Consider the following 144179-nt stretch of genomic DNA (forward strand, 5'->3'; position numbering starts at 1 on the left):
CTTCTGCTCACCATTTCACCCTTCCTTTTGCAAGAGTTGAGTCAGGAGGGAGCAGCTGTAGGTAGCTGAGGTGAAAGGCTTGGTTCAATATGTTACTGTAAATTTTATTCTGTAAGGAAAAAAGGAACTAGATGAACTCTTTGTGGTCCTGAGTGCATTAATAAACCTTAATGGCTATGAGCAGCCTCATCTGCAGCTCCTACTTATACCCATAGGGCCAAGAATTCTATTTAAGCTTAGCCCTGGGCCTTCAGTCTTCACCTGAGCTATGTTAGAAGAGTACTAAGTCTATGCCATAGTACTTCTTGATCCAAGCCTCAACCTGTGGACTGACTACCTGGCTTGACATCAGCTTGGTCTCACTGCCTTGGTGGTTGCTGGACCTCACCCTAACCATGACTGAGGGATTTTGCTCCTGGCTTCACCTTGGATCTCTCTCTTCATTCTGATACTGCTTTATGATCTGGACTCTTGGCTGAATGTTACCTCTGTCTCTAGGTCTACCTGGCTCAACTACTGTGAGAGTGGGTCCTGGATGGTGAAGTCCCTGCCCTGACAGTAAGAGTAGTTAAGTTATTAAGTTACCCTTTTTGACTCCTAGCTCACTTTCCCTTCAGGGAACAATCCTGTTCTTACTGTTCCCTGACAACCTCAAACATCAGATCCACCTTAAAGTTATTTGAATCCCTGCTATTTTAAATGGGTTGGAAACACGGTCTAATTAAAAGCCTATGTCAAAGATGAAACAGCTTCTCCCCTTTCATGCAGCAGTTTTCATATCCTTTTTCTGACCTTCATATTAACAAGGTTGGTAGTTATGGTGTTCCTACAAGAAAAAATAGATCATTCTTTCCCTACTAGCTGTGGGCCTCCTGTTGGTTTATACCTGGTCACAGATGCAGGCAAATGCTTTCCCTAGTCCAGTTCTGGGATCCCCAATATAAGAAGGATGTGGACCTGCTGAAGCAAGTCCAGAGGAAGGCCATGAAGATGACCAGAGGGATGGAGCACCTCTCCTCTGAGGACAGGATGAGAGAGTTGAGGCTGTTCAGCTCAGAGGACAGAAGGCTCCAGGGTGACCTTACAGCACCTTCCAGTACCTAAAGCAGACCTACAAGAAAGCTGAGGAGGGACTTTTTACAAGGGCATGTGATAGGACAAGGGGGAATAGCTTCAAAGTGAAAGAGGACAGATCCAGACTAGATATAAAGAAGAAATTTCTTATAATGAAGGGTGGTAAAACATTGGAACAGGTTCTCCAGAGAAGTGATTGATGTTCCATCTCTGAAAACATTCAAGGCTGGATTGGACAAGACCCTGAGCACCCTGGTCTAGATGAAGGCACTTTGCTGGGGGATTGGACTACATGACCTTCAAAGGTCCTTTCCTACCCAAACCATTCTATGACTATGTAATTGTAATACCTTCAAAATGAAATAAGGTAGATTCAGATTAGACATTAGGAAGAAATTCTTACTGTGAGGGTTGTAAAACACTCAGATAGACTGCACAGAGAAGTCGTGGATGCCCCATCCCTGGAAGTGTTCAAGGCCAGGTTGGATGGGGCTTTGAGTAACCTGGTCTAGTGGAAGGTGTCCCTCCAAAACATTCCATGATTCTATGTATTTGTGATGACAGTTGAGTATTTCTTCCACCTGACAGCCCTATGGAGTGAGGTACAAGATCCCACTACTCATAATTTCTCTGTGTCCTCAAATCTGAAAACATGATACTTTGTGGTCATTTCCCCGCATTTTCCCCGTAAGAGGTCCTTCATTGCAAAATATCTGTGATATAATTCAGCTTTGTGTAAACTATGAAAACATCAGCATGTATGTGATTCAGTGTAAGCCATGTGAGCAGAGGTCTGAGCCTCTCCATCAACTATTGTATTTTTGGTGTGCTGCCAGCCTCCCCCTTCTATCACAGACAGGAATACAAGAACTCTGTAAAGCTACAAAAGCACTCCAAGGAGTAAGTAACAAGAGTTTACTGGTGACGGTCAGGAGAAGCAAAAAGCATAGTGTGATGTCTTGGTTTAAAGACAAATATTGGGGTGGGAGCTCCAGTAAAATGAACTCCCTCCTCAAGCATAGAGAGAGACAAAAATGCAAGGAGGTATAAGTGAAAAAATAACAATTTACTGACAAGCAAAATAGCAGCACCATAAAGATATAAAAGAACTCGCTTATCCACAAAAAGAGGGGAATTCACGGCCTCGTGGGGTCCCTGGGAACAACGGGGAAAGAGAATGGCAGAGGGTCCTCTCCGCCAACGACCCCTGTCTGCCCAACTAAACAAAAGAAACAATGGGAGAACAGGGGCAAAACCAAAAACCCAAGAAAACTGTGTTGCTCACGAGGAGTTACACTATTAAACTGGCCACTCTACGTCACCTGGTCAGGTTCAGGTCTTAACTGCGGTGGTGGTATTAGTTCGGAGTCTCTTTGTTCCATGCCACATGCTGCCCCTGGCACGGTGTCTTGGCTTGGCTTGGCTTGGCTTGGCTTGGCTGGGCTGTGGAGCAGCAGCAGGGGCTGCTCTGGCACAAGCGAGCAGCGGGAGCAGCGAATCATGCGGCGGGATCTGAGTCAGTTCGGCAGCGGTCCGGGCAAATGGCTGGGGCTCCCCGTGTGGGCTGTCGCGGTCCCGCGGGGTGGCAGCGATCCGTTTCACGTTTTTCCTTTCCCCACCTGAGCGGAGAGTGAGTGGCGAAGGCAACGGTGCGATCCCCGATGCCCGACCCCGGCATGGAGCAGCGAGGCAGCTTTGCTGCTGTTCCGGTGTGGCAGGATTAATGACAGTGAAGGGAGACCCTGGAGCAATTCTGACCCGCACCAAAAACCCTCTCGAACTCCCCGCGCCAGGTGGGCTGCGTGGCCGCTTCAGATGACATATGAATATTCATTGCTATACCTCCCTCCCCTGGCTTGTAACCATAAGGTGGATTCACCTGGCACACTCACTCGGCGAATCAATTTCCAGCTGCACACAACAGCCTGGTATCACATCCTTTGTACATCTGAAACTGTAACCCCTCCACAGTTGTTAAGCATGACTTGAAGAATTCCATGTTTTTTTATGGAACTTTCGAAGTGTTAAAGTGTGAAATACTGTGACCTTAAAAATAGCTTTTAAAGCATTGCTCTGTCACAAGGCAAGACATAAATGAGTCATAAATTGCACACATGTGCAGGACTGCTTCCCAAAGCTAGACTCAGTCCATTGCCTAGACCATGACCAGCCTTGCAAATTAAAGCTCTACAGCAAGAAACCCCCTGTAACTCTTGCAAGAGTGAATTATCTCATTACAGAGAGAAATACTGTTTAATTATAAAAAGCTTTGTACAAAGAAGCTTCATATCTAATGATGAAAACAGAATTGCTCTCTCTATTATTCAGCATTTTATACCTCATTGCTGAGAAGACAAAGCAATCTTCCACAGTCAGGAATATATGCCTATCTTTCTACAGAAGTATTAAAAAGTATTGAGGAAGGAATACTCAGCCTTTTAATTGACTGATTATTCAAGGAAACAGAATGAAAAGACTGTGAGTGGAACATTAGCCCACGATAATGGACTCCTAGTGACACTGCTACATAATTGAGGTACAGCAGATAATTCTATGAAAAATAGATTGAGCTAAAAGGCTTATTTTCAGAGTTGGAAACATTAATCCTTTGTCAACTTTTCTGCGTCATTAGTGAGCAGATCAGCGCTGAAGGTGCCAGATATCTTCTAAATGTACTGACAGTACTTTCCCTCGAAATAAGTGAAGATGCTCAGTATTTCCAAAAGTTATGCAGCATTTTACAACTGTTTTCAGTATTGCCAACTGACAGCTGATGAGAACCTGAGGTATATCCTGATGTTATTTTAAATACAGTAACAGATCTAAGTTGCTCACAGTGGGTGGATCTTCTTACCATGGATGTGTTCAAAACTGCTAGGAGAAGAGGAGGCTGCTGGAGAGGAGGAGGCTCAAGGGGTAACCTTGTCACTCTCTACAACTACCTGAAAGGAGGTTGTAGCCGGTGGGGGTTGGTCTCTTCTCCCAGGCAACCAGCAACAGGACGAGAGGACACAACCCTAAGCTGCACCAAGGGAGGTGTACGTTGGACATCAGGAAGAATTTCTTCACTGAAAGGGTGATTAGACATTGCAATGGGCTGCCCAGGGAGGTGGTGGAGACTCCGTCCCTGGAGGTGTGGAAAGACTGGATGTGGCACTTAGTGCCATGGTCTAGCAGACCACAGGCTGGTTCGGTCATAGGCTGGACTCGATGATCTCAGAGGTCTTTTCTGACCTAACTGATTCTGTGATTCTGAGAAGTCCCATTTTGAGACGGAACAAAAATGGAAGGAAAAAAAACAGCAATGCAGGGCTCCTGCTGGGATGTTGGGAGAGACCATGCCTCTTGCTGACTTACAGGTATCCTTCAGACCGCATATTATTTCCATTGTTACTACCTTTCGGCTTCCTATGTTATTCCTTAACACCACGCTAATAGAGCTCCTGCTTGCAAGAAGAGCGCTGCAAGGACGGAAGCAGTACCGCAGTGACCGTGTGAGCTGCGGGGCTCCCTCACGGGCCCCCCAACCCGCAGTTCCCCGGCCGGGGGGACCCGCTCGGCTCCAGGGCCGCGGGGCGGGACCGCTGCGGCCGCGCCTGCGCGCCGCGCTCCCGCCGCGGCGGATGAGCGGATCAAGCGGGCGACCGGGTGGCGCCGCGCGGGCGGGGCCGGAGCGGCGGCAGCGGCGGGAGAGCGGGGACGGGGCAGGAGCGGCGGCAGGAGGAGGAGCGGTTGGTGCCGCGCGGGGCAGGCGGAGCCGGCGGCGGGGAGGGGTCCCGGCCACCGCCCACCCCGCACGGACAGCTGCCCTTCCGCGCCTCCCGCTGGACGCGGCTGCGGGCAGAGGTGAGAGCCGCGGCGGGTCTGGGGCAGCGGACGGGAGTCAGGGTGGGCGTGTGTCATGATGCCACCCAGGTCCCTGCCGGCGCTGCGGCTGCCGGCGGTGGCAGGAGGAGGTGGTGAGTGTGTTGCCGCCCCGCCGCCGCTGGGCGGGGGGGCTCCGGCAGCCCCTCGGGTCTCCGCAGGCTGGGCCCGCGGTGGGTGTTGCCGGACGCTCGGCGGTGCCGGACCGGGTCCCGCAGTGGAGGCTGAGCGGGGCAAGACAGGGTCGGGTCGGGTTCGGACCCCAGCGCTCCCGGTGAGGCGGGGCACCTCGGCCGGGGGCTGCAGGGCCGCCTCACCATCCCCGGCTGTTCTGATTGCCGCGATCACACTCCGGGACACCCCGGGGTCCGCCAGCCACGGGTGGAAACCGCCTGCGGAATGCAGTTAAAATTTAGCTCCTTTGACCGTCGGCAGCCTCCTTCCCCTCCCACTGGGAAAACAGTCTTCTAACGCAGCAATGCCGCGGGGAATGAAACCTAGATCCGTGTTACTGTCCCTGGTCCCTTGCTGCTGCCAGCCGCGCTTGTGACTCTGTTAGCAGGCCTTCTAAATGGCTCACTTCGGAAAGAGCGCGTTCCCCTCCTCTCTGAGAGCGTTTGTGCTTAACGTACTCGGTGATCGTTCGGATGAGCTTCAGACGTTTTCTTGAAATAGTAGTCTTCATAAATTGTGTGTTACAGCAACGCGCTATAGAATTCCTTCTATGAAAGGAGGAAAGCCATCAATTCAGTGTGTTACTGAAGATGTTTCTAACGGGTTTCATTGCTGCTGCTGTCCAAACAGTTCTTGGGACCGAGGACAGGAAACCTTTTAAGAACGACTGTTTTTCATCTGTCAATTTTCATAATTTTAATCGTTTCAATTTAATCATAGAAAATATAAATCTGTTTGATCCATTAAGTTTTAATGTATTTGTGACCCTACTGATGCTTGTTAATTATCAACCTCATGTTTGAAGCGTTAAAGAGACAGGAGTTGATACTGAGTTGTTAGTCTGCAGTGAATGGACAGTAGCAGAAGTATGTATGGAGTCGTGCTTCCCACTTGTCTTTGTCAGGTCTGTTCGTCAGCAAGTGAGAATTGAGAGTTGATACAGTTCTGGTTTTAAACGACATAAAAAAGAAGAGAAGAACATAATTGCATTTGTTGGCTATCAAGTAGCTGTAGAAGGGACTGATGAAATTTTCTGTGTGCTATTTTGTTTTAGAGTTCCCTGAAAGCTTTTGAGGTCATTTGTTGTTTTAGCCATGTACTAGTTTTTAATCAAAACTCCTGAACTTTGAAGTAATTTGTTTTGTGATTATATAACTTTCCAAAACTTGGCATTAGAGCCCTCCTTTCCGGATGCTGGTTTAATACATCTGCTTCAGGACTGAAACTAGTTGGGGAAAGAGAGATGTGTGATTGTGGTCACTTGCCGGCTCTTTGGTTCCTTTTTTTTTATTGTTGTAGAGTTGTGAAGAGCATAGTCGTTTAGCTTGGAAAAGACTCTAAAAATCGTGTTGTAAGTAAACTGAATTTGTCGAGGCTGATACAGCTTAGACCTAGCAATGAATAGATCTTTTTTTCTACTTTAATCATGGGTGAGGGAAAGAGCTCCTTTTAAACGTGCTGCTCTGTCAAATTAGTTAAAAACTGACTTTTCAGTAAAGGGCCATCCAGCTCATATTTCTGCTGCACCTGTAAACTTCCAGAGTACTTCAAACTCTGTTCTATAAATGCTTGTGAAAGTTTGTTAACTCTTACAACATAAGGAGGAATTTTCTAATTTGCAGGAAAAAATACTGGACTTGTATACTTTTTGCAGGGAACTGAATTGGGACAGAAAGTCAGGCTCTCCCATTCTTTTAATAGTGCTAGCTGTATAATCTCAGAATTTTTCTCAAAAGGGAAATAAAATGCAGGAATTATTGGAAAGTAATTTTGGGAGAAAGGAAGTTTGTTGAAGACTGCTCATTTTTAGATAGCCTTTTCTTAAATTCTGTTGAAGTGATCAAAAAGGGTCTGAGGTGATGCAGCACTTACCCATTTTCTTTTGTGTGCTGTTATGCTTTCAAAGAAATGGTTGTGCAATTACCTAGTACAAGAAAATGCATACTTTGTATTCTGTGAAGCTGTGCCCCAGCCTCCTCTCCATCCAGTAAATCTTTGCGTGGAGCACTCAGCCAAGTTTTAATTAACTGTGTCAAGTCAGTTATTAGGCTTTCATCTCTTCACTGATTACTGTTTTACCACCTGCCCTCCCCACCCACCCCCCCCCCCCCCGATTTCCCACAAATTCTGTTTCCTGAAGCATGCAGGGGAGTTTTCTAAGGGTTTTTGCTCACTTCTCCCTCCTAGTACTGTGAAATTCCTCTTGCTTTAGGCTGTCAGATAACTTATCTGTTAGTCTCTTGGTCTTCTGTTTCAGAACAGAAAATAAATTTTTTGGAGAAACTACTTGATGTCATATACTTAAAACTTCCCAATGGGTCAAGCAATGGGGTTTGCTTTAGTTTTGTTTCTTTTTAATGAACATGTATCAAGCTGTGCATTAGTCAAATTTATGATTAAACACAATTTTTATTGTTTGACAAAATGGAGAATTGTAAAGGAAGACAGAAAAAGACCTTGTGAAGAAATAGTGATAGCTGTAGAAAACAGCATAGTCTTACTACCTACAAGTGTGGGTTTTGCTTCAGTCTATGCAGTGTGATAGAAGTAGTATAAACACAGAAGTCGATGATCCTGTTCCCCAAACTGTAATGTGGACATCTTGGTTGGGTAAATTGTGGTTCATAATACAGTATGCTGTTAATGAAGATCTTGCTTCTTCAACAGATATACTGTTGGAGAGGAGAGGAGCAGTAATAGAAAGCTTTTTGAGGCAGGTATTTGTGCAGTTGCTGTTTTTACAGGAAGTGAAGCAGCGTAGTTCTTCGCCTAGGCTATTTCAGTGAATTGGTGAGGAAGTAAAAAAAAACACTTTTAAATGTCAAGTGATTCGTTAGATTTTTTTCCTGAGTGAACTGTTTTTACTGTTTTTTCCCCTCTATATTCTTACGTTGTCATAATGATGTTGAATTAATTAATATTTCCTGGCTTTTTAGACAATATTTACAATTAACTTTTATTATAATAGGTAGTTGGTGCTAATATAATTCAGAAATATATATCCTTTAAGATAGAAGAGGTGATAGGCAGTCTTGGTTGTTTGGTTTGGTTTAAAATAAAACAAAGAAAAAACAATCCAACAAAACTCCCCATAACAACAAAAAATGTTTTTTTTTTCCAAAGGCTTTGACTCATTTTAGAGGACTGTTTCTGGATTTTGCTTGAGTGATTTCTTTTGCTGTTCTCTTGTTTTGGGTTGATAACCTCTCTGTTTAGCTTCAGCCTGTCAATAGTTTCCTGCCTTCCGTCTGCTACCTACAGCTTTCCCACTTATACAGAGTGGAGAGTCATGCTTTGAGTTTAAAGCTGGAGTAATGTAAAGGGTTTGTAAAGCTCTTGCTTCTGTTGAGAACGTATGAACAGATATTGAGACAGGTGTGACTTTTGCAAGTTTTCTAGATCTTAGAAGGTTTAATTGTAACCAGAAAGTATAAAAAATAAGTCACTGACTTTGAACAATAAATACTTCATGGTATTGATAATTAGTAGAGGAGATATATTGTTGCTGCCTCATGGACTAATTGGAACCCTGGACTTGAAGAATCTGCATAGTTTCAGGGATGTTTTTATAAATTAGCTTCTGATTGAGGAGATGGTTTCTCTGCCTAAGAAACCCCATCAGTTTAGACACAGTTGAAGCAGCTTTATGTAGCTTTATCTTAAAACATACACTTTTTCAGCTTGTAGGAACAGCAAGTTGCATGTTTTTCTTGTGGTTTTTCTCATTTTTGTAATTTCATACTGTAGTAAAGAGACTTGGTGGATCTTGATGTTTCGATGACTGACATTGACTTTTAAAAAAAGGCCTACGTGCAGTGTTGAATCCTCTAAAGGGATCAAGTGAAGTTTGGGAAACAGTGCTCATAATAGGCCACTGATTAGTAGCAGATATGTTAGAAGTGTTTTATTCAGAGTAACTGGTTCTGAATTGTACACAGTTGAAATCCGGTGCAGTATTTTGCCATATTTGTTACAAAACAATGTTTTATTCCATCTGTACTCTACAAGAAGAAAATCTGTTGCAGATGTAACATATACAGTAGCATAAGAAGCCTCTTCTGAACAGCTAAAACTGCTTGACAGATGGTAAGAGGCATTTGGAAGTGAGATTTTAATTTTGAGGAAATAGCTTGGACTTCTGGTGTTAGGAGAGGAATAAATAAACCTCATTTTCTTCACACTCTTAACTGTGGATATGAGGTTTTATATCTGCATGTTCCCTCAGTACAGGATACAGCACTGATCATCCATCCACTAAAAATACTACATCTGTCTGGAAATTCTTGAAGGTTAACAGTGACTTTGACACAGTAGTGGAATGTGTGTATATGATCTTACTCTTTTTTTCATTCAAGCATTCATTCGTCCATTTGAAAGTGTTCTCATTGCATCGAAGCTTGAGCTAGTTCATATGCTGTCTGTATGTTCATACATTTTCCAGTGCATTAATCCTGTCACCCAGTGTTTGTGTTGTAGTACTGCAGAAGCTGTTAATATGACTATTCAGTTGAGATAAGGAAAACCAGCATGTTTCTTTCCAGAGTTATCTTTTGCATACCTGCAAACAGAAGCCATGGTATTTTGAAGATTATTTCAAAAGACCAGTGAGTTGCTTTTGAAACGGATTGAACCTGGACATGCAGCTGTAATACAGGTCATTTAAACATGTGAAAAAAATATTTTTATTAAATTTAGTGTTCTTGCACAGCTTATGGAAGCATGCGTGTTGTAGGACACTTCTTTTAATTGACAGTTCTAGTTATTTAAGGAAGTGTGCATCAGAAAATAGGTGGGTTTTTTTAGAATTCACATGTTTAACTGGTAGTAAGAAGGTGGTCTAGTAAACCAGGTTGGGTACTTGACTGTGGCTTGGCCATTATTTATCTATTCCTAAGATAAAGCATTTCCAATATTTAATAAATTAAAGGACACTTTTCATTTCTCCTTCCACCCTAACATAATGAATTATACCTGTAAATGATTTCCTTGACTCTTCAAGTAGCATAAGTATCATTCCAAACCTGGCTTTGTCTCACGTGCAGTAGGTTTTTTTCTAAATACCTCATGTGGCCACATCTCAGTGATTGCATATTTTTCCTCAAAAATATTCTTTAGATTTTATATTTCTTACAGATGATTTGGAGAGTTAAGGCAAACAATTTATTACTTAGAACTAGATGGTGATACTTAAAAAGAGTGTTATACTGTTGATACAAGATTTGTGTGGTAAATTATAGATTCAGTTGGTTTCTAGTTCATGAATTATAAAAGATTCCTGGATTTATTCTAAAGGCGAAATGCAACATATTAAGATTGATGAAATACTTTTGGCCAGGTACACAGCGAGTTCCTTTACTTGAAATTTTGTGGATTTTTTCTTCCTAATTACTTCAAAGACATGTAGTAGAAAGGATGCTTTTATGGGCAAAATGAATACTTTTTCTTGGTAACATGGGTGATGTTTGCTTAAATATTACATTGACCTAATTTTTTAGTTAATATATTCATATTTTATGGTCTTACAGTCCTTGCAGGTTTTAAAAAGAAGTGTGATGATGCTGTAAATCTGTGATTAGATACTCCTTAAATGGCACTGAATTAAGAAACTTGAAACCTTAGCTTCCCTTGTGTAACTGAAGTGTAACAGGAAAGATCACTTGGTATGAGGATATGTGGTAACAGATATAAGCCATTTTAAGTACCAAATAGCATATTTTTCTCTTTATTCTTGCACATTTAGTTCTGATGTAAATAGCTGCTTATGGGCCACTCTTTTTTCTTTAGAAGCAGGCCATAGCATGGTTTGTTTCTGCAGGGGATGTAAATACTGTGAAGTGTATGACTGGAGCTACGGAAAAATAATGTTCACAGCCATATGAAGCTTTCAAAATAAATCTCCACAAATTTGTCACCCCCTGCTCAAGCTGTTCCTCCCAGACTCATCTCAGAGGTGGCTGCCTGAGGGACCTGCTGCGCCGTGCTCCTTTGTGCATGGGGATGGGTGGTGGAGAGGAGCAGCGTAGGAGTTCTGTTCTTTGTGCAGTGGAATGCCAGTGCTGCTAGGAGGAGAAGGAGGAGGCAGTTTATTTGCAGTGGAGATTTTGGTGCAACTTGTGAACCTTTATGCTGCATAAACCAAATACTGTTCTTTAACACAGAAGGGATAGCTAGGATATTGTTTAGACATTAAACCAGTGTTTAGACATTAAACCAGTGAGCCTGAATAAACTGCAGTTTGTTGTTTTGCAACTGTGGGAGTCGCATCCAGCAGCACCATACTGTACCAGGAGAGCGGGTTTACCATTGTTCCTCACTGGGAACTAGTCTGAGAGGGACTGAAACATACTAGAGTTTGTCTGAAACTCTAAATACATAACAGCCCAAACCCAAATATTTAGCATTGCTGTAGAAGATCACCAATCTCCTTCGTTGCACGACTTTACCTTTGTCTCATAAGAGCTCTATTTTAAGGCTTTTGATGTAAGCAGGCCTCTCATGATATTTTTTTCAGTATTTTTTCCAGTGGAAAGCAATCACAAGAACAAGTTTATTTGTGTCACTGAACCAGTTAATGTCTATTTAGAGTAGTGCAATTGACTACATAATGCATGGATAATGTTTTAGTTGAAACAAATATGTTATACCTTAATGCATATAATGCAGTCTGTGCTACTTGGGCTTGACTCTTGAGAGTGAACCACTTAGCTTTTTCTTCTTATCCCAGCCCTCACATGTGTAGTATGAAAATGAGGCACCTCACCTGCTTGATGGATTCATTTATTTGTTCTTTCTTAGGCAGTTTACCGTTGGTGTATCTACTTCATGGACAGGCACAGATAATCTTTGTGCTTCCTGTGAACACGGCAGTAGTGCAGACTCCTTGCCAGTGTTGCCACCTACACTATGGCTGCTGAACTCGAAGCTGCGTTTGTATGTGTGCTGCCTGAACACAGAGTAACTCCAGAGAGCTACAACTAGGAGCTAAACTAAATGTAAACCCTAGGAGTGGTGCTGGGTGGAGGCGATCTGAACACTGGGGAAGCCTTGTTTCAGGCCTTCATCATTTCCAGGTGAAGAGAACCTGTGAAGTCAACCAAGTGCTTTATGAAGTGGACCTCTTTTCCCCAAGTAGGTGGATGTATAATTTAATTATTTTTGGTAGAAATCACATACTCTTATACACTGGTGACACTAATGCCAGTGTTGCCCTGTTTTTCCATATGTCATGGAAGCTGCTGCACTGCGCTTTTTGAGGGACTATTGGACACTCAAGTTTACTGGATTTTTTTTCAAAAAGGACCGAGTAACTTTTAAAAAAGGATATATACTTCAAGTACTTGAAAGATGCTGATTTTATTAATGCGTAGTCCATGTATAAATATGGAATAAAGTATCTGAAGACATCCGGTTGCTAACTAAGGGAAGTGTTAACTTTTTGTAGTATACTAGTCCTAGAAATATAGGAGTGATCCAGAGTTGAAATATTAACATGATAAAAATGACAAGACTTGGAAATGGCACAACTATTGCTCCTTTTAGCAAACAGTCCTTGAGTAATTATGAATATGTGTAATTCAAGTCTAGAGGAAATAGCTTTGTCTGGAAGCTGAAGCAGAGTTAAATAAATTTTAAAAAGCTTAAAAATTATTTGTAGAAGACTTCAAATAATAGCTAGTGTTATTGAGAGGAAAAAATGCAAGGGAAAAGTTCTGTAGACTTGTGCCAGAAATAGGCAGCAACTTAAGGTCAATTGCTTATTATCTTTCTGGACAATATTGGCACATGGATGTACTATGCACCAGCTAAACTTTGTTAATACTCTGCACTGTAAAACTGGGGCAAATGCAGTGAAAATTTGGCTTTGACTAATCTTAGTGGATTTATTATATGTACTATACAGCCACCATACATTTATCCTGTGTATAGTATACCAGACAATGTAATTTTAGAAAACACATTTAATTTTGCTAGTATGAGCTGTACAGTTGAATAACTGATTATGCTGCAGCAGAAGTTAGTGCTATGTTATTCTTAATGCTGTCTTTCCCCTTTGGGAGGCAAAGAGAGAAGTCTGTGCATCAGAAGTCATTTAGGTCTTGTGCTGGGGGACCAAAATACAAGGTTTACAAGAGGAAATTTCAGCAACAATAATAATAGTGTTTAGATTTGCATATTTTCCAGCTCTTCAGATGCTCGACCATTAGTAATCTTCTGAATGAGTTTTCTGCTCCTCTGCTCATTCCATTTCTTATGGGGAGACCTTACAATCCTCTGTGGTTCTCTGTGGTATTGTCTTGTGGTTTTTGTCCCTAATCATACTCTTTTTCAATTAAGGCAATGTCATGAAAATTATAGTAACATGGAGGAGAGGGGCAGGAGGATTGAGGAAGTCTTAAAATTCTTATCTGAAGTAACAGGGTTAACTTAGTGTGACTGAACATCTGGCCACGCTTCTTGTAGCTGATGTCTAACATACTGAGGGTGGATGTAAGGTGCACATCACTAATGGAGGAGTATCTTTTGTGAGTGAAGAGGACTTCCATCACTTTCCTAACGTAATGGCATCTGCTGTGCTAATGTTGAGGTGGCCTTTTTGCTTCTTTTCCATTCATTTTTTCTGTGTAAGTAGAATAGTGAGGGCTGCCTTCTTGTTAGTTTTATTGAAGAAAAAGCATTTGGGATTACTGCTTTCTGTTGCGAGATATGACCTGTCTACTTTGTCCTGCAATTCCAGCTACCTGTTCCAGTTTTGGTGGATACTTCCATCTTTCCCCTGGCTTGGTCTCCTACAAAAATCACCATCAGAGTGCTGCAGGGAATTTTCTTTCTCATTTCTTGTAACTGTAGGCACCATCTGACTAACTGTGGCTTGTATTCTCTCCAGATAGCTCAGACACTGCGGAGGACTACTATCTGGGGGAGGGGGTTGGCTTTTTAGTTGTTCTGTTTGTTTGTTTTTTCTGAAGCGATAGGCCTGCTTGTGTTATTTAGACAGTAGTGTGTGCTGTCTCTATGTGATATGCACAGTGCCCATGTAGTATCTGCTTCACTGCAAGGACTTGCTGAACCTGAACATAATTTGCGTGTGTGCATGTATATATTTGCATTGAAAATAAATGTACTAGTAAGACATTGGAAGGAGATGACCTCCTGTGAACTGCTAGTTGGCAATCCTCAGTTCAGGGCTCTCAGCTAGGTCTTTAGGCTAACACAACAGTTTGGGTAGCTGTGACCTGGAGTCCTTAATTTATTTTTACTTCATTATTTATATACTAATAAATATTATTTAATAATATAACATGTATATTATATACTACAAATATAAATATATATGCTATGTATGATAAAATTATACATATAATATAAAATAACTTCATTATTTGCAGTCTTCTTTAGAGAAATGAAGCTTTTTGTATGGGTAAGTAAAGCAACTTCTATTAATCTGTATGATGCAAATTGTAGACTTTGAAGGTATATCTTTGCTTCAATTAGTGTATTTTAAAAAAAAAAATCCAACTTTAAATTGGGTCTGCACAATACATAAAAAATTGCAATTCTAACACTAAAGATCTTGCTGGGCTGTCTTTTATGATCTGTTGGAGACTGAAAGATTCATGTAATAGCACATATTTCCTGTACTGAAATTGCAATTTTGTAGTGTTTCTTTTGTTAGCAAATGAAAAATCTCATCGGTAATTAAAACGTACTCCTAGTGATTGTAGAGAGAAGCCAATAAACTAACGTTTGAATCTTGTTTTGTATGCAGAACTAAGGACCCCGCACTAACCTACCTGTAAAGATTTACTGCTTGCTGTTTTTACAAACAGTACCTTGATTGTATCTTGCAAATAGGATCGTAGTTATACTTAACTGTCACTAAACTGTGCTGCCTTGAAAAGGGTCAGGACAAACCTTAATGCAAACAGCTACATTAAAATACCTGGGATAGAAAATCATAAGGGGAAAGCATGGACTTAAAGCTTGTGATACTTGTAAGCTGAATCACAGAATATTCTGGGTTGGAAGGGACTCACAAGGATCATCAAGTCCAACTCTTAAGTGAATAGCCCATATAGGGATCGAACCCACAACGGTGACATTATTGGCACCATGCTCTAACCCGCTGAGTGGAGACACCTCCTCTTCAGAAATGAGGATTACATCTATTTAAATGGTGCACAAAATTACTGAATGTAAGGAGAGGTTCTAAGACATAATTTTGAAATTTTCAACAAGAATGAATGTTCTACCTTGATGAAAAAAGTTCTTCTTTGATTAAAAAAGCAAGTCTGCTAAGGCAAAGAAGCACATAGCAGAAAGCTTGTACATGGTAATCGAGGTAGAACACAGAACAGAGATCAATGAGCTGCCCTATAAAATGAGAGAAAATGGTGAAAAAGAAACCTGACAGAGTGTTCGGATGGGTCTGTACCATGTCAGCTACTTTAATTAAATATTAACTATACCCACTTACTGTCAGTGCTTCAAAGAACATCGCTCAATATTCCTCTCTGTTCATTAACAAGAATATTTTCTTTGAAGCTTAATAATCAGTTTCTTTCAGTGTCATATACTCCTTTGGTTCTCAGCTCGGAGCAGGGAAACATACTTTATTTCTATGCAAGCTAAGAACTGGTGTAAGGAAATGAGGCCTGTGGTGTCAGAGGGCTTGGCTTTTGGTGGTTTGCTTTGTTTTCTTTTTAAATTTGGAGATCTCTGCTCTAGTCACTCTCAGATCACATGTTACAAATTGTATGTACTACCTTGCTGATCAGACACATTCTTGTTCAATTAAAACAATCTTTAATACTTTCCTCATGTTTTTGGCTTATAAACAATATTTATATTCAGTGAACTTTAAAAATTTGTCCTTGTGTATCTCATTGTTGATTTCTACCTTCTTCCTATACAGAGCTTGATTTATGTCAAAAAGATTAAAGATCTGGTAGGTGGTGGTTATTTTTCAAGCGTAACAAATCAGTGACTGAATGTTGTACCATTTTTTGCGTATAAATATTTATTTTTTGTTACTAATTGACCAGAAAAGAACTTGAATACACATTTTTTACTGTTTGTTTTATCAATTATCAAATTATATTTCATCCCTTTTTATGAAATGAAGAAAACTGGTTGTTTTTTGCTTAAGTCACTTTCCTCTCTGATTGACAGGTTGTTTTTGTAAATATAACCCACTTGTGAACAGGACTTGTGTTATCTCTTAATGTAAATAACCCCCATTTTAGCATTTGCCATATAAACAGCATAGGTGGAATTGGGGCATGAATAAGAATAAGGTAAAAGTCAACATTGAGCTGTACTGTTTCAGTTGCTGTAGTCTGTGAGTGCTTCCAAGTATCACCTGTAGTCTTTCATTTGAAGAGAGAAGAAATTATTTACCTTTACAGCTCTATAGATTAAATATTTGCCAATAGGAATCTCAGACAAATGTATTGCAGATCTTTCTCTGCCTATCTTCTTGCATTATAGTTCTTTGTTCCCTTACATGGATTTATTTCTGAACTCCATTCCTTAATTATTCTGCATTATAATTTGTGGACTCCTCCTTCCTCTTATTACAGCTACAAGAATTCATTATGCCTCTGAAATAGTTATCAGTATGACACTTCTCATGCTGTGAACAGTTAAAAATTATACCTTCCTGTCTTCTTCATCAGAACTTGCAACAATAGCTTATGCATCAGGCTGATGAAGATCCAGCAGAAAAATTAGATGACTGCATGGCTTAGTCTACTTTTCGTAAAAGAGACCAGTAATTCTTCTGTAACACTGTGGTATTGCTGTGTAATAACAGCAGGCTCAAACCACTTTTCAAACAGCTTCTCAAACCACTGACGTTTTTGGTTTTAATTTTAAACTTCAGGAAGCTAAGGCTTGTTGCATCTTAAAAAAACAGTGTTAAGGGTAAATCGATTGTGTATTGTTCTTAAGAACTACAGACAATGAGTTTTAACTTTTTTGCTTTTAATTCTGTATACAGAATATTGTCTGGCAGTTGACCTTTTGTGAATTTAGTTTGTACAAAAGCATTTGTGCCAACAGGCATGGTAGAGGAAGAGGAAACTAGAGTGACGGAGACCTAATGTTACTCTCAGCGTACAGCGTCCAGAAATGATAGCTGAAACATGTCTGAGGTATTAAACATAAGTTTGGACTGTGATTCATTATAGGCATTTTCTAGACATTTTTGTGGGTTTTAAAAAATGCTTAAGTTTCCATTGTTAACAAACAATTTCATTTAAACAGTTTGGTGTTTATTTTGTTTTTGTCCTTCACTGTTAGTTTCTTGTAGGTGATTAAAACTTCTTGTTTAGCAGATGTTTCTATCTTAAAAATGCAGACTTAAGAAGCTTGGGTTGTCTTTCTTGCCAGATGAGTAGCATCTTATGTGATTCATTTGGTTTTAAGGTGTTGGGGGAAGCGTTGTAGAAGTGAGCGCTTGGCTTGTAGAATGAATTTCTGAATATGGTTTAATGCCTTGATAGGCAGAGATGTTTGAATTTGCACTTCTGTCTGTAAACTCTTGGAGGAGGGAAGGAAGAGAGAAATGCGGTGGGTTTTTGTGATTTTCTTGTTTGTTTTTATTTTGTCAGGGAGTAGCTGGTGTTTCTATGACTTGTAACTTGCTATAGCTGACCTTCTGCAGGCTGCACTCTGTGTTCTGCAGCAGGGCAGCCCAGACAAGGGAAATTGTAGAGTAGGGAAAGTAATTTCTAAACAACTTTGATGTTGGTGAAGACTTGGAAAAAGACCTGAGTAATGGAAGGTGTGTGCATGTTATCGGGGTTTTAATTTGCAATCTGAAAGCTCTCACTAAGTCCTCACCTCCTTTTCTGGTGTCAGGGGTCCCAAGAGTTGAGTCTTGAAGGAGGAGAGAATAAATAATGGGGCTTTTCTATTACCACCTCCAGTTGTAGTAGGTACAGTTTTCCAACTTCACTTATAACCTGTCCTCTTCTTTTGACACAATGTTGCTGTTGCCCTCAATACGGAATGAAAGTCCCCTTGAGGTCTGGGGGCCTTAGTCACCACTCTGTTACAGGGTCATGTTTGCTTGAAATTTGTTCTGTGTTTTTAAAAAAATAGATTTATTTTAAAAAAATTATTTCTGTGTTTGTCCTGCTGTAGCCATCTTTTAGGCGATGACTCTATGTCATTAACCGTTTTGGTTATTTTCTGACACTTCTAAATGTCTTTTTTCCATCCCAGCAGTATTCCATGCATAATAGTTTTATCTTTAGCCCCACACGTTTATCTCTCTTCTTTCACTTAAGCATATAGTAGCATATTTGTTTCTTCTTTGCTGCTGTCCTATCTGTCTTAGCAATTCAGAAACCTAGGAGCATTCTTCTGTGTTCTTGTTTTTTGCTTTACTTTCTCTGAAGGAAAATACAGGTGTTTGCTGATGTAAGCTCGCATGATGCATGCATATTTTGCAGTTGTGAAATTTTAAATGTCTGTTTGAATCCTGTGCGTGGCAGTCTTTGCTGCTTAACTTGCAAAGATCGTGCTATTGTAACAGTGTGAGAGAAGCTGCAGTGCAGGTGCTTATGTCAGCGTCTCCTCCCTCCTCAAACAAATTACTGCAAGCGTAAGCTGTACAAGCAAATATAGTAACACTCCACTCCTCCCAAAACTGTGTCCAGGGAGGTTGCCATCAGCATAAATTTATTTGCTAGGAGCACTACTTGTAGGAGCCCTACTGCTGATATCAGATCTGGTGGAATGCAGTGGTATCAGTCTGCTCCCCATTACATCCTTGGACTTTGTTTGCAGAGTTAACGAAGATGACATGTTATTTTGTCTTGGCTTCTGCTCCTCCTGTCACTGTTTCTGCTATCTCATGCATTTTCTAGTTGCCAGCAAACATTTTGCTGAGTAGCAAAGAAAGTAATTTTGATCTTTAGCAGGCCGTCCTTCCTCATAGGGAATGGAAATGAACCTCTTATGAATTCTGATTTGTGAGCATTACAAAGAGAAGCTTGCATGCTCTGTGTCCTGAGAGCTAGTGGTTTTGTACTTCACTTGAGGTGCATAATGAGGCTCGCAGCTAGGAGGAGGCATTTATCTGGGGGAGCATTGAAATAGCTGGTGAGGTGGTTCCTTAAGCTACTGACTTGGTAGTGATTGTGCCATTTTTCTACCCATTATGAAATAATGTGAACCCACCATGATGGTGGCATGGGATTTGCATAGTTTGCTCTTGATTCAATTTGCTTCTGATGTGCAGCAGAACCTCTAAGAGTTTTTGCAATGGGATAGAACGTATTTTGCTTTTGTCAACTCCAGTTAAAATTTTAGGAAGAAAGGGAATTATGGGTCAAGGCAATGTGTACATGGATTCATGTGACTTCTGTTTCCAGGAGCGAGGAGTAGTTTGTTCTTGTGAAACTCATGATATGGACAGTCAACTTTAAGACAAAAGTGACTGCTTCTGGGAGGTTCTACATGGAAACTGTTGCTGACAGTTTAGTGTGTTCAGCCGTCTGTCACTGTGAAACTGAGATGTTTGCTGTGCAGGCCATTATTTTCTGGAAAGTGCCCCAATTTCAGGTCAATTGGAAGCTCAGAGAGTCCAGGTGTACCCACCTACACAAGAACAGCTCTTTCTCATCAGGATTTCAGGGTTACTACAGAAAACCTAATTTCGTTTTGGTCAGCCGAAATGAAATGTTTTGAGTGTGCTCAAATCCCATAGCAGGAACAGTTTATTGTGAATCTCTGTTTTAAGGATGATCTCACCTTAAAAATTTTTGTTTAACTGGCATTATTTATTACTATTTCTTTAGTGAGCTGAGAAAATTGTTTTTCAAATTAATGCATCTTGCATACTTTTTTACCATGTGAGGTATGCTCTGGAAGTGCCTGAACTGAAGATTCTTGCAGCACCCTTACAGCGTATTTCAATAATATTCAACAATATTCTCTGTATTGCGGTCCTTGCCCAGGGTTGAGGCAGGGAGGTCAGCTTTGTGAAATACTGCCATCTACAGCACTGTCAAGGGTAACTGAACAGCAACCAAGAGAACTCCTTGGAAGTTGTAAGACTTGAAATATGCCTTAACTGAACATGGAGATGATTCTGACTTTTAGCCACCTCATAAAGGATCTGTTTTTGAAATGAAGAGCTAGTTCAAAGTCGTTTATATACCCAAACAAATGCTTGTTGAGCAGATATATTGTGTATATTTGAAAATAAATTTTAAAAATGGAAAAAAATAATTAACACCACTCTGAACTTCAGTAGTGAATAAAGTTATACTAAGATATAGCATGTATATTACTGGAAACAAAATTCTGATGTTTAAACTGAATTGTAACTATAAAATGGTGCTCATCAGCTCAGAATCACTAAACAATCACAAATTGCTTTACCTGCTTTTCCTTCTGTTGAAAATGTTTCTACCTAGTGTCTTAACTGGAAAAAAAAAGCATGACTTTATTTGTTCTGATGCTAAACACTAATAATGATGATTAATATGAAGGCATAGATGCAACAAGAAAGTACAGAGAGATACAGATTTTTTTTTCTGTTGTTATGATGCAACAGCCTCCTGTACCAGAACAGCTTAGAAAAACTTGTATTGTCCTTAAAAGAGCAGAATTTCATACCTGGCTTAAAATCTTCTAGTATAATATGAATTTCAACATCAAATGGAAAATTTTGGAAAACAGGAATGGTAGTAATTTACTTTTAAGCAAACCTAGAGAGTGCTTTTGGTGTGCACCTGTGACAGCATTTGTCATGCGGAATAGCACTTTGTTCAGAGTCTGGGTACTCTGAAAGGCTCTTGTAAGTGACTGGGCATATGTTTACTATAGTCTTCTGTTTCCTTTGATATTTAGGAGTGTGACTATAGTCTTCTATTCCCTTCATTATTCAAGGGTGTGGTAATAGAGTAACATAGTGATTGCCCCAGCTGCAACAAAACCAAGGCGTTGAAAAGAAACCTGATCATTAGAGATTCACATGCATCTGAATTTCATGGCAAGTAGGCATGATTTTTTAAGAGGAAATAACTATCATCTAGGAAAGATGATATTTTTTTCTGTTAAACCTTCAGTTTTGCCTTCATAAACTGTACGTGTTTTGGGATCTTTGTGAAGAATTGAAGAATTTTTCAGTTCTTCTTAAAATGTGATTTATTTATGAATTATGATTTTTACTAAACAGCTAACAGATCCTCGAAGGTGTCTAAGGAGACAATTGTGCTATGCTTTGTTTTTTGATTGAATGCAGTATGATATTCTCCAGTCTCAGAGTAGATAGACTGCTTAGCATTTTAATTGGTTTTCAAGATGAATTCAGCTTTAATGTTCAAGGCCAAAGACAGGGTTATGAAGGTTAATTATACTTACCAACATTTGGGAACAGTCAATTCTCTTTGTATGTGAAGTGTTGGCATAGTGCTTTTCTCCTGGGGCGGAAATTGCTTATTACTTCGTCACGTATCTGGATTGCTTGTGTGCTTATTGTTGTTAGGTGGTTTCGATAGGTTTGGGCTTTGAAATATCCAACTGGCTTTTCACTTTAAATCTGGGTTTTATCAAGTTAATAGCACTCCTGGAGTTACCTTAATTTTATATTCAGTGTCTGTTGCAGACAACTTGAATATGAAAAAGCTGAAATTATGAATATCACAGACTTTCTAGAAGCCATCACGGAAGTGTAAAACATGCCATTGTATTAAGAACTACTGGCTTACAGTATTTTTTCTCAGGTTGTGATCATCAGGAGGCGGACAACTCATCCTTCTCTGAATTCTGTTGAGGGCTACAAAAGGAAGGAACAAAATCCTTTCTTATGGAAAAGATTATGTATACCTGTGTTTTTTGAGGTGTTTTGAGGTGTTTTTGAGATCAGAGGCTCTGCATGCTTGTTGATGTCATTGAAATCAATATTACGTGCTTTTTGACAATTTTGAGAAAAAAACAAACCAACAAACTTTTACTCTCCTACATGTTCATTATAAGATTTCTTCGATAAATCAGAGTTTTTAGAAGTTAAAGACTGTAGTCGTAACTGCAGTGTACCTGCTGAAGTTGACTGGTTTGTATCTGTGACAGCTAGTTTTGGATATTCAGTCTGGGCACTCAGTTAACAGTGAACTGAAAATGCAGGACCACAAGGCTTCTCCTATCTCCCCTTTGAGCATTGCACATAGTTGGAAGCACATAGTGCTGGTTACTCTTACAGCTGCTCCTGCAGGAAGTCTAAAGGGTTACATGCAGTTTTCCTCCTTCCAACACACCAGTGCAATGTGTGAAAGTGAGCATCAGAGATGGGATGTGCCCCAGGAACAGACTCTTACTCTATGAGTAAGTTGGACATGCGTTTTTGTTCAGTTACAGCTTTTGAGCTGTTGCTGCCTGGCTCCATATACATTGTGAAGTATAGAAATTAGTGTTTCATTCTTTTCCTACATGCCAGACTTGAAAGCAGCTTATGCATGTATTTCCAAGGGAATAAAATGTGTAACATTATACACAGAGGTGTAGTTAACTGCTGTGGCAGAGATACAGGGTATTGAATTGCTTTATGCTAATATTATCTTGGTAGTTTAGCTCGTGTTATCTTGGTATTGTGTGTAATTTTAAATATGAAAGTAAATTATAAAATGTTATTAACTGATAACTCTTGTCAGTTTGGGTGACAGTACTGGAATGAGGTAATGCTGTGAAAGGGAGGGATGTCGTTTTTTTCTTCTGAAAGATAAATACATTCTTTCTTGGAATTATTCTTACTTATTATAAAAATAGCAACAGAATTTGTTTGAGCTCACAAGTGTTGCATCCTTCCTTCCAAGCACTTGTGCCTGTCTTCTGTCTGACCCTGCATTGCTGAACTCTGCGATGTCTCTCACAACCTGCACCGTGCTGTTCTGACTCCCTTAACTAAATGAGCACTGGGGGGCTGGATAGAGGATGGTGGAGAAGCAGGATTCAGAACTTCCTATCACAAAATGCTATGGTATTGCACAGCTGAGAGGATTGTATTCACTTTAAATCAGGTGTTCAAGCTATCTGATGGCCCTCTTAAACCATTTTATGGGAAAGAGAATTCCCACTACTTGAGTAGACTGGGTGGAAGGGCAGGAGGAGGTGCCTTGTCCATTAAATATTTGTTTAGCCTTGAACACAATAATTCTTTGTCCAGGATGCTATTTTTTTTTCTCTCTTTGTTTTCTTCTCTGAAGCATTTCAAAGAACTTTCAAGGAAGTGTCAAGACTTTATTTTCCTGTACATGCTTACAACCACTCCCTGGTTGTCAGGGAACAGAACCCTTTATCCCAACCATGACATGTACTAAATTCATGCAGGCAGAGAAGAAAGTATCTCCTTTATTGGTCCCTGAAGCAAAATGTTAAATGTACCCTGATGATATGTGTTTCTTGCTGTGAAGAATCTTGGTGTCTCCTCCCAATACTGGGAGCAAAAAACATTCTGCTCTTCAGAAATGGGATAGCTTTGGGAACAAAATGTCTAACTCCTGTGCTTGAGGGCTGGCTTTGATGTGTGAAAGGTTTACCTTCTATTTTCAGCTCTGGCAAAAATTTTTTTTTTATAAGTTTCTTGTTTGTTTGTTGCAAAGAGTGTGAGCAGTTGCCTGACTTGCATTAGGCAGTGATATTGACCTAATTTCTGAGGGCTGTGAACTACAGGTCCGTTGTCACTTGATAATGCTTGTAATTCTTCCATAGCTGCTTGTTGTGGCAGGCTAGGTGCTTCTCCTCGCCCCAAGAAATGTCATGGAGGAGCATGTAATTTGTAGAAATAGGTGGGTAAACAAGGGGTTTAGTGCTAGGTCACTTGCCAAGTCTGCAATGCAACAATATTTTACAGTTCCAGTGGATCAAGCTATGTCATTTTAATGTTATTGGTATCCTGGTTAACTAAAAGCTATGTAAGATTCTTGCAGCAGTTCCAAATCCAAGATGATCAGCAGTTACTCAGTAGCTTCAGAAGACAAGCTTGGATGTTTGGTGCTAAAAGCACTAGTCCTTGTTAAGGCTGTACAAAGTCCATTTGTAATATTTTTTTCCTGTCTTTAGAAAACCCCCACAGAACAAAAAGAATGCAAAAACTCCCATTAAAAAAACCAACTTCCCCAAATAGAAAACCAACCCTGACAAAAAACCTATGAAAGATTCTGAATTGCGAACGTGTAGAATAGCACTGACACCTGAAAAGCAAAGTTATGTTCATCAGCTTATTTTAATTCAGTATTAGAGTGAAAAAAGATAAACTTGGCATCAACAATGGAAATCTAAATTAGACTTTCTAAATCTTTTTAATAAACCATGATGTGTAAACCAGATAGTATCACTGCCTGTTTGAACCTGCTGCTACTTTAAGTTAGGATTTTTAGAGTTTTTCCTATTGCAGTAGGCTACTCTGACCTTTTGTTCCTAAATTTTCATACAGATATTATCTATCTTGAAATTGTGGAAACTACCTTCTAGCACTAGCCAAAAGAAATCCAAATGAAGGCCATCTCTTTTGTCATCAACTCTATTTTAATATCAAGAAGAGGTACTGCTGCCAAGATACGGAAATTAAATTGTACATGAGAATAAACATTTAGGTTCCTGTTAGAAACATCCAAATTTAATCCTGTAGAAAGTCCATTTCTTAAAAACCTCTCAAACATAATATAACTGTGTTGCAGCTAAGCACAGCTCAACTCAGACATGTTTGTCTGTGTTAAGTCTTCTTTCACACTTTTAATCTTAGAACTTCCATTGATTTTTCTCTTTTATGTATTTCAGTTTAGAGCAGAAATTAGGATTGTAGTTACTCTCTTACCTGAGCTCCTGTGAAATGTATTCATGATGCTCATTAGCAGGACCTAGAGAGGTAATATCAGTTCTTATTTCACTGAAACAGCCATTGGGGTACAGAAAAGTGATTCTATACTGGTAGGTGTTTGGGAGCTCTGGACGAATAAAGATCATCTATTTTATTCACTCCACATTAATGCTATTCTTCAACAGTACTTGCTGGTGAAAAAAATTATTACTACTTCCAGTGGTGCTTGCTACCTTTGAAAGCAATCGTTTATATATACTCTCAGAACAGCTTTCTGCAACTTTATTCCTTATACAGTTGATTGTATTTTTGACCTGCAAGTAAGGCTTAAAATATTTCTATATCATCTCATTGTAAGATGTTTAGATACATCATTTGATGCATTAGACTTTTAATACCTTCTTGAGTTTTTTTCAGCACAATGGATGAATTGTTATTCATATTCTTTAAATGTTTTTCACAGTCTTGAAATAGTATTTTTTTTTCTTTCTTTTTAATGCTTTGACTCTCTGTTTGACAGTAATGTCTGCCAAGGTGAAGTATTTTTTTTTAGGAAAAGCAAGGTTGGATTTTGTTTTGGAATGTTCCATGCAGAGGAAATCCAGATCTATCTCCTGTCTCAGGATGGCAACTGATTCCACTCCAGCATCAGAAACGGAAGGATTTGTTCTGCCACCTATCCAACTTGACTGGGGAAACATATCTGCTGACTTATCTTACTTTTTCATTTCAGAAAAACCTTAAAAAACAACATTGCTTTTCCTTTTGCCTTGGCTCGATTCCCTTCATATCCTGCAGGTGTTGGGCGAGTGTGTAGTTGTAAGCACAGTCTGTGCTTACAGAGGCTGTTATGGTTGTAATGGAGGTGAGTTAAAAGATGACCCTCAGCTGTTCTTTACTGCTGCTGTGCCAGACCTGTAGGAGTCCTATGACCTAGCTCAGTTTAGATTATGTGCGTTCTGTGAGTGTCTGTTTAAAATAATTTGCAATAGGGGGGTTTCTGTGACAGAAGACGGTTAGGGAGCACCTGCACAGACAGTTCAGAAAGGCAGAAGCCACAATGGGAAAAGAGGTGGTAAGGACCAGGTGTGGGGGACTAGTAATCTCCTAATCCCTTTCAGTTATCTCTAGAAGAATGTGTCACACTGCATCTTCATACAGTTGCCAAAATGAGAGAGAAAAAATGACAGGGTGCCATCTGGCCTCTCATCACAGTGCAGAACAACCTTTTTCTTTTTTTTTTTTTTTTAATACTCTGAGCTATTATGAGAGGCATCTTGGTTTCTAATGCAAAGTTCTAGATGAACATGAATTAACTAGATATCTGAGGAGATGCAGGTGTGTGTGAAAGACTATTAGTATTACCTTCACAGATGTGAAAGAAAACTGCTAATGCTGTTAGAAGAAAGGCAGGATTCCTTGACTTTAAAGTACTAAATTTAACATGTTGCTTTCTTAAACCTTTTTTAGATTTTGTTGTTGTGCAGGAAAAAATGCAAGGCCCAAATAGCAAATGTACCCTTAAGTTGCAGGGCAGAGTTCTGAAAGGAATATGGTTTGGAATGTGTCTAACGAATATGGTTTGCAATGTGTCTAACCATTACTTTGAGTGCATCCTTTTTTTCTTCAAAACCAAAACTGTCATTGGCCAATTTAACCTTGTTTAAGGTTCTGTATAGCATCCACATAGTTATTTTACTGGTTGGTACTGCAGTAAAATAATGTGAAAAAAAATGTATGTAAAAATAAAATGCTAGATTTGGTGTTGTAAGGTTAGATTAAATCTTCTTTGCCTAATTCACAATGAAGCAAAAAAACCCAATCTTCTGGATATTTTATGAAGCTTCCTAGGATCTCTCTGATTCTAGCTTAAGTGAACAAAACCAATGATTTATTGCCTCTCTTATTCTTATACTCAAAAGTTAGATTGAGCCCTAGGTAAAAATGTCTTGTGGAGGCAAACTGTGTAATGCTTCAAGTAATTAGACACCTATAAGTGAAGAAATAGACATTTTTACTATTAAGACTAACAACTCATTTGAATTATGGGAACAGTCTTGCAGAATATATATGGGACAGGTTGGAGAGCTTTGAAGTGTATTTCAATGGCCAAAGGACTCCTGAACCTTTGGGCTTTAGCTTTTAGAGAGGATGATGGATTTTATTACCTGATGGTTATTCTTACCATCTCTTCTGTACTCTAGTTTTATCAGGACAAGTTTGTGTCTGGTAGTAATCTATTAAAGTTTGTCTCTAAGGTAGTAATTATTAAAGTTGCAGTGGATATTCAGAACTTTGCTACACTTTCCTTGGTGTTCATTGCCATCTAACTCTTTCAAAAGATGGCAAGTGGAAGCACAGTCCAGATACCTCAGCTAACTTATTTCTAGAGATGTTTTCAAGTCCTTTTCTTAAGCTTCAACTTTCCTGTTTTTTGGTGTTTTGGTATTTGATATTTTTTTCCCCTTCTGAAAACAACACTACAGAAACAGAGGAAATAGTGTTCTTTGCATGTGGACTGTTTGGGAAATGAAGAGGCAGGTGATGAAACATGGGGTGGAAGGAAGTGTTATGTACAAGATAGATTTGGTGGCTGATAGCATTAAGTGATCACAGTATACCTGGGGGACTTGAGGCAGTTGTTCAGTTCTGCTACACTCGTAGCAGACTTTTGAGCATTCAAACATTCCAGTTCGGAGTTAATGTAACTGTCGTTTGTCATCTATGACTTCTCCTATATAATTACTGATTTTTGTCAAGCTCTTCTGTTTGGACTGACTTAACAGTAGAAGGAACCTAGAGATTTACTCAACTCTCGAATTTCTCTTCTAGAATTGCACAATGCAACATCTTCCTAGTTCTTCCAAGCTCTTAATAGTGTAAGATGCTTAGCTTGAGAGCTGAGGAAAAATCGTGATTTCTTTGTTTACCAGATATTTTGCTGAATCGTTTTACCCTGTTGCCCCTCCTCCATGTTTACCAGTAACTGAGCTTCAGTTCCTGCTTCCTCAGAACTAATCACAACAAACACAGAGTACTTGGCATTCAGTAGCACTGTATCATGTGCAAGAAATTGGCCTGATCTGTAGCTTGTTAATGAAGTGTACTTGGTGTGTGGACTTGTTAGCTAAGAGGGATGGATGATCTGTGGCCTTACACTACAACTAGGAGGCTGCAGTTCCTCTGGTCCACTGGATTCAATGACAGCATGGGTTACACTTAGATTGAGAGCCTCGGTTTGATCACCCTAGTTAGATTTAGAAAGTAGATTTCCTTTAATCTCTTAAAACTGATCCTACACCTGCTAGCTCTTAATTTCTATTATACTTGTTCCTTTTTATTTGTTTGTTTCAGCACTTAGATACCTTTCTTAAGAGTGTTAGCTTAAACTTCCTTATGGACCTTACAGAACTGAATGCACTGATAACCACACCTCAGAACTGCTTACCACTGATGAGTGGTTGAACACGAGTCATCAACATGTCCTTCCCACAAAGAAGGGGAATGATGTTCTTGGATGCATTAGACAAAGCATTTCCAGCAGGTCAAGAATAGTGATCCTTCCTCTCTACTTAGCACTGGTGAGTCCACATCTGGAGTGTTGGCTCCAGTTCAGGGCAACCCAGTACAAGAGAGACATGGACATATTGAAGAGAGTCCAATGAAGGGCCATGAAGATGATCAAAGGCCTGGATCATCTCTTTTATGAGAAAAGGCTGAAAGAGCTGGGGCTGTTTAGTCTGGGGAAGAGAAGGCTCAGGGGGATCTCATCAATGTGTATAAATAGCTGAAGGGAGGGTATAAAGGTGACAGAGCCAGGTTCTTTCCAGTGGTGCCCAGTGATGGGACAAGAGGCAATGGGCAGAAACAGAAACACAGGAGGTTTTGTTCCAACATCAGGAAACATTTTTTGATTATGAGGGTGACCAAACCAAGGACCTGGGTGCATTTTTATCCTTCTTGACATCAATGTGAACAACTAGTTTTCTGTTTTCCTAGCATGCCTTGCCTGTCCTTGTTGCCACGTTGATCTTTGAAATCAATGTATTATTATGCCTGTAATCTTTAAAAAAATTGCAGTATATTCTTATCTGATCCACATCTCAGGCAATTTAAGTGCTTTTACTTATTTTAGGCTTTAAGTAAAGAAGTCAGGCATCCAGCAGAACTTAGGTCAGTTTGGAGGTCAGAGCCCTGGAGAACACTTCCCCTTTGGAAAGGCCGGATCAGCATGCAGTAGCCATTTCACCATGCACTTGGTGTTGCCTGGTGGCAGACCACAGGTTAGGCTGTACCTTGCCCATGAGATGTGATGCTGGAGTGCAAGAGGGTACTCTGATACTATAACAGATCACAAAACAGTATTGCAGTGCAAATGCCATATCTAATGACCGTAGGTGATAGTACTTAGGGAGAAAGCAAAACCCCTTTCAACCATAAGATCAGGCAAAGACTCTTGATGAAACTCTCCAGATTTAGTGAAGTGTTTGAACTGAAGCTAAGCTGTGGGAGAAGGGGAAGAAGAGTCTTTTTGTGGTTTGAATTATGATTTAATGTTAGAAAAGTACTTCCAATAGGATATTACTGCCACAGTGTCAGGACTAAATTCTCTAATGTGCCTGGAACAAGTATCATGTTTGGTGAGGAGCTTTTTTTATACTGGCAGAAAAAGGGGGTTGTATTTCCTACTAATGCCTTTGTTTGGTTAAACAAACATTCCCCACAGTAAAAGTTCATGTAATCTGGTTAACTTAGGGAATTTGTAAGTCAATGCAGAGTACTGCCAAATCCACTTCACTGATCTCTAAAAGACTGAACAAAGGCTTGCTGCCACAGTCTTCTCTCATGGCCAAGGCACCCAACTTGTGCTGCTTTTGCTCTGTTATCTGTGTAACTGTATCTTAGAAAATATCATGTAACGTTATAGTACTGAGACATACATTTAATGGCTTCTGATATTTTTTTTTAAATTGGTGGGAGTTGTCTTCTTACCTCTTCCCACAGGACATTTAAGCATCCATGTGTGTAGATAGTTAAAAAAGATCCTGTCCATGCAGAGTAGTAGCTTTCATTGATGCATGCTTTCCTTTCCTTATGAGGGAGACCCAAGGAGGATTTTCCTATTTTCAAGGTGGAACTAACTGAAACCCCAATAGTTACAAAAACTACAAATGGCCAAAGCAATCTGTTAAAATAATAGAAGCATAGAATGGTTTGGGTTGGAAGGAACCTTAAAGACCATGTAGCTCCAACCCCCTTGCCATAAGCAGGGATACCTCCCACCAGACCAGATTGCTCAAAGCCCCGTCCAACCTGGCCTTGAATACTTCCAGGAATGGGGCATACACAACTTCTCTGGGCAACCTGTTCCAGTGTTTCACCACCCTCACAGTAAAGAATTTCTTACTAATATCAAATCTAAACCTACCCTGCTTCAGTTTAAAGTCATTCCCTTTTGTCCTATCACTACATGCCCTTGTAAAAAATCCCTCTCCAGCTCCCTTGTAGCCCTGTTTAGGTACTGGAAGGTGCTGTGAGGTCTTCCTGGAGCCTTCTCTTCTCTAGGCTGAACAGCACCAACTCTCCTAGCCTGTCCTCATAGGAGAGGTGCTCCAGCCCTTCTGATCTTCTTCTTGGCCTTCTTCTGGACTTGCTCCAGCAGGTCCACATCCTTAATATCTTGGAAACCCCAGAGGTGGATGCAGTATTCCGGTTGGGGTCTTGTGAGAGCAAAGTAGACCTCCTGATGAGTGACCTGACAGAGTCACCTGCTGGCCATGCTTCTTTTGATGCTGCCCAGGATGTGGTTGGCTTTCTGGGCTGCAAGTGTGCATTGCTGGGTCATGTCCAGTTTTTCATCCACCAGTATCCCAAATTTGTTTTTCTCAGGACTGTTCTCAACCCATTCTCCACCCAGCATGTATTTGTGCTTGGGATTGCCTCAACTCAGGTGCAGGACCTTGTACTTGGCATTGTTGAACTTCCTAAGGTTCTCACAGACCCACTCTCAAGTGTGTCAAGGTCCCTCTGGATGGCATCCTTCCCCTCCAGTGTGTCAGCTGCACCACACACTTTGGTATCATCATCAAAATAAGTTAAGATGGAATACAGATGTTAACAGAACAGGTTATGGATCATGTGATAAGAGGGATTAAAGGTATGCTTAAAGGTATGCATTAAAGGTATGTTTCTGACCTGTTCAACCTTCTTCACAGTTGGAGAGAAATAGCTTCTTTTGTGGCATGATTTGTCTGATAGGTACAGCTGCGTTAAAATAAGCGATACCTTTGTAAGAGCTGGATTGTATCCATTGTCTATAAAAGAAAAATGGATGACTAGCTGGATGCGATCATATAGTTATTTTCAAATAATTTCAGCTTGTGTGTGTGTCTTCCTGAACACTTAAGCTTTTAAGAATTCTGATTGTGAAGGAACATTTGTTAATTAAAACCTCAAACCAACCAAACTGCAAACACTTGGGAATGTGGAGAGAGCAGCAAAGGCATGTGATAAATGTCCCCCAAAAGCTAAAAAAACCCAAAAACAAACCAAAAAAACCAAACAATTGTACATCGGTTGTATCTTCAAATCTAATGGTTGGGTTAGCCGAAGTAAAAAAGAGCTTGTTCACTTGTGGAAGCACCCCTCATAGTAACCTGGCTGCATTTACGAATAAATTCTCCTTCCCTACATTGATTAGAACGTTGTTTCAAAGCCTCGGGGCTCAGATAGTTAGAAGCATTCTGTAATTTTCAAAATAAATATGTTCTCCTTTTGTTGATTGAGCCCTTTTCCTTCCTTGATATTTATTTTGGCATATTTCAGAAGCAATGTTGTTCACTTTTAGCTTTCATTTTGCCAAAAAAAATAAGCCAAGCTGGCTGTCTACTCATAAGCTAAGCAATGTCAGGGAAGGTAGTCCTTAACCATTTCTGCACCTGCTTTACTGGTCAAACATGAGCAGGCCGAATTTTCTCCTTCCCTATCCCAGAAAACTTCACTGCAGCTTTTGGGACCCTGCTGGATTATGAGCGTCTTGGGCACCACAAGTGGCCATGAATGCTAGGGATTAGACAGTATGGTACCTGTCTGATGATACTGCTCTTGAGACTGAGATAAGGAGGGGATGTAGTGGCTGTGGTCATGTGAACAAATGGAGGAGCAGAATACACCAGGAGCATTGACGATAAAAATTAAGAGTTGAAAAATGTTAAATATAGAGATGGGTTAAAAGTTTTTTAGGGTAAATGTTCCTGTGTCAGGAAAGATCTGTTTATTCAGATAACTTGAGTGTGGTTGCAAGTTTGCATAACTAAAAAAAGCTGGCAAACTGCTTTAAATATCAGTGCATACATCTGTTTGTTATGCAACTCATTTTTCATCCTGTTTAAAAGAGTTTAGTGTTTCCGTAAATTGAATATGCATGCAGTCTGGTGTTGCTGAATTTCCTGCTAATAAGAGAACCTAAAATGGGCATGTGGGGGAGAGATGACAAGGAACAGACATCAAGTCATTACCCAGTTCTGCATCCTTGCGCTGGGACGTGGAAGGTATGCGTCGCAGTGCCTGCTGCTCCAGGAAACAGACCTTCTGGGGCGAATTCCTCCTTCTGTGGTAATGCTATCTTTCCTTTTATTAATACAAATTAATCACTTGTAGTAATCTCCTTTCAGATGTCTGCTGTTTCTAATTTATGTAGAGAACATGTAGCCATACACTTACCAGTTACGCTTTCCAGTTACGTGCCACCTCAGTTAATTACTCAGGGGCTTGAGTAATATCCTCATCAGTTCTTTGGACTGAGTCATAGGGAACTATTAACTTTGCAATTTTGTTAGCACTCAGTCATTTTGTTAAACTTTTTTTTAATGCTTCCTCTTGTGTTTTAGTGATATATGGTAAATTGCTATAGTGTGTTAATACTGTATGTTTTTCCTGAGGAAAAATTCTAATTCTAATGTGCTTTACATAATACAAAACAAACAGGATAATAAAAACATTACAAGTAGTTGAATAAATGTTCATTCTTTATAGTGATATTTGTTTTCATGAGTGTCTATTTCTTAGGCAGGCCTTGAAACACAAGACCCTTGTGTATTCTGGTCATCCGTTTGACTTTCTCCCATTCTCCTGCATGCAGGATGTTCCTCAGGTTCCCTGGTGGGGATACTTCCTCCCACCTCACCCTTCTGTCCTCATTTAAACTGTTTCTACTAAAGCTTGCTGTAGCTTGATATATACATTAAGCACGATATGATAACATCCTATCTTAAAAAAAACCCCACCATCTCCATGCTACCCCTGCTCTTGCACAAGTGTTGATTTAGCAATCTAGTTTGTAATTTAGTGCTTCCTGCCCCCTCACCCCACCCAAGACAAAATGAAAGGGAAAAACGTGTCCTTGGGGTAATTCTCTGATGAAACACTTTCTCTGGCTGGTGGTAAGGGTGGAGAGAGCATGGCTTTGCTGAGAGTGGAACCACAGGGTTTTCTTCCTGCGGAATACTGACTGTCCTGTTTCACACAGTTCAGTGTACAGCTTTCTCATCTGCTTGTATCTTGCTGATGGAGGCCTTGTAGAGACCAGCAGAGCAGTGACTGTAGTTGGACATCAGTAGGCATCCCAATTTGATCTGCTTCTCCCCTGAAACCCACTAAATGAATAAGTGGTTAAAGCATGTTTTTTCTACCAAGTTTTGCTTGATTCCAAAGCATTTTCTTGTCTCACTTGTGACTTCAGATGTGCTGTGAATACTATGATTCATTGTAGGTTTCATTCTCTTGCAAAAAAATGAAATAGGAAACACTTAAAGAATGAGGCATTGCTTTCTGTCTGCGTGTGGTGACCTCCAGCTGAGTGCCTGCTCTGCCACAGAGGGTGCTGGCAGGCACAAATTATTTAATTTCTGTGTCTTGGTTCCACAAAGCAATACACAGCTGGTTTTAGAGTTGTGTTGGGAAGCCCTCAACTGTGACTGCTCTGGAATAGCTTTTTCTGTACCCAAACAGCTTGTGTGCCTGTGGAGTGGGAGTGCTGTGGCTGCTGGGAACTCTGGAACAAGGGGAAATACAGCAAGAAACCTGTGGGTTTCTGGTTTTTTTGCATAACTTTTCCTTATTTGTAATAGTTAATGCTTGCCTGTGTGAGTAGCTTTTGTATTGGTCATTTTATTTGAAACTATTCTATCCATTCCTAAAAAGTTGATTTTTCTGGGTAAATGTCCATGTTTTGCAAGCAACTGTAAAATGCTGAGTTTGCATTTAGGACTATTTACACTCTTAAAACTTATGGGAGATAAAGTGTAGCTCTCTTAACAGATTGGAATTGAATTACTGTATTTTTCTTCTCTAGAATCTCGAGCAGCAGGATGGAAGAACTCTAACTGATAGAGAGACAGACAACAGGCCCTTTCAGCATGGAGACGACTCCAGTTGATGGGGAATTTGATAGAAATTCAGTGAGTAACTTAAATGTGCCTTTGTGTAATGAGATGAATGTGAAGATACTTTTGCAGAGAGAGGGTAAAATGGCTTGAATCTGTTCAGTTTTGGTTTGAATTGATACTTTTCTGGTGAATGTATTTCAAATATCGTGTATTTGGAAATGTACCATTTCCTAGATTCTCATGGCAAGAAGGCTGAATGTCAAAAAACATTTGGATTTTGGATTTGATTTACTTTTTTGGATTTTATCTTAGAGTCCCAAAGAAAAAAAGTATTCCTCTGTCTAACTGGCATTTTGCTAGTTAGTGACTATGGACAATAGTAAAAATAATGTATTTCTTGGTGGAATGAGGAGCAGAAAAGGCAGGAGGAGTGATAATTATATGTTATCAGAGCACTCTAAGGTTAAGAGTTGATAATCTGTACTGATAACAAAATTTCTGATGTAGCGAAACTCTTTCTAAGCACAGTTTAAAACCAAGAAAGGCTAGTGAGTTGTATCACACTTCATCATCATTGTAATCAAATTATTTAAGAATTTGGTTTTTCACAAGCTGTGTTATGTAGAAGCACTCTAATAGGTGAAGCAGGAAATGTTTTTCAGTTTCCAGAGTTGCTTCATGATAGAAAGCACTGCCTCCCAAAGGCAAAAATAAGATATGTTTTCTGTAACTGTGGTGAAGGTCAAGTTTAACACTTCATTAGTGACAAACTTTATTTGTGACAGTCAGCTACTACACAGAGCTATTAATTTGTTCAAGTGTTTTATTACTTTTTTTAACTGAAGTGATGAATTTGTAGAAAAACTATTTTGCAGTGCATTAAGAAAATCCTTGACTTTTTCCTGTAATAAACAAATTCATTGTTTTGTTGCACGGACAACACATCTATATCCCAGATGCAACGTACTATGAGTATCGACTGTTGACTTTTTTTAAAAAAAATCCTGTTAGTTCAGTTGCTCTGCTCCTTGTTTCCTAAAATAAAAAAGTGCCAGTTTACAAACCACTTCAAAGTAACATAAAATGTGCTAATCTTCTTTTTGTGGCGTGCATCCAGAATAACATGGTATTTAAAAGGTATCTTGAAATGAGTCTCTGTATGTCTTACCAAGTCTCCTTCAGGAGAATCATAAGTGTAACAATAGATTACCTTTTGTCCTATGTGCTTAGGCACCTAAAGTGTAATCTCAGAATAATTTTTTTTAACTGATGGTATACTGTTATAGGCTACTCTAAGCATTTCTTACCAAAATATCAACTAGTGGGGTAAATGTCTGTCTTAACTGCAGTTACAATGTCAAGTTTTTTGTTTTGCATGCAGGTGTTAAAAACGTTTTTGAAAGCTTATCTGGTAGTCTAACATTCTTGATCTGGTGTACATCATAGTAAAAAAAGTGAAAATTAAATATTAAAACCCCCATACACATTTTAAGAGAGATCGACCCAGTAATTTTGAAGACCTTGAATCAATGCAAATCCTGACTCTTCCCAGAATTTTAGTTTTTTTGAAATCATGTTTAAAAGTTTTCTGTATTCCAGACTTTTAGCTGCAATAGGTTGGTTTGGTTTTGAGGATTTTTTAAGTTCCATGTGTCTGATGAAACTTCATTAAATACATGAGGTGGAACATGCACGATGAATACTGATCAACATTTTTTTCCCACCATTTTAAGTTCTTTAGGATGTTTCTAGGAGGTACCTGAAAAAGCCCTTTTTTAGAGGTGTCAGCTCTCTAATTTGTTTTTTTTTGGCTTGTGTGTTAAAAAAAAAAACCACAACCAAACCAACCAACCAAACAAACAAAAAACGGAGGAGGAGATTACAGAAATTAATACTGTGATCTTTTCAGAATCAATATAGGGAGAAAAGTCTTATATTAAATTCTTATATTTTCTAACAATTAGGTTTATACACACTGCAATAAATCTGAACACGGCTGTGACAACTCAGCAAACTATTTTTGTAGTCTGACACCATTAAAACAATGCAAAATACTAGAACCTTTGGTTTGAGTTCTTGTTTGAGAACAGTTTTTGCCTATCTTTCTATAAAATAGTAGTTTAATTTAAACAACCCTCACTGGCTCAGAATTCAGAACATTACATGAAAATGTTTGGTAAAAACTATTCTTTTTCAAAATTATTTTTTTACTAATTTTTAGTTGCCTCTATATTTTACCAAAACATATATTTAATAAATAAATTGCCTGTGATATAGCTTGTACAGTCAGTCCTTGCTATTTAAATACATCAGTAGACATAGAAGTACCTTTTTTCCTTGAAGTATAGAATACAAGTCCTCTCTACTGATCAGACTTGCAGGTTGGGTTAGTGGTCCTGAATTTAAATGTAACTGGAATAATCTTAATGATTTACACATATTCAGCAACTGCCTTCAGGAAAAGTCCGTCTTCAGCAGGGTTGAAAACTCTAACTTGGCTTTAGAATGTGCATTTCAACTCTATTAAAAATGTAGCTGTAGGTTTTGATTGTACAACTAGTAAATCTATTTAAAAAACTTATCTTTTGTAGTATGAGATTCAGACATGTTAGTATGACATATGCTTTTTCTTTTCCCCTAATATTCAACAGGAAAAGGATTTTGTTTTTCAGGACCACTTGGCAGATGTAACTTAAAGTTTAGTAGCAGTTGTTATTAGTTTTATTTCTGAGAAGTGAATGTCTAAAAATAGTGCTTTTCTGAAGCACGTGAGCTGCCTTTGTATAAAACCAGAATTATGGCTGCTGTCTCCTGGGATGCTTTATATTGCTGGTTTTATTCCTAAATCTTACTCAAAAACTTTACTGTGAGGAGGACTACGTTTTGTATGTTTTGGTAGTGACATTTCAAGGGAATTGTGCTTCAGTAGAAGCTAAATTAAACATGTAGTGTTGAGAACCTGCCTTGTCAAAGGACTTGTTCTGTAATCTGTAATAATCAAAGTCATCAATTATATAATGTGAAAGTAAGAGTAGACTGTGTCTCTGGAAATATGCATATGTTTCTCTTAATTTTGCATATTTAGAATAAGAGTTGTGGGAGGTGATGGGCAGGAATGTCCTGAGAACATTCTTTTCAGAGCAAACATTGAAGTAGTAGAACTGTCATGTTTTGTTCCTTTAGTGGTTTGGATCCCAAATCTGCAGATATATGAATTGCAGATGACAGAGGTGCAGTAGGCCACTAGAAAATGAAGAGGTCTTTTTGCCCAAAATCATCTCATTTCAGTACCTTAACATCTTGCATCAGTGTTTAGAAATATATATTCTGCATGTTTTAGGTAAATACACAGGCCCAAATACATCTAATGAAGAGAGGAGGTTGACCAGCAACGGAGGTAGTTTGGTGTGTAAACAGGATGTCTGTTGGAGAAGATCAAGGACAGAGTTAGACAGGCTTGTGTTTCAGCCTCTGGTGTAGGAGCTGTTTGTACCAGTTCATGGGATTAACCATGCAATGCTAAAATATTTACATGAAAAGCCCCTGCACCATCGTCTCCGGTGACAGGTTACCCTGCTCTGTGGTGTCATGTTGTATCTTGGCCAGGGCTGCTTGAGAGGCAGGCAGTGAGACCGAATCTGCTGCGGTGCTTTTTCACTCTTATTTCTTCAACATGTAAGTACTCACTGCGAGTGAACATGCTGTCTCAGTCTCTGACACTTCTGATCCTATATGTCCATTTACAATGTATTTTTCCAGATCTGTGCTCTTGCTTTCCAGCTTTTAGTGTGAAATAAAGCAGACCAGTGCTGAATAGCAGTGTTCTTTTCTGTCCTTCAGTCAGTTGCTGGATCTCTGTACAGTTACTGCAGGCTTCTTGCTCTCTTGTCAGTCACTATTCTCTTGAATCTAAAATCAGCGTAGGGTAGTACAGTTCCAGTCCAAACATAAATTGGTTCCTAATCTGCAGTTATATTATCTGTACATTAAAAGAAACACTTTACCTTGAAAGCCACTGAATTCTTGAATACTTTTCATGTACTAGTACCGAAACCTGCCTGGTAAGTTCATGGGTTCCCTTAGCAGCATTTCACTCTGATGTAAATTTAGTCTCTGACAGGAATTGAAGGTTATTTACCACGTTTTCTTATATTTTATTTCAGCCTTCATTGTTTAATCAAATCTTGTTACGGAAACTACATAATTATGAAAGAAGGGTTGCCTCACATTTCTAATGATGTGTACTGCAGTTGTTATATTCTCACTGCAATACTTTACATTTGCACATTGCACTGTCAGTTTAACGCCCAGAGGCAGATGTGAGGGTTAACAAAAAGAAATATATTAAAAAATCTGTTTTGAGATCAAGAGTGCAAGCGAAGACACTTACTTGCAAAGATTTTGATTATGATTTTTCTCTTTTTTGTTTCCTGCTGTTTAGTCCTGATAAAGAGAGGCAAGATTGGATCCTCTATAAAGCAGGGCAAGAATTTCTCTTCTTTATGGAATATAAGTTTTTTTTCTTGGGGATATAGAAGATACATCATGTTTGGATTTATTTTTAAGGAGGAAATATTCATGCTGATCAGTATACTTGTTTTCTCCTTTTCACAGACTTCAAATGTAGTAAATCCTTTAACACGTAGGTGGAACTTGCCTTACATCTGTACACAGCTGAGCACAGTGGGATCTTAGCCTTGATTTTGGTCTTGATTAGCAATGATTTAAAAAAGATTTCAGATCAGATATCAGAAAGGAGTACAGGCTATTACTATGTAGTTACCCTCCACTAGTGCCTATATTTGATGCATTCAGTGGACCACAAATAATTTTTTTTACATGATTCTTTGGAAGTACTTTGATGTCCTTCCCAAATCTTCATTCGCGAAGCCTAGCCATCATGATGATGATGTAAAATGTCCTCTTAAATTTAAAACTGCACTGCTTGTCTTGCATCCTAAGCCATTTAAAATATTACCTGTGTTCGTAGATGAGCTGAATCTGTGGCTTCTAATTTGTGTTTGTGTGCAAAAGCAGTTAGGTTTGGATCAAGCATTAGTGGGTGCTTGCATGTTTTTGATGGTGTTAAAGGTTTTTTCTTTCCAAAACTCTTGTCTGAAAGTGGAATGGTTTTGGAAACAAATTTTGTGTTATTTCAACTTTCTTCAGAGCTTCAGTCTTTTGAAAACATTGTGCATCAAGTCATATTAGCACTAAATTGCTGGTGGAAAAGTTCCACTCAGAATAAGCAGTTGAGGTAGTTGCTGTTTACTAATGATAGCTTCTAATAATGCTTTTCTATAAGCATATTTGTCAGTTTTGTTGCTTCACCTTTTCTGAACTAAGGTCTGCTAAGTCTCTTGAGGTCTTGCCTTTGGCATTGAGGTGCATGTTGTATTTTAGTTATGAACTAACACTGTTTTAATTGTCTTCTTTCCCGCTGCTGCTGCTTTTGTGCACTTGCTTCTTCCTGACCTGGATTTTTATGTTTGCTGTTCTTCGTTCTTCAATTGTATGTGTGCACAGCAACATGGTGAGAACAGAGATTCTCATGGACCATCAAGTAAGTAACTCCTCTCTTCTACAGTATGTTTGCATATATGTTCATAATAGCATATATTTTGCATATGGGCTGCTGGGCTAAATACTAGGTTTTCTTCTGTATCATAATTGACAATTTGAAGTATGATGAAAATTTGCTGTTGGAAAAGTATTTTGCCTGGCATGCCACTCATCTGACTGTTTCCCTACCTTAACTTTTTTTTTTTTTAAGAGGGAAAAGTTTATTCTTCACCTCTCTCAGTCATGGCCGCCAAAAATATATTTCTTATATTACCTATCTGGAAGAGAAGAAGCTATTTTTATGTGTTTGAGATGAAACCTTCAAATGCTATTGTAGTATAGATAGTAAAGATATGGAAATAATGGTTCAGAAGCGTTTTTATTTTTGAGCTTGTCTGTTTATAGTGCTATATGGTTACTTAATTTCAACAATTTTACATATTCAGAACTGACCAGGCGTATATACTGTAATACTCCAGAAATGGATCTGGTGAAGTGATAGGGAAAACTTCAGACTTGGGTATTTATATGCTTGCATTCAGCCAAGGACTTGTTGGTGCTGTTGGTTCATGGGCATTAGGATGATAGTATGATTGGCAGAATAATTTTGCCTAGGATTGAGAGATTGCATGCGTGGGGGATGGAGAGGTGCAGGTACAAATTGTTTCTTTTTGATAAGAAATCTGCGAAGAAGCTGTGGTCTTAGCTGCTGTGGCTTATTATAGACATTAAGAAAACAATGTTGAATTGAATCATAATAAACCTTTTCCTATATCTGATGTCATTGTACTATTTTCAGGGGTATAGGCACTTTCATATGCTCTTTATAGAAACAGAACTGGGAATCTGACACTTAAGATTTTTTCTTTCATAGTCTTACCTGAAATAAATTGACTGTAAATACCCTGATTTGTATTTCTTCAATGCATGAATTGTACTGAAAAACTGTGTATTAGTAATCTGATGGCCAGTATGATGAAAATGAACAAAATATGTATTCTCAACTATAACAGTTCTGTTGGTATTGAAATGTGCCCTCTAAAGAGTCATGAGGAGGCTTTGGCATTTATTAATTAATGTTTCTTCTCTAAAATTATCCTCTGCTTGTCTTCAGGAAGATAGATGATATGAGTTTAAACTCACTCAGTTGAAGGAAGGTAGGAAGAGAGGTGGTCTTTCTCTTGGGTGGCTGCTCTGAAGCCTGAGTGAAAGTCTAAAAACAAATCACCACTTTGAGGCCTTTGAGTGGAAGGAATGGTTGGCAATGCCATTGTATGTCTTCTCAGACACATTGAGCATATGCATATCAAATCTTTTTTTCAAGTGACAGAAATGGCATGTGAAACCTAAGAAGAATTAGATTAATAGAATAGAAGGAACCTTAAAGATCATCTAGACCCACCCCGTTGGTGTAAGGAGGAACATATTCTACTAGCTCAGGTTGCTCTGAGCCCCATCCAACCCAGCCTTGAACACTTCCAGAGATGAAGCATCCACTACTTCTCTGGGCAACCAGAGAAGGTGGTTCCAGTACCCTCACAGTAAAGAATTTTTTCCTAATATCTAATCTAAACCTGCCCTCTTTGAGTTTAAAACCATTGTCCTTGTCTTGTCATTACAGACTATGGTAAAAAGTCTTTCTTATAAACTCCCTTCATATAGTGAAAGGCTGCAGTAAGGTCTCTCCAGAGCCTTCTCTTCTCCAGGCTGATCAACCCCAACTCTCTTAGCTTTCTTCATAGGATGTGTTTTTCCCCCCCTCATAATTTCACTAGATGAGGCCTTTCCCAGGGACATTTTAAAAAAACCATAGAAGTCCTATTTTGGTTGTTCTCACGTAAATTCATTGGGAAGTGTAAGGGCTTTGAAGATTAGTCAGAAACTGAGTGTGGGTTTTGAGACTTACAGGTTTTGATTAGTTTGCCAAGATTTCACCGCAAAGCTGTTTCCTGGGTTGACTGAATTGGGGCTATCACAAAAGTGGCAAAGAAAGAAGTATTTCAGAAGTTACAGCTAAATGCTATATCTGTATTCAGTAGCAGCCTTTTCACCTCCTCCTAGTTTTGTTTTTGTCTCGTGTCTTAGACCAGTCTTACTGGCTTCTTTTAGCCATCTTCTCCAAAGCAAATTTCTAGCTTGAAAACCTCATTTTCTAGAATGAAATGTTTTGCAAGACAGCAGTTGAATACCAGTTTCATAAATAGCAGTGAAGTTCTTAATAGAAATCTATGCACAAGCACGTAACATCATTGACTGAGCATCATTTTGTATTTCAGCAGTGGTAACAAACAGCGATGAATCACAGCTTGTAACTCCAGGAAAAATGAACCAGCAACAGGGGAAAGAAGCCTATTTTACTCCTACCAAAGAGTTACTCCAGCCGTGTCTGAGCCCAGGAACTTCCCATAGCCATGGTAAGACAAAGCTGTTTTTTACAGAGGTTTTCAAGAACTTAAATTCTGATATTAGTTATCTGTTCCAAAAATTGGTTCAAAACCACTGCTTTTTACAATAAAGAAGTAAGAAAGAAAGCATATTGAAATGTTGTATGTAATTATTTGTATCCTTAAGTGTTAATCTGAAACAGGAGAAAATTCATTATGTGGTGCACTAATTTATTAAAGCATGCTATGATGGGACAACAGGCCATATAATGGGAAATCATATTTGTGTGTAACCAATGGTAACATTCTTTTCTCAGTACTTAAGTTGTGTCTTTATGCAGAAGTGTTATGATGTACCACCTAAGCCTGGAATCTTTGTGCAAAGATCTTTTAACAGAAAGATCCTTCTCTTTAGAAAAGTGAAAAAAAGAAAAGCCTTAACACAACTTTTTGCCAGCTTTCAGTCTCTCTGCCTTGCTAAACCTCTTGAAAACAAACTCTCTGTGGATCCATCTGAATTGACTGGATGCGAAGTGAAACTCATTAGCAGACCTGTCATGTTGATAGTCTGTTCAAGAAACAAAAAACCAAGCAAATAAACAAACTCTCCTTGTGCTTATTTGCATTGGATACCGCTTGCATTGTCTTATTGCCTAGGATATCATTAGATGTGTTTATTATGGTGTGTGAAGTCCTTACTGAAAACTTCAGGCTTTTAAAATTAATATCCTCTTCCCTTTTATTCTTGGCAGCCATGCTAGTCATCTATGCTTCCTTTAGTTCTTCCCATGAGTAGTGTTCCTGAAATGGCTTTTTATTTTTTACTTTTTTTGGTATGAACCTCCCTAACTCCCATAGCTTGCTTTGTCAAAGTAATATTAGTGTGTCAGAGTAATAAAGGCAGTGTCTCAGGTAACTTTAAATCATTTTCCTGTTTTCCTATTGTCCTAGTTAGCTGGGACAAGTTCATCACTGTATGGGTGTAACCCAAAACTGTGTATTCTATAGTCTCCCATGCCATTTCCCAGAAACTGTTATCAATAGACCATTTACACCATCTGCCCAGAGCAGGCCTGACACCTCAGGCTATAAACTGGGTGTTAAGAGGCCTGTGAGACAGGAGGATGCTCCTGTCCTCCCATTGTAGAACTCCCCACCCTGAGGGAGGTTACTGGGCACTCCTGCCTGAACTGGAGGATATATAATCTTGGGGTTTTGGGAGTTTTTTAACCACTCGTGGGATCCAGAGGAAAACTGAAGTCCACTACTCTCAACCAGACTGCAACCACCACTTTTGAACTGGACTGCAATCACCACTCTTGACCAGACTGCAACAGCACTCTCACCAACAGGTTTTCCCCTCTCCTTTTACTTTGGACTCAGGGGGCCCAATGAACACCACTCTGTTCATGCCCCAGGGTGCTGGGTTATACATTTGGGTTTTGTGGGTTAAAACCAATTGTTTGTCTTTATAGTCGTACTTATTGTATTATTTTATTAAATTGTTATTCTGATTTATAATCTCTCTTTCGAGTTGGGTTCATTTCCCCTGCTGCTTTACCTTTAAACCAGCACACTCATTCAGTACTATTTAGATAAGAAAAAAACTTTTAAACAAAAGATAGTTGTTGCCATGCTGAAAGTAGTAATCTTTTAGCGTATTTTAAGTTATTATGGTAGTATTTTCAGTATTACCCATAGCTAGCTCTGATGTATTTTCCAATAGCTGCTGTTATCTCACTGGGACAGCTCTTGATGTTCTCTGGCTTGTGTTATGCTTAATCTGGAAATATTTTCTGGAAATATATGTATAATATACATATATATCTTGTTTGTAATTTTTATTAGGGTTAAAAAAATTTTTTGTTATTCTCCCTATTTACTGTGTTGTATCCCTTATTAGACAAATGCTGTAGTTATATGTGTATTTGAATATTCTAATAAAGTCTTCTTTTTAGTGTTGCTGTTTCCACTAATCTATAAAGTCAAACTGTTGTGGTTTTTTCAGGGCTTTCACTCATAGGAATATCATTAAAAAGGGCTTTAAATGCCCTAAGACTTGGTGGTGCTACATCAAACTCCTTGCAGAGATTGTCCTCTCTCCTGACTATTTTTTTTCCCTCTGATTATTTCAGGGCTGATATAAGTGAACTTAAGATGGTTAAATGTATTTATGCCTTTTTTAGCATCAGTCATCACTGTCTTAGTCTTCCAGGGGCACTACTAGAAATAAAGCTGTAGTTTCATGAAACAAGAAATTTGGCTTGCATTCAATTTGAGTAGTGAAAAGATAGGATGTGGGCTAGGCTTCAGCAACCCACAGTTACTAACTTGTAGCCTATCTGCAACTCAGGAGGTGTTTTTATGGAGGGGGATGACCCATATGTAAAAATTGGGTGAATATTCTATGGTAGTTATTCCTATGGCAAAATTACAGTACTAGAGAAAATGTGAGCTTATTACATATGGGAAAAAGAGATGCTGTGGAAGCCTGAAAAATATGAAGTAAAACAGAGTTTAAAGTGATGGAGTATTTGAGGTTAATTGTTGTAACTGAAATCCAGTTAACAAAGGTATTTACAATAAGCCTGTATGATGAGATAGGAAACGTTTAAATACAGAATTTAAAGGCATTTACTGTGAATAACTTTTAGTCACTGGCACCTGAACTCATCTTTAGGAGATAGATAATGTAAATAAATAATTCAAAATCATGCTGGGCACAGGATAAAGAGAATCAAAACAGAAAAATGTGTGGTACAGTCTACAAAGAACTGATTACATGTATATAAAGGAGAGCTGGGACATAGGTACTTAGCTTTTGGTGCTGGACAGTTGGATGTTGTCGAATCCTATTTGGCTGCTATTACCTGGGTTATGCTTCCTGCTGCCTGAATAAAAGTGCCTGTGTTGCAAGGCCAGTTTTGTATGGAGCTTGTAGTTCAAAACCAGGTGAGTTGGAATGAAACAAAACCTATCAAGAGGCAATCTCTGGAGCATCCAGCACTAACTTTGATGTTAGCAGAGAAACATCACCATGCATGCTGGATTCTTTGGCTGGCCAGCAGCTGTCCAAGGAGAGTCATGCTTTCCATCTCATGGCAAATCTACTGGAATAAGCCTCATTTGTGTCTTCTGCTTCTATTTTAAGTAAGATCCTAATGACAAGTATTACAAATACGGTTGAAACTAGATGAGTTTTAATATGAGGAAGTGGAGGTAAACATTTAATGTCAGTTTGGGCCATTGACTTTCTATTTGGAAAAAGAACCATGTAATGTACCAGTGTAAAGTTGTAAGTGGTATATATTTTATAATTTTAGGTGCTCCCCTGTATAAATACTGTGTGACCATAGTTCTGGATTTCAGAAAGCTTCTGTTTTCCTGTACTTGTCTGCTTAGCTTAAGACACATGTCTTCCTCTTTCCTCACTCCTGTCACCTTGTGAGATGGAACTTCGTATGTTGTCTGAGCCGGAGATGAGGAATCTTCTTTTAGGAGTCCAGTGCAGATTTGTTTTACAAAGGTAGAGAACAGTTTGATCTGGCAGCATTGTCTAGTGATTGTTCAGCAAAAGTCTCTTTACAATATTGCTGTTCTGTATAATCTTTGTCCTTTATTCTGAGGCTGAAGTAGCTTACCTTTGAGGCTACTGACTGGCATGTGTAGGTGTGGAGGTCAGACTCGCTTCCATAGAAAGGTTCAGCAAGGTTGTTTGAAGGAAATATATTAAAAAAAAAATGATGGTAGGGATTTTTCTCTGAGCAAGTTTGAGGTGGCTTCCCGCCAAAATCTCCAATGCTCAGCAAAAGCCCTTCCCCTCCTTTTTGGCAAAGAAAGGAAAGGGAAAAAAAATTATAGAAACTGAGAGAAACTGAAACCAACCGAATTATACCAAAATATATGTGTATTTTTACATATATACAGTTATATACAGTAAGGATATTATGTACAACTCCCAAGAAAGGGGAGAGGGGAAGGGGAAATGGGAAAAAGGGGCAAAAAGGGACAAAACCGAAACAGGTATGCACGGGATGAGATAGATGCCTTTGGATCCATAATGACCAAGAAAATACAAGACTCGCATGTTACTGTCTGTCTGCCTGAGGCAGCAAACAAGTTAAAACTGGTTTGTTGTGACCTGTGCAACTTGCAGTTTTTAAAAAACATTTGTTTTGGTTGTTTGGCTCAGTTGATAGCAGTAACACGTTTTGTTTTGCTGGGCAGTAAGAAATGTCTGGAGCTCCTGACCTATCATCCCTGTTCTTGGGCCACTGGTGGTCAGTGTGCAAGAAGCCCTTGAGGCGTAGCACACATCTCCTCTTAACCAGCTGTCAGTGGAAGACAGGTTGCTGTGGACCAGTGGAAGGAAAGATGCAGCCCCATGTCAGTGAACTGGAACCCTTTTCAAAATATTAGCAACTCATACCTGAGATGGGCACTTGGCTTCGGTGGTTGAAGCACATTTCTGCCAAGAGGTCACAAGAACCTGTTCTTTCATATGGATGCATGAGACTGGCACCACAGCAGAGAGGAACTGCCTTGGAGCTGGAGAGAGAAATCCTGCTGCCCATAGTTAGAGCAGATGGATGCATCAAGCACAGGGGAGGATATAACTCCACTGGGAGTTGATCACTGATTAAATGCTAGTTCCTGCTGTTTTTTTTTTCAACTAGTGCTTTCAGTGTGTTAATAATTCTTTTTGATAGTAGTATTTGGCTTGCAGATGGCAAAATCTTGCCAATCTATCTGTTTCCAGATCAAGCTGTTTCTTGAGTATTTGGGTTATATTTAATCTTTGATAGTGATTTCTGTTTTCCTTTGAGCTTACTCTGTACATCTAGACAAACTTAGTCATGGAAGTAACTTCATGCAGTCTCCTGTTTCCCTTCACTATGTCTGTTCTTTGAATAGAGAAGCTGAAGAATGGCTAAATTACTATCTTGACACAATAAGAACAATTTATTACTAAGGCTGTCATGCTTTGTTACTTCACTTAATCTTCCCGTAAGTCTGTCTCATTGTCTCAGCACTAGAGAAGAAACTGTTAAAGGCCTTCTTGAGACCCTCCAAAAAGCTTTTTTTTTTTTTTAATACTTCCATATTAACAGTAAGTATTACTTCTGAAGTAAACCACCTTCTCTCCAGAGTGGGTTTAATGTCTTAGAAAAATGTTAACACTTGCTTTCTCCTGCCCCATAGGAATTCTTTCTAAAACCCTGCAAGCCATCATGCTCGCAGACTCTTGGTCTTTCTTGATGCTTCACTGGGAGGTGTTTTAATTTGTTTTGCCTTGTCTTTTGATGATGAGGAAGTATCTTGTAATCAGCAGTGTATAGGAACCATGTACACTGGTTGTTCTTTTGGTAGTTCTGGATTAATATCTGTTGTTCTGCTGCAGGGACCTGACCCCAGTGACACAGGTGGTCACTTTTAAGGTTTTAACAAAGAGTTCCTCACAAAGGTGAAGCCCCAGTTCCACAAAATTGTATAACTTACTTCAAATAACTTTAGTGATGCTTGTCTCAAATGGGATGTGAGTGGGGTTCTGGTCACAGTAATGGAGGAAGGAGCTTGAGCCCTAAATAATCTGATTTTAGTCTGTGTTATCAGACTGAGTTTCTTATAAAATGTTTTAAATTCTGCTGTGTGTGGTTAGTCTCCTGAATATATTATCTTGACCTCCTGCTTTCTTACTGTAATGCATAGTCTGGCACAATCCTCTCTGCAAGTCATTGTGTGTTTATTAAAACTTGCCAATGCTACTCCACCCAGTGTTTGTGGCTCCGGTAAATTGCATGTCCTCCCTTCTGTGTGGGTTATAGCTTTGTGAAAGTGTGTTACTGAGTTTCAAAAGCACAGCAAGGCTGATTGCTGTGAAACAGCTCAAGCAATTTCTGGTTGTCCATGACAATCTCTGGCCTACTTGAACCTGAGCTGTGACCTTGAGAATCTCATAAGGGCTGACATGACAAAGGTTGAGACCTGAGCAGTAAGCAGGCCTGTTTACTCTCTGTGGGAGGAGCTGAGCAGGCTGTTAGCAAGTGAGGAGGTGCAGCCAAGTACAGTTGTCAACAGTGCATGTGGTGTCCATTCAAAACCACTCTCAGGCTTGCCTCTGGAATTACTCTTCAGCTAAACTGCACTGGACTTGGAAATACCAGAGAACAGAAGAATATTTGGTGAAAGAAACTCTCCCAACTTGTAGCCTCATGGCTTAGGTATCTTTTTTTCTGAATCAAATATCAGTGCTGAAGGCAAGTATATCTTTAATACCCTAAATAGGAGAAAACTACTTTCCCTTCAAGTTCATGTACAAAAATCAGGTGTTGGATAAAAATTTTATAGGTCTTCTTGTTTTTCCTGTTTTCTGTGTGCTGCAAAGCGTGTGTTTATGCTGCATGTAGAGAATTATTTATGACCTTTTCTTTTCTTGGACTGGGAAGAGAATTCTACTGCAAAAGGTAGCATTGTCAAAATGTCAGGGCAAATTACTGTCAGAATTGAAATGCAAGTCTAAAAGGCTTCTGCTGCCTTCTACTACACCAACAGTTTCCCTTCCTCCTTCTTTTCCCTTTACCTTTCACAGAGTTTGGTTTTGAGAAGATTTTGGCTTTTCCTTTTGTACCTACCTCTAAGGGGAAAAGGATTTTTTTAAAATTTGTATCACTAGATATACTCTTAGTTGTATTACTGCATTAGTATCAGTTTGTGTAATGTGATTGTTATTTTAAACTGCTAAAATCTGTATAAAAAGGATTGTTACATTTAAAATTTCTGAGTTGGATAGTCCAATTAGATTTGATTTGAGTTCAGTTTCCATGCTTGGAGCTCATACCTGTACAATTCAGAAATGTCTTTATTGATAAACCTATGTTTTTCTCAGCTTGTAAGTATTTTTCAATTGGAGAAATGTTTGAAAGCTAAAACCAGGCTTTGTCAAAAGTGTTCATGAGCTGTTCGAATTGCATGTGTCTTCTATTTGTTTTGTATACTGAGATTTACATTTTGCTTCAGGCAATATCCTGGAAGAATGTCTTAAACATAGGATTATGGTTTGTTTTTCAGCCAGCATTTATTACTGAAGAAGCCCTGATTGGATAGCTAATATGAGAAATGCATTCTGCCTTTTAGAAAAATTTATACGACAGATAAGTTTTCCTTCTCTAGAGAGGTGTTCAACAGATCGACTGAGAATGGTTTCTTCCCTTTGTGCTCCCCCATCCCTCTAGCCTGAGACACATGAACTAAATATTTCAGTCATATGGGCTTTTTTATCTTCCTACTGATTTAGGTGTTATATAAAACAGAGAAATCCAGGATGCTTTTTCTCCCTTTCAGTGTTATACTTAGTCTAGTGCCTACTTTCATGTGGTAAACTTTTATTATGAGAAAACTCATATTTTCATGTACTGATGCACTGGTACACACCTGATGCATTTAGGCTAGGATGCAGGTGCTTTCTTTTTTATGCTGGCTTTTTAGCTCTGTCTGACTTCTGCAGTTGGACTTGGCTGTAATTGTGTTTCTGAGTATTCTGAAACTGTGTACACTTCTGAGCTGTGTATATTAGTACATTTTATATCAATTTATTAAGGCACTGGGAACTAATATCAAAAGGATAGAAGGCTTCCTGGGACATTAGTCTAAGATCACTGAAGTCTGATTTCATCAGTACATTGATCTGTTCTGTCTAAATTTATTTTCAGGGATGGGAGAAGTAGAAGAAGGATTTAATGGGGTTTTTTGTCTAATATGTGATGGCTAATGAAGTGCACCTTTCAAATGTCATATACAGAACGTGCAAATAAAAGCACTTTCAACTACTTAAAAGTACCTCTTCTTCCTTTCAGAAATCCAATTTATTGCAAGGAATTAAAAGGGTTTCTCAGAGCTTTGAGCACTGAGTGTATGGAGAGCAGAAACCCCTCTAATATCGCAGGCTGATGCTCAAGAGTTAAAATAAAATTGAGCTTAGAATTACACCACGTAGAAAAATCCTGATGTTTATTAAAAGTTGCAGATTCCTTTTGCTCCAACAGCCTTTCAGTTTTGTCAGGTGTCTCTGGAGCAACACGTACTACTTTAAAATAGTAGAAGCAAATGAGCATGTGTATAGAGGTATTCACAGGCATAATAAATCACAAGGTGTTGAAAAGTTGGAGAACTAGTGAATTTTTACATGGTGTGACTATAAATAACTGTTTTACCACTGCAGATTTAAGTGGAACATGAAGATGATGGTGGGGGAGGGAAGGGGAAGATAAAGGAGGAAGCTTAAATTTGATTTTTACTTTTCCTCTTCTTTTGTAATGGTGAGACAGAGTCATATCTTGGCAAGAGGCACAGAGCCTGCCTGTCCTGGGTTGCTGTTTAGTCGAAGTCCAAGGTTCTTAGAATACCTGAGTAATAGTTTCTCTGACTGGAGAAAGATTCACAGGGAGGAAATGTAACATTATCCATATTGAAATGTTAATTTTATCTACCCTAGATTTCAGTTTCACTTCTAAATGGAGAAGAGGTCATAGGAAGGAGAAAGAGGTATTTGAATCTGTTCCTGTTTACAGTTTGGCTACATGAATAGTGTCAAGGGAACTGAGAGGGCATGGAGAGACATAAGGGCATGGAGAGGCATAAGCCTTCAGGATTATGTTGTTTCGTCAAACCCCTGGAAGTCTATTCACTTTCTCGTAATGTGGACATAAATTGGCAGAGAAGACTAAGTTGTGGAAGAACCAAGTAGGCAGGTTCTTCTACCCTAACAGAGTCATGGTCAGTAGGGCTCCAGAACTGGCACATGCAGACCAAGTGGTGTGTGGGTGGCTCATGCTGGAGCCTCCCCTCCCGCTAGTCTGTGAGATCCAGCTACTCTGGTACAAGACATGGAAGTGTCCTGATACCAGTGTCAACAGAGCTTTCCAGGCAGGGTCATAACCCTGACTTTGAAAGAGGAGATAATAACCCCATTAACTGGGCAAGATAGGTCTGTAATGAGAGGATACAGTTCCTTCTGGGTGTAAGGAGAGTTCTTCTACTGCAGCTTTCTCTCGATTTTAATTAGAAAAAAAAAAGAAAATACATGTTCTGAATAGATTTGGATCAAGGTAGTTGCTCTGTTTGGTAGTTAAGCAGATAGATTTGAAGAAGTGATGTGGAGCTCTGTTTATTAAAAGAGAAAAAAAAAAAGAGAGAAAAAAAAAGTTTTGTTCTCCCTCCTTGCATTTCTTCCTGATTGCCCCAGCATTCCACTCCTTTAGTTTTTCATCTGCTTTTCCTGTTCCTTCTGGGACATTTGGACAAGGAGTGCTTCAGCTGAGAGAAGTGTGAGACACAGTAATGGATAAATGAAGACAGGCCTGAATATCTGACATGCTCATCCAGTTTTTCCCACTCCCTGTGCTCAAGTGAGTGGTGTTTTTCATATTTCATAAAATGGTTTCTCTTGATGGCTAATTAATGCCTCATGTTTGTTTTTTTCTGGTACATCTTTTCTCCTTGTCATATATTGGGACATTAGTCTGTTACAAGGCATGAAGAAATTATAGTGATTTGGTTTTTTCTTTTGCATAAGCAGGTGGAGTAAACAGTATTATTTGAGAATTAATCACATTCACGCTACCATTGATTTAATTTGTGGGCTGTGTTTCAATTTGTAAGATAAGGAGATATCTACTATGGAGTAAGGGAGAAGGCAAGTTCTTATTTGCAAGCCAATTCTTAGTGTCTTATTTTTCTGCTTTCCTGCAAACAGAGAAGGTTTCAAAACCTATTTTGTCAGAAATAAGGTGTGGTGGGGAAAATAGGATCAGCAGAGAAACACCAAATGGGAAGGAAATTGCAAATATGGAAGAGGGTGCCCATGCAAGGTAGTCATCAGGGCAGAGAAGCAGGTGAACTAAGGAGAAGGAGGTTAGGGAGAGCTTATTTGACTTTATTCTGGTAGCTGCCAGCAAGAAGAGTTTGGATCAGGAGATTTCTAGTCTTGAAGCACAATTTACTGGAATATTTTTTAAGCTTAAAATTTAAGTTGGTCCATTTAAAAGTGTTTTATTCATTGCATAAAATATTTGGAGCATTAACAATAAAAAGCCTTTTTTTGTGGAGATTATTTATTACAACTTTTCCAGGTGTCAGGCTGGTTTGTATATATAAATATGAGAGAGTTTTAGAGAAGAAAAAGCAATCACCTCACCTTTTAAATAAGAAATGAAGATGTTTAGGTTATGGTAATCAGTTGATAAAAACTAGTTAGGTAAGTCCTGAACAGGAAAGTTCAGCATGGCTGCATAATGCAAACCATTGACTCCCTTTTCAGATTTTTGTAGTGTACCACGATATCAAATGGGGAAGCCACATAGCTCATGAGTTTGTGCTCTCTGCAGTAGAAATTTAGAACTTGAAAGACTAAAAGGAACTTGATTTAAGGAATCCTTAAAACCTAAATAAACACCATTTTTGTGTGCTTAGAAATGAGTGGGACCAAAACTGAGATGTAAAAAATGAGATGTGTATTTCTGGAAAAGAAGACCTGAAGCAAAGCCATTCCACTTTAAGCATCGTAATGGCTTTGATGAGAGGAGTGTAGTGTTGCTTGGCTTGCTGCTGATTTGGCAGCCTCTGTCTCTTCACTGCATTTTTCATGTGTGCCCTTCGTTTGTTTCTTCCCCCCCCTTTTTATATCTTACTCATCAGAATGTGAGGTAAAAAGCTGTTACTGCAACACTCTTATTCCAAGCAGCTAATGCTAACCAGCTTTCACAGAGAACATAATCCTTACACAAACATCTTAACTCATGAAGGAAGAGGGTCCAGTGCGACGTAGGTTTTCTTCATGTGCTGGGGTTTCATCTGTGTTTTCTCCAAGAGCTGATGGCCGAAAGCTTGTCCGGAATGCTTCATTCGGAGGATATAACGAACTCTCTCCTGCTTTACCAGGTTTGTTTTGGTCTTGCATTTCTTAAAATATACAGAATAGGATATAATTTCCACTTCCAGTTTTTAAGCTTAAATGAAAGTAATGTACTGAGATGTTGGTAGAAATCAGAAAGAGTATTGCTTCTGTGCATTTAGGTAACAGCTCTTCATAGTAACAAGATTTGCAGATGGGCAAATGAGTAAGTTAGCTTTTACACTGCTGCAAATCTTGCTTAAAAATGCACTGGTGTATGCATGGAGACTGACTGGAATGTCTTGGTTGTTTGGACTTTAATTACTGTTGTTCTGTGATGGGGTTTATAAATGCCTTCCTCCCTTGTGCATTTCACTACCTTCCCCCGCCCCCCCAATGGATTTGTTTTAAAATAGTAAGGTACAACAGAAGGTTTTCAGTTAGCTCAAACTGCAGGAGAATCTGCATGCTTGTCGTCAGTGGTTTGACATAAAATAACAAGGTAGAAAATGAGGGCTGAAAACATAGCCTTGCTAAACTCTGTAGTGCAAGATTTTTAAGATTTATAACCCCTGAAAGGGCTTGAATCGCCTTTTGCTGAGATTTGTTGTCTCCTGAAAATCAGGAGTGGAATATTGAAATAAATTTTTAGAGTTTCATTGTCCGTAGTGTGTCCCTCTGATATAGATACCTGAATTTCAGCAGTTTATTTCAGGAAGCTTCAATACTTGAAAATGTGTTACCAGGTCACCTCTTCCTGAAAGGGAACACTGTAGAAATTGTGCATACTTACCAGAATTACTCTGTGTACAGTGTGATTTATCTTGTGCATGCGCACACACGCACTTTATTGCATAGTCCCATGGGTGGAAGGGGAGGGAGGACTAAAATAGCTTTCACTTTGTATTGCACATCTTCTGCAGTAGGGCTCACTGAATTTGTAAGCCCTGGTTCTGAAGAGATGGAGAAGAGTTGGGTGCTGCGCATAGGAGAGGTTGCAAACTGGTGATTAAGGGTCTCTGCATCAGTGGCCAATCCTGGCTTGCAGAATCATTGGAGCGGTGCGTTCAGCCTCAGGCGGGTGGGAGACATGACATCTTATTAAACTTCCTGTTTTACCCTATAACATTTCCTTTCACTCTGCTTCAGAAATTGATTAGCCTTGTGCTAAGCATCTAACACTGTTTTATTCAAGCTGCTCAGGAAATAAAGATCTCAAAGCCTGAAAGCATGGGGCTGGCAACTAGACAGATCCTTCCTATCTTTAAAATAAATACATGTAATCTGGTAATTACTGAAGCAAAAAAGGTTTTGTTTTGTATTTGCTTCCTTCATATAGAATTTTGCAATTGAAGCTGATCGCTGTCCGTAAGTGGACAATGGAAGACTTCTTAACTGTTTTCCATTTGTTCTGCATTTTTTAATGAAAAAATTCAAGTGTAAACATTTAACTAAAAATGTTTTCTCTTTTGGAATTTTTCATATATCTCTGAAGAATTTAAAACATTCTTAATATGCTGGAAGGTGTAGTCTTTAAGACTTGTTTAAAAAAAGAGTAGTTGTTGCCTGTCTAAAAGATGCTCATGTTGACAGTCAGTTATTGTTTATTTTATATGGTATTTACAAAATAAAACACAACTGTGAGGACTTTGCTTACTTTTCTGATTACTTCGATTTCATAATCCATGGAGGAATCTGAATTAGTTAATACGAGACTGTATTCTTAAAACTGGTTGTCAGTAAGCTTTTGAAAATCAGTCAGTTGAAAAGAGTATTGTTCCCTGTGTTCAATTCTTTAAAAAGATTATTTTGGTTTTTTTCTGACCTGTTTATTGTACAGCACCAGTATTGATATTTCCCACTAAATGTAGCTCATACTTCTTCCAGAAGCATATAATTTTTCAGCTCTATTATTTGTTCTTTACAACTGCACATGCACACCAGTAATCAAATTGGGCTCTTCCTTTCTTTTCATTTTGTAGTCAGTAATATTGTTGCTTGACTTGCTACTTATGATTTTTTAATGCATTGCTTTGCTTTTTTACTGGTTCTTTTGTATGTTGGAAAAGAATCTCCCAGTGAATAGGTATTACTTCTTTTATGGGTAAAATAGATCTGACATTAGAAAGTAACATGTGTTTTTCTGGTGTAATTTTTCATGTGTCCTAATTGCAGATGGCATTTGCTGAGAGGTACAAAACTAGTATTTGAGATGTAGGAGTTATATGGTCAGTTTTGCTTTTTCCCTTGGGGTGAACAAAACCACAAAACTGATTAAAGGGACATATTGTGGGTGCAACTTTAAAGAATAATCCTCGTGTTACGCTTGAAAATCGAAATGTATTAACTGGACAGTTTTGTTTGAAAAGGTACTCTACTACAGACTTTATCCTAAGCAGTCTTTAAGCTTAACTTAATCCTCATTTTTTGTCATTGACAGTGTTTTGAAGGATTTTTTTTTTCTTTTGGTATTGACTACATATTCTGGCTCAGTCTCTAAAGAAGCACTGTTGGATTTTTTTTTTCATCGACATCTTGTGTGCAGAGGGTTCTAGTTTCTTCAACTGTGTGCAGTTGTCAGGCTCTTGCATCGGTGTGAAAGCTCATCATGAGTTTTTATGTAGGTTTTGGCCTGCAAGTTTTGGAAGGACTTGATGAGTGCTCACAGTAGGAACACACTATTGGAGAGTTTCCCTTGGCTTCTAAGGGAACCATGAACTGCAGCTGACTGCACTGGCATTGGGATCAGCTTTCAGAGCCCATGGGGCCTGTGCTGTTAAGACACGGAAGGCCACACTGGGAGAGAGTCTGTTAAGATATAATATTGCTTTGAACACAATCCCTGGTGTTGAGAACTGCTTTAGACAGTACATAGTGGAGCTCTTAACTCTGAAGATTGCTTTCAGGATTGTAGATAGAAAATCATACACAAATTCGAGGGATTTAATAGAGAGGAAAGTAGAGAAAGGGACTGCATCTCCAACACCTGAATTTCTCCATTGTGAAATGTGACCTCAGGTTATTTTGCTGACGAGTTTCTGATTGAATTACAAGATGGGAAAGAGAAAGTAAACTAAAATATTAAGTCCAAGACCACTGAAAAGCTTGAAACACTTTCTTTTTATCAGACCTTGCCTCTAGCCTGTCATACCCTGGTAGTCTCTGCTCCAGACACTGATTCAATGACTTTTTGTGGTGCAATTTTTAGTACTGTTGGGGTGAACAAAAGCACAAAAAACCCCACCTTTAGAGATGCAGCTTTCTTGGCTTTGCTGTTGTATTTGTCAGAAATCCATAGATTTATTCTTCATAACTGGTAGCAGGAAGAGTGAAAACAGTGCTTCTTACTGATGATTCTGTGAGTATAATTGTTCTGTTGTTGTTGTTTCCTTGACCAAGTATTTCCATGGCAAAGTGTGTATGTCCCACATATAACTTTTTGTGATGTTTCAGTACAAATTTACCTCCAGGTGTTAGTATCAAACTGTTCTTGTTAGAAGTAAGACTGCTTTCTAGTATTGGGGTCTCTCCATCTTAATAAAGTCTCCCTCGAAAACGTGTCTTTGTAGTGATTGAGGCTGTGTGTGGATTAGCACCTGAGTTAGGATTAATTTTTTTAACGTACATTTTAGCACATAGGGAGAAAAGCCATCTATACTGTGAGTGAGCTGATCCCTTCTATACAGAGGGATGTTACAAGTAGGATGGTGTGAGATGTGAAGTTGACTGACTGGGTTTCCTCACAGACCGAGATGGAGCAGTGCAAGGTGCACCACCAGCAGGTGCAGCACCCTGACTTGGCTTTGCTAAAGAACCCCTGAGAGAACCCTTTTCTGTGCATGTGGGTGAGGAAGGAAACAGTGAGTGTGGTGGCATGTTTATGAATCAGCAGACATGCACACCTCTTGGGCTCAAGGCACTGAAAGGAAGGAGGTAAAATTCATGGAAATGGAACTGAACTTTGGTCTTCATGTCCAGTTCTCTGGGACAGAATAGCTCTTTATGTTTTCATTTCTGCTTGGTGATACTGATAAAAAGTATTTGTGAAAATAAAAATGTATGTCTGTTAGATAAGGATGTATAAAATCTTTAAAGCCATTGTGCTTTAGAAAGCACACTGTGAATTATAACTTCTCTTCTGTTAAAATAATGCTGACTTAGCAGTTCCTCGCTGATGGCACATATTATGTCTTCTGTATGTGCCATTAAATAAATTGGTAAAAATGGGAAAGTAACTAGAAAAGGCCTGCATTGCATTTTCAGTAGGAGTTTGTTCCTATTGAGGGATTTCTTTGGGTTTTGGGGTGAAGATTAAGCCTCTGTACTATGGTTCTGGTGTGTGTTTGACTGCCTGACATCTGATCTGGTAACTTCTCAGTGAACTAAGGCAGATCTCTGAGGCTTGAAGCAACCTTTGTTTTGTTTCAGCATGTGATAACTAGTGCTGTAAAAAAGTGCTTTTGTATTTAGTGTCACATATGAAATGTGGCTTATGGTCTCTAGATCATGACATGCCTTTTTGTGGATTCCCTAGTCCTACAAATCTTCTGCCTGTCTAGGTACTTCTTCCCTGTGATCAAATGGTCTTCTGCGTTACAGGTTTTCATTAGCTGAACAAACCTATTGCAGATGTGTTTGAAGAATTCCAAAATGAAGGGTTTAATAAACTGTGCATAGAATGGCTTCTGCAAAGATGTATAAAAATTGTTTGGTGTTTGGTGTTTGATTTGGTTTGGTTTGGTTTTTTTTAAGGCATGTAGTGTTTCCTTTGTGTGAACATAAAATGAAATCTTGTATTGCAGTATGTAATTTTTAAAAACCTGGTCTTAATAAAGACTATTTGCAAAAGGTAATAAATATAATTAAAAAAACCTCCAAAAACCAACCCAAAAAGAAACAAAAGACTGATTACCAGACCAAAACCAAGAGGAATCTCCAGTTTCTCATGTAACTTGAAGATCAACCTAATGCCTCTTTAAGTCTGTGAAACTTCCCAAGATGTGTATAGTTTTAATAATGTATGTAATTGTGATAAATGAATAATTTCTGTATTGTACGTTGTGGAAGGGTGAAGATATTAATTAAAAAAAAAATCCTACAATGACAAACTACTCAACACTGCTACAGAGAGTTAATAAAAATTCTTTCAAGGCTCATAGTTTGCCTGCACATACACACGTTCTCCTGAAGAATGTGAAATCAAGAAGTTTCTCTGATAACTCTTCTCACTTCAGAGCTCTAAGTACCAATTTCTGTTTCAAAGTTGGGACCCTGTTCAAACGGGTGCTCTGAAGCGCTTGTGGTGTCTGTGGATGCAATTTGCCTGCTGGTGCAGTGCCCTCTGGTGGGCCGCAGCTCTAGGGCACCCCCGTACCAGGCTTCTCAGTTGCCTGGGCTGTTCTTGAAATCCATGGATGACTTCACAGTTATCTGCCTTCTCTCCGGAGAGTGTGCAAATGATGGCATGTTTACTTACTCGGATAAATGCATTGCACAATTTGGTTTGTTCCTGTTCATAAAAGCTTTAGGCTACCACCACCCTTGTCAAATAAAATGGATTGCTGAGATGTTGTGTCTTGTAACCAGAGTAGATGATTTTTCTGCAAGAGGATGCTAGGTTCTCAGTGTATGTTCTGTGGCATGTAACAGCTGTGTGGCAGCACCCATGCCAGTTGTGAACCTCTTTTCCATAGTTGCACGTACACCAATTCACTTTGCTTTTTGGATACTGGGAAAGGGTGGGGTTTGTACTGTAAGTAACAGAAGATAAATGTGAGATTTCAACAACTGTTTTAGATAAAACCTTGTACTTAGGCTTATTCATTGTCAAGTTGAAAGTATAAATTCAAGGCTAATGTAAGGAACCTTTTCCATTTTCTTGCAAAAAAACATGATTGGTGATCAGATGGGCTTTCATGTAGGTGCTATGTAACAATTATTTCTAGCTACAGAAATGAACAAATCAGAAAAGGCTTTATTTAGTATTCTGCTTTGTACCTGCATGCATGCAACAGGAGAGAATGAGAAGATAAAAGGACAAAAGTTGGCACATTATATTTACAATGCATCAGGTTATTGGATCGGGCGCAGCATTTTCCAAATACAGTGGACTGTTCTTGCCTCTTAATGGGTATTAAATTAGTGTATATTGTAGTAGCTGGTACATTTTCAGCTGATGAGACAGACTGGTACGTATACATTATTTGAAAATCCGATCTACTTGCACTTTGCCTTTTTATGCTAAACACATGCCTTTTTTATGCAAATTTATTTCAAAGGCTAGCTCATACAAAATGTTAATATCTTCAGATCATTGCAACAATGCTGTCTTTTCTTTAAGGTTTTGACAGAGGGAAGGATGATGTGTCACAAAGTAAAGAGGATGCAGCATATTCTATGTCAAAAAGTAAGGTAAGGAAACCAACCTCCTAATTTGGCTTAAGAATGTTAGTACGTAAAGGAGTTATGCATTTTTAATTAAAGGCAAATATACTTAGCTTTTGTGTAGATAATCTTGAAGATTACTCTTCAGAATCAGCAATAGGTACAGATTAAAGTGAATTTCTTAATATAGTTCCCTGGATGACATCACATGAAAGTTTGTGGTTCAAAGATCAAAGTAGTGAAAATGAAATATGAACTCTTCTTCCTATCATGTTAGGGTGGGATGTTGCTTTGCCATATGTAGAGTTTAAAAGCTTTACCTTACCCAGCTGTGTTTCTGTTCTGTTCTGTGGTTTTCTATTTTCTGCTAGGATGTCTTTTTACAGAGGCAAATGTGATAACAAACACTTAAACAGATTGTCAGAGCGCAGCAGATATGGGCTGCTCTAGCAGGTGAGGACCTGAGCTTGAACACAAGTAGCTCCCAGCGGGAATGGGAGACATGCCTGTATTTTGCCACTCTCGTGCACAGCTCTGCCCACAGCGCTCTGCTGCCAGGTGGGCACTGCACCTGTTGGAGGTGGTCCTGGCCAAGGCAGCTGCACTTTGGAAACAGAAGAGTTGCACTCGAGGTCTTGACACAAATTTTTCTGTGATATTTGATGTGTCAGAGCCTTAAAGGGAAACGTTACAAAGATATTGAAGGAAAACCAAGAGACTTAAAGATTGCGGTAGCATTTCCTGGCTGAAATGGTATCTCCAGAATTAGCTTCTGGAGCTGATGGTGCATTTTTTGGTGTGTAGCTAAGCATTTCAAGCTGTTGGTGTCTTACATGTGACTTGGAATTACAAAACTTCGTGTCTTTTAGCTTTACTGCATCCTAGAATGGATTCCTTGTCAGGAATATCAAGGAAGTATACTTTACCATCCAGCTTGCTTCTGATCAAAATATTTATTTTGGTCCAGAAATCTAAATAATTTTTGACTTGGAAATCAAATTAATATGGTCTCTTGACTTGCATTTATTTCAGACACTCTTAATCACTTCTCTTTAACTATCCAATTCCTTTTTTCTCTTTCTTACATTTATTTTTCTTGGTTCTTGTCTTTCCAGGATCTTAAGTCTTTGTGTTCTTTGGTGTTACTTTTGTTTGTGTCTTTCTGCTATCAAAGATGAGATCAATATTCGTACTTCTGCTAGTAGATATTCTTCTTCATCTGTCTTTTTGCAATTACTGCATGTGACGCTTGATTATACTAGTGGAGATGAAGTAGCAGCCCTTCTTTCTAAGTGAGAATGGAAAAGCAGTGATGAGACTTGCCTGGAATCTGGTACTGAATGTACCTTGCTGGGAGTTGCAGCAGGTTCTTTTAAAATGTTTTCTTCTAAATTTTTTATCCCATCCACTTTGTGTAGATGTAACACTGAGGAAGTTATTAGCGTAAAAATACACGGATCACTGACCTGTCTCATAATCCATTGGACAGGTAAATGTAGAACTCTACTCAGTGTCATATTAGTGAGCTTTAAAACTGAGACAATGAGAAAATGAGTTTTTGTAGCCTGTGATACTTACTGGTTTATATGCATGACCTTTGGATTGTCTTAGCTTTCTGTTAGTGAGCAACTAGAATATTTATGAATGTTTTGCTTAAGTTGCTCCATTATAGCTTGCATAATGAGTTCATTACCTCTTCTTATGTGACAGTGATAAGCATTTTTCCCCTCTTCTGTTATTACATTTAAAGTACTGTATTTCCTTTAACATCTAGAGAGAGGAATTTAATTTCAAGGTGTATGCTCATATTAAAGCTAAATTTTGAATGTCAAGAACATACCTTTACTACAAAATGAAGAGGTTTGCTTCGTTTTTCTAAGATATGTATGGAAATTAAAGAACATTTACGTGCCATTGAAATAATGCTGCGCTACAATTTTTCCAGTTACTGCATGTATTTTGTACAGTAACTAAGTAGATTCCTGTAAAGTCTTAGTCCTTAGAATAAAAGGTGTGAAAGTAGAATAAAGTTAAATTGCTTTATTCTGCTTGTAAACCTTTAATTTTTGTTTCTTTTTTTTTTTGAGCAGCTTGTGAGTTAAGAGTGCTCAAGTGCACTGTTTTTATTATTGCAGAAAGTTTTCCTCAAAGCTTGCGTATTTTTTGATTGTCATTTTATAGTATTCCAGAATGCAAATTCGGTGAATAGATTTTGCACTGTAGTCTGAGATTTGAAATGCTGAGCAGCTTGAGAAGCAGTTTTCATGAACTGTCCTTGAATTGAATACACAGTTTAGAATGTTACATTGATTTTCCTATTTATTTGGTTTTTTGACAAAGCAGAAGCTTTGGGTCCACCCAAAGGTTTATGTTTCAGCGCACAAAGAAATAGAACTCTTTGTAGTTTATCTAAGTTTGTATGTAGTGGATACCCACTCAGTGTTCTCTGACCTCCAGTAGGAATGATGTGAGAACTCTGTGATAGACTCCTCTTTTTCCCTTTTTTTGCCTCCCCCAAAGAGTGCTGTATCCCGCAGTGAATATTTGGTGGCTTGATTTCCCTTTTAACTAGTAGACAACAAGTGCAACAAGTAAACTTTGAACCTTAAAAGACGTGGAAGAGGCGAGGGGGGAGAAATCATGTGGTGCTGAGGCAGCTTATTGTCCTGCATGAACAAGGACTTGGGTGTCATAAACAAACCTAAGTCTTTTCCCCTGTTTGTTACCACTGTGAGCTTCTTGGAGATGACTTGCAAAGTAATCAGAGTGTGAGATTAAGGAGCAAGGAGCAGAACAAGTGCCATTAGTGGACAGTTCTATTTTGGTGATTTATAAAGCACTGAATCTTAGATTGAAGAGGCTGTATTTTCCTTCATGAGTTACAGGGTAAGTGCCTCTATAGCAGTCCATTTGGAGGACTTCATAATGGATGAAGACGTTGGGATTCATATATCATGGGAACGACTCTTGTATTTAAACACCGGGATTCGCCTAAAACATTCTCTCTCTGCTAAAATAATGCCAAACTATTCAAACCCACTCTATCAAGTAACAGGCTACATGAGCTAAATATATACTGTACGTAGTTCAGCTGTTTCTGGGGGAATCACAGACTTCTTTCCCATAAAACCTATATGAAAAGAGACTCAATAAATAGGTGGTGAATAGCTCATGTTACAAGTTGTGGCTTGTTGCTTTGGGCTTTTTTTTAAAGTGGGGAAAACAGTAGAGAAGTGAGTGGGAACAGGAACCTTACAAACATAACTGCACTGCAAACACTTTCTAACATGCCTGCATCAGTAATATATCCTTGTATCTATCATGGTAATTTATTTATTATCTGTTTTGTGAATTTCAGTCTGAATCCAAGCTTTTCAATGGCTCTGAGAAGGACATCTCTTCACCTTCAAGCAAACTCACAAAAAAAGAATCTCTCAAGGTGAATTAATTTCCTAGTAACTCCTTATGAACTACAAATGCATTCACATAATTTTACCTTTTTCCGTAATGAGAAGACAAAAATGCCAAATAATCATGAGACTTATGGAATATTTAAGTATTGTGAGAAGTTGTGCTGTTGAGTCTCTTCAAATTTTACTGTACTGTTACTTGCATAATGGGCTTCTATAATGCAGTCTTTAAGATGGCACAAGACTGTAGGTAGCTCAGAAGATTACAGGATAATTCAGGTTGGCAGCGACCTCAGGATATCTACATGCAATGAAATGATAAATGGAATTATCAAAATTACAGTTTGAATGCATTACTTGTAGTTTTTCCACTGCTGCCTTCCCCCTGTGTTTGTAACAGTACCATACTCCACTATTTGGCAGATACCATGTCAGGAGAAACATAAAATTATTTGACTCTAAAAGAGGGAGATACATTGCTGCGAATTTCTACTGGGGAGGAAACATAATTGATGGCTAAAGACTACTGATCAGATAATGTACCTGTAAATCTGAATCTACCCTAATTCTCGTTTTCTGCTTTACACCAGGAAAGGAAGAGGGGAGGGAAGTTGGTTTGGTTGTTTATTCTCCTGTGTGATTCTAACAGGAGTTTCTAACTCCTCAGTTTTAAAAGCAAATTGCAGAAGAATCTGAAATTGGCTACATCATAGCTATTCTTGAAACAGAGCATGAAATAGTTGTTTGTACCTTGAAGTCAAATACTGTGTTTTAAAGCTACTTCTCTGTATCTGTACTGCAAATCGAATTTAGCAGGTTTTTCCTCATCTTGTATTGGTCAATGCCTTTTTATGCTGATAACTGGCTTATGGCTGTGACATCGTAAATATTTTTATTTACAGGTTCAAAAGAAAAATTACAGAGAAGAAAAGAAGAGAGCCACAAAAGAATTACTTAGCACGATCACGGACCCATCAGTTATTGTTATGGCTGACTGGTTGAAGGTCAGAATCCAAGTGTGAAACCTGAGTTGAAAATGTAGCAGCTGCTTGCTGCTTTCTGACCAGAACAGAAAAGGCTCAATCTTTTACTTGCTGTTAATGTTTTTCTACAGGCACAGCAGCCACTAATTGCATCCCAAGGTCTCTGTGCTCAAATCCTAGGGGAGTAATAGAGGAACCTAACTGCCACTTGCTGCAGTCACCCTAGTCACATGCATCTTGCACGTATAGCCATTAACTTTGGATGAGTTGGTTTTGCAATTCTTATTTTGTCCTTCTCATTTTACACTTTGAGGTGAAACTCTGTTACATCCATAACAGCAGTGAAAATGATTCAGTCAGATATTTGAATATAGGTTTCTTTCTGCATTTTGGTGATTTTCTTTTCCTCTATTAAGAACTAACTGGTACAAAAGGCAAGGAATTAATTTCTCAAAGACAGTAGTCAATGTTATCAACAGTAGTGCAGTTAATATATTTGTACATATTCCTTACATTTGTAAATATAATCTTTGGATAGAAATGGTACAGTAGTACTGTACTAATAGTGCAAGAAAAAAAAAAACCAAACAGTAACTTGCCAGGAAAACATTTCTCCAGTTTTTGCAAAAATCAGTGTAAACAGGCTAAAATATTGCCCAGAGATCAAGTTGTCATTCAGTCCTACAGACACAGAAGTGAATAAAATCCAGAATTGACAGAATTGATGCAAGCAGTCTAATGAGATGTGGAAATTCAGAGAATTGAAAGGTTCTTTTATTTCACATACATATCGAAGCTAACACCTGTTCTAAAAGCTTTTATCTAAGAAATTCAAATATATATGAGTTAGTTTGTGAATATCTTGCTTTTCTTATTAAGTCTACCCTGTGTTCAGAGGAGCTGTTTCCAAAGATTATCCTGTCTTCATGCTAGTGATAAAATATGTTTCAGATAGGAAAATTCATTAAGGTTTCAGATTAATTGTCATACTTCCTATATCTGGATGTGTGTATATGCATTTGTAGAATTAAGTACTCATAAAGAGAGAACAGAAGAGAGAACATTGAAATTGTACCTTTGTATTCTTTGATCAACCCGGATAAACTTTTGATAGACCTGATAAACTTTGCTTTGAAATAAAAGCTAATAAATAATTTCAATTTTAATTTTGTTAAGGGGAATGGTTTTGGTATTGATTTCACTCAGATATAACTGTAACTATTTATCTTCTAGATTCGTGGTACCTTGAAAAGCTGGACCAAACTGTGGTGTGTACTGAAACCAGGAGTGTTGCTTATTTACAAAACCCCCAAAAATGGCCAGTGGGTAGGAACAGTGCTCCTGAATGCTTGTGAACTCATCGAGAGGCCTTCTAAAAAAGATGGCTTTTGTTTCAAACTTTTTCATCCTTTGGAGCAGTCCATATGGGCTATAAAGGTTAGTGGTAGCATGCATGGTTCTTAAAGGATGAGTAGCATTAGCAAGCCATGAGTAAAGACAACCGTAACGAAAAGCTGAACTGCATTTTCTGTTACAACTTTAGTGGTCTTTTTATTCTGAATATAAGCCTTCAACATCTTGTCCTGTTCATCAGAAAAACTATTTGATTTATGGTGCTCTGTAAACAGCTTTAGAAGTGTGGTGTGCAAAGGGATGCCATTAAAGAGGGTAATGCCATCACTGGCAATCATATGAAGGAATGAGTGTTTAATGTATTTTACATCAATCAAATCTGAGAAATTAAGGTGGGATTTGCCAAAATGAAAGAGTTCTGTTATAAATGTTTTTTGGTGTCCAACTCTATGTTCTTGTAATAAAATGTCACCCTAGTTCAATTTGCTTGTAAGAGTAGAAATTCAAGTAACTTCCTTGTTCAATAATAGCTTATATTGCAACTTGTTAGCCAAGTCTACTCGGTTTTGGCTACAATGTTAGGAAGATAAATATTTTCATCCAGTTCTGATGTCTGTTTGCCTTGTCATAGATGGCATAATATTGTGAGCGGCTCCTGTCTGTGTTGAAATGCACAGTGTGTGTTCTGCTCAGCAAAGGTTTATTTTAATTTCTCAAAAGAATCTTTAATGCTTGCTGTTACTCATTGTTTACAATCTGATAAACTATTGTAGTCCTTGTTTTGTGTTTACATGGAGAGGGGGTGTGGAAGCACAGCACAAGTGAACATATTTTCCTCCTGAAGTGACATCTTGCATTAGATGAGATTACCGTACAATATTAGGAACCTTGTCATAATTAATTAATTATGCCCTCTGCAACATCTTACAATCGTACAATTAGTAACTATCTTATGTTCTAAATCTTAAATTGATACAGATGTACTGTCACATCTGTTGAATATGCTGAATTGATTTTGTCATCCTTTTCTTAGGGAAGTCAGTCAGTATAATTCCTGATGCTTGTGATCATTCTGAATTGTTATCAATGTTATCTAAATTTACCAAACTTAGATCAAATCATTTGTACTTGCTTTTGAATAATTTTGTTTTATTATTGCTTAGGAGGACTTTTCAGTAATTAGTGATCTCACATTTGCAGAATACAAACTTCATATCCTTTTCCAAAGCTGTAGCGTTTGGTGTTAATGTGCTTATTTATGACATGTATACATACATTGCAAAGTGGTGGCCTGTCTGCAGAAGATCAGAAATCAGTCTTATATTTCTTTATTGCTTGGCAATGAGAAATGGATTTGTTTGTTTTTTTTAACTAGATGTTTAGAGTTTAGAGGACATGCCCCACCAGATTTTTACTTTTTTAAGGTAGGTCAAATTTTAAACCTGAACCAGTTGATATTGTCCATTCTAAATGTGCTGAGAGCTGGAGTGGCATTTGTTCATTTTGGTATGGCTATTTGCAGTTGAGAATTACTGGATTTTATTAGATGAAAGGCCTTGAAGTTTGAAACCTTTTTCTACCTTGTTTACCTAGTCAATCATAATGTCCTAGATTTATTACCACGAGGCAAACTTGCATAAGTGTAATAGCAATTGACTGATCTAGAGTAGATTTACCAGAAAGAGCCTCAAGTCTAAGGCAAAATGAGCCTTGTTTGAAGTCAGTGCAGGAAGATGGCATTGCAAGAAACAGGTACAGAGGTGTTAAGTACTGCGGGAGATTTTCTCGCTTGAACACACTTCCTGTAGTGTGGTGGCAGACTGCAAATTCTCTCCTGCAGTAGTTTGTGACCAGTCACTTCACATGCTCCCTTAAGCCTGTTGCTGTGGTCTTTGATGTTCCTCCTACACTCTGATGAGGTAGCTGATGCACTGTACTTTGTTTTGTCTTTCTCATGTGCCTGATCCTGATGCCATTTCAGTTTCCTAAAATTAATAACTAGAAAAGTTAATGTGAATAATTTTTTGTGAGTAAATTTAGTCAGGGGTGGCTGCTTATCAGTTTTCATTGCTGTTTTTGAATGAAGGTTCATGGCATTTGAGTTTTATTGGCATGAATAATCTGTAGGAAGTAAACTTCAAAAGTTTTTTAATCTCATGGAATTTTTAACTTGACCATTGCCTCGGAGTAGTTGTAGCATCATCCATCAGGAGCAGTCAATCCACATAAAGTTACCTAGCACATGGAAACTAATGTGCCTCTTGTGCAGAACACTAACATACTGAAAATTGATTTTGAAACCATAATGGGTGGTATCAAAGAAAAGTATCCAGTGCCTTTGGAACAGCAATCCATTAGAGGAAATCAAGATCCATGAGCAGTTATTTAAATTAAGTCAATATACATAAATGTTTGCTATAAATTACTCATTTGGTTTTAATGTAATGTTAAAACACTTGGGGGAGCGTAACTTTCTTGCATAAAAAAAAGCAAAACCAGACACCAAAACCACACTTCATCTCTAAATTTATAGTGGCTTGGTACAGAGTAAGTAGCATACCCTAAAGTGCCCACAGTATGAACTTAAAGGACAGATCTCATGAGCAGAAATCCACCCTTAGTCCATGTCCTGTGACCCAGGAGTTTTAAGGACTTGTGATGGTTGAGGCCTGTGCACAGTGCTGGTGCCATGGCCCCTCTGTGCAGCACCCCAGCACTTCTCCCACCCCTGCCTGGCGTGGTGCTCTGCCATGGTGCTCTCCCCTCCTCAGGTGAGAGTGGGCTTCTTCCCTGTCTTCCCACCCTTAGGGTGAGCAGTGGCCATGCATGGGGTTGCCCCTTCTGGTTCTTGGTACCCACTAACTCCTAATCTCAGTGTTGCTGCTTCACCAAAGACTTTTCATAGGCACACCTTTCTGCTCACTAAGAGGGAGACGGAGGTTTGGAGTCTTGTTTCTAACACCCAATTGCTGTTACTCTATGCTGACTCTTTGTGAGTTTCTGAACATCATTTACACCAGCACTAGCTTGTCTATATTGGTATTTAAGTGCCACCAAGACTACTTGTTTACCCGCTTCTCACCCTCAGAAACGTTCTGGCTGTTTCATTTGCTTGCTTCTAAAATAATCTGCCTTTATCTGCTTTTGCTCAAAACTTCTGCTGGCTTTCCAATTCCCTCTTCTAAACATTGTACTGGCTTTTCATTAGGCTTCTCTGGGGGAAATCAGTGAAGACCAAAGTGTGTTAACTCATCAGTTAGGCAGACTTAACCCAGCTTTCAGTGATAGCTTCAAGTATGTTTATACAGCCCTCTTTGCCTATCAATTGTCTTAATGTTACCATATGTAAACTTTTTTTGGAAGGGGCTTTAAAATGGTTATTTAACATTTTATTCCAAAATGAAATGGAAAGGTCTTTTGGATTTTATTTTTTTTTAAATGTGAAATGTGAAGAACTTCATAGTGAATATAAAACTTTGGCATTTGATATCCTCTGTGTATCTTTTGGTTGAACTTAATGGCACGGTTGCCGATGCCCTTTATAGAGAGACTTAAGCATCTAAATGTCTTTTTTGTGGACCCAGTCATCATCTTGGTTTTTTCTTGATAAAATGACAAGTTTACAGTTAGGCATCTGAATATTTTGTGGAATTGACTACTGCATAGGTAGAGAAGTTGAAGAAGGAGGAGGGAGGGAGAAAGGATTAGTGGGTTTCAGTAGCAATACATAGCAGTTATTTCCCTTTTATTTAAATAACAATTGACTCATCTGTTTTCTGAAGACAGGCAAAAATTGTGCATTTCTGGATGCTGTTGGGACACCAAACACACTGGCATATAAAATAAACATGAAGTAGATCCCTGAGTAAGACTTCCCATTCTTTGCAAGGGTTTGGCTTGCACTGGTGTCTCTCTATTCTATGAACCATAGCATCCTTCTATGAGTTGAGAGAAATCTTTGCTCTCATCCAGAGCAAATGACACTAGAGGGGGAGAAAAGGCAGTTGCTGTACAAATGTGGGGTCTTCTGCTAGGCAATATTTGTTGTAAATCAATTCACTTATATCAGCCCACAGGCATGTCTTTTGTTTTGCTTGTTTTCAGTCTTACCTCTTTAGCTGAAATATTGAGTGGAAGAGGAATAGCTTGTCCTTTGTGATCTCTTTACACCAATCTGCAGGAATTCCTGTACAGTGAGGGTGACCCCCATGCCATTCCTTTTGATGCTTTTGTCATCTTGCTATAAGTAGCATCAGCAGAGCTTTTCCAAGTTACTATGCCAAGTCTGATTTACACAAAAAAAGACTGAAAAAACCACATCAAAAATTTTTTTAATCCCAAAGACCATTCTTTTTAAAGTGGGCTCGAATTCGGTCCTATGCTTAGAATGAAGACTTTGAAGAAGAAATCCAGTAAAAGAGGGCTGTCCATCTTTCCATTCATGTCTTTGTTAGATGTTGCTGAGTGACAGTAAATAGCCCTGCAGTGTGTCAACTTGTTATTACATTAAATGATAAACTGCAAAACTGAGTTAAAATATCTGATGCTGTTCCTTGTTTTATCTGTTTCAAGGGTCCCAAAGGTGAAGCAGTTGGTTCTATAACTCAGCCATTGCCCAGCAGTTATTTGATCATCCGAGCCGCTTCAGAATCAGATGGTAAATAGATGTTTCATTGTTTTTCAGCAGTGACAACAGTTAGTTATTAGAAAGAGGTGGTTTCAGTTGTCTTATCATATCTGTTACAGCACTTTAATTGCAGTTTAATTGTTGTTAAAGTTCTCCCTTAATTTAGTACATTCATTTGTGTTGGTACTAGTAGATTTTCCTGGTCATTGAAGGAAAACTCCTTGCAGTTGCCTTGTGTTGACAGGGTAGAGGAGGGGGAAGGGGTTATTTATGATTTAGCTATATTAATGTATGTCTAAATATCAAGCTAATGCCTTTTTAAAGTGCTAATGTGCATGCATTCTCATGAAAGCATTTGTGTGTTAAGTGCAGCAGTTGCATAGAGTTCTAGGAGTAAAAATTCCCTCAAGACCTAGTTTTGTAACACCCTTCATTGGGAAGGAGGTGATCAGTGCAAGTACCTTCCAAGGTTACAGTGTGAAAACAAAATTTAAGACTGTTGTTTAGCCTTTCTAGCAGGTGCTTTTTCATCTACTAGTTAATTAAGCATACCCCTGCAGACTTTAAAAATAGTTTGCCTTCTGTATTGAGAAATTGATTTGATATACAGAAATGAAAAATTATGAAGTGGAAAGAATACACAAATTTCTTTAGTAATTTTTTTTTCCAAACAAAATTAGAATATCTGCTTTTTATATTTTGAAACAATATTTATATGCTGTCTTTTTCCACACTGTTATCAAATTACTTGGCAAATTTTGCCAACTGATGCAGTTACTTAGTCTTCAGAATTAGAGCAGGGTTGCAGGCAACTTCGTAGGCATTCACAGTCAGGGCCTGGGTGGAGTCAGACTTTTATTAAGGAAGAAATGCTGAAATATACTCTAATGTAATTATGATTTACCTTGCATGTCCTGCTCTGAAGCATCCTTGTACCAGAGCTGGGTAGTTGTAAGTTGTTCTTATGTCCCTACCAGATTATAAAATCTAATGCATGTAACGTGGAACAACTCTGAAAACTTCAAAGGCAATGTAAGCAGGCTTAAAAGACTAATTTTCCCAATTAGAAAATGGAAGTAGTATAGTTCTGTTCAATCCTTAATTTTTAGTCTAATACTAAATTTGTTTTTAGGCAGGTGTTGGATGGATGCTTTGGAGCTGGCACTGAAATGTTCAAGTCTGCTTAAACGTACAATGATTAGGGAAGGTAAAGAACACGATTTGAACTCTTCAGCAGACAGTAGTCATGTCTCTTTCTATGGTCTGCTTCGTGCCAACAACATGCACAGTGGAGAAAACCTACCGTAAGTGAATTAATTACTAAACCTGATTGTCTTTTTGGCAGAACCTTGTAGTGATGACTTCTCCACAGGGACATTAAGGCTGCAGTTCATTTTGCTCCTGAGTTCTCTTTACATGCCTTCTTTGCACAGTGTTTTATACTCTGCACATAAAACAAAAAAAATCTTTTTTCAAGCAAAGTGGATCCAGAGGAAAGTTTGGCCCAAGGAACTTGAAGCTGAGTATCAAATCAGTAAGTTTTAAGTACTTGGTTAAACTGTTCAAGATAAAAAAATGAAAATTTTAAGTTGATGTCTCTTGTTAGCTTCACCAGAAGATAAGAAGCTTAGTACATGTGGCACAAGTTGGTAGATGTGAATTTAAGTTGCTGTTCTTAATGGATGAATAGAAATGAATAATCTTCTTTAAATTATTTCAGCATGTCTCATCTTTGAACCATGGATGTATTCAGTCACCCTATTATTAAATTAAATGCATAGATGTTAAAATTGCTGGTATCACTTGGTATCTAATGTGTGAGTGCCCTTGACTAACTCCCTGTTTATTTCAATAAATGCTTTCAGCCAGCTTTTGAGAGCATAAGCTTGTGTGGAAATACATTATTAAACAAGTGTAGTGAATGAATGGTGTTTTCAAATGCTTCAACTGTGTTACCCAAGTGCATTAGAAATTATAACAGATTTAGTCCTGTATTTGAAATAATTGGGTCTGAAGCTTGTGCTATGAACAGTTTCTCTCAGTAGACTTCCACTAATTCAATATACTTTCAGGTGGACATATATTTATTTCAAATATCTCCCACCTATGAAGACTTTGCTGTCCATCTGTCTTTTCTGAGAGGGCAGGAATTTTGTACTGCTGTTAAGAGTATGCTCCTGTATTTGAGACAGAGGCCTAAGCTGGGAAAATGTAATTATTTTTGGAATAGATGGTCTGAGAAAAGCACAAAAAAGGCAAATTGTTGCCAGAGGCAACAATTCAAGGCGCTATCCAGATGACCAAGCTTGGCTCAGCTACAGTTTTGCTCCTTCTGTTATCTTGTAGAAACAATATAACTGCTGTGTACAATTCAGCTGGAGATCTGTACTCTTGAAAAGTAGATTAATATCAGCTGCTGGCCTTGATTGCAATCACAGCAATTAGCTACAGCTGTTAAGTCTAATTAAGATTATTGCTTTAATTAAGTAGATCTTTTGATATAGCATATTCTAAGATTATTTAGTGTGTTTAACTATCTAAGTGAAAACCTGGCAGGTCTAGCTTTAATGGGGTTGGCAGAAGAGGGAGAAGAAAGGTGATGAAAGCAATTTTAGCTTCCACTGAGAGCAAGCTTTTTTAAGTATGTTAATAACAACAGGAGGTCCAAGGAAAGCATTGGACCAATATATGTTAAAGATGGTCACCTGAAAAACAGGGATGAAGAAAAATCAGGCACATTCAATGCTACTTTTTTTTTTCTGCCTCAGTCATTAATAATGCTAGTAGTGAATTTCCATTTGTGGACACTGAAATTTTAAGAGATCAGTGTATCAGCTGAATGTTTTTAAGTCCATGGGGTCTGATGTGATACATCCCAGAGTACTGGAGGAGCTAGTGGATGTTATGGCAGGAAATTTCTCAAGCATCTACCAAGAGTCTTTGGGAGTCTGAGGAGGACCCCACTGACTGGAAATTAGCCAACAGTATTCAGATTTACAAGAAAGGCCTGAGGAAAGACCCAGGAACCTACAGACCTGTGAGTCTAACCTCAGTATCTGGAAAAATTATAGAGGTCATACTGTGTGCTGTTGAAAGATATTTAAAGAACAGTGCAATCACCAGGCACAGTCAGCATGGGGAAAGTCATGTTTAACTAATGTGGCATTCTTCTATGATAGGATCACTTGCCTACTGGATGAAAGGAAGGCAGTGTTTTTCTGGATTTTAGTAAGGCTTTTGATACTGTTCCTCACAAGATCATTCTGGACACGTTATCCAGCTATGAGATGAGGAGAGTCACAACGTGCTGATTGAAGAACTGGGTGAATGGCAGGACTCAAAGGGACATGGTGAATGGGGCTACATCTGGCTGACAGCTGGTTGCCAGTGGTGTCACTCAGGGCTCAGTCCTAGGGCCTGTTCTGTTGGGTATTTTTATCAGTTATCTGGATGTAGGAATTGCTGATGATACCAAACTGGGAGATGCTGTTGACTCTCTCAAGGGATGAGAGGGCTTGCAGAGGGATCTGGGTAGATTGGAGTGTTAGGCATGAAATTTGACAGGTCCAAATGTTGGAGCCTGCACCTAGGACAGAGTAACGCTGGGCACAAGTATAAATTGGGAGAAGAGTGGCTGGAGACCAGCCCTACTCTCACCACAGCCCTGGGGGTGCTGAGGTGATTGTTGGGCATGAAGTGGGCTTAGGGCCCAGCTGAGGGGCAGTGGAAGGAGGTCTGGGGAGGCTGGCTGAGAGCAGGGTCAACATGGATCAGCAGTGTGCCCTGGCAGCCAAGAGGGCAAACCCCATCCTGGGGTGCATCAAACCCAGATAACCTGCTGGTCAAAAGAGATGATTATGCCACTGTATTCAGTGTTCATGTAGCCTCATCTTGAGTGCTGTGTGCACTTCTGGGCCCCACAATTTAAGAAAGATATGAAGGTTCTTGACTATCCTGAGGAGGCAGCAAAGCTGGTGAAAGAGCTGGAAGGCATGTCCTGTGAGGAGTGACTGAGAACTTCCAGTGTGTCTAGTTTGGAGAAGAGGAGGCTGAGGGACAACCTGATTGCTCTCTTACAGCTTCCTGAGGAGGGGAGGTGGAAAGGGAGCTGCTGAACTCTTCTCCCTGGTATCCAGGGGTAGGAAGCATGGAAATGGTTTAAAACTGCATCAGGAGAGTTTTAGGCTGGACATTAGGGAGTATTTCTTTACTGAGAGGATGGTCAGACACTGGAACAGGCTTCCTAGAGAGGTGGTTGATACCCCAGGTTCATCAGTGTTTAAAAGTCATTTAGACAATGCCTTTAATACCGTGCTTTGACTGTTGGTCAGGCGGTTGGACCAGAACACTTGCAGGTCCCTTCCAGTGTAACTATTCTAAACTTGGTATGTTTGACAGTTCAGTGAGAAGAGGACATCCTATATGTTTCCAGCAAAGCTAGTTTGACACTGCTACCAGATGAGGCTTGATATTGGCAATTTTAGTATATATTTTATTAAGATCCTAGTTTGGAAACAATGAAATTATTGTGTAAAGCTGAAGATTAATTTAGCCTTTTTTTTTTTAATAGGCTAAATGACAGTGAAGTTGAAAGGCATCACTTTAAAGATCAAGATACGTACTCTGACAAATCTGATAAAGAAAATGACCATGACCACGAGGAGTCTGATAACGAAGGATTGGGGAAAAGCGAAGAAAGCGACAGCGACACATCAGAGCGACAGGATGATTCTTTCGTTGATCCGGAACCAATTGATATCAAGGAAACTACTTACTTAGAACAGAGTCATGAAGAACTTGGGGAGGTATAAATGCTGTTGATGTAGTGAGCAAGCAGCTTCTCCAAATAGAAAGCTGGTATTTTAAGGGTCAGACTACACTTGAAAGCTGACTTGCAGGATTGGCTTTCCATATTTTCAGTAATAATGAGTGGAAAAGGTTCTGTTCACCCACTCTGCTTTGCCACTGTTGTGCTAATGTATGAGATTTTAACAGAGATAATGAAATTATCTGGAATATTGCTTAGACAGAAGGTGCTGTTTGAAAGGACCATCTGCAGCAGAAGTTGACCATGACTACTTGTTTTGTTGTTACTTCTATTTGATTTTTATTAACTTAGTCCTGGTTTTTCTTCAAGTAAAAATCTTCAAGTTGAAGATTTGAATGCAAACTGACACTTCTTTTTTCTACTGCAAGCAAGGAGTTAAGCAGCTGTGGGATCTGCAGAATTTAGTGGAAAGCTTGCTGCGTTCCTGATGTCACCTTGCATTCTAATGATACCCCAGATACCATCCCACTTCTGCAGGTTGTTTTGTGTATCTACACAGGCAAATATGAGAGGGATTTGTAAACCAAAAAGCTTAGTAACAGAAATAGAGATAAACTTTCTTCTAAATTCTCTCCTTTCTCCTCAAGTGCTAACTATGAGATTTTTTCATACCTATGGAATTTGCATACTTTATGCTTTAGTGCTTTCTATTGTTGTGTCTAAGCAAAGCAATATTTTAGGAAAGATGAGGAGTTTAGGATGACAACAAATTCTTGAATATGCATTTTAGAACTGTTCTGAAAAGGTGTTTTTGCTTGCTTTTCCTACAACTATTGCTTTTGATTTCAGAAACTGTAAGGAAGAATATCTTCCCTCAGAAAGAAGGGAGCATATTGGAGTGTGGCTGCTGATTTTGCTCATTTACCCTTAAGTCATATGTTTTTTTTACGAAAAACCACTGATACTGCTGACTGGTCAAGGCAGTGAAAAGCATAAATGTGTCAGCTTTCATGGTTGGGAAAAGCTGGTAGAATGAACAGCCCTTTGGTGTGTAAGTCATGCACTGAGAACAGAGTAATGCACTTGATGCCTACGAAAGGACTAAGGAAGGTTTTCTGAACAATATTCTACCTCAAGATTTTCTTGTCTAGGGCTGATGCAAACAAACAGTTTTTAATGCTGAATAGTATATTTATCATACTTCATTAAATATGTATCATAAGTGTATTTATAGAAACCTGATCTTTCTTCCATAGTTACTTCAGCATCTCTGAGTGGTTCATTTTAAGTATCCATTTTCCATTCTCACTGCAACCATAGGAAATGTTGACCTGTCTTCTGGAGGATTATTTTCTTTCTCATTTCTGTAAGCGTTTTTTGGTTCATCCTAGGCAGGAGAGGCTGCTCAGACAGAAGTAGTGTCAGAAGAAAATAAAAGTTTGATCTGGACACTATTAAAGCAAGTCCGGCCAGGAATGGATTTGTCCAAGGTTGTACTGCCTACATTTATCTTGGAACCTCGCTCTTTCCTGGACAAGCTGTCTGATTACTACTACCATGCAGACTTTTTGTCTGAGTAAGTAAATTCTATCTCTGGTTTTCATTCTTTCCATTTATTTTTTTTTTTTAATTAAAATAGGGCAACAATGTCAGATATCCTTGTTTTCTGAAAGCTAACTGCCTAAGAACTCATATAGTACATCTTGAAGTCTGGCCCCTCTTAGTAATTTAATAGCAATCATGTTGCAGTTTAGCTTCTGAAGACTGGTTAGAAGACTTCTCAAAATTAGTTTAATTATTTTTTCCCAAAGAAGCATATTTAAAATGGTAATCCAGTACCAGTTAAACTTTTAATACAGTGTTAAGTTCTGTCCAGATTTTTAGTTGCCTGCTCAAATGTAGCTAATAAATTAAAGACTGTAAATTGAAATATTATTCAACTCAGAGCTCTGCACATGAGTGGGCTGGTTCTCTGGAGTAGTATCTTATAAATGGAAGACTTTAGTGGAGGTGGAACAGAATTTATTGTTACAAAGAACAGACTCAAATATGGAAATATGATTTCTGATTTTTTTGTTTGATTTCAGTTTTCTGAAAATTATTTGAAAACTCTGAATTTGGTGAGATTAGGCTGAAAGTTTTACAGTACTGCAAATCACAAACCTGTTGTTTTAGTCAGCTCATAGATTCAAGATATGTCATAACATTTGATAGTGTGTTATAGCTGAGACAATACTGATTGTGTTGTCTCAATAAGCTGACAGTCTGTGTGTTCTGTTTCACAGAGCTGCTCTTGAAGAGAATGCTTACAACCGCATGAAAAAAGTAGTGAAGTGGTATTTGTCAGGATTCTACAAAAAGCCAAAGGTGTACTTCCACGTATTATTTTGTTGTTAGTCATTGTGTCTAGTTTGAAGGCTTAGGATTGTGCTGGAGTAAATTTTTCCTTTTAAATTACATTGTTATGCATTTTTTAAAAAAGCAAGGTTAAGTGTTTAGGTTTTATTTTTTACACAAATAGATCATGGAACTTTCTAGTCCCTTGCCATTCTTAAAATAGACTCTATTCAATTTCTTTTGTCCCTCGGAGTAGAAGTTGAGCTAAATATTTTTTGATAAAGTTAAGCCAGTTCTATATTTATCATTCTTCAGTGATAACGTTCTGCAATTGGAGGACTAATGTTTCCACTACTTCATTTAGCTTTTCACTAAATACTCTTTATAGTCATGTTGGTGGGAAACAGTATTGAAAGTAAGTACTTACTACCTAACTTCAGACAAAAGCTCTGTAATAATTCTACCAAAAAAAAAATCTTATATTCTGTGTGTCCTTACACATAGCCTGGAATAGTTTTCTGGATATACTAAATGTATGACAATTTCCTTAGAATGAAGAGCAGAATAACTGAGCACAATATTGAAATGATGAAATAAAATACTATATACTTTAGCACATATATCAGGTACTTCAGCATATATATTATTATTATTTTTTTGTGTGTGTCTTATCTTCAGTGACAGACTGTGGCTTGTGTACATGCATAGTGTGGTTACTCTCTATTTCCTTTTAGGGACTAAAAAAGCCGTACAATCCTATACTTGGAGAGACTTTCCGCTGCATGTGGATTCATCCAAGGACAAATAGCAAGACTTTTTATATTGCAGAACAGGTAGATGCAATGACTGGAACAAATATTTTTAAGAAAAATAAATGTGTTGTACATTTGTGCTAGTGAAATGACATGGTAGTTTCAGAAAATGTATTGAAATGTATGAATAGTATCCTAAAAGCTCTCCTGGTGATCATAGTTTTCTTACAGATGTCTCCTTTAAGTGTCCCTTCCTAGAGAGACAGAGAGAAATGTTTACAGCATTTCTGTTCCCTCTTACTCCAGGAAAAGTCAGATGCTAATTTTCTTAAGTCTTGTAATTCAGTAGGTATTTGCTTGATCTTTGTCTATAAAGATTATAGCCACATTTCACATAAATTAACTGTATTCTAATATGTGCAGCCTGAAGTTTACATTCTGTCATTATTAGCTCAAGTTTTATACAATATTGCATGTTCTTGGTTTTCTTTTTTTCCTCTCTTTTTTTTCTTTTTCACATATGTGGGTTTTTTTCCACAGGTATCGCATCACCCTCCAATATCTGCCTTCTATGTTAGCAACCGCAAGGATGGTTTTTGCCTTAGTGGTAGCATTCTGGCCAAATCAAAGTTCTATGGTAAATAATGAGGGTTTTTTGGTTGTACTTTTATTGAGGAATGTAAAATAGGTGCACTTGAGCTGTGTTTTGTGGGTGAAAGAAGGCTGTTAGAAGAATCAATGTTTGACTGTTGTATTATCTTTTCTAATTTCTATTTTTAGAGTATTTTAATTTTTAATTGGAGACACTGTATTATAGTGGCTTCACTAGACAGAACAGATTGCAGTGCTAAATATACTGATGTTCTTAATTTTATTGCTCAGTTATTAGGAAATACTGGCTGTTGTCTTTCAGGGTGAGAAATATGATATTCTGTTTTTGAATTTCAGGGAATTCATTATCTGCCATACTGGATGGAGAAGGACGGCTAACATTTTTAAATAGGGGAGAAGATTACGTAATGACAATGCCATATGCTCATTGCAAAGGTAGTGGGGTTTTTTCATGCTCTAGATGGTAAAGTTTTGAGAACAGAAGTTTGTTATTCTAAATAGTTCATTATTCTAAATAACATACTGTGTTGGATTCAAGCCTGTCATCTGAGAAGAGTGTTCTGAACATTGGCAACATTGGTGGATTTAGGCTTCTGCATATTTTATAGGGAGAAAAATACATCTGTTGTTTAAGCCATGTTTTATTTTTTGGCACAGAAAAAGATTTTTTTTCATAAAAAGTAAGAAATAGTAAGAGCATATATATATATAGCTGTCACTACATGATACTAATTTACTGTTGGAGTTGCCTTTTTGTTAGAATGATTTTGAGCTTTTCCAATATTTTCCTCTTGTAAACATGGAAGGCAGTGTAGTATCTACACTACGCTTTGTGATTCAAGTGTAAATCATGAACATTTTTCTTTATGGGAAACCAGTCAGTGGTTTGTAAAGCTTTCTGGAAGGTCAGTAGTGGTGCAAAATACATTGTAGAATTGCTTATTTTTAAGGTGAAACTTATTCAGGATTGTCTACCCATATATTCCAAAATTCTCATTCAGAATAGCTAGAATTCTCTTTCAGAAGGCCGACTATAAGGGCAGCAAATATAATACTTTCTTCATTTGAGGTGTATGAAGATCAATTAGCAGAATTAGATAATTTGACATGAGCTTAGTAGGCTTTTCTCTTTCCACTGTTTTTTAAAGTTTTTAATATTATGTTCAATTTTTTTATGGCTTTGGTGACTAAAATAATACTAAACAATTAAACCAGACAACATATATTCATACATTCAAGTCAAACAGGAAGAAGGAGGACTAGTGTGACTAGTAAAGCTAATAGAGAGGGAGAAAGGTAGAAGAATATGCAGGGAGGGAGAATGTGCATGGTGAAACAAAGGTATTTGCACATCCATCCACTGTATGTAAAATATATTCAGTGTTTCAAGCACTGGATTGCAAGGGAAAGACATGGGAAGGAAAGTATGCTCAACATTGTCAATCTTGTACTTCCAGAAGTCTTTAGGGAGGTGATCAGTGTTGTTTTATATTGGTTGTCCATGATTACCTTCACCTGTGGTCTGATTGCACATACTGCTTCTGCTCGAGGGACGTTTTTCTTTGTTCTTTTTGTTGTAGGTTATTTTCTTGTCTTAACCGCAGAAGCTTCCCTTCTCCAGTCATTTCCAATAAGACTAAACATCACCCTTGCTAGAGCCAGCAGCGTATGCTGCCAAAGATATGTCTTCATAAACTGTTTTTCCTGCTTATCTGTAATTCACTTAGATCTTTTTGTTTCTGTTTGGGTTATCTTATTTGGCAGAAAGATCATGATTATCGTTAGGAAAGGTCATCTGAAAATACAACTTTTCCTCTGGCACAAGCATGTTTACTCTAGGAATTGTACCCACGTAGCTTATGTTTTTTGTTTTGTTCCGTTAAAAATACTCATTTTACCTTTTTTTTTTCTCTTGCAGGAATTCTTTATGGCACAATGACCTTAGAGCTTGGAGGAACAGTCAACATCACCTGTGAGAAAACTGGCTACAGTGCAACAATTGAATTCAAACTCAAGGTTAGTAAATGCTGCAAGTGGGCACAAAAAGGAGAATGAACATAATGATACTTAAAAAAATCATTAGGTGACTCCTTAGATATGGTCTGATTTAGTATGGAATTATCTTTCGGAAAATAGAGGAATTTTTGTTTTAACTGCTACATTTCCAGTTGTCTGAATCTAGCAAATTGTGATGTTTTTATGGTTTTATTTTTTTAATAAAAGGAGTTGTCATTCTTTTCTTAATGTATTCTTCTGAATCCAAAGGTTTTGACTGAAATTTACAGTGCTCTATACATGTCTGGTGATAACAGATGCAAACATATTGTTGTTGACTCTTAAGAACAGCTCTAATGGGGAAAAAGCAATGGTCTGTCTCATCTTCAGCAGTGGCAACAGTGTGTGTCTAGGAAAGTGTTGGAACAGGGAGAAGTGTTCAGTGATCTGATCAGTGTTTCAAGCATTTTGTGTGTTGTTGTTAATACACCTTGGTAGTTTTTATTTCTCTGAAAATGTTCAGGGTCTTTTTAAACTCCTAGAGAGCCCATGGAGGAGAACTCACACCTATGTTCCCCTCTTTCATCCTGGGTAAATTTAAGTTGCTCACAACACCTCAAATAAAAATGAGTCCAAGGCTAACAGTTGGCTAAGATTTATGTCAGCCTAATGCCCAGTGCTAAGCAACAGTTTACATGGATTATTTTTGGCAGCTGAGCATAATGTAGGAGCATCTCTCCATTCACATAAGCTAAACAAACGTTTCTAAACTACTTCTAGTACTACTTCTACTAATACTACTACTTTCTACTTCTGAAAAATACGTTTGCCATCTTTGAGGCAGAAACTGATTTAAAGCTGAATAAATAGTTGCCAACAAGTGTACAAGTGGAGAGGGAAATTGTATGTGATTGAAATTACAGGGGAATTGTTGTGTTTGTGCAAGAGTTAATCTCATAACAAATGGTCCTTGGCAAATTGGTGAAATTACCATAGCAAATGACTGTCCCCTTCAGGATATTATTGTGTCACTGTTTTCTGCATTATTTACTGTTTTCTTTACACATTCCTTAGACAATACTTTTGCTCATCAAATCTCTTGAAAAATAGCCTGAAGAAACTACTTACTGTGGTTTTAGACTTCTTTTGGGAATTAAATCGGAAGAAATAATACTAAAAGCCATCAGGGCTGTTTACAGCACATTTCATAAATGCACTTTTTTCCTTAACACTAAACATAGAAACAAAAATAATAGATTATCAAAATAAACATGAAACCATTTATTTTTATTTTGCAGCCTTTTTTGGGTAACAACGACAGTGTTAACCAAATATCAGGGAAAATTAAGCTTGGCAAAGAAGTTCTGGCTCTTTTAGAGGGTCACTGGGTAAGTAGTGAGTGATGGTCTTTTTTAAATTCTGGCTGACAATTGAGACAGGTGAAAATAGCACTTAGTTACAAAAAAGACCCAAGTTTAAAAAAAAAAAGAGTTAAGTACTGCTTTTATAGAAAGTATTCAAGAAGGTATAGAATCAACATAGTGCTATTTGTAGCTGTTAGAAAATGGAGAAGTTGTGCATGTTTGAATAGTTAATGAAGAAAGTAAAATGTTTCTTCACAATGAAGCTTGTGAAATGTTTTGGTATATGCGTTAGTACTATGAAGAATTGTTATGGCACCAACATGAAACATTTAAGCTTGTTCCAGTTCTTGTGAGGTGACATGACCTTGCTGGTTTTTGAACGTGGTAATGATTCCATTGTTCCAAGTTAGAACCTACTACAAAAGGGAGAAATAGAATTTTAAACTTAGCATATCTAAATATCCTTAACTGCATGCATTCAAAAGAAAATAAATTCTCATTACAAAAAAAAAAAACCAAAACTTATTCCTCCCTTTTTTGTAATTTTGGCACTCTTTGACATAATTACAATTAAGGTAACCATATCTGTTACAGGACAGTGAAGTTACTATTACTGACAAGAAGACAGGTGTTTCAGAGACTTTCTGGAACCCAACATCTGATATCAAGCAGCGCAGATTACCTAGATACACAGTGAAGTTTGAAGAGCAAGATGAATTTGAGTCAGAGAAGTAAGTTCACTTTAGAACCATGTATTTATTTTGACAAAATAAAACTCATCATCTTCTCCAAATTATAAGCAAATTATAATTTCTTTTCCATGTTTAATGATACTGGCCTGTAAAACAAGTAACACTTAATAAGATCATTATTTATAAACTTTACAATCATGGAAAGTCATGGTAGAAATGTAGATAAACATATTACAAATGGTAATGTTCTGTTTGGAGGGTGGTCTATTTACTTAGCCTATAATTGAGGAAATAGTTTGCAATTATTTTGTCAACCAGATTCTGTCTGTGTATTGTTCATTTGTCAGGCTTTGGCAACAAGTGACAAGAGCAATAAATAATAAAGACCAAACAGAAGCTACTCAAGAGAAATATGTTCTGGAAGAAGCTCAAAGAAAGAGTGCCAAAGAGAGGAAACTTAAGGGTGAAGAGTGGACATGCAAGCTGTTTGATCAGGATTCAATCACAGGAGAATGGCACTACAAATACGCTGAGTGAGTCTTGAAGTGCTTGTAGCAAAAACTGCTTGTTAAGTGCTTGAGGTGATGTTGCTGAGCCTCTTCCTGTGGCTTTAGGAGCAAAAGTACTGAGACATACAGCTTACATATAGTAACAAATCTATACTATGTTCTAGATTTTCTTGGGCATGGCACCTTGGGGTTTATTGTGCTCCCTTTTTCCCCCCTACACTGACCAAAGCAGCTACAGAGATTTTCCATACCAGCTGGAAATCAGAAAATCAAGTGTCTGAAAATCAGAGAAGCCTGTGCTTAGTTGATTTGAGCTGTTTAATTTGTTATGTATTAGAATAACTCTGAGAATAACAGGTTGACAGCAATGCTTAATGCTGGGACCAGGTGGCTCTGCCTGGCTGTCGAATATGCCCAGCGTACACGTGTGTGCGTGAATCTCTGTGATGATCTGGATTGGAAGATGAAGATGTAGCTGTCTCCCTGACTGCTGGGATGCATTCTGTGTTCTCACCAATGTTGCAAAAGTCAGCTTGGAGCTGAGGCCTTTACTAGTGATGGTTTTCATAGAACACCCACGTTTTACTGATTGTTGTTCAGTACCCAGCATCGTTCTATATTGTAGAATCTGTAAAAGTAAAATATCCAAGGATGACACACACCGAGTTGAGTAACTCTGATGCCATGGATGATTGAAGTATATTCCTTTGGCTAAACCTGGGAGACCTTCTCCTTTCTGTAGAAGAATGGCAAATATTGGGGCCGTGGCCTAAGTATATGTATAGAGAAGACTACAAGAATCCTGAGTACTCTTCATGTCTCCAAGAAATTTGCAACTTAGAGATTTCCTGGAACCAAGCAGAGAACCTGTGTATTTAGCAACTCTCAGTAAATTTATTTTCCGTGAATTTCCTTGGTTTCCTTTTAAGTTTGTGCAGACTCTTAGCACTGAAAACATCCAGCAGCAGAAAAATTCCCTAACTAGATTAAATGCTCTGTGACACACCCTCTCTTGGTTTGAACCCTCTAGTGCTGTTGATGCCTCTTCCTGTTAGAACAGTCCAGCTGAATTGACTGCCCATACTCTCAAACGCTGTGTAAAACAATTAGGAAAAGTACTGTACTTCAAATCTGTTAGACTATCCCCTGCAGCTTTAATACCTATCTTGCTAATCTGCATTATTTCATGTGTCCTTGAGGCCTTGTGGTTCAAGGATGTGCCATGGAAATTTTACTATGTGCTAGAAAGCAGCCTGCACTGTCAGCATTCCTTGGAAGAAGCTTCTATCTCCTTTAAGTGTATAATGCTGGCTAACCACCTGGTCCATGTAGAGAGCAGTCTTTTATGCTCACTGTGAAAGATGTGGTCAGTGAGCTGTGGCATTTGTTAAGGTATTTGGATTATAGATTTAGGCATCTGGATTACAAATACCGAAGAGAGCAATGCCTAGTTCTTAACCCAGTTACCTCAGATGGCATTTAATTCAAGTCAGGTTAAGCTAAGATGTTAAGTGCAGGACTGTGTTCACCACACATGAAACATCTACAAACTATTAAAAGGCATACAGAAGCACATGAAAGGAAATCCATGCTTAATCTACTCTCCCTAAAGCTGCACGTCAGAACAACCCTGATGCAGCTCACTTGCAGTTTCCTGAAACAGTCCACTGAACAGCTGTAGTCAGTGGGACCATTGGTCTTTGCCTTTGGCTACTTGTTACTCTCCACTGAGCTATGTGTCTTACGCTTTTTTTTTTAAGTTCTGTATCAGGCTATACTTGGAAAAGAATTCTTAAAAAATCAGAACAAGAAAACTGTGCATAGCTCATTAGTGTCTCATGAAGCCGGTCTTGATTACTATTAGCCCCCTTTGGGATGAAAGCAGGTTTGAGGTAACTGATTCTTAACCTCTTCTTCCTAGGCATCTTTTAAAAGAAAAAAAAATTGCAACAAAAAGTGGTCAAAAACTAAAATAATTTTTAAATTCCCCTAATTTCCCTGTAGTTCTAAAATAATAACTGTATCTTAAGCAGGAAATCTCTCCATGTTTGACAAATGCATATCACTGGCCAAATAAATTCATAATGATATTGTTGGTTAATACAATAGCTTGTACTCTTACCAGCTGGCTGAGGATTTGACCTGGATGTGAAGTTTATTTTTTGTCTCTCTTGGCCCTTTAGGTTAGGACTGGGCTATAAGTGGAAGATCAGATCACTTATTCCATGTCTGAGTTTTATATAGGGAGAGCTTTAGCCTCTTCATACTGAGTAGTTACTGAGCAAGAAAATATTTAAATCACTGTAGTGTTAATAATATTTCCTTTTTCTAGTACCAGACCATGGGACCCCTTGAATGATATGATCCAGTTTGAAAAAGATGGCACAATCCAAACCAAAGTTCGACATCGGACACCAATGGTATGTTCCAGTTCTGATAGCACATGCAGCAAGATCCAGGGACTTGCATATATTATGCATTATCTGTATAAAGGTCATCAGAGCACTGGGATTGATGGGAAATGCTGTTATCCAACAAAAATGTTGTCTACCCAGTCCATAGTCTTTCACTTGTGTGTTGCATCCTAAGCAGTATATGTGAACTTGAATGGATGGGAATATAAAATATGCAAACTTGAACTCAGCAGTTTAATGTGTATTATCCTATAAATGGTAAGATGCACAAACTTCAGGCTGCTTATGCCTCAAAAATTTTAACTTGGACTTCTATTGAATATTATTCTTTTAACTGTAACTGTTAGAATGTCCTGCTTTGCTACAGTTCTGGTTTTCTGGAAACAACACGTAGGTTTATCAATTTTAGGTTACTGTTCCAAAAATTAAACGAAAGCCAACCAGTCAGAAGAAAGGAGAGTGTGGTTTCTCATCACCGGAGCCTGATAACCAGGATTCCTCTGGGAGTGAAGGTATGAAAAGATACATTTGCATACAGAAATAATAAATTTATTTGACAGCTAAAGAGTTCAGAGTCACACATACTCTTCTTATCTCAGTGACTGTATTATGTTTTATATCACGTTGGATACGATGTGAAGCACGTTCTGGAAAACCAAAGGAGCAGAACAGCTCATGGTTTTAATTGCAAACTTTCCTTTTAAATGCAGGGTAGGCAGGCTTAAATGCTGCACATATTTAATACCTGGGGGGAAAAAATGGTGTTTGTAAACTCTTTTCTTTCTTAAAACAAGATGAATTGTTTTAATTTGTAGATTAGTATGTGGCTAGGGGGCAGATTTTTGTTGTTGATAATGCTTGCAAAAATTAAACAACATTGTGAGTTAAGGATATTTCAAGCGCCTAAATTGCTGTCCTTCTGTGCTATAGGTGACTCCGAAATAAAGGTTTCAATAGAAAATAATTAGAAAACTTTCTCCTCATTTTTGCAACTGGTTTAGTTAGTCATTTGTACTTTATTCCTTTTTTGGCTGAAGTCACTTCAATTACATCTGGCTTTTCTATCCTTCAAGCACAACTTCTGAAGCATAATACCAGAATAAGGAAAAAAGGGGCAGACCTTGGTGAACTGCAGAGTGCCATTGAATCTATAAAGGAAACACAAGAAGACATTAAGAGGTAGTACTAATCAAAATGCTTGAAAATTGTTTAAAGAATAGTAATTCCATAGCTGTTTTTCCCATTTTCTGCTTTAGAGCCTTGCTGTCTTTATTCTTCTTTACAAATATTGATTGCTCATTGATATTTTATAGTTTTTCTCAAAAGCTCCCTTCGATAGGGAGCCTTAACATAGTAGAAAATGCCAAATTGTCTAGTTTGTAATTTACAGGATATTGTTTTCTATCTTACAGGGACATTATGGCTCTACGAAATAGAGTCTCTTCTAATTCACCACCCGTGGACTACCGTTTCCTGCAGTTTAAGCACTATGTCTTCATTTTACTCTTGGTTCTACTACAGCTTGTCATTAATTTCTTGTTCAAATAGGAAGTGTGAACAAGGGCCTTCTCAAACTGGAACGATCAAACTGTTACTGGGGACCATATTTTAAGCTGGACTTTAAATGATGCAATATTATCTAAAAGAACCGTGTAGCAACAACTCACAGAACTTTGCGTCAGTGTTCATGGTTCAGAATCATACTCCTGTCTACCCAGTTGAAGTAAGAATTGTGTAAGTGCCAGTACACTCTTGCTCCTGGTGTGTGCCTCTGTCTCGTAGTCATACGACATCAGCCTTGTGTTTATATTACATCATACACTGTACTGATCAATCTTCACCACAGAATAGATGAAGTTAAAAACTCAGAGGTCAGACCTCGTAGGTAGGATGTGATTCCTATTATGGTAGAATGATAAACAAACATACTTCGTTGCATATAAACTTATCATTTTTATAAAAAAGGAACTTTTGAAGTAGCCAACAGCTTTTGTAAATGGCGCTAGGAGTTTGGAAGTAAGCTTTTGCTTAAGGGCAAACAAATACATTATTATACAAAAAATCATGAGCGTTAGGAACTGGCAAGTAAAAAGCTGAAGTCTTTGGGAAATCTGCAACATCATGCCATGCTGATTTGTTTTGGAAGTATGAAGTTTTTATCCTGAATCACTATAGGCTTGAAAGACAGCTGTTTTATAGTTTTAAAACTTCAGATTCTTCATAAAAACATTCCTGCATCTACTGTACAGAGCACATTTTTAACAGTACAGCACCCAGGAAGGTACTGTCTTGGTCTACTCTCTCTCATGAACTGCAAATGTCAAGAATTTCTGGTATGTTTGTAGGTCTTGATAAATCTACAGCTTTGACTTTAGATTTGTGTATGGCCATGTCAGGGTAAGACTGCTGATGCCAGAATTCTTGCTTATTTTTGAAACAAAATGTGAAGATGAAGAGGTGTGTTTAGTGTGTAGCTTGAGCTGAACCTCCCAAAAGGCAGACAATGTAGAACAGGATTCAGGTACTGTCATGAGTTCACTTGCAAATGAAAATGTGTGTTTACAAGGGGAAAGTTCAGAAATTTTGCAGTGGCTAACACCACATATATCAAAACAAATGAGAGGGAAACCGTAAGTATTTGTGAGGAAGGAAATCCCTCCTTACTGCAAGTATATACTGCCTACCAGAATACATGAATACACCTACTTAGTATGCTGTAGCCATACAAATTAATGTGAAGATGAAATTTCAATTCAGAAGCAGGGTTCCTAATGTTTTTTTATTTGAAGAAATATATGCATGTGTAGAATTTGTAAAATTTCAGCAAAAAAATTTAGTGCTGGTGTTTATCTGGTGAGTTCCTTGTGCCAGTCAAGCGTACCAAGTCAAGAAGAAGCTGTAGTACTGTAAAGATACTCTCAGTTACCCAGATGAGACAACAGGAAGATGAGTGGCACAATGTGAAGTGCAGACAAGTTCATTTTCAGGGGATCCTCTCAGGAATCAAATCCATCCTGGGCAGTGGAACAGTTCAAAGGGCATGTTTGGCTTTTTGGCATGGCCAGGTTATCCCTCTGCCTTGAGTAGCCTCCTTGACCCACCTGGTGATCTGCCTTTCTGTTCTGCATCAGTCTCACTAGTATTTAGTGAAAATACTGTTTACTCTTTTATCTGTCTAGCTTATATATTTCTGTGGCTGACAGCTTCACACACCTCCCCTTCTATTTTACCTTTCCCCTTCTTTGAGCCTTAGCTATGTAAAAGTTTATTGTGTAAGCATTCAACTTCAGCATATTGCTTACAGCTTCACGTTAGCATGGTTTGGTCTGGAATAATTTTTCTGAATGTGGTACCTTAAGCAGATCTTGCATCTATGGGCAAGACCAAAGTCCCTTTGTAAACAAAAAATTACAAATGCCTAAGTCTCTAAGTGGAAACTGAAGTTGTTAGCCATGTATAAAATAGCATTAAGAAAGCAGAATATTACAGCTTTCACTTAACGTTCTCAGCCTGGAATTTGGCCATTCGTTATTGCATTCAGATGTCAAAGCTTCACCTGTCTTAAGATCCAGTTCAAGCTTTTAAACATATTCTGTACATGAGAATAATCCACTAAATGAGATTTGGGCCATGACTTCAATCCCCTGAAATAATACTCTGCTAAATTTGTGGTGCTGAAACTCTTGACTGATAGTTATAAGTTTCTATTTCCCTTGTAAATAGAAATGTCCTTCTGCCTTTTCATGTTCATTTTTTAATCACTTCTGTTCAAGAGCAGTAGGTAACACAGTTTGCATGTATTTGTACATGGACTGCCTGGTAGTAACTGGATTTGACCCAGCAAGCTGGCTTGCAGCTTGGTGTTGGACAATGTCAGACTAAACAGATTCTCCATATCTGAAATTCATGCTCAGCTCAAGATAAGTAAAGCACTTGAACAGAGCAAGACAAAATCCCTATGCTTATTTTCCTCTTCAACTTATTTTTTAGAGTTGAATTCTGTTGTAAAAGTCGTTTTAGTGATGATCTGAAAAGGTAAAGGATATGTGATGAAACTTTTTGAAAAGTAAAATTGCAGACTTCTTGAGTGTATGATTAGATAAATTCTGAAAAGTACAGTGAAAACATACTGATGGGTTCTATATGATGTTCCCTCATTTGAATAGAACAAAGAAACTTCTTGAATTTTTACAGTACAGCTGGTCACAGGCACGTATGGAGCCTTTTCGTTAGTGTATCACCATTGTCCTGTTTAACCATGATGTACAGCAGATCTTGACTCTCTTGCCTGCTTAAGACTGAGTTCTGCTCATAGTTATAAAAATGGATTGTACAGTTTGCAGATGTCGGAGAGCTGTGGCCTCCTACTAGTTTTTGAAGTTTAAAACAGCACTTCATATTTGATTTACAAATCTTGTTTTGTTTGGGTTTCTTCTCTTGTACAGGAAATATTTTCAGAATTTGTTGCCATGTGGTTTTGTTGGGTTTGTTTGTTTTCAAATGCACTCTATGCCTTTAATTTGCCATTTAGGTACAGATTGCCTAGGTGGGTACAGATGACCTAAGCTAAGAAAAAGTAAATATGCCATGTGAAATGCAACAAGTATCATTTTCAGCAGTAGATGATGTTTCTTGCATTTCACATGTTGATTTCTTTTAAATAGTTGACATTACATGAGAGTATATAGCCTGGTTGTCGTGTCAGGTTTGGTTTGGTTTGGTTGTTGTTTGCTGCTCTCCTGTGCCTTTGGCAATTTTTTTTTTTTTTGCTGGACTAGTGTTTATGAAATAGACTTGGGATTCAATGTTTCCTACAGTTTCTTAAATGCTGTTACTTTTGGTTATTACCACTGTTTGTGTAAATAACGTATAACAAGAATTCTGTACATCTGTAAGTTTTAATTATTTTTATTTCAAGAGTATCCTCAAATCACAGAAAATTTAGCAGATATTCAAGTATTGTAAACAGTGCCTTCCTGATGGGTTTCTTGCTGTTCCGAGACATGTAAAGATTTGTCAAATTTGTGCCATATGTAACATCTGACCTTTTGTTAGGGCTTTTGTCTTTGTGAACTGATTTTCCTGCTTAGTCAGACTCTGGCAGGGGAAAAAAAACTCTTAAAGCATTACATTACTCCCTCTTTCTGGCTGGTGAGCCGAAAGTGGAGGATTTTGGGTGTTTACAGTGAAGCTGCACTACTTTGTAGTAATACAGAAATAGCCATAACGAAGTAAGAACTTCACGGAGACATTATCTGGGCCTTTTCTTTTAACTTTTTCTCCTTTCTGCCCTGCCCCGCTCTGCCAAGCGCGAAAATCAGCCCTCAGGAGGACACAGCGCCCGCCTCCCCCGTCCCCGCGTGTCCCGCGCAGTCCGTCATTCGGGATCACCGCTCTCTGTGAGGGATCTGAACTGTAACAGGGCGGCGGAATCCGCCGCCGCCGCTCCAATGAAAGATGTGTCGCACCTCGCTCAGCCTCTCGGCTCTGTGCGCCGTCCCCGGGCGCGGCCCCGATTCCCGCTCTCGCCCCCGTCCGCCGGGCCGCCCCTCGCCCTTGCCCAGGCGCGGGCGGTGACGCGACAGGCCGGCGGAAGGGGCGGTGCGCATGGCGGCGGCGATGGCGGAGCCCGTCCGGAGCTGCCGCGGCTGGTGGCAGAAGGGGCAGCGCTGGCGGGGCGGTGCGCGGCGCGCTGGGGCCGCGGGGCGGGCGGGCGCCTGCTGCTGCGGCCCCACGGGCGAGGCGTGCCGAGCGGGACGGGCGGCGGCTGCTGGAGCGCTGAAGGCTGGGAGCCGCCTGCGGCCAGGTACGCGGCGGGGGGCCGGCGGGGCCGGCGGCGGCGGCTCCTTAACGCTGCCCGTGTGCCGCAGGGTGATGGCGGCCCGCGCCTGCAGCCACCGGCGCCGCGACGGGGGACGGCGCCAAGAGCTTCGTGGTGCTTGCTGGCCGGCCGTGCTGGGCGGGCTGCGGCCGGCGGGCGGCGGCGCTGGGCTGCCGGCGGGCGCTGCGGGCCTTCGAGGCGCAGGTGGCTGGAGCGGGGGCGGCGCGGGGGCTGCGGCGCACTGGAAAAGAAGACGGCGCGCCGGGCTCCCGGAGGCGCTGCGTGGAGGCGCTGCTGAGCCGTACCTGGCCGGCCCGGCTTGGGCCTGGCGAGCGGCGGCGCCTGGTCGCGGCCTGCGAGAGTGTGCCGCCGCTGCGCCCGAACCGCCGCCGCCCGCCCTGAGGCCGCTGCGGGCTCCTCGAGCGCGGTTCGCGGCCCTGCACGCCGCCGTGCCCGGCCTGCCCCTGGCCAGCTCCACCATCCTACCCGGCATCGTCCTCCGCAGGGACTTCGCCGCTTACTGTCCGGCCGAGGGGGAGCTGCGGGCCCTGCTAGTCACCGAGCCCTTGCAGCCCGCCCTGACGGCCCCCGGCGTCGAGTTTGTTGTCGACTCCGAGGGTCAGTATGAGGCTTCCCTGCGCTGGATCACAAGGAGGACAGAAGCCTTAGTGAAACACTTGCAGAGCAATAGCGTTAAGCTGTTACTGTCGAGCACAAAGCAAGACGAAGTAGTTATCTATTATGCCCAACTATATGGTGTTTCTGTTGTAGAGTGCTTATTGTCAGAAGAAATGGCCCTTATCAGTGAAATCACCGGCGTCTCGCCTTATGCACCTTTTGGTGATGACATGTACAGGGAAATCACTGAAATTGCGGTGGCATCGTTTTGCCAGCCCTTGTTGCTCGGCTCCAAGAGATGTGTCCACATTGGCTTCACCAGTGTGTGTGCCTTCCAGCCCCATTGCCTGATCCTTTGTGGGCCAGTCGATGGGGTCAATGAGCAACATGCTGCTGCTTTACAAGAGGCCTTCACTATGCTGCAGCAGCTGTTTAAAACAGTTGATCAGAGGGGGGAATGCAAAGCGGAAGGTGAAAGCCAGAACAAAGCCTCAGATGTTTGCAGTTGGGATTCTTCGCCCACTCAGAAACAAATTATAGTAGAAAATATTTCTTGTAATAGTAACCAGGTTTCTGAATGTCAGCTGAAAGCACTTAGTGATGAAACAGAGACAAAAATTTTAGCCCCTGATGAGAGTGGTTCACTGGTGGACAAACAAAAGAGCTACAGCACTGCTGTGTTGGCATGTAACGCTGATACAGTGACTGCGTGTGAGCTCCTGGATGTTGGCAAAGGTCTAGAGAAAACATGTTGCAATATAGTTCCATTTAAACAGGAAGAGAGTTGTGTAGGTATTGCACAGGATCATTCCAGCTCCCTCATAGAAGCAGGATCAGTTTTGCCAGTAGGAGGTTACTTTGAAATCCTTTTACATTATTATATTCAGTACTATGCAAAACAGTGTCAGCAGTCAGAGGTAGCTGTCGTATCTAATGTGGTTGCTGATGCTTTGCTAAGTATCCCTAAGGCCTTGTACAGGACAACAGAACTAGACAGCTTTACCAAATTTTATCTCAAAGCTGTTAATTCACTCCGAAAAAATCAACCACTGCCAGGGAACAAGGAAGGCTTAGAGTCAGTGTATTGCAAATACCAGTTAGTCGTTTCAGTTCTTCATTGTGTTACAGAGCTTCTCTCCATTGACTTAATAATTGGTATTAAGCAGCCGGTGCAAAAAATTGAGGACCGTGATTCAGAAGATGACTTTTGAAATCATTAATAAAGAATGGTTTTGATTATGTCTTATGTCTTTATGTCTTCTTGTCAAATGGATGTGTCTCAAAATTCAGTGCTAGAGACTAAAAGATATCTTTTTAAGTCTAGAGATCTAATGTGCTACTTCTTTTAGAAGAAAAGTTAAAAAAGGGCTAACCAGCTGAAGATAGCCTGGGACAGCTTGGGAGAATGTGTTGACTCAGTTTACACACCACAGGGAGTGATGTGTTTGGGCGTGCACTGAGGTTGTAGCAGCCTATGGGTTTTTCTTCATGCACTGTTTCCCAGAGATTACTTCTGTTTTGTACTGTTATTCTATTATATTTCTAAATATGGGTTGTCCTCCATGCAAAGTGAAAGTCAGGTACACATGGACACATGTTTAGACTGAGATCCAAACTCAAAATATCATGTAAAGTGCAGGCATACTGGTATTAATAGACAAAGATTAAAAGAATGTTTTTTTAAAAAATCTTGATGTTTTAACTCTCCTTTCTGCAGCCCTAGGCAAACTTACATTCTGCCTCATGTGAAATTCAACAGACTATTTTGAAGGTGCTCACCCCAACCGCAAGGAGTGTAGGTGCGTTTTAAGCAAAGTAATCCTATTTGTCAGGTAGCAGATTCACATATACAGGCAGGTAGTTTCCTTTTTTTTTTTTTAATTAAAAACCAGTTTTTAAGATGCATGAATAGTAATGTACAATAAGACTAGATTGAAACTGCATGCTGCATCCAACTCTTGAGAATGGGAATGGTCTGGTTTTATTTGTTGGTTTGTGTGGGGGTCAAGTCTGAACAGACTTTTACAGGTGCTGGGATCACACTGAGACAGCCTCCATTCCCCAGCTCTCCTCCAGCCTCCATCCCTGCCGCTGGCCCAGCTGGCTCCCTGCTCTGCACCTTCCCTGGTCCTTCTCGCTGATCTCTGGAACACTATCTCCCTGTTTACCAAATAGGCATTGCTTAGTTTCTGTAGTGAAAGTTATGCAACCTTACATTTTCATCCATGCTTAGATGATTGCTGACCTTTAGCGTTTTTGGCAGCTATACAGAGAGCATCGTTAATAGGAACCAGGCACAACAAAGAATATTATTCTGTTGTGTCACAAATCTCACGCTGCTGAATCACATTTGTAAGAGGGAATAGGGGACTGCAACATTTTGTTTAGGAGCATAACTGTATAGTGGCATATTTTATATTTTTCTGTATATTTTGCATGCAGAAAAATGTATATGGTTTCTGTTGTTTATAAATCATCTTCCAGAGCCCAAAGGTAGGGCATTAATCACACCACGTGAGAAGATTAAGGAAGATTAAATTCTTCACTAGAATTCCATACATCTGTTCTAAATTTGCTTTTTGTTATGTGACAAATCTGCTATTAGTGGTAGAGACTCCTGGTTTGATTTCTGAATTGTTTCTATGCTTGTTTAGGTTAATCCATCCCCTTGCATAGTTTTTTTTAGTGAGGTTCTTTTAAGTCTCATGCTGAGAAACTATTTCAATATTCAGTTGCAAAATTCTGTTTACATCTTGATCTTGAAATCTAAGAAACAGTGTGGTTTCGTCACTAGTAAACACAAATATGAAATACTTGCTCTATTTACTATTGCATTTATCACATTATTGCTCTTAAGACTGAACAAATCAAGAGAGTAATGTCTGAATTTATCACCAGTTGCTTTGGAAATGCATTGGCGTAATAAACACAATTATAATTTTGCAGCATCATTTTGTGCAAGGTGTCATTTATAGTCTGTTAATGAGACTAGAAATAGATGTTTGGATCTAGAATTATGTAAATTACTTCCCTCTGAGAATATTAAGCTAATAATTATATCCAGGAATAGAAATTCTAATTTTTTCATTCCAAAACTAAAAATAATGATAGCAAAAATGTAATAGATGTAATATATAGTAGCTCCTTCTTTATTATATGATTCAGTAAAAGACTAGACTATGTAAGCAGTGTTTATTTCTGTGATAGATCAAGCAGTGCACTCTTTCTAAAAACAGTTCTGTCAAAAAGAATACAATATAGTTTTCCATAGGAACACCATTTGTGCTAGTTCAGCAGACAGTTTATTTCTCACAAAGTCACCAGCAGATAAAAGAACTGTTACACTGAGGCTTTGGTTTAGTGTGGGATTAAGGGCACATCAGTAATACTGTGTCCTGCATGGCTGTGTCCTAAGCCACCTACAGCAGAAATCACTATAAAAGATAAAATTTCCATTTAAGATATTTTAAAAAAGGTATTGTTTTACTAAACAGAATTTCTAATCTGTTCTTATTTTGAGATTCCCAGTAAAATAATCCAGAATGGTGATTTTGCTTTTGATAATAATCATGACCTACTTTCAGTGGGTGTCTTCGTTTTGCAGGCTTAGCATCTGATTAAATATTACCTTAAAATGGGAATGCAGAGAGGGAACACATGGTAGGGATTTCTCAGTGTATGTGGCAGAACAGACAGTTCCAGATGAGAGTAATGTCTGCCGAGATTTTAACATTAGACTTGATACGTGTCTGATATCATGTATAAGGATTATATTTATATGCCACTGCTTTTAGAACACTGAAAGTCATTGTAGAAACAGCTGGATTATATTCATAGGGCAAATAAACTGCTTGGGAGCTGTTTTCTAAAATCAGAAATACTCTGAGGCATCTAATTACTGATGCAGTACTGAAAAAGGTACAAAATAGTTACACAATGCTCAAAAAAATTTAGTCTGTTATCAGTGTTGACTGTACTGGAGATGTTTATTGGCATAAGTGTTTTTTAAAGTACTGCTGTTAGGAGTATAATCCTGAGGACCAGTGCCCCACAGCAGAGCTTCTGCCATTCCTGTTGGGACTGGGGATAGCTCTGCCCTTGCGCTCCAGCAGTCACACCTAAGAGTGGTCCTACTGTGCCTAGCCTAAGCTGTACAGTTCACCTTTCCAGAGTGTTTATGAATGAATTTTGGCAGCTCAGTAAATCTTGCAAGCTGTGGTGTAGGTAAGTGGAGGGGTTTTTTGGCATTTCCCAACTACTGGTGCTTATAATAGAGCAAGTATTGAAAATTGCATTCCCTGTAATTTGAGACCTTTTTGTCACCTTGCAGAATTTTCCAGTGAGACACTTTTTAAGCCTTAAGAGTTATTAGCAAGTATTATCAGCATTCTTTTGTTCTAGAGCTCCCCTCTATTTCAGAAGTTTGGCACCTGGGCTATAATCCTAAATGTTGCAGAACTTACATGGCTTGGATTTATGAAGAGGAACCAATTTGTAATCATCCAGAAAGCAGGAAATTTTCTCCTCCTGTTTTAGTTGCTTCTATTCTGCGTGACTGTGAAGCTCATGAGACAGTGTAATACAGTAATAACTCCATGGGTGTGTGGGTGGAGAGGAGGGACAAGAATAAGACAAGTCAGGAGATAAGAAGACCCAGTTCAAAAGGAAGAGCAGAGAAAAGATGAAGATTGAATGGTGAGTAGAGCATAGAAAAGGACTGTCATGTAGAAGGAAGAATGTAGAGTCTCAGATACATGAATGGGAAGAAACAGCCTCAGCTTTCACACCTACCTCCCTGGGATGCAGTAGCAAAAGGAAGGCATTAAGTTCTGCTCTCACCTTGGAAGACTAGCAGAAGATGGTTGCCAACTGGACAAAAAATCCATGAAACTAATTTTCTCCTGTGCTGATGTAGAAGAGTAGCTACCTTGGAAAGCATTAGGAGCTGTGGAGACAGCCTGTCTGCATATCTCAAGGGAGTCCTGGGCTGTAAACTTGTGACAGCCTGAGATAAGAGATGCACGTTTCTGTTCCTGAGGCTTGAAGAGTCTAGGAGTGGATGAGAAATTACTGGGTGTGAATTACATTTGTTTAGATAGCACATCTTACCCTCACTGTCCCGAGCCTCTGGAATGTGCTTTGATCCCTAGGTACTTGCAAAGTACAGGCAGGGGTCATCAGTAATACAGTGCTTGGCTCCCCAGCCTCGGTGAGCAGAGGTTCTGGGCTTGAGCTTGTGTGGTGCCTTGTGCCTGGGGAGCACTGAGCCAGTTCATGTTACAGGTCATACTGTGAAAACACAGGGTTGTAATGGGAAGCTGCTGGGTTTACTGCTTTGAAAAGAATTGCATGAGCTGTTATTGAAGTTATAAATCATCGCCTGATAAATTTGCCATCTGCTAGGCCTTAGATAATGAATCTAAATTTACTTGTGTTTGAGCATAGAAAGCCTGTCTAGGACCTCGGAGCTTGTTTTTCATAGTGAATTATAACAGGAGTTCAATGCCATTAGCCTCCTTATTGTAGGGAAAAATTAATTTTCTTGTGTAGTTCTGACTTCTCATAAGACTGAACAGTTTCAAGAGAAACAATTATTCTAAAAATTATAGATTACAAGATTTCCAATACCAATCTGTTATTGACAACATCTTGTTTGTTTAATAGCTAGCACTTATGACCATGAAAAAGGTCTATCCCCACTGAAAATAGCACATTTCTGCCTCGTGTACTCAGACTCCAGACCTCTAATCCAAATGTATTCAAGTGATCAGAAGATACTGAATTGACAGGCTACCAGCCCAGTAAAATTAATTGCATAGTACTTTGGAGCAGATGATGACTGATACCAGATTTTTCTTTTTAATAACTGTTCTCATTGTTTTTCCTACAGAAAAAAAAAATGCATGGTTGAAATAAAATGTGTGAACAAGATCATAGATCATTTTCTTGCTATTGTATTTAACATATTTGTGCTTTAACCATTTTTTCTGTGCTGTCTCTAGGATTTTGTAAATATGATTAATATCGGATTTTAAAAGCTTCGTAATGGTTCAGTAACTGCCTGACTTTGGCTGTAACATTTTAACTGCGAAGATCAAATTATAATAAAAACACAGCAAACATCTCTGAGTATCTTGGAAATCTGATACTATGAACCATTGGAGAAAAGCAGTGGATTTTGTTTTCCAGAGTTTTATAACAATGTGTGCCTGAGATTAGGATTGGGTCCTGAACCAGCAGCACCTGCAAACTGTGTTTAGTAACTCATAAATTATGCAACCTTTTAACAATTGTACCTTTGGATTTTGACACTGCTCAGGTTCATAACAAAGTCTGAATCTATAATGCAGAGAAATAAATTTCTCATTATTCCCACTGGATTTCTGTTGTCAGAATGAGTGGGTGTTCACATCAGAAGGTAGAATAAATGCTAGTGCCTTGAAATGCTGCCTCTACAGCTCCTAATGTTGTTGCACTTGTCATCGTGAGCTTTCTAAAAGCTCCAGTTTTGAACTTGGAATAAATGTGTTCCACTCATAAAAACACCCACATCTGTAGGAAAAAAATATGTGTGTGTGTGTGTACCTGTCCTTAGTTTCCATAATGTGACAGGTGTTTTCCCTCACTTATTTTCCTCCCTTGCACTGTTTTGAAGTGCCATGTGACACTGGCCATTACTTTTTTTTTTTCCCTGAAGGTAGAAAGTTGTCATGTTCTGTTAAAATCTTAGATGCAAGAGTTTCTCTTGACTTACTACTTATCTGTTCAGATATTTTTAATTGCCCTATTCAAAAATTACATTTAAGAGTCATTGAATGATTCAATAGAGAACAGCAGATATGAATATTCAATTTAAAGAAAGCAAATGCTGAGGACTTTTCAAACTTTTCACAGTGACAGGCATTTCTTGTAGAAATAACTAACCAACAGTTGATCTTCTGCAGGAATAGCTGTTAAATATCATGGAGTGAAGACATCAGCTAGAGGAGGAGTTTAAGACCCCGGGATTTTATCATTGCTAGCACTTATTTACTGCAAAGCCTGGAGTAAGTCAGTTGTTGCCCATGTGATAATTTTTCATCATGAGATATTAGTGGGCTTCATATTCATAAAGGTTTCAGGCTGTGCTTTAAATCTTTAGGAATTCAGGGATGGATGCAGGTGCAATCATTGTCTGTTAAAAAAAAATTAATGCATTGGATGTCCTCTCAATCTCTCAATTATCTTTTTATAAAATGTGGAAAACTGCTTCTGCCAAGAATGCAAATATTGTGTATTTTCCTTTACCCGTGACTAGTGTAGGAAAACTGAGTTGTTAATGAGGAAGCAGGCCCCACTGCTGTGTCCCTTTCCCTTCTAATAGAACACTGACTCCCTCGCATACTAAGGATTTCTGCGTGCAGTACGGTGAAGTGTTTAAAATGAGCCTGTCCCTTTCCCTTGCTGCAGCCCTGTATTTGTTCCTATGTTTTCCTGAGCCATTGCACATGACTTGAACTCCAAGCAGCTTGGAACAAGTGATAATCAGGATATGTGGTATAGACCCCATAGCAGTGACTTCCAAAAGGTGTGAAGAGAAGCCCTGGTATCCCCGGCTGAGCCAGCCTTCAAGGGCAAGCTGCCTCATTCCTGTAGCTTGCATGGCCTGTGTGTGGTATAATGGTGTCCAGGTCAGTTATATGATCTTCTCCATAGTCAGACAACTAGGAGTGTTGCCATACTGCCTGGCACTGGCTCTGTCTCCTAAAAGCAATGGAGGAGAAGTGTTTGGAAAAGCACTGCCTGGGAAGCTCTATTCTTCCTGTGCAGCCTGATTTTTGATTTGTTAGTTCCTTAATCCAAGTCCAGATCTACTGTTTAGGGAGCAACACATGCTGAATTGTTATCTAGTGTGTCATTTGGTTTGCTGGGAGCCTGAGTTAAGTGTGCATCAGACTATCCATGTAACACTGGATGATTACATTGGAATGAAACATGTAGAGACAGAGACCATTTAGCGGGTTATACTTGTCACAAAATTCCAATATTTGCTTCTGTGAATCACCAGCACAAGTAAAAATGTCTTGCAATTCTCCTTAGATTGCTAAATTTTAACTTTGTGAAATAGTCCACATTTTGGAAGATTTACTACTGCCATTAAAATAAGTGGTCCAATGCCTATATATTTATATTTATCTTATATTATATTATATTTTACTTCTTTCTCCATAGCTATTGGAGACCACATTTTTTAAAAAATGCTAGAAACATTGTGTTTACACTATAACAGGTCCAACACAAACCTCTAGTACAAAAGAGGAGGAAGTAATTTTACTCAGATTTTGTCCCAGTGAGCCAAAAGCAACACTTTTAGGGGTTATAAGAGATGATTGGGGTTGCTTGGGAGTCAGCTGTTTAATGCTTAATTCACAGGTTGCCCTTTCTATAGGAATTCTTGTATTCTGAATGTGTAAAGTATTAGATTTTTATTTGTAGAGTTACACATGTTAGTTGTGGTCAGGTTGTTACAATGCTCTGACTTTGAAATTTAGCTTCCTCACGTACCTTGACAGAGCATCCTAGCAGCAAGGAAAAGGACAGAGAGGCATGACTGTATTAAAAAAGCTAACTAATTACCTTGAAGATTATACGGGAAAGTCAGAGAGAACTGAATCATACACCATTAGCAACTGAAACCCCAATTTTATGTTAAAAAAAAAAGAGTTCATGCCTATTGTTGATCATAAATCAAGCAACAGATTTTGATTAAAATCTGACTGCTGCTGCAAAGGAGAATCCCAACCACACCAGTGTGTGGATGACATTAAATGTCAGAGTACTGATGAAACTGGGAAGCGGGGGAAGCTTTTTTTGGGCTTTGCCATGACCAGGAGGGACAGACTGGTCTCATGCCCTGAGCTGTGCATAGCTGGAAAGCTGCCTTGCCTTACTGCCTGCTGAAAGAAGTCACTTGCAGTGATTTGTCTTAATAAATAAAAATCAAATCCAGAGTACAAATGGAAAAGATACAGAGTGCACAGTCCTGGAGCTTGAACTCCCCTTTGCATTTGGTGAAATGGAGACCTCTTTTATTTCCTAAATTCAAGATACTCTACAGAACATGGGTTCCCACAGGATGTCAACTTGAAGGTTTTAGGTTTATGAGGCAAAGGACATTTGGGAAGGGTTGATCCTGAACTTAGGAGAGCTTGCATTGACTCCACAAATTTGAATTCAGACTGTAAGTGCTGTGAAATGGGAACGGGAGTCAGGGATTGGACTGAAGGGGCCTATTTGCATTTGTCTCTGGTTTCATTGAGAGCACCATGCTTATTTATCAAGCCAAGGATATCTGCTGTCTGCAAGGCAATGACTCCCAGTTCCCACTGAGATGCCAGAGCTGCAGGAGACAGCTGGCTGTCTTCCAGAGGCAAGCTAACACTCCCCATGACACAGCAGCCTCCCATGCCGAGGCTGGCAATCTTTCTCTGACTGCTGTGTGCAGCACTAGAAAACCTTCCAAAGAAGAGAATTTTTAAGAAAGAAACAACGCTTCATATCAGTAATGAGAACAGATGTTAGCCTCAGATTCCACATCTGCTTCAGGTATCCTGGATACTCTTCAGGGCCTTATGCAAAAGCAGCTTAGGCACCTATATACTAAATGAGCCTGGCTCCCCTCTACCTCTTTTTTACCCCAGATGAAAGGAAACCTCTTTCTTTCACTGGAGGCCCTTCTTTCTGCTCCAGACACCACATGTGAAACCAAGTAAAGGTTGTGCATGCTCCAGGCATTGTTGATCTTGAAATGTCACCAAAGGATGATGGAGGAACTAGGAATCCTGAGAAGCTCTGAAGCATTTGTTTGGAAGGTGTCAACCTACAGGTTAAAGGACTGGAGAGACCCTTTGGCTAAGCTAGTAGTCCTGCTGTTATCTTATGGTGCCCTTCTTTCCATCTGCTTCTTTCTTTACTGTTAATATATCCTTGTAAACTCTTTGCCAACAGCTCTCACTGAAGCATCTGGTCTCCTCCAGGCTGCTTGTTGCTCTTGGTTCCTTCAGTTCTTTGAGGTTGAGAGGAAAACCAGCTCCAAAACATAGAATAACATGGTATTTTTGGTGATGGATAGGGTTTGAATCTTTAGCGTTTTTAATGCCTACCTGTCTGCAGATTTTAGATGTGAGGGATGTGTCCCCTGGAACTGTCTTAGGCGAGCCAGGTCAGAGGGAGCCATGAACTCTCCCAGTTTCTCATGACAGATTTTGGATGTAAGAGATAAGCAGACTACAGGGCTCAGTGCTTCATAGCTGTCTGGGCAGGCTGCCTTTCATTTCACATTAGCTCCCTGTCCGACAGACTGGCACAGCTCTGGTTACAGCTATATCCCTGTTGGGATGGGGTGGGAGGGAGAATAGCTTGTCAGAAATCTGCCCAACCCTCTCTACCAAATGCAAGCCCAGAAAGACTCACTTTCCTGATGACTGCATGGCAGGTGATTGCACATGAATGCACACTGTTAAAATTCCTACCTGTGTATAATTTAATGATGTTCCTCACTGACTGTGTCCACTTTTCTACTTGGTTCACATACAGCATTTATTTAGTGTTTTTTACTTAATGATCTTTTACTGAAGTTGTCAGTCACAAGAAACAGCAGAGGAGAAAATTCCTATCATAGGAAAGACACAGATTAAAAATAATGTCCCCTCTGGAAGAGGCAGTAGTTGACACTGGAGCATTTCAACTTTCTTCATTTGCTAATGTTGTAAAAGTTGGCAGCTCTTTAGATTGATGACAACCCTCTAAATTAATCATGGGCTTTGGTTTGGTTTTTTTAAAAATAAGTTATCCATCAGAATGGCAAAGTATGTTTGGAAAGAAGAGCATTGTGTTATTAAGTTAATCTAGAAGTTACAGAGAAAAACACAGCCTGACTGTTAATTGTTTTACTTCAATGCCTTTTTCTGATATTGAGAGCTTAGAAGGGCTCAATAGTGATTTCAATTACTTGGGTATAAATCCAGAAAGTGACAGTGGAGTTGGTCCAGATTTACATAAGTACAAATGAAATTTTAAGAAATGTCTGTGTAGTTTTCTTTCAGGCTTTAGATATAATTATCTTAATTAGCCTCTCAATTCAAGGGTCTAATTTCCACCGTAGTTAATGAATAGCACTTACTCACACTTACATGACTGAATTATCTGACTTGAATTATCATTTTTAGGGAATATTCTAAAGGCTCCTATTGAGAAAAATAGCCTCAAAGTTCTCCAAATTTGTTTTTCCAAGTATAAAGACTAAATATGGCATTTGTTCCCCAGAAAATGTGAGTGACAGGGATTAGTAATTAATGAACAACGTGGCCCATTTATAGTCCTACCAGCACAGAATTCACCGTGGCATGGAGAACATCAAACGAAACAACTCGGTTGACTTCCATGCATTTAAAACAATGAGGAATAAAGGATTAATTCAGACTAAAACTGCAAATGCTTCCTGGGTTTAGTTAACACTAATAAAAACATTGAGTAACAGCTAAGAAATAATCTGAAAACCAAATTTTAAAAGGCTGAAAAATAATGAAATCCTGAAAGTATTGAAAGTTGTAGTTGAAAATGAAGCTGTGTTCTGCCACAAGGCTTTACTCAAAGAAGACTTTTCAGAAGTCTTACCGAAACCCGTGGATTGTGTTTGATTGTCAGTGTATTAAATCACTCCCAGCCCATTCTGAGACATGCTATGCTTTGACTACAAGCAACCCTTCAAGACTATGGTATTTATTAGCAGTTGATCATTTTCACATGGTTTTCTTTTAAAATAGATCTCAGGACTGTGTTGCAGGGGCCCCAGTTCCTCAAGACTCATTTAGGAAGGGAGCATTTTACGCTCAATGCCCTGGGCAGGTGTGGAAAGCAGAGCAGAGCAGTGCTCCCAAGCAATTTGACTCCATGCCATGTGTCATTGGTGGGGGAAAGTGGAATTGTGCAGCAGCTGCTGGAGGGGCTCCAGACCATTGAGGAGATGGCAGTGCCTCTGAGTGAGGATGGCAGAGCACACTCCAAACCCCTGTGGAGGGATGCCACACCAGGCAAATGCCACCATGGCTTGCGGTGCTCAAGTGCTGCAACTGCTTTCACACCTTGCTGTCTGTACAGTGCTCCTGCAGCACCAACAAAGGAGCAGCAAGCCTCAGACGTCCTGAAATTATTGGGTAAGCTATGGGATCAAATAACCTTTAAATGATTGGCATATCTCCAATTTCTGAGATGCATACTGCAGGCATGGTTTTTGCTGCATTGTCATAAGGTAATACAGTAGATTGAGCAGGAATTGCTGTCCTTCTCAACAGAGGTAACATGAATTATCTAAAAAAGCACTCCTACTCATGGTCTTAAAATATTGCTTATTGTGTCCTCACAATAAGGCCTTTCCCTAGTCACGACTTTATTTGGTCTCCCCAGTCGGCTTCTTAGAGCACAAGCCACTATTTAAGCGTATCTCTATGCATGGCTTCAACCCAGTCATTTTCTAATGACATGCTTCTGGAAAAGATGAAGTTGGTCCAGCTATAACTCCAGTTGGCTGTGGATAGGAGAACGTTACGTGTTTGCTGCTTTCTCTGCCCTTATGGAAATAACCAAAGTCCTTCTTGCAACTTTGAGTTTTATTGTGTACCTCTGCTGTGCTTCAGGTATAAATCAACCACAGCAGGCACTTGCTGCCTGCTACACTACAAAGCATCAGACACTATCTGTAAGCACTGCACACGATTTTGCTTCAGTTCAGTAAACAATGTACATGGCTGCTGTGCTTCGAGTGAGTCAGAGACCTAGAAATGAGCTGTTACTAAACAGCAGGGTACAAACTAGGCTTTTCTTTACTCAATTTAAGCACATAAAGCAAGTTATTGCTATAAATATTTTTCTCTCTGGCCTTTTCTTCACTGCAAAAAGACTAATGACTGTTAGATATCCAAACCACAAATATATTAAAATTTATTTACTTGTTTATTATTGATTTTTAATCTACCAGCTCCTGTGATGCTAGTAAGAATGAAAAAGGCATCTTTTCCCATGCATGGTTTTGTTCTTGGTGTACCCAGTGCAGCAGCTTTATCTTTGGAAGATCCTAAAGCCATCTTTTCACTGTTTTTTTTTTTTACTTACTAGGAAAAAATCTTTACTTGTGCTGGAATCTCTAAATAACCCTTGTGTCTGTAAGCCCCACTGAGTGAAATGGTGCAGGATTAAAACCTCACCTGGCTTTAGCTACCATCAGGAGCTAGTCCTGAAGGAGGCCACTGGTCCCTGCTGGCACAGCTGGCTCTGGCTGAAGGCTGACCCTGCTTTCCCCTGTGCTTCACCGTCTGGGCTGGTGAGAAGGGAGCTGGTATGATGGGCGCTTGGTTTGTTGCTGTGCTGCAGCAACCCCCTTGGCATTAGAAAAGCTCAAGAATAGGTTTGCTGCTGAAATATCCAGCCTTTCTTCTGGTAAAGCCATGGGTTAAGCAGCAGGAGCCTCCTCAAGTGTGTGTGAATGATGTAATCAGTGGAAAGTAGATTTCAACTGTATTTTTGAGGATTGACAGCAGATGCCTCACTGTGCCTCACCTTCTCACTCAGTTCTCTGTCTCCTGACCTTCTAATGAAAGACATCTGTGAGGCCACTTTTTCATCACATCTAAAGGAGGATTTGCTTTTTTATATAATTTTTAATTGCCACCACTGGCCTTGCCTTATCCTGTGTTAATCGATGTTCTTGGATTTTGAACCAAGATCAAAACGTTCAGGTTTTGCCACCTGAGGCAACACATTTATAGTGCAGTGGTGGGTTGAGTGAGGACTGAGTTCCTTTGGTTTATGTTAACCCAAGTGGTAAGTCACTTTCTGCATGTTCCTTCTATGGCCACTAGGGATTTTATAGAGGTCATGCTCTTTCCTCTCCTTCATTTCTCATTTCCAAGCAGAAGAGTCTAGTCTTTCTCATACAAAGCTTTTCTATACCTGTATGTTCAACCCCTTTACCTTTTTCTTTATATTTTCTATCCCTATGATATATATACTTTTAAAAGAACCAGTTGGAACAGTGCATGATACCTAAGGTATGCACATGCCTGGTCTTGTTAGTCACAGAACAGTATTTCCTCTCCTTCTTGCCCCTAACATTGCTTCCCTTGTGACTCTCACTCACATCTGAGCTGGCATTTCCAATTTCCAGTGCCTTTGGGGTCTCTGTCCTGAGTGCCCACAGCTGACCCAGTGCCAGTGCCATGGATGGAGGCCTATGCACACACGTGAGTGGTGGTGGGGCCATGGCTGAACTTCATCTCTCCTTCACTCCCCAGCTCAACACCATGGGGCTGTGATCCAGAGTTCTCCACGGACAGCAGTATCAGGGTGGGTGGTCCTTGCTATCCCCAAGCAAGCCCCTTGTCAGGACCTACTCTGTGTTGTGCCTTTGAAGGCTAGGCATTAGCTACCAAGGACAGACACCCCTGGGTGGTAGGAAAATTCAGAGAAAGCAGCATCTGTGATTATCCAGCTGTGCTGGGAGGCAGTCCTGGCGCTCAGGTGTTTTATCACCTTCCAGAGAGGGAGGAACAAAAATGTCACATGTGGTCCCTTCTCCTTGTGCTGTCTGGAAGGAGTACAGCCCAGGTGAGCTTGTCATGTAACAGTGAAGTCCATCTGGTCCATATGGGAAATGGAGACACACGATCTGGGCAGCAGCCAACTAGCACTGCTGGGCCCAGCTCTTCGATCACATCTTGAAACAATTGTGATGCTGAGGAAAACCTGATATATTTGCTGATGAGTGGTGCATGACTGTGCAACCAGGCTTGGGAGGGAGGGTTGTGCCGTTGTGACACTTTTCTTCATCCCCAAGGAGCAGCTGCTGCCCCTGTGCCTGAGGGGCATCCTGTCTGTGCTCACAGCCTGGCTTCTTCCCACCTGATCCATGAAGTCTGTGGGACACCAATACCCCAGCTAAGAGGAAAAAACAAGACCAGATCAGTTACAAGGATTTGTTGTCATTGTAACATTAAGATGTTAGACAACCTTTGCAGTGCAAGTTGTTTCACAAAAGTATTCAAGGTTTGTGTGTGGAGACAGCAACATGGGAGCTGAGTCAGCATGGTGCCTGCCTGCCCAACCTCTGCACCTCTGGACCAATTGCTTTGCTGTTATAATTGCACCTTGTACAAAACTCCTATTTAAAAAGACTCTATTCCAGCCTGCCCCTTCAACCCAGCCCTTTATGAGCATTTTTGGGACACCCGGACTCCTATTAATGCTGCCACTTAAAGCGTTTCCAGAAGGCTGTGCCATGAAGTTCTGGGCTGCCCTTGCTTCCCCCAGCAGTCCCTGGGATGAGAGAGATGCCTCTAGCTTTGTCCCTCAGAGCTGAATCACTCCTTGACGTGTGTCCCCCTTTTCCCAACCATGGGAGGTTATGAATCCCTCCTAGCAGAGTGTTTGATGCTTGGGGGGAAATTTGGGCTCTTCCTGAGTACCAGAGAGAAAAGTGTCCCATCTATTTTGGCACAAGGCAAAGCACAGGATTATTCCAGAGTAAAATAAATCTTTGGGCCTAATTAATAGCTCCCTTACACTAGCACAAAACTGCTGGAGTCATTAGGCTGCTACTAGTCACAGTAGCAAATGGAAAGGACAGCCACTCATTCTGCAGGAGGAGAAAATCTTTGGAGAAGTTTATTTCTTAATTTTGTTTCTTTTCCCCTTTTTGTTTTAATTTAATCCTTTTCTCAGCAAATAAACAAAGCCTTCCGAGTAAAATGTGCTCTGCATGAATGAATCATTGTCATGCTTTTTATCCCTTGCTTTTAATAAATGTTATAGGATGAACAATGTTGCCCATGTTGATTAAATGGAAAATAATGAAGAAAACTAAGTGAAAGAAGTGAATCTCACAATCCATTTTCAACTGACTGTAAGACAGAGGCAGGAGTCATAAGCTACCAGCTATTTGTGGCCAGCAACCAAAAAATTTTCCTGAAAAGTAGGAGGAAGCTTCCTGTGGAGAGGCAGCAGACTTGCCAGATACAGAACTGCAGACTTATAATATCTTAAATCAGACAACAGCAAGAAAAACACATCCATTTTCCTTGCCATGGAGGTAGCTGCTGGCACAGATGCTGCCAGGGAATCACACAAAGCTGAGTAGTAAGGCAAACTCTGGGAAATTGCAACCTATAACTTAGCTAATTCCTGTGTGAGCAATTGGCAGCAGGCAAGTGAGAAATCAGCCGTGAGAGAGAGGAATGGCAGACTGACTGGCTTAATTCTGGGGGTTCTGGTTGGGTATTTTTGGCGGATTTTTTTTTTGTTTTCAACTCTGCTACCTTTGCTTTTTTTCTCTTTCCTTTTATTCTGCCTTGTGCACCTATGACTCTTTTTCTCTCTTCTTCTCTCCTTCCCTCACCAATCCCTGGTGATGTTATACATTAAGCATATGTTATGCACTGTCAGCTCATCTGTTGCAACAATTTTTTCCTCCCATGAAACAGAATCTGGAATAAAATTTTGGGGAACTGACCCCAGAGGAGCACAGGTGCAGAGTCCATGCAGTGATGGCCCTGGGGACAGCAACTCCAGCAGGACCCAATTCCCCAAATCCCCTCCTGAACAATTTCTGCCTCTACCTCACAGTGCTTAGATGGTGTAAACTCATTTGATCGCAGCTTGCCTGCTGGCACAATTTGTTTGTAGCAAACCCAGGGCAACCGAACGTTACACAGACAGTGCTGGCCTTCACATTTGCAAGGGGCTGCTGTGCCCAGAGTGGAGAGAACAGGCTGGTTAGGGCCACCTGCCCAGCAATCTGAACAGACTGCCTGCTCGCTTGTGTCTCCTCCTGAGGTGTTTCTACATTCTGCATGGCCCAAAGCAACCACCTTGGTCTTAAAGGAGGGCTGCAGGACTCTGGCAGTGGCCTCCCCCAACCCACCTGCACCTCTTGCACCAGGTGCAAGGAGGGCTGCTGCAGCTGCTGGGAATCGTGCTTCAGCTGGATTTGAATAAATCTTGTCCTTCACACCTGGGAAGGACAACTGCCAAGGACATCTCCCACTGCAGTCTTTTGCAGGAAATTTCCCTGTTCTTTGTGCATGGCTACAGACCTGTCCTACCCTGTACTTGATCAGTTTTAACATCCATACCCATCCTCACAGAATGAAAGCATCTGTTCCTCAAGACAATTTCTGAGGAACACGTGTGAATTCATTGAAATGTGGACTTGGGGGGTTGCTTTAATGTACTAAGCAGAGTTACTTTCCCCTTTGCTAATTCAGGCTGCAGGAACGGCACAAGCATTAGTGCTCAGGCAGAAATTGCTGCACAGCTCATGCAGCCTGATCTGTATGTGCTCCTGGTTGGTTCACCTCCCCCAGCACTGACCTTTGTCATGGGGCAGGGGAAGGCTTAGACAAAGTTTATAAGAGTAGCCCTTTCACTGAGCTACCAGGTGCAGAAAGGACCCCCTTGCTTTCTAAATTCCTTCTCAGAGAGGAGCCTGGGTACATCTCTATCCAATCTTAGCCCCAGTTTTGTCAATGGTTTAAGTTTAAGGAATTAGAGAGGTGTGCTTAAATCACTTTGTCCCTCAGGTTTTAATGATGGCAAGTAAAATATATTTATATAAAATGAATTATTTATTATGGCAAATGAACAGACAAGTGAACAGACAAAAGATCTTAAGCAGAATTATTTACTACACAGTGTAAAAGCTAAAATCTACTAGTAAAGTATAGTAGAGCATAAAATAGTAAGTATAGTGCACTATGTCAAAGCAACTGTATTAAAGCAATTGTATCAAAGCTAGCAAAAAGAAACAATCATTAAGTAGAGATTGATCTAACTCACCGCAAGATTACAGCAAGCAGATCTGTCTCTTTTGCTTAACCCCTGAGGAGTAACCATGAAGAGGCATCCCTGCTTTACAGGAGAAGCTCCACATACTTCAAGAAAGTATGTGGAAGGATCTGCCATATGAAAATTGACTGGACTTTCATAGTTATAAAGTGATATACTCCCAGTCACGTGTTGCCAGGTCAGCTAGCAGCTTATCTGCCAAATCCTGCTTCAAAAAGCAGCATGTGTGTTTGAAGCTTGGTGAACCAGGCGGGTTTTAACATACTTCAACACTAAACCCAGCACCTTGGCACCACAGTAACTCATCACAGGTAGCTTGCATGGTTGGGATTCTCTGACGGGATTCAAGGCCTTATCAGGGCAGAGCATCCTGCCACAGCCCTGGTGGCTGGAGTGCATCAGGCAAGGTCTAGGGGACCTCTGCCCACCGGTCCTGCCTGCACAGTGCCCGCAGAAGGGGTCTGAGGTGTTGGTCACACAGCTGAACATCCAGCTTGGTCCTTCCTTCTGCCTTCCAGAAGGGGAAGGAGGTTCATCCCTGGAAGTGCTCAAGGCCAGGCTGGATGGGGCTTTGAGCAACCTGGTCTAGTAGATGTCCCTGCACATGGCAGGGGGGTTGGAGCTAGATAATCTTTAAGGTCCTTTCCAACTCAAACCATTTGATTGATTCAATGAGTGAACGCTGCTCTTTCTGCTGTGTCACCTCAGCTTTGCTGAAGAGTTGGCTGCCGGAGTGAGCTGCGGGCCTGCCAGAGGGGCAGGACACACTGTGCTCTGGCAGGCAGCTTGCCAGCTCCGGCTTACTCATGGGCAGTGCGGTCATCCTGGGACACCTCAGCAGACTCAAGGCAGCCCAGATGGGTGTGAGCAGTCACAATTTGACTGAGCACTGCTAAATCAGGCAGAGAACTCATATACTTTGGCCATGGGGCACAACAGGCATGTCACCTGCTGTCCCCAGGGATGCTGAACCCAGACTCAAACCTGTTTGCCCAAAACAATGGAGATGGACCTTGTAGGGGCACATTTGCCTTGTGGCTTAGTGGTGCAGCTCTCCCTGTCTCTGCAACACTAGAGCACCACGCTTGGGAAAGGCTCAGCACCCATCTGGGTCTGATGGGACCTGTGCAAGCAGCTTGTGTGCATAAAGCCTCCCACCTCTGGCCACAAGCTCCTCTGCTCGCTGCAGACCACACAGATGAAGAGTTCATGTGTGCCCCTGTGTATATGTATGCATACATGTGCACAGGTGTAGGTATATATATACATATATATATACTTATGTGTAATAGAAGGTAAACTGATTATGTAGGTCAATGCACTCAGTCTCAATGAAGAGCCCCCTTACTGCACAGTGTAAGGTTTTCAGAGAACACTGGTACCTGGTGGCAGAGAAGGGATGCAAAGATGGAAGGTCAGCGCAGGAAAATGTTCAGCATGGGCCATGCAGGCATCTGGATACCTGTGCTAATGACTTGTTTTGGACAGAAAACAAACAACTAGGTGTGTGAGGAGGGCTGCACAGCCATTTGAACACCGTTAATCTCTCATTTCTCGTTGCTGGTCAGTTGGGGACTAGCAACTGGCAGTGGGAAAGTGATTTTGGAGGTAAGATCTGCTGTGTGGGAAGTTTTCATCTTGCATCTTCTTTAGGTGACGAAACACAGGTGACAAAAGAACACATAGACTCCTTAATTCACTTTCTACTTTGTTAGTAAGAGATATCACTGCACCACGGTTGTTGTGAAGCTCCAGCAAAGCCCCAGCACTGGTGACTCCAGTTTGGGAAGCTGGAGTTCACCAGGGACTTTGACTTTAACCAAGACAGCCTTCAACTTGGACCCTGAGAAACTGCCTGAGTGATACAGATGGAGTATCCAAATGGAGGTACTTGGCAGCTCATCACTTTCCTGGGAGGGTGTCCAGAAGAAATAACATCAAACCTCTGTCTGCCTCTTGTGTTGTGAAAGTGTGTCTGTGTTGGCCTGAGAGACTCTCCTCTGAACCTTTTGCTTTCAGCTTTTGTTTTCTATGCCTGGTTCAAACTGAGACCTTGGCTCGTGGTCCTTGATAGCTGAGACCAGTGGCCTCGGCTGGCTTCAGAGGCTGCAGCCTCTGAAAAGCAGCAGCTGTCCTGAGCCCCAGATGACTCTTACTTGGTTTTGACAAGATGCTCTCCCAGTGGTGTTTGTCATTGCCAGTTTTTCTTTGTTTCTTTTCTCTCCCTTATCTCTAAAGAATTACTGTTGTGCCATTTCTGTTACCCAACTGCTTTACAATCACCTTGAGCATCCTCCTTATTTGCTTGAAAGAGCCTGAAGGACATCAGTTTTCCTTCAGCCCCAAACACATCAGCCAAAAGCAGCCCCCAGGCTGTTAGTGCTTCTCAAGAGCTCCACTGTCCAGATGTATGTGTCCTCCAGAGCTTGAAAAGGGGAATGTCACACCGCTCTTGTTATGTCTTTTGGGCTTTCAGGAGGAATATGGATCTTCCGCTTCATCTGGCTTATTTTTTGGCATCACAGCTTATTGTTACATGATGTGCTCTGATGGTGATGCATCATCAGACCCTACTGGAGTGTCTTTCCTGTTGTTGGGAAGTACAAGACAGGCAATTCTCAGCTCTGCTGCCACTTCCTGTGTATGAGCCCTTGGCTGGTCTGAGTCCTCTCCATCAGCAGCCTCTCGACCTGGAGTGGTGGCTCCAGGGGCTCATGGTGTTGCAGCTGGCATGGCTCACAGCCACCTGCCCAGGGCTAGAAGGGCTTCAGATCTACCCATGTAGCACTACCCACAGCAAAGGGCAGTGGCCACAGGTACCTCCTGTCGCACTCTTGGAGAGGGTGAGTAACCCACAGTCATTCTCACTTTACCCTTCTGAAGCTCAGTCCAGACTAAAATTAGAGGTATCTGGAGGGTAGGCTCCTACAGACCATCTCCTGGCTGCGATCAGAGGTTACTGAAGCAGCTGCATCTCCTGACTGATTGCCCAAGTGCAGATGGTTTTAGTGCTGTTCTCAGGACCTCTGGAGCAGAATCATCCTGCAGTATGGATTAACTGGCACATGCCAACCCTGCAGATTTGGCCTTCGCTATTCAGAGAGGTGATTTGTCCTGGGAGAGGAAGGCAGGCTAAGCCATGTCTTCCAACAGTAATCCCTGCCAGAAGCCCTCCTCCCGAGAACATGAGCCACTGGTATCTGACCCAGTGCAAGACAGGCAAAAAAGCCAACCAAACAAGTCCATCGAATCCACCTCCAAAAATATCCCCTGGCCATGAGAGAACAGGCTCTAAGAGTTGTTGGGTGCCCGTTTTGCTTGAGCACGTGAAAAGTAAAAAACACAAACTTTGTGGAGGTGAGGCTGATGGGATGTGGGATGTTTCTGGGCTCCCTCCCAGGCAAGGCGTGAGAATGAGCAGTCCTGAGGTGAAAGCAGAGTTGTGGTTTTACTTGGGTTTCACTGCAGGGTGGTTTGCCAAGGCCACCCACTGTCCCTGCCAACTCTTGTCCTTGTCCTTGGAGCATGTCTCCTCTAGGATTGCTTACACAGACTCTTCCATCTCAGGTTGAAAAAGAGATAAAACCATCTCTTTCTGCATAGCAGACTTCTGCAGTTTCCTCATCTTTATTGGGATTCAGAACTGAAACAGATATCATTCACTGAAAGAAATAGCTAAATGAGTTTCCAGAACTCAGACTACTTTGGGAAGGAGGGGCATCTATTTGCATAATTTTGACGAAATACCAGATTAGAGTCCTAAGACTGAACGATGCTACAGCTGACCACAGGTGAAAGGAAACTGCTCATGTGCAGGTATGAAAATCAAGCACACGAAAGGAGCTGCTTTTCTGTCAATGCAAGGGGCACAGACAGAGGAAAGGGAGCTCAGGGATGAGCAGTCAGTGTAGCCACTGCCTCCAAAGAGCAATATCTGAATACAAGAGCAAACAAGCTCTTTCCCTTTCTCTTTTTACCCTCTTTTTATATTTCTGCAAAACTGAAATCAGTCAGAAACCACAGCAACATTATTCTGGTGAGCTGTTTAATCCTTGCTCAAGGAAACCAGCATTTTCAGCTGTGGCTGCCCCACAGGGTGTCAGCATGTGGCTTTCTCTGCTGCTGAGCCATAACCATTTGCCTTTAGGGCAGAAGGAGAAATTACACTCCTTAGTACTCAGACACCAGCCACAGGGCCCAGGCTCCTAGGGGCCCTGAAAGTTCAAGGTGAGATACTATCCCATCCCTCATGTCCCCTGCATCCAGCTGCTCCTGCTGGCAGCCCCTGTCCCTGGGGCAGCAAGCAGCCACCTGACTCCCAGGGGTCTCTGGCTTTGCAAGGCAGAGACTGCCAAGACCTCCACTGGCCAAGGAAACCCCAGCCTGTGCTCACCAGCATCCACTTTGGCCTGCTCAGCCCTAAGCAAGATAGCCCCGGGATGGAAAAAAACCCTGCAGAGCTTGTCCTCTGCACTGTAACCAGCCCATGTACTAAATGCTCTTCCAGCCCAACAGTGCAAATCTCATGCCTGGGACTTGTCTGTCTTCGCTCTCTTAGCTGGCATGACTGGTTAGTGGGGACAAAGGCAACTGGCTGGTTGTGTGTTTCTCACAGCACGTCACTAAATGCAGAGCTTCCTTGCTCTGAAGTTTGTCTATCCACACTGGAAGACATTTGGAGACAATTAGCCAGCCAGGTGGCTCAGTGCACCCTGATAATGTATCTGACTATGCAAAGGACTCCTCTGCACAAAAGGGAGGTTTTCCCTGCTTTGGAGTTCTGGGTCTGCACCCACCAAAAGATGTGGGAAGGCTCTCATGGGACTGCTGAATGCAGAGACAAAGCACCCTGCAGTCTCTATGCTCACCAAAAATGTTAGGGCAAAGCGAACATCCCTTGGCATCAGGAGACAGGCTGTCAGGAGAGCTCGTTATCTTTTATTAGACCACCAGACACAGGCAGGAGAAAAGAGCTGGCAAGTTTTGGTGCACACAGGTATCTCCAATTTTTTCTGAGTGTATTGTTTGGTCTAAAAGACACGACCCTTCCCTGCTATTCTCACCTCTCCTCTGACCTTAGACCATGGCAGTAGCAATAGCCTACTTGGTATTGTGTGCTTCTTCACATAAAAATATAGTAGTGAACAAGAAAATGGTGGGCAAACACACACACTGAGTGCCACGGCAAGAACAAGTGAGATGGAGGGGAAACACCATTGCAGCTAATTAAAAATAAATAAAATCCCACTTCTTTGTGCCTTCCTCACTATTCCTCGTGGGAGAGGCATCAGAGAAGGGTACTGGCTGTGCTTCAAGCCTGCTTTTGTTCTGAAGGCTTCCAACAACTGGGGTTTATTTTTGTCCATAATGTTGACTTCAGTCCTGCCCTGAACTATGCTGTGTTAAGCCTGAACAACTGGGATATCCTTGTTCTGGACTACAGCATTTTGTTCATGTTGACTCCTATCACTGTCAAGCAGATATTGTTGTTTGAAGACATGTAGGTAATATTTGCTAGTTACCATTAGTCAGTAAGATGTATTTTTATGTCAGAAACCTCCATAAACAGAAGTATTGGGCTGTGGGTGGGACACACGGAATGCTATTGGGAGCATTTTTTGCTTCACCTTATTCTTTGCACAGACAAACTGTGGGCTGCAACCTACCCCCTTGTGCCAGGCACAGATGGCCTCTCCCCATCTGTGAAGCCTGATGTGCACCATTTCATCTCCCCTTCTCTTCCATCCCCACTTTCGTTAGGCAGGGACAGAGCAAGCCATGGGAATTTAAGGTCGGTGTTTCAGGGGTTGAGTTTCTTCTTGAACCAGGGAACTGCACAGGGAAAGAACCGCTTTGAAAACATGAACCTGTTTCATTAGGATGGGGAAAGCCAGCTTGTCCTCCTTCCTGTGAGGATGCAAGGGGTGAGCGGTGCTGGAGTTGGGGACCATTGGGGGTTACCTCACACCCCTTTTTTTTACAGAATCATCAGCCCTGGGGAGCAACAGTGGCCGTGCTTAAACACCTCTACAATTCAAAGCAGTTCGCTGCAATCGTTGCTTCCCTCTTCTTAGGGCTAATGGTTTTGTGGTGTATGAGCTGCATCTCCCAGAAATTCTGACTGCTCTGGTTAGCAGACATGAACTGCAGCCAGTGCCCCTGCCCTGCACTCTGCTACTATCCCACTCAACCCCTCCCAAAGCCTGGCCCCAACTAATGGTTCACACAGGTAAACGAACTCCTCCATACATAACTGAGGGCACACATTAGCATATGTACACTGTTGTACACACCACCAGAGTACCTGCTTTGAAATACAGCAAATGAAAACCATGCAAATGGCTGGTCAAAATCACCAACCTCCATTTTTGACCCTGTGCTCTCTCTCCTATAAGCAGCACTCCCAGTAATTTCTCCAAGCACATTTTCCTGATCGCTGCCACAGAAAATAGGAGGTAAATGCCCACATTTTAGCTTATGCAGAGCCTCTGTGTGGTGGCTTGGCTTCAGAAATATCTAGTAGGGAAAGCCCCTTGGGCTGGACACATCATACCTTTGTCACCCCAACTTTGCTGGAGAAATAAGTTCAGATGATTGAGATTTTGAGTTAGCTCTTGTCAGAGTAATTAATACTTCATATGAATGAACAGACATTTTCCCCCTTCAGCAAGATAGCTTTGGATAGGATTATATTTACTAGAGGCTAATCTCCCAGTGCCCACTGAAATTGGAGTGAGTCAAATGTTGTCTTGTAAAAGAAACACATTTGTCACTTGAATGTATTTTCAATGTGTGACATTAATCTTTCTCATCATTCACATGAGAACTATTAAGTAAATTACTGCTAATTAAAATAATTTTCTAGACAAAGAAGTTTTTTTAAATTTTTTTTTCTCAGGTGAGTCTCATAATTAATAGAATCATAGAATAAAAGAATCATAGAGTATGCTGAGTTGAAAGGGACCCATCAGGATCATCAGGTCCAGCTCCTGGACAGAAAACACCAAGAATCACACCATGTACCTGAGAGTATCATCCAACCACTTCTTTAACTCTGTCAGGCTTGGTGCTGCGACCACTGCCCTTGGGAGCCTGTTCCAGTGCCCAACCAGTCTCTGAGGGAAAAACTTTCTCCTTATATCCAACCTAAACCTCCCCTGACACAACTTGAGGCCATTCCCTTGGGTTCTGTCACTGGTCACTACGGAGAAGAGATCAGTGCATGTCCCTGCTCTTCCCCTCACAAGGAAGTTGTAACTGCAATGAGGTCTCCCCTCAGTCTCCTCTTCTCCAGGCTGAACAGACCAAGTGACCTCATCCACTCCTCACACGGCTTCCCCTCGAGGCCCTTCACTATCTTCATTGCCCTCCTTTGGACACTCTCTAATAGCTTAATGTCTTATATTGTGGTACCCAAAACTGCCACAACATTCAAGGTGAGACAACACCAATGCAGAGCAGCACAGGACAGTCCCCTCCCCTGACCCACTGGCAATGCTGTGCCTGATGCCCCCCCCTCCTAGCTGCCAGGGCACTGCTGACTAGAATAACAGTATCACTGAACTGACTTTTATATATATATATATGTGTATATATATACAAATATATATACATATATATATATATAAAAACGTATTTTAAAAGGGTTTCTTCTGGCTGTACTTAAATAAAAAACATATAGCAAAATCAACTCAATTTGACTACTCTTACAGAGAAACAGAAATTTTGTTCTAGAACAATGTTTCTAGTTATTTCCTTTACAATAAAATCTGTTATTCACACAGAGGCAGGTTTTAAAGCATTATTACACAAAACGAAGCACAGAAGGAGGGAAAACAGCCTGTTGAGAGAGGCAGCCTGAGGGAGACAATGGTGAGCAGAGACCGAAGCAACAAAACCCTCAAACTGACTCTCAGACAGGAACTTTGCAGCATCCTCACAGAGCTACATGGGAAAATGTCACTCATCTTTGACTCCAAAATTTCACCACATCACCACAAACCCACAGCCCATGGAGATGTTGCTCACAGTGTCCCAGCCTCTGTTCCCTTGTTTCTGCTTTTTGACCAGCTATTAAAGGGGCTACTGTCTTTTTTGGAGGATGGAAAACTGTATTTATTCAGTTGTCTTTTTTTTTTTGCACCAGGGAATGTTTTCCCATTTCCTATCTGGCCACAGCCCTTCTGGAGCTCACCAGTGCCTCTAAGCACACCTGGAACTGATTTCTGATGAGGAGTTCTATGCAAATATTAAAATAAAAATAGAGGCTTGCTGCACTCCTGTATGTTTGCTGGAAAGCTCTCAGAAAACACATTGAATGCTGAATTTTTTTCCAGCAGTGCTTTCAGCACTTTCTTGACACAAAAGTGATGTGATAAAAAGTATTTTCAAGGACACTTGAGTGAAGTGCATCACTGTGTCATCTTTCCGGTTGAAATTCCACAAACAGAATAGTTTAAGATTTTTTGCATAGCTTGATGACTGTCAGAAGTCTCTCCACACCAGCTTTGCAGAAGGTTGTGGATATTCTTACAAAATATATAAAATGGGCCAGATGATGTTCAGATCACAGTAACCTCTAGAAGAATAAATGCTTTTTTTGCAGCATTTATGGCAAAATAACAAAGAAGCCCTAAAGAGAAATGTTATACAGAGGATCAGCAACCTGATGAAAAAAGCAGGAAAGATCACTAATGTGACATTCAGAAAACATATTCTGACTAAAGAGTACAGAGCATCTGCTGCAGCATCTGCATTTGCATACCACAAATTAAAATAAATAGAATAACCCTGAGCTGTCATCTGCTCTCAGTTACGAGAGCACAGCCTTACCATTTCCTCTGTGCTTGGGGTACGATGTCGTGATTGCCTGGCATGGTTTTTGACAGGAGGACAAAGTTTTAGCTGGCACAAGTTACCCCGACCTCCTCGGCAACAGTCACTGCTGATGAGTTGCTGAAGATTGATGGGCACAAGCTGCAAATACCCCCAGCAATGTTTTTGAACAGCATTGGGGATGTATAAGAGCAGGAACATGGATCTAAGGAGGGGCAAGTTCCCAACAGGATCTTCTTGTCTCCTCACAACTGTTTAGGACCAGCATCAATCTCAGCTATGCCAAAGCATAGTTTTATTAGGAATACACTCACTGGTTTATCTGTTGTACTGTGTGGTTTCCTGTGGTGCCTGGCTGCTCTACCCTGTTTGGCATCCTGAGCCTGCAGAGGCTTTTTATGCAGCCTCTCACCTTACTGAAGGCCAGACAGAGTAAACTCTTTATTCATTGATTTGTCACACATGGAGAGAAAGTCTCAGCCAAATTCAGGGCCAAATGTGCAAACATCTCTGCAGAACCAGCTCATGGCCCAAAAGAACTAGTCCAACCAGACCAGCCATACAGTGCCTTAGGAACAGAAAAGATTTAGGAAGGTTTGTCTTCATTTTGCAGCTTAGGAGTTTATGTAAGTCCCTGCAGAGAATATGGGAAAATTTGGCATGGCTGGGATTTGAAGTTATGTTGCTTGAACCCTGTTCTAACTTCAGTGTGAAGGCCATCTACAAATCTGAAGTGATAATGAGCACAGGGATAAAACTAGCTCGGCCTGTTTTGCCTGATGCTGTTGCATGCCAAGGCACACCTCTGGGCACCAGCATTGGGGGCTGGGTAGCACCATGGTGGAAGAGTGACAGCAAAGCAATAAATCTCTTGAGATATAAATTACCATTCACAGTCATAAAATGAGAAGTGTTGGCCAAAAAAAAAAAAAAAGCTGTAATGTGGATGTGCCTCAAGCAGAGCTTTCTGCTGCTTGCAGATCAGCGCATATGGATACTTTAAACAAAATGCCCCAACTAAATGTGGAAAGATCCCATTTAGTGTAACTATAGGACTCTATTTCTAGAGAATTTGCCTAGTATGGGATTTGGTCCCTGTTGTTCACCAGGCATGGAGCAACAGCTACCTGGTCAGTGACATCTGTGACATCAACCACTGCTTTGTCAAAATTGCCTCTGCTGTGGAAGATCCACATCACTGGCACAGGACAGCCCACAAAGGCTGGTCCCCAGCCTGACTTTGACATGTCACCAGTGTGTGTCCTGAAGCAACCCTCAGCCATCCAAGGGAGAGTGTCCTAAACATTCAGATAAGGGATTTGAGGACCTCATGTTTCTGAGCTGCTCAGAAATTGCTCCACGGTCCTGGAGAGACCAGTCTGACAAATGGGAACATTTTCTCTGAGGCAACTCTGTGGCACTGAGATGCTCAGCTGCTGTTTCAGCCACAGACAGAGAGAGCAACCAGTGTGCTCCTACGTGCAGAAGAGTAATCCAGAGACTCCATTCATCAAAGTTTTGTAGCTACTTCTCCTCCAGTGTTTCCTGGGTTGGCTACGCAGCCATTTACATCAGGCCTCTGTTATTCCTGCAGGGTGAGGGCTCTCCTAGGGACATGTGCAGTCACCAGGGGACTTCGCTGGATTTGTGAGCTACAGCCTTGCCAATGGCCTTCCCTGCATGTCAGGCTGTAAACAGGCTCTTTGTAGTAAGATGGGATTTTAATTCATGCTGTTGCTAACTGATACAATAAGCAGTATTATTGAAACACCTTTATTGGATGATTTTTCTACCCAGAATTAGTAAGAATTTGCAGTTACAAGGCCTGAGCAACATCTTCCAATACATATCTTGAAAAGAAGTCACACAGCCTGCACAGCAGCTGGTACCAAGTGTGTTACTAGTCCAACCTCTAGCCAAGCAAAGTCTGTCTCCCACCACAGTTTTGGTTGGCATCTGAGGAGGAATGATTTTGTGCTATAGTTTTCAAGTGTGGCTAGATTTAATGTGCTCTTTTTTCCCCTCTCTCTGTCAGATTCTGAAATCCATGGAAGACTCCTGACTGGATTTTTGCAGAGTGCTGATTTCACCCTTATCATCTCACCCTCATCTTTTTTACTGCCTTTCACTGATGGAGAAGGAAAAATACTGGGTTTGTCCTTCCCTGTTCCTACTGCTCCTGCCCAAGCAGGGAAGTTCAGCAATGACTTTAAGGAAAATCTGAAAGGCCTTGGATAGCTTTTCTTTGTTAGTTTTGGCACTGACTGTGGCAAACGGCACAGAGCAGAGCTACCACCTGGAGCTCCTCTCCCAGGCTCTGTCTACAGGGCCTGTGGTGCTGATGCTCATGGCTGCAGCAGTGAGGTTGAGACAGAGCTGAACTAGATTTGCCTCTTTATTCATTCAATGACATGTTTAGCCAGAATGAGGACCCACTGCTCTGCTGTGGGGGATGCCTGGGCTCACACCCCTCATTTATTCCTCCTTCAACAAGGATGAGGTATGCCAATGCCAGGACCAAAAACTTGTGCTGAGCACAATGCTGGACTGTGTGAGTGAAGGGAACTGAGGCAGATCACAAGTTCTCTCTTCACAGGGCACCAGGGCTTTAAATATTCATTGCTTTTCTCTTGTAGCATATTCTGTACCTCTATATCTGATAGCTGAATTCAGTTCAGCCTAAAATGTCTCTTAAACAGGTGTAGGATCTGTCAGTTTAATCAAGAAAAAGAACTAAAAATGGAATTTTCGAAGCAGCTGCAGGAGATTGTACAGAACATCAGCAGCTTTGCACCAACACTACCTGTGTTAGTATTGCTCTTTCCTTGGCAGTGACAGCGAGCCCACATTGACTGGTGGCTGGCTCTCCACTTCTCAGAGGCCATACATCATCAATGGCATCAGAGACTTTTCTAAAATTGGTTCAGACTATTAAAGGAAGGGCAGCAGCAGAAAGAGGAATGAAAAAGTGACAAGCTGATAACATGTTCATTCAGCTCCTCTTTCTCTACAGATGAAGAAGCATGTAACTGAACTTAAAAGGAACTGCTGAGAAAAATAATGAATCACCCAAAGAGATGAGTGTCCAGCAACGAACATTCTGGAGAAAGAATATCTCCTGTTATTACTGGGTTATTTCCAATCCCAACCATATTTGAGTTGTGTTCCAGTGATGACCTCTATCCCAAAGAATTTGCAATCCAAGTAGGAAAATCAGATGGAGAGTAGGGAGATGTCCACATCTCCTTTTCCTTGCTCTGCCTGTGCACTGACTCTGACTAGCAGGGTGAGCTGGGCCCCTAGAACCCAGCTCTGAGCAGGACCTAACAAGCTGGGTGTCCTGCCACTGCTCCAGGTGCCATGTGGCTCATGCTCAACTGATAGGAACAGAGCACACTGCCTGCAAAAAAGGGTGCCGGTATCCCCGGAGAAGCAGACCCACAATGTTGCATTCCCATTGACTTTGGCTCAATGTGTCCAGGGGATGGCTGCTCCCCAGGCAGTCAGACACTTGGGAGAAACAGGAGAGTGACTGTTTCCTGCTCAGTGACTTGCAAATGCTTGAGCTTTCCCACAAACACCACTTGTGCTGCAGAGAGGCAAAACATTACAGGCAGCATTTTGCAAAATTATGTTTCCCTATTAAATGAAAACCTGTCGCCTCATCTGTTCCTCACCTCTGACAGGCAGCATGTATTGGTTGAGCTGCTCAGGTTTTGGAGTTAGGAGCTCCTACTGCGAGTCCCATCCATCCCTTTCTTCCCTCTGCTGGCCCGTCACTCTCCCTCCCCAAGCACTCCTGTCCACTGCCTCTTTCTCAGCTGTTACTTAACAAAGAACAAGCTGACTTGCCAAAGGAGAATGAATAAATATTAACACTGGAATATTTTCTAGCCCTTAAGTCTCTGATCCTGTAGTTTTCATTTACATGAAGGCAGCAGGAGCAGTCATGTATTTGGGGGCTGTGAGAGGGAGCCCACTGGATGTGGTGCCCTGCTTTCACTGGAGCGCAGAGGGACACAAAGGCACTGAGCAATGGGCCAGCTGTGGGGTGCTTCAACTCAACCATGCAAAGAGGGAGCATAAATGAGTTACCTCAAAGGTGGGTCAGGTTGTGCAGCATGTTCTGGTTACATGCTGGTAGATGAAATGATACCTGAGAGGATCATAAAGCTACACTATAGGGTATATTAGAGTATAGGGTGCGTACTTGTATGAATATAAAATTTAAGGGGTAAAGAAGTTGTGAGGAGGCAGTAGGGAAGAGCTCTGCCCATGCATGTGAGGGGGGGAAGCGCCTGCGTACTCACTCTTTTTCCTTTTTGTCACATCATTTATTCATCACAAAGTGCTTTTCAGAATCTGTCGTTTTGGGTTGGGGGAATTATGACACGGCACCTTCAAAGTATTTAAGTAATGCTCATTTCCAGCTGAAAGGCAGCAAGAAGCTTTAGGAGAATGCAACACTGCACACTAAGTGCAGTATGCTGCCGGGAGGGACACACTCATGTGGGGAAAGGACCTTCTTCACACTTTTCACCTACATCCCAGGGGTGCATCCCCCACTGATCCCTGCCTGCACCACTGCTTCCTGGAGAATGGTCCGCTGCCGACATGGCCAGGACTGCATGCCATCTTGGATGATCAGGCTTTGCTACAGCATTTGACACATGGGTTTGCAGCCCCATGTCTGTGCCCTAGGATGGTGACCCTATGCTAAGGACATCCAGCATGGCTGGCAGAGCCTCTATTGCATCCTGTCATCCCAATCATCATTCCTCCCTTTACACAAACTTACACACAAGGAGGCCTTCAAGCAACCTCCCTGCCTGAGGTCTGAGTATTAATTCATAAGTCCAATAAGAAGGATTTTCCAATCCCCATATTGGTTCTGTCTGACACAGAGTGCTGGTCTCTGCAGCATTATGAGCCCTCTCCTTCTCCCTGTTTTCACATGGCTTCAAGGAGACACACACCTTCTTCCCCCTCTCCAGGAAAGCCCTGGCCTTACTGACATAGATGAGCCAACACCTCCTGCCTAAATGTCTTCCTTCACTTTCCCTGTTTCTGAGATGGCATCATATTCATCCTCATCAGTCAAATCCTGCACCAGTGCTGGCTTCCCTTTTGTAGTGAACCCAAAAAGCGACTTCAAACATAAATACTCCTGCAATATCTTCCAGCCTGTTATCCTAATCCTCAGCAAAATAGACCAGATTTGGGAACAAGGACCAAGATGTCACTGACCCAGAGGCCAGGATAGGGTTGGAAGGGACATCTAAAGGTACCTCTAGTCCAACCCCCCTGCAAGGAGGATTCCCCTGGTCACATCAGATTCCCAGATCGTACAGGAATGCATAAGCTATGACACCAGAATTTGACAATGGTCTCATGTTTCTTAGCAGTGATCTATTTATGAAGCCACAGAAGCCACAAAATAAAAACCTCTCCAAAACAACAAACCCACACTGTAATGCACTTGGGATAGTGGTACATATCTATATGACATACAGATACATTTGTTCCTGATCACGGGTGGCAATTCTGTTATGGAGATAAAAACATGTTGAGTGTTGATAATTGTAAGACTATGAAGGAACACAGGAAAATACAGCAGATAGTTTATAGACTTAGAAAATGCATTTCTTGGCTGAAATGCTCATTAGTAAAAATTATAGATTGGTATTAATTACAGGAAAATGCCTAATCTTTGTGCAAGTTTTTATTTAATTATTAAGCTTTATGTTTCAAAATCTAAGTTCTTGTGTGGCTTTTCTGCCCTCAGAGGATCTGCATCACTGTCAACAACAGGCAAGGAAAGCCAGATGATGAAAGAACATCTGGTATGGAGTTCTGCTGTTAAAAATAAGAAAAAGAGATAAAATACACTGCAAGATTTTGCAAAATGGCTTTCACAGAATGAACTGGTCTCCATGAATGGGGCTTGCTCACCCATCCTTGCCCAGCTCCACACCAGGATGGGTGGTATCCTGACCTCCACACTTTTGCCCCATGATAAGTCCCCAGTCCCCTGTTCTGTCCTTTCTTGGGTGAAATCTCAGAGTTTGTCTCCTTATCCTTTTGCACTATATTGCTGATACAAGAGAGGTGATCCTTGCCTTTGCCTAGATTTCACTCCTGGAGGGGAGCTGAGGGAAGGCCATAAGGAAGCCAAGAGCATTCAAGCCACAGGTGGTGTTTTTCCCTGCCACCTGCTTTGAAGAAAGTCCTTCAAACCCAAAGATAAGTGTGCAGACCCACCTACTAAAAAGAGCAGCTTATCAGAAGGCATTTCTCCTTGCAGACATGGCCCAGTCCTGGGGTGACTTGCCCTGGCTCCTGTTTTTCTGCTGCTTGCACAGGACACTTCTGTGTCAGCACCCTGCAAAGAGGTAGTGTTACACACAGCCTTCATCTACAGGTTTTGTTTGTGCAATCAGCAAGGTGCCAGGGCTGGGCAGTCATGAGAGCTCTGCATTTCGTGTAATTAGGCTGCTATACTACAGCCCAGCAAAGTCACATTGCTCCTCCTAACTGCTGAGTAAGTCATTGGCAGGCGACCACACATGGTGAATGAAATGTTTTGGAAGTGCTTTAGAGAAGGCTGTGGTGGTGCAACTTCTGGCACTGCAGCCCTCAGGTCAATATGAAAACTAGTCTAGGGAACAATTAGGAAAAGCCTTGAGATTTAAAAGCACCATGCACACCAAGCAGAATATAAAATAAATGCCAGCCTGAGAAGGGTGTCCCACTGGTCAAAATTCATGCTCAACATTGAGCAGCAACCACAACACTGCAGGAATAAGCCCTGTTCCAGTTAATTAAGCTATACAGTCCTACATTTTTCTGGTGGGGGTAAGTACAGCTTTATGGAAAATCTGGAATCATGCAAATGAATGCCAAGATCACATGCTTCTTCCAAAGTAGAATATTCAAGCATGACGTGGCCACTAAAAGGCTGCTAAAAGATGCCGCCTATCACAGCCCTGGTCAAAATGTCACATGCTAAACAGTCATAAGGAAACCATGCAGCTGGTCAGTCCTTCACACACACATGTTTTCAAGGAGATGAATCTAGTATTCACATGTATTGACTTTTTGGAGCTTTTTGAGTTTCTGACAATCTGATGGACAAGCAATCCTCTTAGCCCATTGTACAACCCCTCACAAGGCTGTGGGTGGGTGTTTCACGAGGCATCAGTGTAGTCCTTGAGGTGCTGGAGTGGTGAGGGCAGATGGGGGAACCAGGAGCTTTGTTGCCTTGCGACACTGGGCAATGGTGCAAGGCTGACAGTGTCTCTCCCTCTTTTGTGCCTCAGTGATCAAGACACTGCTGAGTCAGACCTGCCACTGTAGGTACCCTCGCCACTTTTAAAATGACCCTCAAAAATAATCAAAATGTGTGAGAAGTCCCAAGGCCAAACAGCAGCCTGTGAGCAGCAGTTACTCAGAAGAGAGTTGAAAGCTCCCACAGTTGGACCCCATCTTCTTTTGCCCCTAGAAGAGGTCAGGCATTAAGCTTGTAGCTCTGGTGGTGTCCCCTGGGCTTTCCATGGTGCATGGTGCCCTTCCTGCCCCATGCCCTTTCTTCACATTTTGTGGTTCAGACTACAAGCCAGCAGGCATTCTGGTTCTATCAGAATTCTGGTTCTTGGTGTCTAATTGTGGCTGACTGGGACTGAGCACAACCCTACTTGCAGCATCCAGCAGCTCTTCAGAGAGCATCTCCCAACTCGCCACATTGATCTCATTCAGACACCCCCTCAACAGCAGCTAGCAGCCCATGTGGACCTCAGAGAGACCTCCAGCTGCATACAAACAACATACCCACTAAATACGAACAAACCAGCTCTGAGATTTCTGGGTCACACCAAGTCTTCTCTGAAACCCAACATTCCTATTCCTCAGTGTTGGTGGGGGCATTCCCAGGGCCCCTTCATCCAGGGCATGAATACCCTGTTGGTCCCCACTATCCTCCTACAACACATTCCCCACATACATCTCCTTTCCTCTCACCACCTCCAGCCTCTTGCTGCCATGCCTGCCTGCCAGGCTGACAATGCCTGGACCAGTAACAGCAGGAACTGTGACACAAGAGGGCCTCAGCAAGGGCTAGTTTTGGAAAAATAAAAAGCCAAAACATATGTGTGGTTTGTCCAGATGCTACTGAGAAAGGCCTATTCTACCTCCCTGGGTTTTTCTGCACACACAGTAAGTCTTAGCAATGTATCAGTAATGTTGTTCATCTAAGACCAGTATAAAATATATCTGGTTCTTTCCTTAGACTTCTCAATTCCCTAAGGAAATTAAAAGAATTAAATTAAAGTAAATGAAAAGGTTCAGATTTGACCTTTTAAACATCTTTTCCTCTAGCTCCTTTGAATGAACACCCTGATGCCTTTGAAAAAAGTTCTATTTAGCAATAAGAGCTTTCCCATGTAGCCGTAACTGGGTCTGGGAAGGAGCCACTTTGGCCTTACAGTGCTAATCATTGTGACAATTGTTTTGCAAGGCTGTGTCCCATCATACAGAGTTATATTCCTGGTATTATTGTAGCCCAAAAGATCTCTCTCTGTCCATGGGCAGTGGCTAATGACATACTTTTGTGGGGGGTCTATTTTTTTTCCCAGCAATCACCTGTGACTGAACCATTCTGGTGGTGCTCTCTTTTAATGCAAAAGGGATGTACCTTTGCAGTCTTGTGACTGAGAAATGGTACAGTTCCTTTGACTGAGTGCCAACATCTTCTTTGGGATGAGATTAATCATGCCCTAGAAACATCCACGGTCCATCTGATGATTTCTGTCCTGAGATCCTCTACCTCCTGTGTGGTCTCTGTAACACAAAATGAGTTTTACCCACTTCCACTGCTCCTGGATTTTCTTTATGCCCAAAGACAATAATTCTGGCACTTGGCACCCCTCCATGGTACTTGAAGATACCGAAGATACCTTTTGATTTCAAATTGGTCCCTCCTTCTTTTGGGACATCTCATGGCTCGTGAAGAGTGTATGCAGATCTGTTATGGTCATCATCTTTGAGCTCCATCTCCAGTCCTGAGGGCTCTGCACCACCCTGCCGTGCTGGCACACAAGGTGTTTCAGATTCTACAAGCCTGGACCAGGAGATTGTTTGGCAAATTCTATTCAGAAGCCCAAGGCTTATTCTGGGCTATCCAAGCATTTTGTCCCAACCCTCCATCACCACCTGTTAGATCTTCTGTACAGTTTCATGGTTTTTTGGGTGCTTCAGCACTGATGTGGCTTTCATGAAGTCCTTCCAGCTGGGGTGGAGGGGCTAGTCTGCAATTTGTACGGAGGAATGGTGTCCTTTTGAAGTGTTCTTCCATTCTTTACTGTATCTGTGCACCTGCAGCAGAGGTGAAGCTGGTGCCCCACAATTTACTGGGAGCATTTCTGCCCTTCCAGGCAGTCTCTACCTTGTAGGTGCCTGTCATAGAGAGGCAGGAGTCCACATGTTGATTGTTGTGCAGCAGGTCACCAGGTATTTGCTGTCACTTCATTGAAAAAAATTATGAAATAGTATCTGGAAGGGCACTGGAGTCAGGACTTGTTCATTCTGGCTAGAGGTGCTTATTTTGCCATCAGCCAGCTTCTCCTACATTAAAGAAATGTGGAGCTAAAATTAAACACATGGCCTATTAACGCTGAAGTGCCTTGCAGCAATTACCTGGGGAAAAAAGACAGGAGAAATGGGTAGTCTCAAAAAATAATTAACAGTGAATAAAGGCTGAAAGAAAAACATGGACCAGGTGGGAATTACAGTAGAAGTCTTTTCCCAGGGGAACTCTGTTCTTTGCATACAGAAACTCACTTGCAACTCTCTGGCAGGGGCTTTGAGCAGGACTCTTTTCTTCATTGCCAAAGGTTTTCCAGAGAAAGAGCTCTTCTTTGCCTTTTGGATTTGAGAGTGGGTCTGTGCCTGCATTTTTCTGCCAGCCTGGCTTTCAGTGCCCTTAGCCTGACCACACACCTGTGACATAAGGAAATTGGTGACTTCCATTGCACAGGGAGGGAGCAGCGGGAGTGAGGGCCCTGACTCACTCTCAAGAGCACAGGAGAAACCTGTGGGTGTCTGGGTGTCTGCAAACTTAAAGCAGGAGTTTGAGCTCAGCTTATTGACTAAACCTGGAGAAACCAAACATATTTTGAAAAACACGCCTTTTTTTTTCCCCTATAAAATGTGGGTGGACTTTTTTTTTGGACCAGCTATGTTTCTTGTGAAGTCAAGAAGGGCTGTGAATCACGTGGCTGCAGTGATTCTTGCATCTGGGCTCTGACTCAGCTGTTGGGCAATTCCTCTCATGCCAGGTTTGGCCCCTGCTCCATCCTTATCACAGTAAGTGCTGTGGTTGCCTCCACCTTCCCCCATGCATACACCCCCCCAAACACCCATGGAAGTACTCTCAGGCCCCACTGCCCAGTGTTGAGATGTTTGGCTTTGCCCACTGTCCGTTTGGAAGATGCATGGCCCAGGCTGGAGAAGAATCTCGGGACAACAGTTGCAGCCAATGGCTGTGCAAACACAAAGCAATGTGCTGCTTGGGCACTTTGTCCTTCCAGTGCACAACAAGAGATGCAGTCATCAGTCCCTTAGGCTCTGTGTGCCATCTGCAAACCAACATCACTATTAATACCTAATGATCTCACCTCCAGATATTGAGTCATACTTGCAATGGCTCCAAAATGCCTGCCTGGAAGATCTCACAAAAGTGTGTTGTTGTCTCCTGAACCCAGTACCTGTACAGCCCTGAATGCAATGCATAGGGGGCAGCAGGGGGGATGCTTCTCGAATCCACAACACTTCATTCAACATAGACAAAGCCATAAATGTGCTAGGGAGAAATAAGTTTCTCTAATTAAAAAATAGCTCTTTGTAGAAGAGTAACAATTTACTTTTTTTTTTAACAAAAATGAAATTTTAATTACATCTGAGTAAATCAAGGCTATTTGCAAGTAAATGGGGAGGTTTTTTCACTAGTTTTGGAGTGTTCAAGATTCAGCATCTCACTCTTTTAAATTTATCTGGCTTCTGTGAAAAAACAATTTATGGCTGCTACCATTTGATTAAATGGTGCTCTAGAGGACTTACCTGCAACCATTCCTGAAAGAGGTGTCCTGTAAGGTCAAATTTCCCACAAATCCCACAGTGATTTTTCTAACTGCAATGCCTGCAATACAATAAAGCAGATATAAAAGCCTACACTTGATGCAGTTAGAAGAATTTGAAAAGTGCAGTTAATTTTTCTCATTGCCTTCTCTCTTCAGAGAACAGAGAAAGAAGCACCACTGGGACCACTCCAGCTTTCCCAGACTTATGCAAGCTTTGTGTTTGCACTGGCCATAGCATCTGGGGAATATTTTTAAACCCTGTCAAATAGATAGTGACCTTTTCTTTCTTGCAGCTTGATGGGTATTCCCAAAAAAATAAACTCAATTTGATTTCTTGACATCTCTGCTGCCCAGGTTACCCAAAGGCCATATCTACATAGTAGACAGAGGGAAGAAAGCAAACCACCTTCCCAGGGCTCTGCAGCTTTGCATTAACCCATCCTGGAACGACAATGACCTCTCTCCTGCACTCTGCAACACTTAAAAATGCCTTCCCTCTTTGGTCTCTGAAATTAAATTCTTAAAGATTTCTTGCTTTGTTCTGCCCTAGTTTTGCTTGCTTTTCATTGCTTTTATTTCATTATAGGTTTTTATTTTCACTGACTTGAAACTGGAAGAGAATCAAACCATATACCCAGACTGCAATGCAGAAATCCTTGCACCTGTTTAAGAAAAGCTTTCTATTTCTATTCATGTTGCTGGAGGTGATTATTTGCTAAGGATAAAAAGACATGAATTTTGACATAAGTGCAAATACTCATTTCTCAGAGCATAACAATCCCTTCATTTAATATAGGTATGAAAGGCATTTTACCCAGAGGAAACTACTCAATAATATCAGTGTCCAGGTTTTTTCTTCTTTTTTGGAAGCAGCTGTGCTAAGCTGCTTTTAGACAGAGGATACTGTTCAGGAGGGAATGGCAGTCCCAACCGGTATTGCTAGTCTTCTGCTTCTTGCTAATAACGTGTGCTTTATACTCCATCTTCTGTATTTTTCCTTTTTATTTCAAAGCAGGTGTATGTACATAGATGTGGCATCCCAACAGGACTTCCACTCTTTTCCATCCATCCTCCACCTCAAATCCTAACCCATCAAAAAGTTGCATTTAGTGACATTTTTACTCTGTGCCATGGTAAACAACAACTGGAGGGAAATAACACTGAGGCGAATGCCAGGGAAACCCAGCCAAAATCCAACACTCCTAACCTCTCTGGGCTCTCAGGACAGGGAGAAAGCAGATGTTCTGCCTGCCAGTGGAAACAGGGCTGCAGGTGCATTCATGAACCTGAGCATGGCCCTGAGAACACCAACACCACCACACTGTAAGAATATCTCTACAGTGACTGGTGCAGCTGAACCACCAGCAGGACCACCAGGCAGGCAGCATGGCAAACTGCATGAGAGCTCTCTTGTTTTCCACTCCACAGGACATTAATTATTCACGTTTTTCTGAGTCTTCTGCAGGTAATCTTAAAAATATCTGCAGTGAATACTTGTTAAATAATGCATGGTGTTTACTTTTGTTCTTCTGCGGTTTTTCCATCTTTCATGAATATGAAAAGCATAAATCTAGAAAGCTGTCTTTTTTTGATGGCAAAATTTTCCAGAGTGATCAATCTGGTTATGGAGATCTGTACTTGTGCTGGTGCTGCCATTTACTTGAGCAGGACTTCTTCAGCAAGTGGGGATTGCCTGTGTGAATACAGGGCAGGTATGCGCTGCTCACAGATTGCTGTGTATGCCTGGACTGCCTCAAAACACCTCAAGCAACATAACAGAGTGCGACAACATTAATGTTGAGGCCTCAAAATAATGGCAAGGCTCAGATGTAATAAGTAACGGCTGTCTGCTAGGAACAGAGCTGGTGTTTCAGCAATGTTGAAGGAAGAGACACAATCACATTCTTTTCTCCTGTTTTCCAAGAAAATTACCCACAGCTTTCTCTTGGAAGCACTTCAGGCCCTGATCCTCAATATACAGGCTCAACGTTCCCAAATGTATGTGTTCTGGGCAATTTGGGAATATGAATTCTCCATCCCTAGAAGTGTTCAAGGTCAGTTGGATGGGGCTTTGAGTAACCTGGTCTAGTGGAAGGTGTTCCTGTCCATGGCAGAGCAGTTGGAAGTAGATTACCTTTGAAGTTCCTTCCAACCCAAACCATTTGATGATTCTAGGATCCTATGATTCATGCATGAAGAAGTGATATCACCCCAGGAATGTACTGCTTTGCAAAACTGGCCTTCAATCACTTACGAGGCATGACTGAAACAGCAAATGAATTTCCTGTAACTGGTGTAAAACCAAGATAAATGATGTTAAAATCTTTCATTTTCTCAGTTTTTGCCATACTGAAATGAAGAATGCATCAGTCAAAATGAGATCCAAAATCTGCAACTGGGATTCTCACAAGCACTCAGAGCCAGCTTACTTAAATTAGACAAGGGGCAGAAATCCCTAATTATTATATATATTCTGAAAAAAATCCAGTTTTCTAAAAACAAGTGCGAAAAGTCCCCAGTAATTAATATCTTTTTTTTCTTCCCCCACAAAGAACTCTCTGAAAGAAGCTTCCAGGAAAAATACTTATTCTTGAACAGGTAAGTATTTAAAGTGATATTTGCCATTCAAAAATTCAAACTCAAGTTCACTCTTCAAACCTGTTAAGGGATTCTGAACAAAAATATAACTAACTAAATAGTAGTTCCCCAAAAAGTAAATAAAATTTTTTAAATACTTGTGTATATTGAATGTCAATAGTAATATGTGGAGAGGAATGTGTTTGTCTAGCAAGTCAGCTAGACTGCCTTGACACAGCTGAGCCTGCTGATGGCAGGCAGGGTGGGAGTCATCAGAGCAGATGTAGGTGTCTAGCAACAGAGTGGAATAGGCACTTCCAGGGCATGATACATCTTATCCCAGAGTAGCTGTCTAAAATAGATCAGACACATCGCAGCTCCTAAAATACCTGCTCCTTTTCGGTGCTAGAGCAAGCCTGGGTGGCAGGCTCTGATGTTGGAGTCTGGATGATGCAAGAGTTGTCCTTAAAGGCAGGTGGGGTAGATTCTAGCCAGGAACAAGCTGGCTCTTCATATCCAATCTACTGTAGTAGCATGTGGCTGTGTCAGAAACTGGACAAACTCTACACTGAAGGCAGGTGGGAGATTTGCTCTGCTACGCCATTTTATGTTTGGTTTTGATGTATTGATAATCTCTAACATTTATGATATTAATCATTCATAGTATCAAACTATTATAGTACCTTAAGATAGCCACTGTCTCATATTCACCTGCCCCTGGAAATACCCCCTTAGGGACATTTGGAGGCACCACATTGCCAGCACATAGTCACCCTGAGTTTGGCTGCTGTACCGAAGTGTTCCTCCTCCTCTGCAGTTTCCAGCTGATGAGCTCTGGGTTTACGGTCTTATTAGTCCCCTGGTACCTGGTCCTCCACCTTGCACTGCTGGATGCAATTTGATTCCTGCTATTTCAGTCCTCTGGGTCATCTGATTACCACCCCATCATCTGCCCCTGGACCAACAAAACCTCATAAGTTTGTGTAAACACCAAATTTAATTGGCACCCTCACATACTGAGGTCATTACTGAAGGGCTGACCCCAGAAGGGATGTTTTTTTTTTTAAATCAGACATAGTAAAAAGGATACCCAACTTTTTGGTTTCTTTCTCCCAAACTGTAGCTTAAAAGTATCCTAGTCTTTAGAAAGTCACTAGCAGATTATGCCTTGTCATACTAAAAAAATAATTTCAGAATTTGTTCTTTTTAAAAATAAAGTCCATATAAATGATCTCAGTATTCTGTAGGATTATACTGGTAAAATTCTGTATATGTTGTGTGTATTAATGTATCAAACAGGTATTTTCCTAAAGAAATCTTCTAATATTGCAGTATGATAGAAAAGTATTGTAGTCCCAATTACTAACACTTTGCCAACCATCTCCATATATTGAGATCATCATTATTTACCCTTCAGCCTCCATAGCAACACTGAATGTAAATATGTTTCCCAGTATTCTTCTAAATGGAGATTAAGGATTTGCACATTCCAGCTGCGAACATGCTGGGAGAAGAAACAGGGGCTCCGTCTGCTATTGTGTTTGTTCAGTTGGCTGAAAAAAAATCAAACACCAATATAAAGGCATATTTCATTACAGAAAAGGGATTTTATTCTTTGAAAAAAAATTGGTTTTAGTCAGCTTCTTATACTCTTGTAGTCCATTTGGAGCTGCTGCTGGGCAGGATAACAGCATCAGTCTCTCTGTTTTTGCTGCAGTGTATTTGTCCAAGTATATTAATTGCCAAGATCAGTGCTGTATTGTCAGATTTCTGTCCGGGTTGTACCCTGCAATGCCACACCTACCCTGCAGAGCCAGGCACAGCCAGTGCTCACCTTCAGCAGCAAAGGCAGCCCCACAGAAATGCTGAATTAGCACGGGAGGTGGGAAGTGCTGAATGCACTGGGAACAAACACTCATCCATCATCCTATAGGTCCAGCAAGGAGAGACAGGCTCGTTGTTTCCTAGTTTATGTATTCTGCCCTTGGTGTATAACTAATAGCAGCATCTCATTGAGATAATTTATAAGCCTTCCCAGCCCACCAGCATTGTGTGAGTTTTGGCTTCTCCGTGGAGGTGATGGGAGGCTGTACTGCTAATGAGTTTCCCTGTGACTTCTGTCAGGAGCCAAGAGTTTCTTCCACTAGGGAAACATTAGAGAAATATAAAAGAGAAATTAGCTGCTAGCAAGAAAAAAATTGGCATAAGAAAATGTATGCTACCAGTGCCTGTTTCTTTTCTCCTTCCCAACAGCTCTGTGCCATGTTAACCCTTGCAGGTTCAGAGGAGATACTCCTGATGCACAAGGGTATAAAGGAGCTCACAAGTAGATTCTTTTCTCTCTCCTCTAATTTGAGTATTTGCATAACAAAGCAAATGCTTGGTTCTGCAATTTGAGTGTACCTGTGTACTTCCTAAAAGTAATTTAGGAAGGAAATTTAAGCACCATCAAACAGGCTCTGCCAATCCCCAGGAGACAATGATATTTAAGCGTGTAGAGGCAAGATAGTTGCTTCCTCATCACATTGCAGGGATGGAATTAAAAGTTCCAGATATTTGTCTTGACTAACAAAATCAAGAATTAAGCCTAACACATCCGATCCCAACATCAGGAAAACTTATTTCTCTTGCAGGCACTAGAAGGGAAGAGTGCATGCAGAAGAAGCATGAGGTTGTCACACATCAGGCCATTCTCTTTTCCTATTCTCCTCTGTGAATGTTAGGAGCCTGATTAGGAAGAATGAATACTACTGCTCACAGATTTCCCCTGTCCCTTGGCAAGCTTCTCCCGTCTGCTCCCTGCTTACCCCTAAGCACTGCTGGTAGTGGCATGTCCAATTCAGAAGCTGCAAGTAAGGAACAATCTGCAGCCAACGTACCTACACTTACGCAAAGAGGACATCTGGAAAGACTGACACAAACTCAGGTGTCAATGGTTCCCATAATCCTTTCCTGGCAGAAAGGATGGACAAATGACCTAATAGGTCTTCTTCATCTGGAATATCTATAACCTTGAAAATGATGCTGAATTTATATCTTAAAATAGCTTGGAGCATTACTGGGCTCTAAGCAGTAGAGCAAGGCACAGATGTGGTACCTTGTCACCATATGCAGTGTCACGTCTGGGAGTCTCCAGGGAGGTGACTGTGGTAAGCCAGCTGCCTGCAGCCTGCTCAGCACCCTGTCAGGCACAGCTGAGAACTTCCCAGTTCTGGAACAGGGTCAAAGAGAGCTCAGCACTTGCTGGGCCACACTCTAGTGCATGCCATGGACATGCCTCTTCTCTTGCCTTGCTGCATCAGAAACATAATGTTTCTGACCTCTCAGAAATGCTACCTTTACAGGTCTTTGTGAAAACTGGGTATTACAGCAGGGGGAACATTAAAACGAATAGCAAGACAAGATAATTTCCAGGCCTTCTTATAAGAAAGAAAAAACCAACAGGAAAAGGAGTAGGAACATGTTGCTGGGAGCAATATGACAGCATGATACCAGGACCTTGTTAGCATAGCACCTTTCCATAAGTAGGACTAAGGCTGGGGTGGGGAAGACCAAACTCCAATCTTGGTCACCTGTAATTGTTTCTTGACTCACAGTCCCTTACAAGCAAAACTATGTACTGTCCTTGGGTTTTACCTCCTGACCCCACAGCCTCATGTGGCAGATCTGTCTGCCCCCGGGATCTGTGATCAGCTGCAGATAGTGGGGCTCCTTGCTCAATACCTCTCAGCATTGAGGTGGCTCCTTCCTGTGCTGTGGCCTCTCATGAACCTAATGTGTTACACATTAGGTTTGATGTGTTAAGACAAGCCCATATGTTCATTGCATGGCCCACCATAGTGTTATCTCCCTGGGTGGAAAAGAAGACACCAGCACAGCATGGAATCAGGAGATCGGGTCAGAGCTAAGCAGTAAGCACATCTGGGGTAACCACAGAAAGAGAAGCAGAGCAGCTGCATCACTATAGCAAGGTTTGGATAATTTCATTTGCCTAAGCGCTTCTCAGAATTGATGAGGAAATCACACATAGTACATCTATGGGGGAGAAAGCATTTTATCAACCTACAAATTTAAGCAAACTGATCAACAAAGGGAATATGAGTGGTAACATTTCTAAACTGGTAGCATTCCTGTAGTCTGATGTTAGCAGAGCCATTTAAGTGATTTGCAGCCTTGTACTCAACCCAAACCCCATCTGTCATCCTGTCTGTAATTTAGTCTTTCTCGAAAGATGAAACATCTTTTCAAAATTTGTAAGGATTAGTGAAATGGAAATAGCCACATTTTTATTCATCCCCTTTTAATATTTTCCTTTGGCTTTCCACCCCCCACCCCCTTCTGAGAGTATAATAACCACTAAGAAAAGCTATTTCAACAAGCATTTCTTGATTCCCCAGTGCTTGGTTAGGACAGATCTGTGCTATTCCTTTTCCTTCACCCACTTGTGACCAGATGAAGACCATGGTTTTACTATGGTTTTCTAAAAATTTAGGGTTTTACTTAAGCACTTCCAGCCTTGCCCTGCAGACACTTACATGGGATTTCTACTGAAGGATTCTTTGTAATAAAAAAAAAAAAAAAAAGTCACTCTGCATATTTAAGAAAGAAAATGACCTTTTATCTGCAGTGAAGCAGGGATCCTTCCTTTGATCTTACTCCTGGGAATGTTGCAAAATAACAACAGGATAATCCTATCCATTGTCCATATTTTTATGAGCAGCCTGTGTGGGGCTCTGCAAATACAGCAGGGTTTTGCAGCCAAAAGTGGGCACTGATTTTGCTAGACTAGGGGAGAAAAATATGCCTCCCTGCCTCCCACCTGTCTGTACCTGTCATTTTCTATTTAAGCTCTGCAAACAGTTGTGTGCTTGATTCTCTTTCCCTGAAAGCTGTCTCTCCCCCATCCATTGCCTGGTCTCACACTAACGCCATGCTCCTGTCTCTCTCCTTGAGCAGATGTCTCCTGCCATCTTCAGCTCTGCATTTACTTTTCTCTGGTGCAGCCTCGGAAAGTCTCAATGCCAAGTTTATGTCAAGGTTGTTCAACCATTCTGGAGTGCAACTAGACACAGACCTTGACTCCTCTGTCCTCAAGGTCCTGCTTTTATTATTAGACTTAGCTCACTGTTTGGCTACTATGTTTGAAATCCAATGTTTGCAATCGAAATGTCAGCTCCACCTCAGCTTCGTTATTACACAAACTAGGTGGAAATCTGCTGATCAGAACTCCCATGTACTTCTACCAGGCTAGGATTTCAGCTGGCTGTCTCTTTGAAACACATCTTTTGGTACTGGATCCTTGCCACACGCACTGCTGGGGAGGTCAGTCCCTGAGAAAGGTCACTGGCAGCTTCCAACCCACCTATTTTATTGTTTCTTGTTTCTGAAATCTTCTGGCAACACACTGGAATAAAAAGATAACCTTTGGTCTTCAACCAAAGTAATGAAACATTGACCCAAAGTGTACCACTGGATTTTCATGAGGACACCATACGCAGCACAATACCACATCAGAGCAACATATAAATGCAAGTTTAAATATTAAAGAATGCAGCATTTATTTGAAGATGTATTTCACAGTCTGCCATTGTAAATATACAGGGACACACTGCCAGCAGTGGGACCAGACGGATGCCCACCATGCCTGTCAGTCCCCCTGCAGACTGCGTGCAGCACACAGCCCACCTCCCCTCCCTCTGAGCTCTCACACGGTTGTGTAGTGGGAGCTGTGCTGTGTGCCAGGGTGAGTGGTGGAATTTTGCAACATTCCACTTAGCTTTGTAGCCAAGAAGGTTTAGAAAGATCTGGGTCAGGTTCAAAGGAAAACCACTTTAGCAGTCAAAGCACTCGTGTTTTTTCAGACTGTGCTTGTGAAAACAAGGCATAATATGCAGCCAGGAGAAGCTCTCACCCTGTCCTCAGCAGAACTCATGGACCCTGCAAAGGGCACAGCTCCTTCTCATCCTGCAATCTGTCCTGCTCGGACACAATGGCTCTGACCCACAAAGTGTACAAAAGAACTCAAAGAGAGCAGAAGAAGGGAATGCAGAGACCCAGTGCTCTCTCCTGTACTACCAATATTTTACCAGGTCTCTCTGTGCCTGTTACTGTACCTTTCTGAGATTTTTTCCTGTTGGTAAAAATGAAGCTGGTGTTACAAACTTCCTCACCAGTCCTTTGACTGGGCAGTCATGCATTTGCATTAGCCTAGTATTGTCATCTTGGATGTTATGTTTGCATACCTGGATCCTATGGTCCAATCTACTTCTGGCCTGACCTCTTTGGTCCTATTCCCTTTTATCAAGGATAATCACAAGCATCTGCTATCCACAGACTGCAGCTTTTGCAGATTATGCAGCTTCTGAGTGTTGGCCTATTTTATTTTGTCAGTATGAAGACAGAGGCTGTGTTTACCACCCGAGCTGCTGTAATGCCCTCTGAGATATTTGTAGGCAAATCTCTGTATCTCATGTTTTTGTACTCTGCCAAGCACAGGAACAAAGAGGGAAAAGCAAATTCCAGGGAGAAAGGGCAAAAACTTAGTTTGCCTGCCATAGAAGATCTGTATCTTAACCTTATCATGATACAAATAAATAAATAGTAAACTTCAGGTGCTTTGTAGGATGACCCTGCGTTTTAACTGGGCAATTCAAAATAGCACAGAAAAAAGGGGGCCAAGACAGTGCTAGATGAGGCTGGTGGTCTGGAGGGTATTAAACAAGTGAGGATATATGCATTGAAATCCGAGTTTTGCAGGTCAGGGCCAGCTCTTATTTTGCAGGTGAAATCCAGCTCATGGGAAAAAAAAAAAAAAAAAAGGCAAGGGACTTGAGAGAGTGCTGTGACAGCTGGCTGAGTCAAAGACAAAACATCTATTTATCCAGAAGGGCAAATTATTTTTCCCCTGGGGGAAATACAAGGTAATTCTGTCGGTAACACCAGAATTAACTGCAGATTCACTGGTTTGCATGGAGTGACCATCTTCCCCCGTATAAGCTGAGGGCTGCAGTAGCGAAGAGACCAGTAAGCTGTGTGACAAAGGTAATTATAGCAGGGAAAAGGAGATTTTCAGAATTCAGGTCCACGGGTAACTGGTTCCACATACATTTAACAAAAAGGCTTTTAGATCCTAAGTTGTACTCTTTTCTGAGTAGCCCATATTATCATACTTTGCCTTTCCTATTTGCTTGCTTGCCATATTATGTTAGTTGTTAAAAAGACCTTGCTTCTAAGGCTTTCTGGGCCCACTGTGCTGCTGCCCAAAATGCCTATACTCTTGCCTCTTTCTGAAATGTCAAGATGCATCTTTTCTCCTCTGGGATAGAAATAATTTCTGAGAAACAGACATTTAAATACTCAGCTAAAAGGAACACTTTCATCATATCAACCAAATCTTCTATTCTTATTTTTATCTTCATTTTGCATATTGTATTTTTGTATGCAGCAGCCATAGGCATAGCCCCAAAATATCAAAAGGAGGTAGCGGTAGTTAAAGACAGTATTGTGACCATTACTTAACAGCAGTTTGCATTTTATTTTCATGGAAACCCAGTAGTAGTGAAGGAATCTTTTAGATCATTTTTGAAGGATTGTTCCAAACAATTTATGTTCTAGTGTCCCGGCCGGACAGCCTTTGAAGTTCATCCAGCTTTTTAAAGTTAAATGAAAGAGCTAGGTAAGACAAACAAGAAAGTAATTTGTATCACTTTGTTTTAGTCATCTGAAAAGCCATCCCACCAAAAAACAAGACACACATACCCTGCCCAAGCCCTGCCATCTAATTCTTCAGTGAAATAGTTTAGGAGATTGGACAAAATTTCACTTAAAGACCTTCACAGAATATCTGAAAATAATTTGATGAGCTGCTGAACCATGGTGTTTATCATTTTGTCTGTCTTGAATTTGTTTGCATTCACTGCCATAGATTGTATCAGAAATTTGCCATTGGAACAAGCGTCTGAGACACATTACATGGGTTACACTGGTGACACCCTACCAGTTGTGTCATTGTCTTTCATTTCATAGACTACAGATGTGTAACTGAGCAAGATGTAACTTTAACGCAGCAAGGATTACAGCAAATGACAACACAGATTCCATATACAGAATGCTACAATAAAAAGAAACAATTAAAATAATGGACTATTGGACTATTTCTAAAACTGAAGTGGCTCTTTGCAGAAATATTGTAACAGTGTTTGGTGGATTGACCCTGGCTGGATGCCATGTGCCCTTCAAAGCTGCTCTATCCTTCCTCTCCTCAGCTGCACAGGGGAGAGAAAATGTAAGGAAGATTCCTGGCTTGAGATAAGGACAGGTAAAACAGACTCCACATGGGGAAATTAACTGAATTTAATGCCAATCAGATCACAGTAGGGCAATAAGAAACCAAATCAAAAAACACCTTCTCCCCACCCCACACTTCTTCCCAGGCTTAACTCCTGATTCCTCCTCCCCTCCAGCAGTGCAGGGGGACAGGGAATGGGGGTTGTGATCTGTTCATCACAAGCTGTCTCTGCCACTCCTTCTTCATCAGGGGGAGGGCTCCTCACGCTTCTCCTGCTCCAGCGTGGAGTCCCTCCCACGGGAGACAGTCCTCCACAAACTTCCCCAATGTCAGTCCTTCTCACGGGCTGCAGTTCTTCACGAACCCTCCCCCGGGGTGAAATGAATGGCTCTGAATGCTTTTCACTGTGGAAACACATTGTCATATCTCAGGTAGTTACATTCAGTCTCAGGGTGGAGCTTCAGGATGGATCATTAGTTTCTTGTCCTCCTCCCCAGTATGCCCCTTTGAAACTGCTAGTCAGAGACTTTCCGACAGGACCTTTAATTTGAGACGCACTACAGAAGTGTCAGATTACACAGCAACTCCCTGCCAGAAGATACTCCTCTTCCTCACCCCTGCAGGAATAGTTTCAAGCCCAGTAGCTTGCTGTTGTTGTCAGTTGTTGTTTAAACACAACCAGAAGCCAAGCACCACACAGCCGCTTGCTCATTCCCCCACCAGCAGGATTGGGAAGAAAATCAGAAAGGTAAAAGCTGGAAAACTCGTGGGTTGAGATAAAGACAGTTAATAGAGAAAGTAAAAGCAAAGCAAACATAGAATTAATTCACTGCTTCCCATGGGCAGGCAGATGTTCAGCCATCTCCAGGAAAGTAGGGCCTCATCATATATAACAGTTACTTGCAAAGAACAAATGCCATCACTCCAAACATCCCCTCCTTCTTTCTGCCACTTTTATAGACTGAGCATGATGTCATATGGTACAGAATATCCCTCCGGCAGTTTGTGACACAGGTCCCAATCTGCCATGGACCCCCAACTTTCTTGCCAGTGTGGCAATATGAAGAGAAGGCCTTGGCTCTATGTAAGCACTGCTCAGCAATAATAAAACCTACTCTATATTATCAACCCTGTGTTCAGCATAAATCCAAAACACAGCTCCATACTAGCCAATGTGAAGAAAATGAACTCTTCCTCAGCCAAACCAGCACATCAGGGTTGACAGACCAAGAAAATAATGTCTGAAAGCAAGAGGTGCCCTCTAACCCACGAACTTTCCTATCAAGTTGACACACAGTAGTGGTGCAAAACCACCAGCTATGTCCTGGGCTGCATCAAAAGGAGTGTGGCCAGCAGGTTGAGGGAGGGGATTCTGCCCCTCTGCTCTGGTGAGACCCCACCTGGAGTACTGCACCCAGCTCTGGGGCTCCCAGCAAAGGAATGTCGTGGACCTGTTGGAACAAGTCCAGAGGAGGAACATAAAAATGATCAGAGGGCTGGAGCACCTCTTAAATGAGGACAGACTGAGAGAGCTGGAACTGTTCAGTCTGGAGAAGACTCCAGAGAGAACTTGTAGCACCTTCCAGTACCTCAGGGGTCTTACAAGAGAGCTGGAGAGGGAATTTTTGCAAGAGCATGTTGTGACAGGACAAGGGGAATGGCTTCAAAATGAAAGAAGGGAGGCTTAGATTTTATATTAGGAAGAAATTCTTTTTGTGAAGGTGATGAAACACTGGAACAGAGAAGCCGTGGATGCTCCATCCCTGCAAGTTTTCAAGGCCAGGTTGAATGAGACTGAGTGACTTGTATGTTGTGTATGGCATCCTGTGGCAGGGGGAGTTGGAACTAGTCAGTCTTTAAGGTCCCTTCCAACCCAAGCCATTCTATGACTCTATGAAAATCCAGCAGCCTGCAGATAAATGGAGACTGAGTTTCCAGTGTTGTCAGTCTGGTACCTTTTCTGAGCTCCAAATTCTCCTGAAAATGTAAATGGAGATGGTAAGGAGAAGAGCTAAATGCAAAACTGGTATCTTTTCTTCCCATCAAAATAAAAAAATTAAATCCTTTTTAGTAGGAACTTTCATTCAAGAATAATTTCAGCTATGAAAGACAAGTACATTGTTACTAATGGAATATTTTTTTTAATCAGGAAAGAAAGCTGGCAAATAAATTCTAGGATAATATAAAACCATTTAATTAAAATATAGCATTCCATATAAGTTTGTTGTGGTTTTTTTTTCCTTATGCTTGGAATGCTTCCAGCCAAAGATCTGGCAAGTTATAAATAAACAGATCAAGGTACTGCAAACACAGGCACAGAATGATCTCTACAGCTGCTGCAAGGACTGCCTGCTCAAAGTTGGAATTATGAGATTTTAATGCATCATCTGACCTTGATTGTTGAAAGAATGAAATTAAGCAAAAAGTCAAGATACAGTTTTTGTGCTTAAAATAATTAATAATTTATAGGAATAACATGCAATGTGTGATAGTATACTATCACAAGAAGAAGCATGGTGAGAGGATATGAGTTCTTACCTGATTGCACTCATTTTGATGGTGCTTTCACTGAGTCTGAGCTTTGTCTGGATAAGGATAGCAAAACATCTGCTCTGCAGTTCTTGGCTGAGATGAAGCAATATTCCTTTCTACTTCTCCCTGCCAAGGAGGGGTTTTCCCAATGTTCACACAGGATCAGACCTTTGCTAGGCCCACTGAGGAACCTTAGCCATTACAATCTACATGAAAAAAGGTGTGAAAAAGGTAACTTCATTATTCCCATTCTAGAGAAAGGAACAAAAGCACAGAAGATGCAGAGCATGAGGAATTAAATATCAGCCTGCCGAGTCCCAGCCCATTGCTGAAATATCTGCCCAGTGTTTCTCCCTGCAAAAACTCTGGCTGTTACTCTCAATTTCAGGATTCCAAAACTAAACGCTGCCAAAACTTTTGTGGAGTGTCTGCATGCATGCCATTGAGCAGAGAGAAGAGAAAGGGTACAAAAAAAGAGAGTACAACACAGAGCAGGAACTCTGAATAAAATGCTGATATAATACTGTCACTGCTATCAGTAGTATAGAGTTAGAGTATCAGCATTATGCATTATCTTTTCTTTTGTGATACGGCGATTGTAGGAGGATATATCAACAAGTGCTGCTGAGCACTGAGATCAAGGACTTGTAGACTCACTGTAACTGCAACATTCACTGAAGGCCATCTCAAAACTGGGCCATTGATAAGCTCTCTCTTCTACCTGGAGTGTTTTGTTACCTGATAAGAGACAGGAGGTTCTTCCTGTGGTCTTGCTTATGTCTTCATGTGGCTGGTTTACAGAGTTGGTAGGAACTGTGTTACTTCTGTTTTTCACTTCTCCCTTGACTTAGCTAAAATCCATCAGTGGCTTACAACATAGAGTGGAAGAAATGGGACAGGCAAGATGGGGACTGGTAGGCAGGCAGACAAAAAACATGAGCTTGTACTTACGATTTCCTTCAGAGAAGAAGCTAAGGTTGTCTGCATTTGTTCCCTAACATTTGACATCTTGAAAGTGAAGATTTAAAATTATTCACATGGAAATTGCATCTAGGCATGGCATGGCATATTTTCACATGGCCCATTTTTTCTCTCTTTAACATTTCACCCAAAAATAGTGGTGTTAAATGGCATTTAGGAGAA

General features: G+C 40.5%; 2 protein-coding genes across 3 annotated transcripts; both read left to right on the forward strand.

Annotated features, from left to right (window-relative positions):
* Positions 1-4862: 4862 nt before the first annotated feature.
* On the forward strand, positions 4863-90584 carry OSBPL8 (oxysterol binding protein like 8). Of its 2 annotated transcripts, none has more exons than XM_029963459.1 (24): positions 4863-4920; positions 34293-34398; positions 39853-39889; positions 42165-42302; positions 59501-59571; positions 62903-62983; positions 63857-63958; positions 65171-65374; positions 69863-69947; positions 71050-71221; positions 74488-74722; positions 76077-76261; positions 76971-77052; positions 77757-77855; positions 78315-78411; positions 78723-78821; positions 80305-80402; positions 81680-81769; positions 82340-82476; positions 82785-82970; positions 85279-85366; positions 85770-85872; positions 86434-86539; positions 86773-90584. In XM_029963459.1, exons 2-24 carry the CDS (start codon positions 34357-34359, stop codon positions 86906-86908), a joined length of 2673 nt encoding a protein of 890 aa, XP_029819319.1. In that variant the 5' UTR covers positions 4863-4920; positions 34293-34356; the 3' UTR covers positions 86909-90584. The 2 variants fall into 2 exon arrangements, with proteins under 2 accessions (XP_029819319.1, XP_029819320.1); XM_029963460.1 differs by having other exon boundaries at positions 42168-42302.
* A 383-nt stretch (positions 90585-90967) lies between these two features.
* Positions 90968-93045, forward strand: BBS10 (Bardet-Biedl syndrome 10). Its single transcript, XM_029963506.1, is given in 3 exon segments — positions 90968-91482; positions 91515-91587; positions 91589-93045. Coding segments are annotated over 3 exon segments (2010 nt in total). The 3' UTR covers positions 93011-93045.
* The last annotated feature ends 51134 nt before the right edge of the window (positions 93046-144179 follow it).

This window comes from Manacus vitellinus, unplaced genomic scaffold, assembly GCF_001715985.3.
Source record: "Manacus vitellinus isolate BGI_N305 unplaced genomic scaffold, ASM171598v3 scaffold_5_pilon, whole genome shotgun sequence".
In the NCBI taxonomy this organism is placed as follows: domain Eukaryota; kingdom Metazoa; phylum Chordata; class Aves; order Passeriformes; family Pipridae; genus Manacus; species Manacus vitellinus.

Coding starts and splice junctions, on each gene's coding strand:
- OSBPL8 (XM_029963459.1), top strand. CDS start 34,357: ATGGAGACGACTCCAGTTGATGGGGAATTTGATAGAAATTCA. Junction 34,399..39,852: donor GGGAATTTGATAGAAATTCA/GTGAGTAACTTA, acceptor ATGTGTGCACAG/CAACATGGTGAGAACAGAGA. Junction 86,540..86,772: donor ACACAAGAAGACATTAAGAG/GTAGTACTAATC, acceptor TCTATCTTACAG/GGACATTATGGCTCTACGAA.